This window comes from Ipomoea nil, unplaced genomic scaffold, assembly GCF_001879475.1.
Source record: "Ipomoea nil cultivar Tokyo-kokei standard unplaced genomic scaffold, Asagao_1.1 scaffold3195, whole genome shotgun sequence".
Taxonomy (NCBI): Eukaryota; Viridiplantae; Streptophyta; class Magnoliopsida; order Solanales; family Convolvulaceae; genus Ipomoea; species Ipomoea nil.
In genome coordinates this window covers 1,646,793-1,790,971 of record NW_017619623.1, presented here as the reverse complement: position 1 = coordinate 1,790,971, position 144,179 = coordinate 1,646,793, and the positions used below count along the sequence as shown (strand labels likewise).

At 36.4% G+C, this 144,179-nt stretch overlaps 1 protein-coding gene across 1 annotated transcript; it reads left to right on the top strand.

Annotated features, from left to right (window-relative positions):
• The first annotated feature begins 134,574 nt into the window (after nt 1-134,574).
• Nucleotides 134,575-135,399, top strand: LOC109168242 (chromatin target of PRMT1 protein-like). Its single transcript, XM_019317281.1, has 2 exons — nt 134,575-134,733; nt 134,860-135,399. The coding sequence occupies exons 1-2, from the start codon at nt 134,575-134,577 to the stop codon at nt 135,397-135,399; spliced, it is 699 nt and encodes a 232-aa protein (XP_019172826.1).
• The last annotated feature ends 8,780 nt before the right edge of the window (nt 135,400-144,179 follow it).

The window sequence follows — 144,179 nt, the reverse complement described above, 5'->3', positions numbered from 1 at the left end:
TGATTACTCACACATCTTCTTGTTTGTTTTTTTAGTTATTTTTTTTTCCTATACAGATGGCTGATCAAGTTCCAAATCTTCCCCAGGCATTAGAACAAAAGATAGATAGGTTACTCAAACGAATGAATAATTTGGAGCAACGCTCAGACCAAGTGCAACCACCACACAATGATGAGCGACACCTGCCACCGGTAGGAATAGTGGATCCTAGATGTGAAAGGATCCAGCAGCGTAATGCGGAGTTAGGAAACATTAAACACGAAATTCCTAACTTCACCGGTGAGAAAGGACCTACTGAATACATAGAATGGGAGAATGCTGTTGAAATTCTTTTGCATTTAAAGCACTATTCTGATTTTACAAAAATTAGGCTAGTTGCTACATCTTTTAAGGGTTATGCATTATCTTGGTGGCGAAAAAGAAATGGAGAGAGAGTTGCTAATTTTATTCCTTATGAATCTTGGGTTCAAGTGAGGGAAGATATGCGCCTAAGCTTTCTTCCTAAATTTTTTTTTGTATGATCTTGAAAGAAAATTGCAGGGAACGGTGCAAGGAACAAAGTCAGTTGATGAGTACCACCAAACTATAAATATTTTGCTTAAACAGGGAAACATACATGAAGAAGAGACAAAAACTGTTGCTCGTTTTGTACATGGATTGAACTTAGAAATTCGATGTGGAATGAGTATTCAGAGATATGACACCCTTTATGATGCCTTGTATGCTGCACGTGAATCTGAGGCAAAAATTAAAGAGATGAAAATGCACAAGTCCAACAATATTGCATCAAGAAGGGGAGAATAATAAGAACCAGTACACATGGAATCCAAGAAGGGTCTATATTGGGCTCATCACAAGGCCCATAACTACATCCTTAAAGAATCATTGGTGGAAGAAACAAGAAGGCCCAATAATAATTCCATTCGATAGAGGAAAGTGTTATAGTGGCACATTTCAAGTGATATCATGGATCGAAGACAATGCTTACAAGATTCGAGGTCGAATCATTTTCAAGAAGGTGAGGATGATGCGGCCCAACATAATGTAGATCCATCAAGAGTACCAATTGGGCCAATCACAAGGCCCAAGTCCAAACGATTAAGACAACTCTTCATTGGTGATATTCAAAGATGGTGGAAATCTAAGTCAAGCCCGTTTGCAAAAGATGAAGAAGATTTCAAGGTTTTTTATAATTGTTTAAGTGCTGATTTTGGTGATAAAATTAGGCCCAAATCAGCCCTATTATTTTTTGTCATCATTAATTTAAATTGTTTGACATAAAAGAGAAAACACTAGTTGTATTTAGAAAGGATTCCTTAAATTCTTTTCTAAATAAAACTCTATTTACTTGTTTTCCAGATTAGGTTTAGGACTCTTTTTCCCATTGTATTTAGATTACAATGCTGCCCTTTACCTATAAATAGGGCACATCCATAACAGTTTGAGGGAGGCTTCAATTCAATAAAATTCTTAAGTTTTTCTTTACACTTGTGTTAGAAACCTTATGGCTAATTGTGGACTCAATTAGTGGTTAGTCGTGGACTCGACTAGCAAATTGATTCGTGGACTCGAATCAATCTTCCTTTCTTCAACCTTAGATTTAGGTTCGTGGACTCGTTATTGAATCGAAGGAAACTAGATCCGACTCTAGTTGATTGAAGATTGCAACATCGAGGTACTTGAAGCTGCATGGTATTCTTCTAAGTCTTTGAGGATTCGAGACAAAGGGTTTCTCGTGAGGTCTAAGGTATTTTGATCCATCTCTATCTTTAGTTTTGAGAGCATCTTGGGACAATACTCCATTTATTTGAATCTTGGACTAGGTTCATATCAATTTGGTATTCAGAGCCTAGGTTTATCTCATTATCATTAGAAATTTGGTTTCTTTGGTTCCCTAGGTTTATCTCGTTCTTATCTTACATACTAGTTTTATTCATGTCTTATTCATTAAAAACCCCCAAAAAAATTTCCCTTTGCATTCTTGATTGTGTTCTTGAATCTTGATACATGTTCTCCAGTTTCTTGAAAAACAATCCCGAAAACGTTTTCCTTTTTAACTATCCAATATCAACGAGAACTCACACCTCCTAATCACCATATTATCACATATTCTGTCCGTAAAACAACCCCATATCACCCTTACCTATATCGAAAGCGCATATACGCGCAATCATGTCGCAATCACACCCTGTCCAGATTTCCGCGTTCTGTGACCAGTTTCAAAGAATTACCTATATCTCGAGATCCACCGGTTAGTTTTATCTGAAATTTTGATATGTTTTATATCTCTTCTGGGGCGTTCTATTGATATGTTATACACTTTCTAATTCCTTACGGCCATTGAGATATTGATCTTCGAAGTAAGGGCAGCGTTTCTGTTTTTCTTGGTGATTCTTGAAATTCTTGGTTCTATTTTGAAGGGGTTGTGTGGATCCTCTTGGTCCGAAATTTGTGTTGATATTTACAGTATTTATTTTGAGGTTACTTATCAAAAAAAAATCAAAAAAAAATCAAGAAACTTGAAAAAAAAAAAACAAAAAAGATAAAGCAATAAAGAAGAAGAATAAGATTGGGAAAAGAATCTGGTTGGCAGGAGAAATTTGGAGGGATAAGGAAGGGGAAAAGTATAAGGTTGGAAGGAGTTCTTGAAATATTTTTATTTGGTTGTGGTACACTTGCACCCCTATTACATTCTATTTGTGTCTATCTACTGATATTGGTCATGCGTATCTTTCTGCCATACTTCTTTCTTTGCTTCCCTTTTTCTTCCAAATCTTGCTTAGTTTCTTTGCTTGTATTGTCCTTTTTCTTTCCTTCTTGCTCTCAATTTTATTACCTACCTCGCAATACACCTTACTCTCAAAGGCTTGTGAAGTTTTCAAAGGTACATTTTCTTGAACTTTGAGGTTGAATCCATATCAACTTGAGTTCCAGACTAGAATTTTCCTTTTTGGAAAAAGGCTTGTGAGAGTATCTGCCACTTGGAGTGATACACGAGTGGAGTGTGTGTTTGTAAGATTGTGTAGTGCACCCCCAGAGCTATATAATCCACCTCTTACCTGCGAGCTGAGAATAGTTGGGAGCGAGCCAACTTTTTTGTTTCACTAACCTGATTACTCACACATCTTCTTGTTTTTTTTAGATATTTTTTTTTTCCTATACAGATGGCTGATCAAGTTCCAAATCTTCCCCAGGCATTAGAACAAAAGATAGACAGGTTACTCAAATGAATGAATAATTTGGAGCAACGCTCACACCAAGTGCAACCACCACACAATGATGAGCGATACCTGCCACCGGTAGGAATAGTGGATCCTAGATGTGAAAGGATCCAGCAGCGTAATGCGGAGTTATGAAACATTAAACATGTAATTCCAAACTTCACCGGTGAGAAAGGACCTACTGAATACATAGAATGGGAGAATGCTGTTGAAACTCTTTTCCATTTAAAGCACTATTCTGATTTTACAAAAATTAGGCTAGTTGCTACATCTTTTAAGGGTTATGCATTATCTTGGTGGCGAAAAAGAAATGGAGAGAGAGTTGCTAATTTTATTCCTTATGAATCTTGGGTTCAAGTGAGGGAAGATATGCGCCTAAGCTTTCTTCCTAAATTTTTTTTTGTATGATCTTGAAAGAAAATTGCAGGGAACGGTGCAAGGAACAAAGTTAGTTGATGAGTACCACCAAACTATAAATATTTTGCTTAAACAGGGAAACATACATGAAGAAGAGACAAAAACTGTTGCTCGTTTTTTACATGGATTGAACTTAGAAATTCGATGTGGAATGAGTATTCAGAGATATGACACCCTTTATGATGCCTTGTATGCTGCACATGAATCTGAGGCAAAAATTGAAGAGATGAAAATGCACAAGTCCAACAATATTGCATCAAGAAGGGGAGAATAATAAGAACCAGTACACATGGAATCCAATAAGGGTCTATAGTGGGCTCATCACAAGGCCCATAACTACATCCTTAAAGAATCATTGGTGGAAGAAACAAGAAGGCCCAATAATAATTCCATTCGATAGAGGAAAGTGTTATAGTGGCACATTTCAAGTGATATCATGGATCGAAGACAATGCTTACAAGATTCGAGGTCGAATCATTTTCAAGAAGGTGAGGATGATGCGGCCCAACATAATGTAGATCCATCAAGAGTACCAATTGGGCCAATCACAAGGCCCAAGTCCAAACGATTAAGACAACTCTTCATTGGTGATATTCAAAGATGGTGGAAATCTAAGTCAAGCCCGTTTGCAAAAGATTAAGAAGATTTCAAGGTTTTTTATAATTGTTTAAGTGCTGATTTTGGTGATAAAATTAGTCCCAAATCAGCCCTATTATTTTTGGTCATCATTAATTTAAATTGTTTGGCATAAAAGAGAAAACACTAGTTGTATTTAGAAAGGATTCCTTAAATCCTTTTCTAAATAAAACTCTATTTACTTGTTTTCTAGATTAGGTTTAGGACTCTTTTTCCCATTGTATTTAGATTACAATGCTGCCCTATACCTATAAATAGGGCACATCCATAACAGTTTGAGGGAGGCTTCAATTCAATAAAATTCTTAAGTTTTTCTTTACAACTACTAAGAACTAGACAACCAACACAAAGCACCAATTGCTACTACTAAGCTAACTAAGCAACAAGGCAACAAGCAAAACAAGCACAAAACCAAACAATAAACAACCAACAACGGCAACAACGACTAAGGAGATACAACTACTAAGAAAAAGGCGAACAAGGTAGCCACAGCTTCACCCTTGAAGGACTTGCTCTCCGACTCCTTGGACTCTTTATCATCTTCTCCTCTATGACTCGAGCTGGCTTCGATCTGATCTAGCCTGTGGTGCACGGCGACGAACTACATCTTCAAGAAAGCAAAGCAACAAAACCAACTACCCAAACTACAAGCTAACAACCACGGAAAACAAGAGAGAATGACTAAATGCACAACTGAGGAAACAGCTACCAACGAACCTACTAACAAAACAAGCAAGAGACGCAACTAGGTTCCACAACGGAAACGGTCGGCTTCCGAAACGAAAGACAAAGCTTAAGAGATGGGTTGCAAACGAGGTTTTAAGCAACAAGGGTATTCCTCACAAACCAAAGTTAGATAAAAACAAGAGTTTAAAACAAGGTAGTAAGATTGATAGGCTTGGTCACAACGAAGTTCAACACTAAAACCGTCGGTTAACAAAACAAGAGACAAGACTTAGAGATTGGTTGAGGGTTCACCAAGGTAAGACAAGAAAGAAAGATAAGGTGATAGATAAAAGATTTACAGGAAAGGAAAGCTAACTTTATACCGAGCCTAACTCCTGCTCAAAACTAGCCAACGATCTACTTAAAACGAGACGGCTCAGCTAAGGAACAAGCCACAAACAGAAACTGACACCACAAGAACTCTAAACTAGATCACTCGGGATCACAGAACCATGGTTGCATCTTCAACTGATCTCTGCTGGCTTCTTCAACCAAAGGAAACAAGGTACCCCCACTACATAACTTGAGCTCAGCATCTGCTTGAACTTGATCCGTCACTTCAGACAAAAGCTTCAACTGCTAGATCCAAAACACGAGTTGGATGTCCTTCTCTCAGGCTCTTGGGCTAACTTGATGCAGGCTGCCAACTTAACACTTGCATTAACACACAACCCACAACTCTCTACGAAGCAACGCTTAAAAACTTCAAAACTTCTGTCTGGATGAAAGGTTCAAAACAGGAACGGTAACAAAGGAGGAAGGTATCTCAGGGGAAAGAAGGCTCACAAGAAGAGATGCGGTTCAACGGAAAGGATTAAAGTGAAAGGTTTTAAGGTTCAGAAACTCAAGGACCACGTTACTTAGGAGTTGGATCAAAGTCATCAAAGTTGCAACTTAGGAAATAAGGTTGCCACCTTGCACAGAATCATTAGAAGCGGGGAATACAAGAACGAGGTTCGATTCAAAGGGACGATCAAGGTAAGAGTTTAGGTTCAACAATTCGAGGACCATGTTGATTAAGAAGAAGAGAATTGTAAACGAGGCTACAACTCAAGGAGTAAGGAATCAAAACGGGGTTTTAGTGATTGAAAGAATTTCCCCACGGAGGGTATCCGGTTGAGCTCAAGGATAGCAATAATTAGGAAGGGGATCAAGATTTTCAAAGTCATAACTTAGGAAAGATGAGTTCGTAACCTTGAACAGAGTCAAATCAAGATAGTAACAAGAACGAGGTTTGAAAGAATCGAAAGGATTTCCTAATGAAGGGTACTAGATTGAGGATCAAGAATAACATAGGTTAAGAAGGAAATCAAGATTTTCAAGATTACAACTTAGGAAAACGAGGTTGTCATCTTGTATAGAATCAAATTAAGTAGGAGAACGACGCTCGAAGAGATAGGAAAGATTTCTTGGAAAGAGACAATTGGTTTGACAAGAAGATGATAGAAAGACGGCTTAAAGAGGGTTAAGGATTCTCGATCTCAGGCTACTTCTACTTCGACTCGGACGCGGTTTAACTCTTAGACCTTGCCGGATTCCTTCATATGCTGATGTCACCGTCGCAATGCACAAGATGGTGAAGAAAGAAAACAAGGACAAGGTTTGGAAGAAAAGGATCACATGGAAAAAAGGGTGATAGGGTTTGTCTAAAGGAAGAAGAGATTTACGAGGGTCAATCCAACACTCAAACAAGCTAACGCCCGAAGCAAACACACAGGAAAGGCACAAAGACGAAAGGAGGTGCAACAAAAGGGTACAAAACTTACTTCCACGGTTCCCACTTGCATCTGTCTCTCAACTGTTGATCTTGCCTTGCCGTGGTTGTTGTTGAGTCCGTTGAAGTCTTCCTCTTAGCCCTGCACTCAAAGGACCGGTGACCTTTCTTGCCACAAGCAAAGCACTCTATCGGTTTCCCAAGATAGTCAACGCCGGGGTGGTCACTTCCACACTTCTTGCAAACGGAGCGCCTTCCCTTAGCCTTGATCTTCCGGATTTGTTGGGGAGCCTTACCTCTCTTAGAGTCATCTCTTTGCATGCTTCTTTTTCATCCAACACTAGTAGCCGTCAAACTCCTAACCACAGGTGAAACGCTTTCGTCAAGCTGCTTCTTACGGTTCTCCCGGATTCCTTTTTGGACTTGCTGAACTCGGTAGAGGTCGGTTGCACAAAGGTAGGCCTCCTTGACTTGAGCAGGATAGAACCGTTCACGTAACTTAACCTTCAGGTCCTCCCAACTGAACTCCGGATCTTGTCTACAAACTGGCCCTTCAAGAATCCACCACGAGTCCGCTTCTTACCGAAGGTGGAACGTAGCTAACTCCACCTTGCAATCCTCTGGGCAAACCACCGCTTCGAAGATCTTGCAAGACGTCTCGATGGTGCCATCCTCGACTTCTACAGCAACAGCACGGTAACTGGAGGAAACTTAGGGCCCGCACCCTTACCTGGTGCCTTAACTAAAGAGAACCAAGGCAAAAAGGAAAACAAGCACAAGAAGCACAACAGAAAATGATAAAAGAACTCAGAACCTTGCCGCGCGTCTTAAAGTCCTAACCCTAAAACAGGCTAATTAAAAACCTTAAAACATGCAGATAACACAACTACACAACGAACTCAGCGGAAGACTAAAAGATAACTGGATAAATATAAATCCAAGTCATTGGGTGTTATGCCACGTTCACCAACAAAGATGAACGCTACGGCAAAATCTGCATTGTTTACAACTATCCAAAAGATCTCAACAGTCTACAACTAGGTAGGCACACAGGCCATAAACCAACGGGAGAGCTATGCTAACAGGCACTAGATTGCGCACTCGCCTAGACATCACCTGAAAGAACACAATAAAACATGGGACGACGCCCGGTCAGCGAATAATGCTGGTAACCCACCAATACATGTGAAATAACATACATAAGTAAGATATAAGTTGTAAAGCCATTTTCGAAACGGAATACATAAGTATATAGGTCAAAACCAAGATCAATAGTCAACAAAATACTCAACGCTCTGAACAAGGATACGGGAACACATCCCAAAACCACAAAGGATAACCACAACACAAAAGATAACGACAAGACCAATGGCAGTACATGCCATTGTGACTATACACGTCACAAGAAAGAGATTCATAGCCAACCTTATGGCTACCCCCAACCTTGTATATTCTTTCCAACCATTACCTCTAGGACCCCTGTACTTCCTAGTCCAACCTTTTCCCTCCTGGGACCGTCGTCCCCCACCAACAAACCACCAACAAGACCACCAATTGCATAGTACACGAGGGTACCGTACACTCACACGGCAACTCATGCCACCCAAGAATCACGTGAACCTTACACAAAGGTCACAACTCCATAATCACGTCACGGCCACCACGAGGACCGCTGCAATACCTTGGTGACTAGTGTCCCATTCCACTTATCGTGCAATCCAGGTAAAGCCACACACACATCACACCTCAACAGGAGTCAATCAACAGATCACAATGAAGATGTGAAACCATACTAAATCAAGGAATGGGTCACAGCCCAACAACAACAACGATGAATACCACAAGTTATCATCAACCAATCAGAAGGTACGAACAACACACATGCTAGCATTTAAACACCGAACTAGCATTCTTATCAAACGGGTAAACTAAAGATAGTTCCGAAGAACACACAAGACTCATCACGGTTCAACGAAACACAATGTTGAACACTTAGCATGATTCAATACACCAAAACCTACATGGAATCCTACCATATAGTTTTAGACATACGAAACATCAAGAAGTCACTCAAATAGTTCCACTAAAGAACATCGGGAAGTCCAAAGACTAAATACCGAGTCAAAAGAATCACGGGGAACAAATCCCCCAAACAACTCCACTTGTGTACCCGCGGGTGGACCCACGGGTAGTGCCCCACCTGTGGTTCCGCCCGCGGGAACACATTCCCACAAGGTCCGTACCCGCGGGTGGGGCGACGGGTGGTGCCCCGCCCGCGGGTACATGTCCTGTACCACAAAACACCACTTCGCGGATTTTTAATCTCTAACTCAAATTCAAGTCCAAAACATGCCAAATTTCACCATATACAACAAAATGACTTGAATCGAAGGAAATGCCAAGCAATGGCACACAAGAACCCTAAAGACAAGCTCTAGATATGCATTTTCACAAGATCATGCATCAACACTCACATTTCATAGCAAAACACATGTAGAATCCAAGAAATCGCATATAGGTAAGCAAGATAGATTTTGTAGAGCATGGGTTACCTCTTGTAGACTAAAGACTTCACTTTACACCTCAACAAGCTCCTCACAAGGCTCACTTTCCAAACCTACTTCAAGAACAAACCAAAAGATCATAAAGATCCTAGCTTTAAGAAAAGACACCTTAGATAAAACCAAAAACACAAGATGAACTTAGATCTTACCCTCCTAGATGCCCACAGACAAGAAAGGTTGAATCTTGGAAGCAACTCTTGAAATCTTGGCAAGGTTCCAACTTGGCTTGGATGAAAAGCTACTCACTGTAACACCCTGTGTTACGGCCTTCAATCCTGGATTAATTATGTAATTAATCCCGTTAATAATAATTAAATATGATTTAATTCGGTTAGGTTTCCCTTTAATTAATTAATGAGGTCCACCATGAACCGTGGACCCTTGCCTAAATGAGAGTCTTAGGCCTATTAGGAATAAAGGAAGTAGGCCGTTTACTATTCAGATTATGATTAGGATTCTCTTTAATTAATTAATATGGTCCACTATGGACCGTGGACCCTTATCCCTAAAACAAGTCCTTAGTCCTATAAGGAATAGAATTAGTAAACCCATACCATTCAGGCCCTAATTAGGAGTCTTAAATATATAAATAGGGATATAGAAGGCACCTAGATCTTTGACCACAATAATCTCTCACCACACAAGAAGTTCCAAGAATCCCCTAAGGAGAAATCAAGAAAGAAGAAAGCTTAAAGAAAGACCCTTCATAGCCAAGGAATTAATTAAGGCTAAGAGGTAACCCATGTCTCAACAAAACCTATTTTCATAGCTATGGTTCCCCTCGTAGGATTTCCCCATAATATTGTGTATTGTTTATTTGTGATATTATTATTGATGATTGATGGGATGATTCCATTGGTGATCTTGATGGGGAGAGGTTCTTGATAATTATGGTGTTCTTGATGATTATATGACGTTCTTGATAATTATATGGTGTTCTTGATGTTCTTAATGATTATATGAGATTCTTGATGATCATATGATATTCCTACTGAATCTTGATTTTTGAAGATGAATTGTGTTCTTGTTGATTTAAAAATAATTAGAACCCTAGGTTATATCGTGGAATCCGTATGGTATTATTCTTGGTATATTGGGTGGGAATTCGAATGATTGGGTGTTGATTATGTCTAGAAAAGCATGATAGGTTATGTGCCATATGTTTCTTGATTTTGATATGTTAATTGTCTACGTGTGTTATCAATTGTGTTTAAAAGTGTCTAAGCATGGTTTCAGGTTCCACAAAGGTTCCCAGGGCGTTTTTGGTGAATTGAGTCAGTGGAGGGTAGGTGGGGGTAGGGGACCCGCCACCTACCCGCGGCCTAGTCGGGCAACGCCGGCACCGGGCAGCCGGCGGGCGGGCAGCTGCCCGCCGGGCACCCGCTGCCCGGAATAGTAGAACGCCGGCGGGAAGCCGGCGGGTGACCCCCACCCACAGGCTACCCGCTGGTTTGTACCCCACTTCGGGATCCCGGCTTCCCCGTTTGATGTTCCCCCGACCCCCGTGGTGTCCCAACGGACTCCGTCTATTGTGCCTATGTCTAGTTTGATTTTCGGGTACCGTTCGTAGGTCGTATGAGTCTTATATATTGCATGCTAGTTGAATTGGTATCCCGTTGACCAAGGTGAAAGGAGTATGAACCCCTTAGGACTATTCGTAGTATGTGAAGGATCACGCATAGGTTTTGCTATACGTTTTCTCCCCCTTCCCAATGTGTTAATGTGGGTTGCATGTGCTTGCTATGTGTTATGTGTGCATGTTACCCCGATTTGGTTGAGACCAATCGGGCTATACGGGCAGTCCGGTGGGCTAAGAACCATACCGGCTGTTAACCAGGCTGGTAGAGACCGGTCAGGTATATAAATATTATATAGGACTGAGGTCCACTATACGGGCAGTTGAATGGGTTGAGAACCATCCCAACTGTTAACCAGGCTGGTAGAGACCGGTCAGGTATATAAATATTATATAGGACAAAGGTCCACTATACGGGCAGTTGAATGGGTTGAGAACCATCCCAACTGTTAACCAGGCTGGTAGAGACCGGTCAGGTATATAAATATTATATAGGACAAAGGTCCACTATACGGGCAGTTGAATGGGTTGAGAACCATCCCAACTGTTAACCAGGCTGGTAAAGACCGGTCAGGTATATAAATATTACATAGAACTGCGGTTCATCGGTCGGTTGCGATCGACCCCTCCGTATTGTGAGACGGGGCAGGGTGCTGCGGGGCCGTGTCAGAGCTATATGCGCTGACCCTCATGTATGGGCATGCGATTGGTCCTGTGGCGCCAACAAAGTGTGCTATATGATGAGATAAGAAGGATTGACGTTGTGACTGTTATAGGGCTCTTGCTAGAAATACTTAATTGTGATTATTGGTTGTGCTTATCTATGACTGCTTCCTATGTGAAAATCGTATATGCTGGTTATGACTGTAGATTGTGTGTACCCCTATTTGTCGAGTCGGTTCCCTGATTTGAAAGCTAGAGTCTCTTAGGATATATCTTCATGCTTCGAAATGACTTTTCATATATCTATGTATATATATATATGTGTGTATATATATATATATATATATATATATATATATATATATATATATGTATGTATTGTATTTCAACGCGTTGGAGTTGGTTACCAGCATCCCTCGCTGAACAGATATATTTGGCTTTCAGGCACAGAAGAATAAGTCACTGGAGCGCGCTAGATCTTGGAGCGTAGAAGTAGATAGTTCCCCTTTTCGGCCTGCGTGCCATGTTATGCATTTACTTGATTATGGATATTAGTTAGTTGGCCTGTGCACCTGAGTTCTCTAGCTCAGGTGTGGCATAGCACCCCGTACTCTTTACGTTACGTTTTTGGGAATTAATGAGACTTCACCTTTATTTTATAAGTTTTAAATGTCTTGAAAATCTGGGGTGTTACAGTCACCTTTTAGACAGAAGGTGGAGCTAGATTTTTAGAAAAGTGTAAGGATAGAATGAAAGTGGTCTTACTAGGTTAGGTTACAATACTAACACCATGTGAAAGGTCAAGAATACCCTTAGTAACATTAGGAAATGTAAGGGACAAGGGAACTCCTTACAAAGCTCAAGGTATAACTTTGACTTTGTGGCTGACTACTCAATTATTAGTCCCCAAGTATTGAATTTTCTGGATTTTAGGAATTAATTCACTAATTGAATTAGAATTAATTATTTAATTAATCCCTCAAATGAATTTCGACTTCGGGGTGTCACAAAAGGTGTCGGAGTGAAGCTAAACGTCAAGGTGGCATCGGGAGAAGTTAAGGCATGTGATCGCCTCTTCAAAGACGTCAAGATAAACATCGACGAGGAAGAGTTCTCCAGTGATTTGATACAGTTTGGTCTGGACGGGGTCGATGTGGTCCTGGGTATGGACTGGCTAGGACGGTTCAGAGCTCAGATCTTCTGTGGTGAATAGAAGGTGGTTTTGAGTGGACCAAGTGGGAGGAGGGTGTCGTACCGAGGGTCAACAGAAGAACCAGGGATCAAGTTAGTGTCCATGTTGAAGATGAAAAAGTACGTGGAGAAGGGCCATGAAATCTTCTTATGCTCAGTTGAAAATCTGGAGGCCAAAAGGGATATAGCTCAGACCATACCTGTTGTATGTGAATTCCTCGATGTCTTCCCCGAAGAGATCCCGGGAATGCCTCCTCCAAGAGAAGTTGAATTCTCAGTGGACCTTATACCTGGTACAACGCTTATATCTAAGGCCCCTATCGTTTAGCGCCCAAGGAGATACAGGAGTTGAAGACTCAGTTGCGAGAACTTCTGGATAAAGGTTACATCCGGCCAAGTACTTCACCGTGGGGAGCGCCTGTGTTGTTTGTAAAGAAAAAAGATGGAAGCATGAGATTGTGCATCGACTACCGCGAGCTGAATCAAGTCACAATAAAAAACAAGTACCCCCTGCCGCAGATAGATGATTTGTTTGATCAACTCCGAGGTGCCAGGGCGTTCTCCAAGATTGATTTGAGATCAGGTTACCACCAGCTGAAAGTGGCAGATCAGGATATACCTAAGACGGCATTCTGAACGCGCTACGGTCACTACGAGTTCACGGTGATGCCATTCGGCTTAACCAACGCGCCAACAGTGTTCATGGATCTAATGAATCGTGTGGTCAAGCCCCATCTTGACGACTTCATGATCGTGTTCATAGACGACATCCTGGTGTATTCTCGGGATAAAGAAGAGCATGTGGGTCATCTTCGGATAGTGTTACAGATTCTGAGAGAAAAGCAGTTGTACGCCAAGCTTTCGAAGTGTGAGTTTTGGAAAGATAGAGTAGCATTCTTGGGCCATGTGATAGACAGTAGGGGGATATCTGTGGATCCGGATAAGATTTGGGCGGTGAAAGAATGGACCGTGCCGACAACCGTGGCGAAAGTAAGAAGCTTCTTGGGTTTAGCGGGTTACTATCGAAGGTTTGTGTTAGACTTTGCTAAGGTGGCTCAACCGTAGACAAAGTTGTTGAAGAAAGATGTGCCCTTTCAACGGAATCAAGCTTGCGAATTAGCGTTTCGAGAGTTGAAAGAGAGGCTCACGATCGCACCAGTGTTAATCCTACCATCCGAAACGGAGGGGTTTGAGGTATACAGTGATGCATCTAAGAAGGGACTAGGTTGTGTGTTGATGCAAAATGGGAGAGTGATAGCTTATGCCTCGCGACAGCTTAAAGTACATGAAGAGAATTATCCCACGCATGATTTGGAGTTGGCAGCCATAGTTTTCACCTTGAAGATTTGGAGGCATTATCTTTATGGTGTGCGTTGCAAGATCTTTACGGACCATAAGAGTCTCAAGTATATCTTTACCCAGAAGGATCTCAATATGCGTCAGAGACGGTGGTTGGAACTCATTAAAGAAATCCAATATCACGAAGGAAAGGCAAATGTTGTGGCGGACGCTCTGAGCAGAAAGACCAAGCATGCCGTTAGTTCCATTTGGGTAGTGGCTGACGAGCTAGAAGTGGTGGAACAAGGTGAAGTTGAGTCGGAGACCCATCTTTTCAACCTAAGAGTCATACCTACACTTTTGGAGGAAATTAAAGCGGAATAATGGAAGGATGCCAGCTTGTTGAAGGCAAGAGAGGATCTAGGAAAAGGAAAGGGGGACCATTTGAGCTTTCCACGGATGGGGAGTTGAGGTACGAGGTCCGTCTATGTGTACCTCCGTCATGTGATCGGTTGAAGCGTCAGATTTTGGAAGAAGGCCATAATACACCCTATTTCGTGCATCCTGGAGGCGACAAATTGTATAAGGACGTGAAGAAGCTTTTCTGGTAGCCTAAAATGGAAAAGGAGGTGGCAGAGTTTGTGAGTAGATGCTTGACTTGTCAGAAGGTGAAAGCGGAGCGTTGCAGGGTCAAGGGCTTAGTACAGCCATTGGAGGTTCCACAAGAAAAATGGAACTCCATATCTATGGACTTCGTGGGAAGTTAGCCGACAACCCGTTCTGGTAAGGACAAAATCTGGGTAATAGTTGACCGCTTGACCAAGACCGCGCGCCTCATCGCAATGAAAGAGACATGGAGAATGACGCAGCTGGCCCAAGACTCGAGTATTCGCATGGCTCCTTATGAAGCTCTTTACGGTCAAAGGTGTCACAGCCCGTTGTGTTGGGAGGATAAGGTCAATCCGGTAGTTTTGGGACCGCAGTTCTTGCTTGACACGGCAGAAAAGGTTAAACAGATTCAGAGTAGGATGAAAGCGGCACAAGATCATCAAATGTCCTACGCCGACTGAGCAAGAAGACAAGTAGAGTTCGATGTCGGGTGTGACACCCCAAAAATCCACATTCAATCCATGGATTAATTGAGTAATTAATCCTATTTTATTTGAGGAATTAATTCCTAAAATCCTGATATTTAATACTCAAGGCCTAGTATTTGACTAGTCAACCTTAAAGTTGTGTTGTACCTTGAGCTTTGAGGGGAGTGCCCATGTTCCTTACACTTTCTAAAGGTTAGTAAGGGTATTCTTGACTTTTCCCCAAGAGTTAGTATTGAGACCCTTGTCAAGATTCCAAGATTTGCTCCCAAGATTCAACCTTTCACCTATTTGGGCATCTAGGAGGGTAAGATCTAAGTCCATCTTGTGTTTTTGGTTCCATCTTAGTTGTCTTTTTCTTAAAAGTAGGATCTTTATGATCTTTTAGTTTGATCTTGAAGTGGGTTTGGATAGTAAGCCTTGTAAGGAGCTTGTTGAGGTGTAAAGTGAAGTCTTTTGGTCTACAAGAGGTAACCCATGCTCTACAAAATCTATTTTGCTTACCTATATGTGATTTCTTGGTTTCTACTTGTGTTTTGCTATGAAATGTGAGGGTTTATGCGTTTATCTTGTGATATTGCATATCTAGAACTTGTGTTTAGGGTTCCTTTGTGCCATTGCTTGGCATTTTCCATGATTCAAGTCATTTTGTTGTGTTGGGTGAGATTTGGCATGTTTTGGACTTGAATTGGTGTTTAGAGAAGAAAATCCCCAAAGGGATTATTTTGCACAAGTATATGTACCCGCGGGCGGAACGACGGGTCGAGCTCCACCCGCGGCCCACCCGCGGGGAACATGTAGCCTCGTGGGTAGTGTACCCGCGGGCGGAACCATGAGTGGGGGCCTACCCGTGGGTCTCCCGCGGGGAACACAGTGGAGATGGATCGGGATTTGTTCCCCGTGATTCTTTTGGCTCGGTATTTGGTCTTTTGATTTCCCGATGTTCTTTTGTGGAACTATTTGAGTGTCTTCTTGATGTTTCGTATGTCTAGAACTATACGGTAGGTATCCATGTAGGACTTTGGTGTCTTGAATCGTGCTAAGTGTTCAACATTGGGTTTCGTTAGACCGTGAAGTGTCTTGTGTGTTCCTTGGAACTATCTTGAGTTTCTCCGTTGATAAGCATGCTTGTTTGGTATCTAAATGCTAGCGTGTGTGTTGTTTGTACCTTCCGTTTGGTTGATGATAACTTGTGTTATTCATCGTTGTTGTTGTTGTTGGGCTATGACCCATTCCTTGATTGAGTATGATTCATACCTTCGTTGTGATCCGTTGATTGACTCTTGTTGAGGCGTGATGCGTGTGTGGCTTTACCTGGATTGCACGATTAGTGGTATGGGACACTAGTCACCAAGGTATTGCAGTGGTCCTTGTGGTTCCCGTGAAGTGAATATGGAGTTGTGACCTGTGTGTCAGGTTCACATATATCTTGGGAAGGCGTGTGTCGCCGTGTGTGCGTAGGGTACCTTGTGTACTATGAAATTGGTGGCTTTGTCGGAGGTCTGTTGGAGGGGGAACGACGGTTCCCGGGGGAATAAGGTTGGACTTGGTGTACAGGGGTCCTGGAGGTAAAGGTTGGAACTAGATATAAGATTGGGGGTAGCCATAAGGTTGGAACAGGGCATAAGGAAGGCATATCAACTCGTGATGGGTGATGTCACGAGGGCTTGTGTAGCCGTTGTTGTGAGTTCTCTTTCTTATGAGCTGTGTAGTCACAAGGGCATGTGTTGCCATCGGTCTTGTCTTTATCCTTTACGTTGTGGTTATCCTTTGTGGTTTGGGATGTGTTCCCGTGTTATCTTTGTGAGTGTTGAGTCTTGTGTTGACTGTTGATCTTGGTTTTTGACTTATATACTTATGTATTCCGTTTCGAAAATGGCTTTACAACTTATATCTATATATGTATGATATTTCACATGTATTGGTGGGTTACCAGCATTATTCGGCTGACCGGGCGTCGTCCCATGTTTATCTTTGTGATCTTTCAGGTGATGTTTAGACGAGCGCGATGTCTAAGTGCCTGGTAGTTTAGTGCCTTTCCCTTGTTTTGGCCTGTGAGCCGATGTAGTGATAGACTTATGGATTTTGGGATAGTTGTGTACACAATGCAGATTTGACCGCCGTAGCGTTTATCATTGTTGGTAAACATGGCATAACACCCCTATTTGGATTTGCTTTTATCCAGTTACCTTGTTATCTTCCGTTGTGCTAGTGTTTTGTTGTGTTATCTGCATGTGTTAAGGCTGTTGTTTTAGCTTGTTTTAGAGGGGTGTTACAGCTGGTATCAGAGCCTAGGTTTTGAGCCTAGGAAGAGTTATGTCTAGACTTTCTAAGTGGCTAAGTGTGGTTTGAGGCCACAAAGCGACCTTAAGAAGCTAAGTGTTAGGCTTAGGACAATAGGTTGCACGGTGAGGTTGTGAGTTCTGTTATCGTTTTTTGTTGTGTTGTCTGTGCTTTGTTTTCCTTTTAGTTTTTATTCTCTTTACTTAAGGCACCAGGTAAAGGTGCGAGCCTTGAGTTTCCTCCCACGATCGTGCTATTGCTGTAGAAGTCGAGGATGGCATCATCGAGACGTCGTGCAAGATCTTCGAAGCTGTGGTTTGCCCGGAGGATCGCCAAGTGAACAGTTAGCTACGTTCTACCCTCGGCAAGAAGCGGACTTGTGGTGGATGCTTGAAAGGCCAGCCTGTAGACAAGACCCGGAGTTCAGTTGAGAAGACCTGAAGGTTAAGTTACGTGAGCGGTTCTATCCTGCGCATGCCATGGAGGCCTACCTTTGTGCAACTGACCTCTACCGAGTTCAGAAAGTTCAGAAAGGAATCCGGGGGAGCCGTAAGAAGAAGCTTGACGAAAGTGTTTCACCTGTGGTTAGGAGTTTGATGGCTACTAGTGTTGGATCAACAAGAAGCCTGCAAAGAGATGACTCTAAGAGAGGTAAGGCTCCCCAGCCAATCCGGAAAATCAAGGCTAAGGGAGCGCGCTCCGTTTGCAAGAAGGGTGGAAGTGACCACCCCGACGTCGTCTGTCTTGGGAAACCGATAGAGTGTTTTGCTTGTGGCAAGAAAGGTCACCGGTCCTTTGAGTACAGGGCTAATAGGAAGACTTCAACGGACTCAACAACAACCTCGGCAAGGCAAGATCAATAGTTGTGAGACAGATGCAAGTGGGAACCGTGGAAGTGAGTTTTTTACCCTTTTGTTGCACCTCCCTTCGTCTTCGTGCCTTTCCTTGCGTGTTAGCTTCGAACGTTAGCTTGTGTGAGTGTTACCCTTGACCCTCGTTAATCTTTCCTTTCCCTTAGACGAACCCTATCACCCTTTTTGCCAAGTGATCCATCCTTCCGAACCTTGTCCTTTCTTTCTTTCCGACCCATCCTGTGCAAGGCGGCAGTGTCATCAGCTTATGAAGAATCTGGCAAGGCATAAGAGTTTAGCTGCGTCTGATTCAAGGTAGAGAGCCTTCAGTTCTACAAGTGTAGTGACCAGCGTCAAGCCGAAGTTTCGCCAGAAGACATGAACCCTTTTACCTCTTGAAACCGATCTTCATCCCTTATCTGTTTCCGAGAAATCTTTCCTATCTCTTCGAGCGTCGTTCCCGTTTCCTTCTTAATTCGATTCTATACAAGATGACAACCTCGTTTTCCTAAGTTGTAATCTTGAAAATCTTGATTTCCTACTTCACCTACGCTATTCTTTAGCCTAAATCTAGTACGCTTCGTTGGAAAATCCTTTCAATTCTTTCAAACCTCGTTCTTGTTCCTCTCTTGATTTGACTCTGTTCAAGGTTACAACCTCATCTTTCCTAAGTTGTGACTTTGAGAATCTTAATTCCCTTCCTAGTTATCGCTATCCTAGAGTTTGAATCGGATATCCTCCGTGAGGAAATTCTTTTCAACTCCTTTAAACCCCGTTTCATTCCTAACTGCCTAAGTTGTAACCTCGTTTACAATTCTCTTCTTCTTAATCAACATGGTCCTCGAATTGTTGAACCTAAACTCTTACCTTGATCGTCCCTTTGAATCGAACCTCGATCTTGTATTCCGTGCTTCTAACGATTCTGTGCAAGGTGGCAACTGTAACACCCCGAAATTTTTCAACTTTTAGGACTTATATAATAAAGGTAAGTTCTCATTGAATCCAAAAGCATAATATAGAGAGTACGGGGTGCAATGCCACACCTGAGCTAGAGAACTCAGGTGCACAGGCTAACTAACTAATATCCTCAATAATGTAAATGCATAAGCGTGGCACGCAGGCCGAAAGGGAAACTATCTACTTCTACGCTCCAAGCCTCTAGCGCGCTCCAGTGTCTACTCCTCTATGCCTGAAAGCCAAATATATCTGTTCAGTGAGAGATGCTGGTAACCCACTCCAACGCGTTGAAATACAATACATATAGATATATACATAGATATACGAAAAACCATTTCGAAGCATGAAGATATATCCTAAGAAACTCTAGCTTTCAAAACAGGGAATAGACTCGACAGATAGGGATAAGCACAATCAACAGTCATAATCAAGCATGCACAATTCACAAACGTAGGGAACAAATTCGACAGATAGAGATAAGCACAGCCAATAGTCATAATCAAGCATATACAGTTTACTAGCATGTATCCTATGATCACGCATTCGTAACAATCATAACCTCAAACCATCACGATCTCATCACATAGCACACTTTGTTGGCGCCACAGGACCAATCGCATGCCCATACATGAGGGTCAGCGCATATAGCTCTGACACGACCCCGCAGCACCCTGCCCTGTATCGCAACACGGAGGGGTCGATCGCAACCGACCCAATGAACCGCAGCTCATCATAATGTTTGATCGCAACCAAACAGTGGACCGCAGCCCAAGAGTAGTCATCTGACCGCAGCCAGGAATATGAACCGCAGCTCATGTAAAACGTTTGATCGCAACCAAATGGTGGACCGCAGCCCGAGAGTGTAAATCTGACCGCAGCCAGCTTCTGAACCGCAGCTCAGGAATAACCAATCCGATCGCAACCGGATTGGGGTATCATACACACATAACACATAGCAAGCACATGCAACCCACCTTAGCACGTTGGGAAGGGGAGAAAACGTACAATGAAACCTATGCGCGGTCATCCACAAACTAGGAATAATACTAAGGGGTTCATACTTCTTTCACCTAGGCCAATGTGATACCAATTCAACTAGCATGCAATATATAAGACTCATTTATCCTACGAACGGTACCCGAAACATCAATCTAGACTTAGGCACGATAGACGGAGTCCGGTGGGACACCACGGGGGTCGGGGGAATATCAAACGGGGAAGCCGGGATCCCGAAGTGGGAGGATTTCCAGCCGGTAGCCAGTGGGTGAAGGGTCACCCGCTGGCAGCCCGCCGGCGACGTGATTCCAGGCAGCGGGTGCCCGGCGGGCAGTCGGCTGCCCGCTGCCGGCGATGTCCGAACTTGGCCGCGGGTAGATGGCGGGTCCCCTACCCCTACCTACCCCCCACTGACTCTTTTTCACAAATAACGCCCCGGGAACCTTTGTGGAACCCGAAACCATGCTTAGACACTTTAAAACGCAATTGATGGCAACACGTAGGCAATTAACGGATCAAAAGCGAGAAACATATGGCACATATCCTATCATTCTTTCTAAACATAATTAACACCCCAACATGCAAATTCCCACCCAATGCATTAAGAATAACATCATACGAGTTTCACGTTACATCCTAGGGCTCTAATCACAATTTAAATCATCAAGAACGTAATTCATCTTTCAACACTAAGAAACAATATGATTTATCAAGAATATCACACAATCATTAGGAATCTAGGTTTATCAGATTATTACACATTCCTCAAAATTCTCTTTCCATCATCAAGATTATCAAGATTACCCAAGAAAGCATAACATCAATTGTCAAGATCACACCATCAATATCATAAACGAATCATCAATACACAAGAATGTAGAGGGATGCCTAGAGGGAGATTATAGCTAACAAAATAGGTTTTGTTGAGACATGGGTTACCTCTTAGTCTTAATTAATTTCCTTGGCTATGAAGGATCTTTCTTTAAGTCTTTCTTCTTTCTTGATTTCTCCTAGGGGAATTCTTGGAGCTCCTTGTGTGGTGAGAGATTATTGTGGTGGGGGTTCTAGGTGCCTTCTATGTCCCCTATTTATATATCTAAGAGCCCTAATTAGGGCCCAAATACTATACGCTTGCTAACTCTATTCCTCTTAGGACTAGGGGTTGGGTTTTTAGAGGTGAGGCCCATGGACTATGGTGGGCCTTTTCCTAATTAATTATTGTAATTTAATTCTTTCTTTTGATAATTGGTTAAATGATTAATGGGTTTTAGGGGTCGTAACACGGGGTGTTACACTCTCCCCCCCTTAACAGGAAGCTTCGTCCCCAAAGCTTGGTCCTTGCCGAGTGACTTCCTCTTGGTTACCTGGCGTAAAGAGTTCGAGGTAGCGTTCCCTCATCGCGTCCTTGAGTTCCCATGTTGCTTCCTCGGCCCCATGATTGGTCCAGAGGACTTTTACCATTTCTATGGCTCGACGGGTGGTTCTTGTCTTGGTGTCCAGGATTCTTACAGGTTTTTCTTCGTATGCTAGTGACTCGTCGAGGTCCACGACCTCGGGTTGTAGCACGTGGCCTGGGTCATGCACGTATTTCTTTAGCTGGGATATGTGGAATACGTTGTGTACCCGTTCTAGTTCGATGGGTAGAGCGAAGCGGTAAGCTAGGTTCCCGACTCTTTCTACGATTTCGTAGGGGCCGATAAATCGAGGGCTGAGCTTTCCTTTTCTTCCGAATCTCACTACCCCTCGTGTGGGTGAGATTCTCAACCAGACCTTGTCCCCGGGGTTGAATTCGGCTTGTTTTCTCTTTAGGTCGGCGTAGGATTTCTGGATGTCCTGGGCAACCTTCATTCTTTCTTGGATGTGCTTGACTTTGGTTATGATGTCTTGCAGGTATTGGGGCCCTAGTGTTACCGAGTCGACCATGTCTTCCAAACATAAGGGGGTTCTACACTTTTGTCCGTATAGAGCTTCGTAAGGTGCCATACGAATGCTTGTGTGGTAGCTGTTGTTGTACGAGAATTCAATGAGGTCTAGATGTTCTTCCCATGTCCCTTGAAAGTCTAACATGCAGGCTCTTAGCATGTCTTCGAGACTCTGAATGGTTCTCTCGGTTTGGTCGTCAGTGGTGGGGTGGAAGGCAGTGCTTAGTTTTAGTTGTGTCCCCAAGGCTGATTGCAGCGATTTCCAAAACTGTGAGAGGAACTTGGAGTCTCTATAGGACACAATGTTTCGGGGAATTCCGTGGTATTTCACCACCCGGTTCAGGTAGGCTTGGGCCAGTTGTGTCATTGTCCATGTTTCCTTCATGGCAATGAATCGTGCCGTTTTAGTCAGCCGGTCTACTATGACCCAAATTTTATCCTTGCCGGTTTTAGTTAGAGGTAACCCTCCGACGAAGTCCATGGATATGGAATCCCACTTTCCTTGTGGTATCTCAAGGGGTTGTACGAGTCCCTTGAGCTTGCATCGTTCGGCCTTCACCCTTTGGCAGTTCAGGCATTTGGCCACGAAATCCGCAATTTCCTTTTTCATGTTGGGCCACCAAAACGACTTTTTCACATCTTGGTATAGTTTGTCACCCCCTGGGTGTACTGAGTGTGGGGAGTTGTGTCCCTCTTCCAAGATTTGTTGTTTTAAGTGGGGATGCGTTGTGGGCACGCACCACCTACCTTGGTAGCGGAGACTGCCATCTTCGTGTATTTTGAAGGGTCCTTCCTTTCCCTGGGTTAGGTCGAGACGAATTTTATCTAGTTCCGGATCCTGCTGTTGTCTCGTTTTGATTTCTTCGAAGAGTGTGGGTATGATTTGGGTGTTGAATAGGTGGATCTCGGGGTGGGTTTGATTTTGCTCTATTATTTCCAAGTTTAGCTTCTGGAAGTCTCTGTACAGCTGGTCTGGTAGGACCCAGGTGGTGTTGAGGGAGTGGTTAGTCTTCCTGCTTAGGGCGTCTGCCACGATATTAGCTTTTCCCTCGTGGTACTCGATGTCTAGGTCGTAGTCTTTTATGAGCTCTAGCCACCTTCGTTGCCTCATGTTTAGGTCTTTCTGGGTGAAGATGTATTTTAGGCTTTTATGGTCTGTGTAAATCTTGCATTGTACTCCGTATAGATAATGCCTCCAAATTTTCAGTGCGAATACGATAGCGGCTAGCTCGAGGTCGTGGGTGGGGTAATTTTCTTCGTGGGCTTTGAGTTGCCTAGATGCGTACGCTATCACCTTGCCTTTTTGCATTAGTACGCACCCCAACCCCTTTTTGGACGCGTCACTGAAGACCTCGAACCCTTCCACCCCGGAGGGGATGGCTAGTACGGGAGTCGTGGTTAGCTTATCCTTCAATTCCTGAAAGGCTGTGGCGCAGTTGTCGTCCCATTGGAAGGGGGTCTCCTTTTTCATGAGTCTGATGAGAGGTTGAGCTATCTTGGTGAAGTCGGGTACAAACTTCCTGTAGTAGCCAGCCAAGCCTAGGAAGCTTCGGACCTCTTAAAGTGAACTCGGTGTGGTCCATTCCTTAACGGCATGGACTTTGGCGGGGTCCACCTTAATTCCTTCTTTGGTTATTACGTGGCCCAGGAAGGCTACGCTGTCTTTCCAGAATTCGCATTTGGAGAATTTGGCGTATAGCTGGTGTTCCCTTAGAGTTTGTAAGGTTATGCGGAGGTGCCTATCATGTTCTTCCTTGTTTCAGGAGTAGACTAGGATGTCGTCAATGAATACAATGACGAAGTCATCCAGGTGGGGTCGGAATACTCGGTTCATGAGGTCCATGAATATGGCGGGTGCGTTGGTGAGTCCGAAGGGCATTACAGTAAATTCGTAGTGGTCGTAACGTGTTCGGAAGGCCGTTTTCTGAATGTCCGGTTTGGCCACTTGTATTTGGTGATATCCGGATCTTAGGTCAATTTTTGAGAACACCCCTGCCCCCTTAAGCTGATCGAACAAGTCATCGATTCGGGGAAGGGGGTACCTATTCTTTATTGTGACTTGATTAAGTTCCCTGTAGTCGATGCACAGGCGCATGCTCCCATCTTTCTTTTTAACGAATAGTACTGGTGCTCCCCATGGGGAGGTGCTGGGGCGGATGTAACCTCTATCTAGTAGTTCCTGAAGTTGTGTTTTCAGATCCTTCATTTCTTTTGGTGCTAGCCTGTATGGTGGTTTAGAGATCGGGGCGGTGCCAGGTACGAGGTCTATTGTGAACTCGACTTCCCTGGCCGGGGGTGCCCCGGGAATCTCGTCTGGGAAGACGTCGGTGAATTCGTTTACTACTGGAATGGTTTGTGGTTCGGGTGTCTTGGTGTTGAGGTCCTCGACCGAGCATAGGAAGGCCTCGCTTCCTTAGTTTAGGTATTTCTTTATTTTCACCATGTTTACAAGTTTGATCTTTGGACCCTGGCGGGTTCCATGGTACGACACCCTTTTACCGTTTGGTCCCCGTAGGACCACTTTTTGTTCTCCTCATAGGATTTGTGCTTGGAATTTCCCTAGCCAGTCCATGCCCAAGCTCACTTGCACCCCATCCAGTCTGAATTGTATTAAGCTGCTGGGAAATTCCACTCCTTGGATGGTGATCATTATGTTCTCGTACATGCGGTCGCACTTTATGATTTCGCCGGAGGACACTTTGACCTGGAGTCAGACTTTGGTGCTGGTGTTAAGGCCGAGTTGAGTGGCGAATTCGGTTGCTATAAATGAGTTGGTATCCCCTGAATCAAATAATATAGTGGCGGGGGTGGCGTGTACTAGGAAGGTTCCGGAGACTATGTTGTTGTCTCCGATCCTGGCCTTGCTTAGGGTAAGGATTCTTCCTTGAATGGTTGGCGTTGCGACCTTGTGGGGTGAGACAGTCCTGGGGTTTTTAGGCCCTGAATATCTTGTCAAAAGTTCCGATCCATTCCTCGAGGGTCGTGGGGTCTTCGTTCCCCGAGAAGATGGGTGGTTGGTGTGCCGAGACTTGGTGGTGGATTTCCAAGTTCTCGTTTGTTGGTGATGGCTGGGGAACGGTAGTACTTAGTGCCTGAGCAATTTGGGCCAGGCGTTGCAGATTCTAAGTCAAGAATTCCTGGGTGGGGAGTTTCGGTGTTCCTACCTGTTTCCTTTTTGGCGCCATCCTGGTGTTCATGGGTTGATGTTATTTTGCATTCTTACCTTGATGCAATAAGCGGAGGGGGAGTTTTCTTTAAATAAGTGAGGGAGGGTTATGTGTAGGTTTCACAGTCTCACCACGCGTCCTAAGGTTCCTAAGTCCTATGTTCCTAAATACTTAGAGTTCAAGCGTAATGTCTTAAAGTTTAGTCTTAAAAGTCTTATCCTAGGGTCAAACTTAGGCTCTGATACCAACTGTAACACCCCGAAATTTTTCAACTTTTAGGACTTATATAATAAAGGTAAGTTCTCATTGAATCCCAAAACATAATATAAAGAATACGGGGTGCTATGCCACACCTGAGCTAGAGAACTCAGGTGCACAGGCTAACTAACTAATATCCTCAATAATGTAAATGCATAAGCGTGGCACGCAGGCCGAAAGGGAAACTATCTACTTCTACGCTCCAAGACTCTAGCGCGCTCCAGTGTCTACTCCTCTGTGCCTGAAAGCCAAATATATCTGTTCAGCGAGAGATGCTGGTAACCCACTCCAACGCGTTGAAATACAATACATATAGATATATACATAGATATACGAAAAACCATTTCGAAGCATGATGATATATCCTAAGAGACTCTAGCTTTCAAAACAGGGAATAAAATCGACAGATAGGGATAAGCACAATCAACAGTCATAATCAAGCATGCACAATTCACAAACGTAGGGAACAGATTCGACAGATAGAGATAAGCACAGCCAATAGTCATAATCAAGCATATACAGTTTACTAGCATGTATCCTATGGTCACGCATTCGTAACAATCATAACCTCAAACCATCCCTATCTCATCACATAGCATACTTTGTTGGCGCCACAGGACCAATCGCATGCCCATACATGAGGGTCAGCGCATATAGCTCTGACATGGCCCCGCAACACCCTGTCCCGTATCGCAACACGGAGGGGTCGATCGCAACCGACCGATGAACCGCAGCTCATCATATTGTTTGATCGCAACCAAACAGTGGACCGCAGCCCAAGAGTAGTCATCTGACCGCAGCCAGGAATATGAACCGCAGCTCATGTAAAACGTTTGATCGCAACCAAACGGTGGACCACAGCCCGAGAGTGTAAATCTGATCGCAGCCAGCTTCTGAACCGCAGCTCAGGAATAACCAATTTGATCGCAACCAAATTGGGGTATCATGCACACATAACACATAGCAAGCACATGCAACCCACCTTAGCACGTTGGGAAGGGGAGAAAACGTATAATGAAACCTATGCTTGGTCATCCACAAACTAGGAATAATCCTAAGGGGTTCATACTTCTTTCACCTAGGCCAACAGGATACCAATTCAACTAGCATGCGATATATAAGACTCATTTATCCTACGAACGGTACCCGAAACATCAATCTAGACTTAGGCACGATAGACGGAGTCCGTTGGGACACCACGGGGATCGGGGGAACATCAAACGGGGAAGCCGGGATCCCGAAGTGGGAGGATTTCTAGCGGGTAGCCGGTGGGTGAAGGGTCACCCGCCAGCGACGTGGTTCCGGGCAGCGAGTGCCCGGCGGGCAGTCGCCTGCCCGCCGGCTGCCCGCTGCCGGCGATGTCCGAACTTGGCCGCGGGTAGGTGGCGGGTCCCCTACCCCCCACTGACTCTTTTTCACAAATAACGCCCCGGGAACCTTTGTGGAACCCGAAACCATGCTTAGACACTTTAAAACGCAATTGATGGCAACACGTAGGCAATTAACGGATCAAAAGCGAGAAACATATGGCACATATCCTATCATGCTTTCTAAACATCATTAACACCCTATCATGCGAATTCCCACCCAATACATTAAGAATAACATCATATGAGTTTCACGTTACATCCTAGGACTCTAATCACAATTTAAATCATCAAGAACGTAATTCATTTTTCAACACTAAGAAACAATACGATTTATCAAGAATATCACACAATCATTAGGAATCTAGGTTTATCAGAATATTACACATTCCTCAAGATTCTCTTTCCATCATCAAGATTATCAAGATTACCCAAGAAAGCATAACATCAATTGTCAAGATCACACCATCAATATCATAAACGAATCATCAATACACAAGAATGTAGAGGGATGCCTAGAGGGAGATTATAGCTAAGAATAGGTTTTGTTGAGACATGGGTTACCTCTTAACCTTAATTAATTTACTTGGCTATGAAGGATCTTTCTTTATGTCTTTCTTCTTTCTTGATTTCTCCTAGGGGAATTCTTGGAGCTCCTTGTGTTGTGAGAGATTATTGTGGTGGGGGTTCTAGGTGCCTTCTATGTCCCCTATTTATTTATCTAAGAGTCCTAATTAGGGCCCAAATACTATAGGCTTGCTAACTCTATTCCTCTTAGGACTAGGGGTTGGGTTTTTAGAGGTGAGGCCCACAGACTATGGTGGGCCTTTTCCTAATTAATTATTGTAATATAATTCTTTCTTTGGATAATTGGTTAAATGATTAATGGGTTTTAGGGGTCGTAACACGGGGTGTTACAACAACCTTATTTCCTAAGTTGCAACCTTGATGACTTTGATCCTACTCCTAAGTAACGTGGTCCTTGAGTTTCTGAACCGAAACCTTTCGCTCTAATCCTTTCCGTTGAACCGAATCCCTTCTTGTGAGATTTCTCTCCCCTGAGTTACCTTTCTCCTTGGTTACCATTCTTGTTTCGAACCTTTCATCCGAACCGAAGCCTTGGAGTTTTCAAGCGTTGCTTTGTGGAGAGTTAGAAGTGGTGTGCTAATGCAAGTGCTAAGTTGGCAAGATGCATCAAGTTAGCCCAAGAGTTAGGGAGAAGTTCATCCTGCTTGTGTTTTGAAGCTGGCAGTTGCAGTCTTTGTGTGGAAGTGAAGGGCCAAGTTCAAGTAGATGCCAAGCTCAAGTTAAGTAGCGGGGGTACCTTGTTTCCTTTGGTTGAAGAAGCCAGTAGAGATCAGTTAAAGATGCAACCCTGGTTTTGTGATCCTGTGTGATCTAGCTTAGAGTTCTTGTGGTGTCAGTTTCTGTTTGTGGCTTGTTCCTTAGCTGAGATGTCTCGTTTTGAGTAGATCGTTGGCTAGTTTTGAGCAGGAGTTAGGCTCGTTGTGAAGTTAGCTTTCCTTTCCGGTAAATCTTTTATCTATCACCTTATCTTTCTTTCTTGTCTTACCTTTGTGAACCTTCAACCTATCTCTAAGTCTTGTCTCTCGTTTTGTTAATCGATGGTTTGGTGTTGAACTTCGTTGTGACCAAGCCTATCTATCTCACTACCTTGTTTTAAACCCTTGTTTCCTCTAACTTTGGTTAGTGGCGAACACCTTTGTTTCTTAAAACCTCGTTTGCAACCCGTCTCTTAAGCTTTGTCATCCATTTCGCAAGTCGACCATTTTCGTTGTGGAACCTTGTTGCGTCCCTTGCTTGTTTCGTTAGTAGGGTCGTTGGTAGTTGTTTCCTCAGTTGCGCGTTTAGTCATTCTCTCTTGTTTGCCGTGGTTGTTAGCTTGTAGTTTGAGTAGTTGGTTTAGTTGCTTCGCTTTTATGAAGACGCCATCGTCGCTGTTAACCAGAGGTTGGACCAGCTTGAGGTCAGTTCTAGCTGAGGAAGAGCCGACGAAGAGTCTGATGAAGATACCGAGGAGTCGGAGAGCGAGTCCTTCTAGTGTGACGCTGTGGCTATCTTGTTCGTCCTTAGTAGTTGTATCTTCTTAGCTGTTGTCGCTGTTTGTAGGTTGTTTGTTGTTCGCTTTTGTGCTTGTTTTGCTTATCGCCTTGTTGTTTAGTTAGCTTAGTAGTTGGTGTTTGGAGTTAGTTGTCTAGTTCTTGGTTGTTGTCTAGAAGTCGGTGTTGGTATTAAATCTAGAGTTCGTGATGCTCAATCCAACCCTTTGTTAAACTCTTGCCAATTCTTGATGGTTATGCTTTTTTTCCTGTTTGGAATTCTTGTGAAACCTTTTGAGTTTTAACCAAAAGAGCTTATTCTTGAACCTCTTGTCACAATGTTGTTTCCTATCACCGTTTGTTTCTGATTCGTCGTACCCAAGCTTCGGGGACGAAGCTTCTTTGAAGGGGGAGAGGATGTGACACCCCAAAAATCCACATTCAATCCATGGATTAATTGAGTAATTAATCCTATTTTATTTGAGGAATTAATTCCTAAAATCCTGATATTTAATACTCAAGGACTAGTATTTGACTAGTCAACATTAAAGTTGTCTTGTACCTTGAGCTTTGAGGGAAGTTCCCTTGTTCCTTACACTTTCTAAAGGTTAGTAAGAGTATTCTTGACTTTTCACCAAGAGTTAGTATTGTAACCTAACCTAGAAGACTTCTTCATTTCATTACTTACAATTCTTAGAAATTAGCTCTACCTTCTCTCTAGAAAAGAAGTGTAGCTTATTCTCCAAGCCAAGTTGAGACCCTTGTCAAGATTCCAAGATTTTCTCCCAAGATTCAACCTTTCACCTATTTGGGCATCTAGGAGGGTAAGATCTAAGTCCATCTTGTGTTTTTGGTTCCATCTTAGTTGTCTTTTTCTTAAAAGTAGGATCTTTACGATCTTTTGGTTTGATCTTGAAGTGGGTTTGGATAGTAAGCCTTGTAAGGAGCTTTTTGAGGTGTAAAGTGAAGTCTTTTGGTCTACAAGAGGTAACCCATGCTCTACAAAATCTATTTTGCTTACCTATATGTGATTTCTTGGATTCTACTTGTGCTTTGCTATGAAATGTGAGGGTTTATGCATTTGTCTTGTGATATTGCATATCTAGAGCTTGTGTTTAGGGTTCCTTTGTGCCATTGCTTGGCATTTTCCATGATTCAAGTCATTTTGTTGTGTTGGGTGAGATTTGGCATGTTTTGGACTTGAATTGGTGTTTGGAGAAGAAAATCCCCGAAGGGATTATTTTGCACAGGTATATGTACCCGCGGGCGGAATGACGGGTCGAGCTCCACCTGCCGCCCACCCGTGGGGAACATGTAGCCTCGTGGGTAGTGTACCCGCGGGCGGAACCACGGGTTGGGGCCTACCCGTGGGTCTCCCGCGGAGAACACAGTGGAGATGGATCGGGATTTATTCCCCGTGATTCGTTTGACTCAGAATTTGGTCTTTTGACTTCCCGATGATCTTTTGTGGAACTATTTGAGTGTCTCCTTGATGTTTCGTATGTCTAGAACTATATGGTAGGTATCCATGTAGAATTATTTGAGTGTCTCCATGATGTTTCCTCGGAACTATCTTTGGTTTCCCCATTAATAAATATGCTAGTTTGGTATCTAAATGATAGCGTGTGTGTTGTTTGTACCTTCCGATTGGTTGATGATAACTTGTGTTATTCATCGTTGTTGTTGTTGGGCTGTGACCCATTCCTTGAGTGTTTCATACCTTTGTTGCAATCTGTTGATTGATTTCTGTTGAGGTGTGATGTGTGAGTGGCTTTACCTCGATTGCACGATTAGTGGTATGGGACACTAGTCACCAAGGTATTGCAGCGGTCCTCGTGGTGGCCGTGACGTGAATATGGAGTTGTGACCTGTGTGTCCGGTTCACGTATTTCTTGGGAAGGCGTGTGTCGCCGTGTGTGTGTACGGTACCTTGTGTACTATGAAATCGGTGGCTTTGTCAGAGGTCTGTTGGAGGGGGAACAACGGTTCCCGGGGGAATAAGGTTGGACTTGGTGTACAGGGGGCCTGGAGGTAAAGGTTGGAACTAGATATAAGGTTGGGGGTAGCCATAAGGTTGGAATAGGGCATAAGGAAGGCATATCAACTCGTGATGGGTGATGTCACGAGGGCTTGTGTAGCCGTTGTTGTGAGTTCTCTTTCTTGTGACGTGTGTAGTCACAAGGGCATGTGTTGCCATCGGTCTTGTCTTTATCCTTTGTGTTGTGGTTATCCTTTGTGGTTTGGGATGTGTTCCCATGTTATCTTTGTGAGTGTTGATTCTTGTGTTGACTGTTGATCTTGGTTTTTGACTTATATACTTATGTATTCCGTTTCGAAAATGGCTTTACAACTTATATCTATCTATGTATGATATTTCACATGTATTGGTGGGTTACCAGCATTATTCGCTGACCGGGCGTCGTCCCATGTTTATCTTTGTGATCTTTCAGGTGATGTTTAGACGAGCGCGATGTCTAAGTGCGTGGTAGTTTAGTGCCTTTCCCTTGTTTTGGCCTGTGAGCCGATGTAGTGATAGACTTACGGATTTTGGGATAGTTGTGTACACAATGCAGATTTGACCGTCGTAGCATTTATCATTGTTGGTAAACGTGGCGTAACACCCCTGTTTGGATTTGCTTTTATCCAGTTACCTTGTTATCTTCCGCTGTGCTAGTGTTTTGTTGTGTTATCTGCATGTGTGAAGGCTGTTGTTTTAGCTTGTTTTAGAGGGGTGTTACATGGGGGATAAGGTCTGGCTAAGAGAACCGCCCACCCGCGGAGTGATGAGGTTTGGAAGGACGGGCAAGCTAAGCCCCCGTTTCATAGGACCTTATGAGATACTTGAGAGGGTTGGGAACCTAGCCTATCGTTTGGCTCTACCTATGGAGTTGGAGCGGGTCCTTAATGTCTTCCACATATCTCAGCTTAAGAAGTACGTCCACGACCCGGCACATGTTCTTCCACCGGAAGTGATCCCTTTGGACGATGATATGTCTTATGAGGAAAGGCCGCTCAAAATCTTGGATTTTAAGACCCGGGATACGCGAAGGAAGTCGGTGAAGATGGTAAAGGTTTGGTGGTCACATCATGGGGTTGAAGAAGCTACGTGGGAGTTAGAATCGACCATGCGGGAGCGCTATCCGGAGTTGTTCTCGTCAGGTACCTTGTGTTACCGTTTGTTAGTGGCTGCTTGCTTTGTATGCTTGTCCTTGCTTGTTGTTTTGTTGCTTAATTAGTTTTGTAGATGGTGTTTGGAGCTAGTTACTTAGTTCATAGTTGTTGTCTAGAAGTTGGTGTTTGTGTTGGGACTAGAGTTCGTTATGCTCAATTTATCCGTTTGTTTATTTCTTGCCAATTCTTGTTTTGAACTCTTTTTCCTTGAAATCTTGCGGAATCTTTTGGGGTTTTGACCAAAAGGAATGGTTCTTGACACTCTTTGTCACATTGTTGTTCTTTTACCGTTTGTTGTAATTCGTCGTACCCAAGCTTCGGGGACGAAGCTTCTTTAAAGGTGGTGAGAATGTGACAGCCCGAAATCCAAATTCGGTTAAGGGATTAATTAAGTAATTAATCCTATTTCAATTTGTAATTTAATTCCTTAAATTCCTGAAATTTAATAGTCGAGGACTAGTAATTAACTAGTCAACCCCAAAGTTAAAGTTCTTGGATTCTACATGTGTTTTGCTATGAAATGTGAGTGTTTATGCATTGTCTTGTGAAAATGCATATCTAGAGCTTGTGTTTAGGGTTCTTGTGTGCCATTGCTTGGCTATTCCTTTGATTCAAGTCATTTTGTTGTATTGGATGAGAATTGGCATGTTTTGGACTTGAATGTGAGTTTGGAGACGAAAATCCCCGAAGGGATTATTTGGTACAGGGTTACGTACCCGCGGGCGGAACGGCGGGTAGGCGTCCACCCGTCGCCCACCCGCGGGGTTCGGTGTGTGGTTGGTTGGGGATTATTTCCCCATTGTGACACCCCGAAATCCTAATTCAATTAAGGGATTAATTAAGTAATTTATTAGTTGGGGACTAGTAATTGACTAGTCAACCGCAATGTCAAAGTTGTACCTTGAGCTTTGTAAGGAGTTCCCTTGTTCCTTACACCTTTCCATGTTAGTAAGGGTATTCTTGACCTTTCACCTTGTGTTAGTATTGTAACCTAACCTAGTAAGAACACCTCATTTCTCTCCTTACCCTTTCCAAAATCCTATCTCCATCTTCTCTCTAAAAAGGTGGATAGCTTTTCTTCCAAGCCAAGTTGAAGCTTTGTCAAGACTTCAAGAGTTGTGTCCAAGATTCTACCTTTCATTCATTTGGGCATCTAGGAGGGTAAGATCCATGTTCACCTTGTGTTTTTAGTGTTCTCTTAGGTGTCTTTTCTTAAAGATAGGATCTTTATGATCTTTTGGTATGTTCTTGAAGTGGGTTTGGAAGGTGAGCTTTGATAGGAGCTTGGTATGGTGTTAATTGAAGGTTTTTGGTCTACAAGGGGTAACCCATGCTCTACAAAATCTATTTTTCTTACCTATATGAATATTTCTTGGATTCTACATGTGTTTTGCTATGAAATGTGAGTGTTTATGCATTGTCTTGTGAAAATGCATATCTAGAGCTTGTGTTTAGGGTTATTTTATGCCATTGCTTGGCTATTCCTTTGATTCAAGTCATTTTGTTGTATTTGGTGAGATTTAGCATGTTTTGGACTTTAATTTGAGTTTGGAGATGAAAATCTCCGAAGGGATTATTTTGTGCAGGTATGTGTACCCGCGGGCTGAACGGCGGGTAGGGGTCCAACCCGCCGCCCACCCGCGGGGTACATGAAGTTGGAGGGCCTGTACCCGCGGGCGGAACCATGGGTAGGGGCCTACCCGTGGGCCTACCCGCGGGGTACGATATTGGTGTTGTTGGGTATTTGTTCCCCGTGAACCTTTTGACTCGGTATTTGGTCTTTTGACTTCCCGTTGTTCATTTGTGGAACTATTTGAGTATCTTCTTGATGTTTCGTATGTCTAGAACTATGTGGTAGGATTCGATGTAGGTTTTGGTGTCTAGAATCGTGCTAAGTGTTCAACATTGTGATTCGTTGAACCGTGATGTGTCTTGTGTGTTCTTCGGAACTACGTTCGGTTTACCCATTTGATAAGCATGCCAGTTCGGTGTTTAAATGCTAGTGTGTGTGTTGTTTGTACCTCCTTAAAGGTTGATGATAACTTGTGTTATTCATCGTTGTTGTTGTTGGATTGTGATCCATTCCTTGATTGAGTATGGTTTCATACCTTCGTTGTGATCCGTTGATTGATTCCTGTTGAGGTGTGATGTGTGTGTGGCTTTACCTGGATTGCACGATTAGTGGTATGGGACACTAGTCACTAAGGTATTGCAGTGGTCCTCGTGGTGTCCATGACGCGATTATGGAGTTGTGACTTGTGTGTCAGGTTCACGTGTTTTGGGTAAGGCGTGTGTCGCTGTGTGTGTGATCGGTACCCTCGTGTACTATGAAATTGGTGGTTTTGTTGGTGGTCTGTTGGTGGGGGATGACGGTCCCATGAGGGAAAAGGTTGGACTAAGAAGTATAGGGGTCCTGGAGGTAATGGTTGGATGAAGAAATAAGGTTGGGGGTAGCCATAAGGTTGGAACCGGGCGTAAGGAAGGCATATCAACTCGTGATGGGTGATGGGTGATGTCATGAGGGCTTATGTAGCCGTTGTTGTGAGTTCTCTTCTTATGACGTGTGTAGTCACAAAGGCATGTGTTGCCTTGACATGTGTTGCCGTTTGGTGTGTCTTTATTCATTTGAGTTATGCATGTCGGGTATTAATCTATTGTGTGATGATAGATTATACCTTGAGACTTCTTGTGAGTCGTTGTTGTTCTTTGTATTCTTGGGATGTGTTCCCGTGTTCTTGTTGAGAGTGTTTGAGTCTTGTGTTGATTATTACTCTTGGTTTTTGACTTATATATATGTATTCCGTTTCGCAACTGATTTTACAAATGTATATCTTACCTATGTATGATATTTCACATGTATTGGTGGGTTACCAGCATTATTCGCTGACCGGGCGTCGTCCCATGTTTTATATTCTTCTTTCAGGTGATGCTTAGACGAGTGCGCGGTCTAGTGCCAGCTAGTATAGCTCCCCTTTTTATGTTTTGTGGCCTGTGAGCCAATCTAGACTTAGTACTCTATTGGATGGTTCTAGATTTAAACAATGCAGATTTAGCCTGTGCGTTCACCCTTGGGTGAGCGTGGCATAGCACCCCGTTTCCTTGTTTTATATATATCTTCTCTTTCAGTCTTCCGCTGTGTTTAGTGTTTTGGTTTAAGTTATCTGCATGTTTTAAGGCTTTAAATAGCATGGTTTTAGGGGGTGTTACAGGGGTATTCAACGGGACCCTTGACCCCCGCTGAATCCACTCTCTATGTCATTTTTCAACTTTATCTATTTTGCTTCCAATGAGTGTTTTCTTGCCTCCCGTGCACTTTTGAGTATTTGTTGATGTTACGTAAGTCTAGAGCCATGTGTTATGAGCCTATTAATTAGAATTTGAGTCTTGATTCGTTATAAAGATCCAATCTTTATACTCGTTGGATTATGGTTAAATTCTATGTTGAAAATCCTTTGTATTTCTTTCGTAAGTATACTTGTGAGTATTCTATATTGAAGTGCATTCTAGTAATATTGATTCTTTGATGCTAGTATGTTCATTTGGATATCATTTGCCTTGATTCTCGTTGAGTTTTTGTTGACTTGAGCCTATTCATCCTTCTTGTATCCTTCTTTGGAATTCGTTGACATTGAACTTTTGTTGTGAGTTTAAATCATTGTTGTACCCTATCTTTAGAATCAGTTTATATTGAGTCAATGCTTGAGATTATTCATTGTTGAATATCTTCCTTTTGGTTTCATTGCAATGGGTCATGTTGGTGTGGGAAGCCCTAGACAGGTCGGTGGTATGGAAAGCGATGACAACCCAAAATTTAATTTTCTAAATTCGGTTTTAAGAAATTCCAAAATAGCCATTTTTCACTCTACCAAAATTTTTATGATGAAAATGGGTGTTTGAATTAATTATTTTGAGCTACGTTTTAAATAAATTCAACACCGGGACTTATTCTATTTCTGAAATCCTAAATTATCCGGTACATTGCGTACCAAGTTTTAGACCCAAAAGTCAATCCGAGTGAAACCGGGAGAAATCTGAGAAACCTAAACCAAGTGGTTATCTAGAAAGTATTTTTGGAAAAATGTATTTTGACCCCCAAACTATTTAGAAATACTTTTCTAGACTTTGGTTCATGTTGCATGGTGGACCACAAGCCTCCAATGCCTTTGCCTGATATTTTAGAGAATCAACCATATTACCATTTTGCCCTCCACCAATCATTTTGATCTTCTTAGGGTTTTGAGCCACTATAAAATGAATTGTTATCAGACATTTTCCCTCTTGATTCTATCATTGTCTTCCCCACCAAGAGCTCTGGAAGAACACAAAGAACAAAACAATAAGTCCTTAGGCTTAATCTCATCCATTCATCCATTTTCCATCTAGCTTCCAAGTGGCGGGGCACCCCAAGCCCCACCACAAGCTCCGCCTAGCCAAATTTGTGTAGTGGTCGGGCCCTCTATGCTTCAGCTACGTGTCTATCAGACCAGGACTCGTTGGCCCTTGAGGCTCGGACACTCGGGTTCGTTACGACGCACTATTAGAAGTTGATTTCATCGAATTTTGAGTTGAAATGCTTAAATTACAGTAGAATTTGTGTTGAGAATTTCTATTGAAGTGCACTGTGTATTGTTTACAGTGAAGAAAAGTTGAAGAGTTTGAGCTTAGCTATTTGAATGAAAAGCATGATCATTATTTGTTAAGTTTTGCTTGAATAGCATGTCTAAATATCCATTGTGAGTTATTGAGAATTTTGGCAAGAATATGAGATATTTGGTTTGTACAGTACATGAACTTATTTGTTTACAGTGAAGTGAAATACTAGAGTATGAAGTTTATTTTTGAGTTCAAAGAGCATGATCAATACTTGTTAAGTATTTTCTAAGAAGTTTTGCTAAGTATTAAGTGATAAACATGACGTAGCACTATGTTGGCTTAAATCACAGTGAAAGAAAAGTTAAAGCATTCTTTACAGTAAAGAGCATGTTTAGCATATCACGAACTAAAGTGCATTATGGCTTAATGTAAGCCTAAGATCCATTTCAAAAATCTATATCTATTTTGGAAAATCATTATCTAGTTGCATGATATTTGATTTCCCATTTGTGAGAAAAGAGAAGTTGTGAGAAATTATGTGCATGAGATTGCATAAATAGATTTGTTGCATAAGAAAGAAGTGCATGAGTTATATCTATATGTATCTAGTGTGAGTAATCCGAAGTTTTGGAAGCCCGTTTAGACTATGTCCTTTCAGAGGAAAAGAGAAAGAAGGAAAGTTGAGAAAGAAACGGACATTGCGATCCGATGTGAAGTAACGAGGTCGATATTCCCAAGTTACTAGGTTGGACACTACCCGCCGGGCTTGGAATCCCGGTCAGGGGGTGTGCAAATTGACAAGTACGATACCTGATTCCACAGAGTTTGAGAAAAGAACCAAGAGAGTGGTTCTGTGGGCGAGATGAGTATTAGGCCGGCTAGATGCTGAGCCCAAGAGGTCCGTTCACATTATGGTGAAGTTCCTACCTCGCCCACGAGTAAAAGTAAAGAAAGAAAGAAAGAAAGAAAGCGAGTCAAGAGACTCAAGTAAAAGAAGAGCAAAGCGAGTCATTGTGACTCTAGAGAAACCTCCACAGCACAAGTGTTCCTTGTTACAAAAGAAAGAGTGTATATGTATATCTATCTATACTTATACTAAAGCATCATGTTCATCTTATTACATGATTATGTGAGTTGCACGCGTTGCATGAAAGTATGAGAAGAAGCATGACTTTATATTGTAATTTATTGATTATCTTGATAACATGAGATTGCTTGTTAAAGTTAAATATATCTTTATCCATCAGTTTGAACTCGAGTAGTGTATTTCGCCATGATAAGGTATATCTGTGAAAGCATGAGTTTGTTGATGAATTGAATGTTTGAGAAGCATGCCTATTTAATGATTAGGTTGCAAGCATCTAGAACTTGTTAATGAGTGAGTATGTTTAAGTGTTGTTTAAAGTGATTAAGTTTACTTGATCTAAGTGTACGTGGCAAATGTTTTCCAAAAGCATATTCTATAGTACTTTACAGGGTTGAGTGGTGTTATACTTAGCTTCGTGCTAACAGGTTATTTTTCTACTTGTTTGTTTGTTAACCCCTTTCAGGTGGGTCCCATTCTTGAGCGCAATCGAGTTAGACTAGCTTAGCGTAGAGAGCGAGTTGTAGTCTAAACTCTTTATCTGTTGTTTGTTAAGACTTTGGAAGTTAGTTTTGCTAGCTGTTTTTTATGGTGTTGGACACCAGGGACTTTCCCCAAGTTTGTTTATAGTTGTTTAAGCATGACTTTGTTTAGATCTTTTCCTTGCCTGTGCAATCACCGCATGTGGTGATTGTGGCGGTGACACCTCCTGTAGTTTGACTGTTAAGCTTTTAATGCTATCTTAATACTGTTTAGTTCCCCTTTTTAGTTAAGTCTTGTAATTAAGGTTTAAGAAAAGTGGGGTGTTACAAGTTGGTATCAGAACGGTGTGAACCACGGGAACTTAGGAAGATTGACCCTTAGGATTAAGTATAGAAACTCCAAGTTGAAGTCCTAGGAGAGAGAAGTTAAGAAAAGAACTCTTAGATATGAGATCTAAGATGAGAAAGACTCTAAGTTCAGTGGCTAAGTACAAGAATCAAAGTTAAGAAGTACTTTGAGAATCAGTTAGGAATACGGTGAGGTTGTGAGTTTCCTTACGCTTGCTTAACTGTTTATGTGCTTTATCAATGTGTTTAAAGTGCAGCTTGCTTATCTTTTGAAAGTAAAAGTAGAGAAGTTTAAATTTGAAAGTGAAAAATCAAAAGTTTAAAGTTGAAAGTAGAAGTAAAAGCTGAGAGCTGAAAGTTGAAAGTGAAAGTGAAAGTTAAGAGTTGAAAGTTGAAAGAAAAGCTAGAAGTTGAAACTTCGAAAGTTAAAGTTTGAAAGAGAAACTTTGTGAAAGTTGTTAAAGTAAGAAGTATACGAGCTTATACTTATGTTTGATTATGTGCTTTACTTGTTGTAAGCCTTGCTTTAAGAAAAGAAAAGTTAGTGGTAGTTAATCTTAGAGGTACTAACCAAGATGGTCTATTCTAATCATGGTAAAGGGCTAAAGCAATGCTTTGACACCCCGAAATCCAAATTCGATTAAGGGACTAGTTAAATAATTAATCCTATTTCAATTGGTAATTTAATTCCTAAAATCCTGAAAATTCAATAGTCGGGGACTAGTAATTGACTAGTCAACCCCAAAGTCAAAGTGGTACCTTGAGCTTTGTAGGGAGTTCCCTTGTTCCCTTACACCTCTTCATGTTAGTAAGGGTATTCTTGACTTTTCACCTTGTGTTAGTATTGTATGTTAACCTAGTAGAACACCCTCATTTCTCTCCTTACACTTTCCAAATTTTAGCTCCACCTTCTCTCTAAAAAGGTAGGTAGCTTTTCTTCCAAGCCAAGTTGAAGCTTTGTCAAAACTTCAAGAGTTGTCTCCAAGATTCTACCTTTCATACATTTGGGCATCTAGGAGGGTAAGATCCATGGTCATCTTGTGTTTTTAGTGTTTTCTAAGGTGTCTTTTCTTAAAGATAGAATCTTTATGATCTTTTGGTGTGTTCTTGAAGTGGGTTTGGAAGGTGAGCTTTGTTAGGAGCTTGGTGAGGTGATAAGAGAAGGTTTTTCTCTACAAGAGGTAACCCATGCTCTACAAAATCTATTTTGCTTACCTATATGATGATTTCTTGGATTCTACATGTGTTTTGCTATGAAATGTGAGTGTTTATGCATTGTCTTGTGAAAATGCATATCTAGAGCTTGTGTTTAGGGTTCTTGTGTGCCATTGCTTGGCTATTCCTTTGATTCAAGTCATTTTGTTGTATTGGATGAGAATTGGCATGTTTTGGACTTGAATGTGAGTTTGGAGACGAAAATCCCCGAAGGGATTATTTGGTACAGGGTTACGTACCCGCGGGCGGAACGGCGGGTAGGCGTCCACCCGTCGCCCACCCGCGGGGTTCGGTGTGTGGTTGGTTGGGGATTATTTCCCCATTGTGACACCCCGAAATCCTAATTCAATTAAGGGATTAATTAAGTAATTTATTAGTTGGGGACTAGTAATTGACTAGTCAACCGCAATGTCAAAGTTGTACCTTGAGCTTTGTAAGGAGTTCCCTTGTTCCTTACACTTCCTTATGTTAGTAAGGGTATTCTTAACCTTTCACTTGGTGTTAGTATTGTAACCTAACCTAGTAGACCACCTTCATTCCTTCCTTACACTTTCTAAAAATCTAGCTCCACCTTCTCTCTAAAAAGGTGGGTAGCTTTTCTTCCAAGCCAAGTTGGAGCCTTGCCAAAACTTCAAGAGTTGCTTCCAAGATTCAACCTTTCATATATTTGGGCATCTTGGAGGGTAAGATCTAAGTTTTTCTTGTGTTTTTGGTTTTATCTAAGGTGTCTTTTCTTAAAGATAAGATCTTTATGATCTTTTGGTATGTTCTTGAAGTGGGTTTGGAAGGTGAGCTTTGTGAGGAGCTTGTTGAGGTGTAAAGTGAAGTCTTTAGTCTACAAGAGGTAACCCATGCTCTAGAAAATCTATTTTGCTTACCTATATGTGATTTCTTGGATTCTGTATGTGATTTTGCTATGAAATGTGAGTGTTTATGCATTGTCTTGTGAAAATGCATATCTAGAGCTTGTGTTTGGGGTCCATTTGTGCCATTGCTTGGCAATTCCTTTGATTCAAGTCATTTGTTGTATTTGGTGAGATTTGGCATGTTTTGGACTTGAATTGAGTTTGGAGTTGAAAATCCCCGAAGGTATTATTTGTGGTACAGGGGTGTACCCGCGGGCGGAACGGCGGGTAGGGGTCCAGCTCGCCGCCCACCCGCGGGGTACACACTTCGGGTGACCTGTACCCGCAGGAGGAACCGCGGGTAGAGGCCTACCCGTGGGCCTACCCGCGGGTACGTGTTGTGATGTTGTTGGGGATTTGTTCCCCATGATTCTTTTGACTCGGTATTTGGTATTTTGACTTCCCGATGTTCTTTTGTGGAACTATTTGTGCGTCTTCTTGATGTTTCGTATGTCTAGAACTATATGGTAGGATTCCATGTAGGCTTTGGTGTCTTGGATCGTGCTAAGTGTTCAACATTGTGTTTCGTTGGACTGTGATGACTTTTGTGTGTTCTTCGGAACTACGTTAGGTTTATCCGTTTGATAAGCATGCTAGTTCGGTGTTTAAATGCTAGCGTGTGAGTTGTTTGTACCTTCTTATTGGTTGATGATAACTTGTGTTATTCATCGTTGTTGTTGTTGGACTGTGATCCATTTCTTGATTGAGTATGATTTCATATCTTCGTTGTGATTCGTTGATTGATTCCTGTTGTAGTGTGAAGTGTGTGTGGCTTTACCTGGATTGCACGATTAGTGCTATGAGACACTAGTCACCAAGGTATTGCAGCGGTCCTCGTGGTGGCGATGACGTGATTATGGAGTTCTGACCTTTGTGTAAGGTTCACGTGATTTTTGAGTGGCATGCGTTGCCGTGTGTGTGTACGGTACCCTCGTGTACTATGAAATTGGTGGTTTTGTTGGCGGTTTGTTGGTGGGGGACGACGGTCCCAGGAGGGAAATGGTTGGACTAAGAAGTATAAGGGTCTTGGAGGTAATGGTTGGAAGAAGATACAAGGTTGGGGGTAACCATAAGGTTGGAACCGGCCATAAGGAAGGCATATCAACTCGTGATGGGTGATGTCACGAGGGCTTGTGTAGCCGTTGTTGTGAATTCTCTTCTTATGACGTGTGGAGTCACATGGGCATGTGGTTCCTTGGCATGTGTTGCCGTGGGTGAGTCTTATTCCTTTGAGTTATGCATATCGGGTGTTGGTCTATTGTGTGATGATAGACCATACCTCGAGACTTCTTGTGAGTCGTTGTTGTTCCTTGTGGTCTTGGGATGTGTTCCCGTATTCTTGTTGAGAGTGTTGAGTCTTGCGTTGACTATTACTCTTGGTTTTGTACTTATGTGTATGTATTCCGTTTCGAAAATGGCTTTACAACTTATATCTTAATTATGTATGATAATTCACATGTATGGGTGGGTTACCAGCATTATTCGCTGACCGGGCATCGTCCCATGTTTTATTTTGTTCTTTCTGGTGATGTATAGACGAGTGCGCGGTCTAGTGCTTGCTAGTATAGCTTCTCCCTTTCGTTTTGTGGCCTGTGTGCCATCTTAGATATAGAACTTTGAGACAATGAGTTTAGATGTAATCATTGCAGATGTTGCCGGTGCGTTCATCCTTTTGGTGAACGTGGCATAACACCCCATGTTCCGGATTATGTCTATCTATCTATCTTTTAGTCTTCCGGTGTGTTTGTTGTTTAGTTCAGTTATCTGCATGTTTAAGGTTTTTAAATAGCATGTTTTTAAGGGGGTGTTACAGTTGGTATCAGAGCCTAGGTTTGAGCCTGGGAAGGGTTAAGTTTAGACTTTCTAAGTGACTAAGTGTGGTTTGAGACCTTTAAGCGACCTTAAGAATCTAAGTGTTAGGCTTAGGACTCTAGGTTGCGTGGTGAGCTGAGTGTTGCTTTATGTTCTTTGCTTGTTTGCTATCTTTTGGTAACCGTGTTGTTGTTGTAGAAGTTTGCGCTGCCTCCTCGTCCCCGAGCTCGCACCCCGGAGACCCCTACAAACGAGCAGCTCGCTCAGAATCTCCACCAGCTGACGCAGACGATGCAGACGCTCAGTGAAGCCTTGCTGAACAACAACCACGCTGCGCCGCCTCCTCACCTGCTGGGCATCGCGATATAGGTCGCTTGGTGTCGGGACATAGGCCGCCAATCTTCGCGGGTGAAGAAGACCCGGTAGTTTTGGAAGAATGGATGAGGGTGTTCGACAAGATCTTCGCGATTGTGGGTTGTCCCGAGGAGAGAAGGGTGGAACTGGAAACATTCTACTTCTGCCAAGAAGCTGATCTGTGGTGTGTCCATGAGGGTCCGACCTTCCTTGAAGAACCTGAGTTTGGTTGGTCCGCGCTTAAGGATAGGATGCGCGAGAGGTTTTACCCAGCGCATGTGCGAACCGCCATGTTTGATGAGTTCCTTCACCTGCAGCAAGGATCCCTGTCTGTGGTCGAGTACCACATGAAGTTTTTGGAGTTGGCGCGCTTTGCTCCGGTGCTTGTGCCTACGGATCTTGCTAAGGTCGAGAGATTCGTTGCCGGTTTGAATTATGAGGCACGAAAAGCGTTGACGGTGAGTAGGCCAAGTTCCCTTAAGGATGCGTATCTGAGCGCCGCAGATCTGTATCGCGTTCAGCAGCTTCAGAAAGGATCTTACGAGCTATCCAGGAAAAGGGTTGAGAGCGGAGGTTCTTCCACCTTTAAGAAGCCACGACCGGCTTTTCAGGCCAAAAACGTGTCATCCTCATCTCAAGGACCTCACCGGATGGAGCAAGGGAATCAAGCTAAGTTGTTTCCATGTCGAAGATGTGGGAAGGTGCACGCGGGCCAAGATTGTCATGGTCAAGTGCTTCGGTGTTTCCGTTGTGGAGATCGTGGCCACAAAGTCGCGGAGTGCCCCCAGCAAGCCGGTCAGAGAGCGTTACCGCCACCCCCGGGAGCCGGAGGAGCATCGAGAGGTAGTTCGGGTCGTGGAGCAGTTGGAGCTAGGCCACCTGGGAGGGTCTTCGTGATGGCGCGTTCGCAGGCAGAGTCTGAGGGTTTGGTGGAGGAGGAGCTGGCAGGTAATCCTTTCCTAGCCTATCCTTGTTTTTTTTTTTTTTGCGAGTATCGTGTTCTTCGTTGTCTTGAGTGTTATCTTGTGTTTCGTTGTTGTCTATTTAAGTTACTTGGCAATCCTTGGCATGCTTTTCTTTGGTAATGATTCCTTTGGAGTTAGGTGTAAACTCTTCTTGTTAAGTGATTCCTTTAGTTTGGCATATAAGTTTCGTTGTGAAGTTAGCTATCCATCTTTGGAATGAATTGTGCTTGGGTTAATTCTACAATCCTTATATTTGGTCATTCTTGCAAATATTCTTTTGAGAATCCTCTAGATTTTTCCAAGTATTCTTTGAAAGTTGAAAATTGCAAATCCATACCAAAAATCCTTTCTTGTGTAGCTTGAAAGTCAAGCCAAAATGTTTTATTGTAACCCTTGAGTTTCAAACCCAGGCCTATTCTCTGCCAACCCAACCTCTAAACTACTTGAGCTAATTATCTTTCTTGGAATTTACTCAATTTTAATTCCATCTAAACCATAAATTTCTACTTTACCCAAATCCCCAAATTAAATCATCTTTTCCCCAAATCTTTCCCCAAAAATCCCTAAATTTCCCAAATCCTCTTCTCTCATCTTCTTCCCTACCCGTGAACCACCGAGCACCCACCCACCCCCCCCCCCCCCGTCGCCACACCACCAACCCGCCGACGCACCACCTGGCGCACCACCACCGTTCGCCGCCAAACGCTGCTGTCGTTCGCCGCCCGCCGGAGCTGTGCTGCCGAGAAAGAGAGAAGTCGAGCGAGAGAGAAAGAAGAAAAAGAGGAGAAGCCTTGGGTCCTTTTTGTTGAGCTTTGGGTCATCTTCAATCATGCCTAGAAGGTCAAGTTTTGCAAGAAAAGCGGAATGGGTGGATGCCCATTACCTTGTTCTTGAAGGTAAAGCTTTTGATCCGGAATCTTTTCCTAATTCTTTGTTGGACATGCTTAGATTCCAAGGTTTGTTGGATGGGTTTCTCACCATAAGGGCTGAGACTTACCCGAGTTTGGTAAAGGAATTTTATCGTCACATGGTTGTGACAAAGGAGGGTGATAAGCTTGAGATCACTTCTAAAGTGAGAGGTGTGAAGGTTGTTCTTTCTGAAAAGAGGCTGGCTCAGCTTTTGAGTTTATCTGCTTCAGGAGTTGCTCAGTATAGTGGTCATTCTTGGATTAGTACGGATACCATGGGGTACCGGGACTATTTGAGCTATCTGTTCGGCCGTACGAGTGGTTTCACTCAAGCTTCAAGGCCGGAGAAAAAGTGGTTGTCCGCGGAGCAACGGATTTTGGTTATGTTGGTATCGGATTGCTTGTTGCCTAATAACAACAAAAGCAAGTTGTTGGGGAAGTTGGAGTGCACCTTTGCCTTTTGCCTCAAGAATATGGTTAAGTTCAACTTGCCAGCTTTGATGTTGCAGCATATGGTTTTCTGTCGGGATCATAACCGGAAAAGTCTACCTTATGGGATGGTGTTGAGCTGGATTTTGGTTAGAAAGGGTGTAAGCGTGGATGGATGTCTTCCGAAGGCCGTGGGAAAGTTAGTGTTGGATGCCACCAATCTTCGGAGTTGTAATTTGTTTTAGTTGGAAGATAGTGATTACATCACGCTTGTAGAAGTGGCAAGGAAAGCACCAGGAGAAAGGGCAGCGTTGGCAACAGAGCTTGGGATTCACGCCGGGAAGTTGAGCCTCGCAGTTCAGAGTTTGGGAGGCGATGAAGAAGCCGAAGTTGAAGCCGATCGGGAGGATGTGGTGGAGGCACCGGAAGCTGTTGGGGCCGGAGAAAGTGACTCGGAAAGTGAAGAGAACCAACGAAGAAGGGAAGCTCGCACGAAGAGGGAGCACGACTCCATGACGCATGAGGAGCGTGTTGTCGCCTTGCTTCGTCAGTAGAACCGCATGATCGAGGAGGGCTTCGCCTACATGAAGACACAGTTTGTCGTAGTGAATCAGAGGCTAGACCAGATTGAAGCCAGTTCAAGCCGCAGAGGAGAAGATGAAGAAGAATCTGAGGAGGCCGAGGAGTCGGAGAGTGAAGCATTCTAGCTTGTGTTGTGGTAATCTAGGTTGTCTTTTCTTTGTTGTTGTTTTCTTCCTAATCGTTGTTACCGCTTAGTTGTTGTTGGCTTTTAAGCTTGTTCTTATTTGTTGCTTTGTTGTTTAGCTTAGTAGTAGTTGGTGTTGGTTGTTTAGTTCTTAGCGGTTGACTAGAAGTCGGTGTTTGTGTTGAGGCTAGAGTTCTTGATGCTCAATTTATCTGTTTGTTAAACTATTGCCAATCCTTGAATAGACATGCCTACTTTCTTGCTTTGAAATTCTTGTGGATTCTTTTGAGTTTTGACCAAAAGAGTTTGTTCTTGAACCTCTTGTCACAATGTTGTTTCCTATCATCGTTTGCTTTTAATTCGTCGTGCCCAAGCTTCGGGGACGAAGCTTCTTTGAAGGGGGAGAGGATGTGACACCCCGAAATCCAAATTCAATTAAGGGATTAATTAAGTAATTAATCCTATTTCAATTTGTAATTTAATTCCTTGAATTCCTGAAATTTATTAGTTGTGGACTAGTAATTGACTAGTCAATCCCAAAGTCAAAGTTGTACCTTGAGCTTTGTAAGGAGTTCCCTTGTTCCTTACACTTCCTTATGTTAGTAAGGGTATTCTTGACCTTTTACTTGGTGTTAGTATTGTAACCTAACCTAGTAGACCACCTTCATTCTTTCTTTACACTTTCTAAAAATCTAGCTCCACCTTCTCTCTAAAAAGGTGGGTAGCTTTTCTTCCAAGCCAAGTTGGAGCCTTGCCAAAACTTCAAGAGTTGCTTCCAAGATTCAACCTTTCATATATTTGGGCATCTAGGAGGGTAAGATCTAAGTTCATCTTGTGTTTTTGGTTTTATCTAAGGTGTCATTTCTCAAAGATAGGATCTTTATGATCTTTTGGTATGTTCTTGAAGTGGGTTTGGAAGGTGAGCATTGTCAGGAGCTTGTTGAGGTGTAAAGTGAAGTCTTCAGTCTACAAGAGGTAACCCATGCTCTACAAAATCTATTTTGCTTACCTATATGTGATTTCTTGGATTCTACATGTGATTTTGCTATGAAATGTTAGTGTTTATTCATTGTCTTGTGAAAATGCATATCTAGAGCTTGTGTTTAGGGTTCATTTGTGCCATTGCTTGGCATTTCCTTTGATTCAAGTCATTTTGTTGTATTTGGTGAGATTTGGCATGTTTTGGACTTGAATTTGAGTTTGGAGTTGAAAATCCCCGAAGGGATTATTTGTGGTACAGGGGTGTACCCGCGGGCGGAACGGCGGGTAGGGGTCCAACCTGCCGCCCACCCACGGGGTACACACTTCGGGTGACATGTACCCGCGGGCGGAACCGCGGATAGAGGCCTACCCGTGGGCCTACCTGCGGGTACGTATTGTGATGTTGTTGGGGATTTGTTCCCCGTGATTCTTTTGACTCCGTATTTGGTCTTTTGACTTCCCGATATTCTTTTGTGGAACTATTTGTGTGTCTTCTTGATGTTTCGTATGTCTAGAACTATATGGTAGGATTCCATGTAGGCTTTGGTGTCTTGGATCGTGCTAAGTGTTCAACATTGTGTTTTGTTGGACTGTGATGAGTTTTGTGTGTTCTTCGGAACTACGTTTGGTTTATCTGTTTGATAAGCATGCTAGTTCGGTGTTTAAATGCTAGCGTGTGACTTGTTTGTACCTTATTAATAGTTGATGATAACTTGTGTTATTCATCGTTGTTGTTGTTGGACTGTGATCCATTCCTTGATTGAGTATGGTTTCATATCTTCGTTGTGATTCGTTGATTGATTCCTGTTGTAGTGTGAAGTGTGTGTGGCTTTACCTGGATTGCACGATTAGTGCTATGGGACACTAGTCACCAAGGTATTGCAGCGGTCCTCGTGGTGGCCATGACTTGATTATGGAGTTGTGACCTTTGTGTAAGGTTCACGTGATTCTTGGGTGGCATGCGTTCCCGTGTGTGTGTACGGTACCCTCGTGTACTATGAAATTGGTGGTTTTGTTGGTGGTTTGTTGGTGGGGGACGACGGTCCCAGGAGGGAAATGGTTGGACTAAGAAGTACAGGGGTCCTGGAGGTAATGGTTGGAAGAAGATACAAGGTTGGGGGTAACCATAAGGTTGGAACCGGCCATAAGGAAGGCATATCAACTCGTGATGGGTGATGTCATGAGGGCTTGTGTAGCCGTTGTTGTGAATTCTCTTCTTGTGACGTGTGCAGTCACATGGGCAAGTGTTGCCTTGGCATGTGTTGCCGTGGGTGAGTCTTATTCCTTTGAGTTATGCATATCGGGTGTTGGTCTATTGTGTGATGATAGACCATACCTCGAGACTTCTTGTGAGTCGTTGTTGTTCCTTGTGGTCTTGGGATGTGTTCCCGTATTCTTGTTGAGAGTGTTGAGTCTTGCGTTGACTATTACTCTCAGTTTTGTACTTATATATATGTATTCCGTTTCGAAAATGGCTTTACAACTTATATCTTATCTATGTATGATATTTCACATGTATTGGTGGGTTACCAGCATTATTCGCTGACCGGGCGTCGTCCCATGTTTTATTTTGTTCTTTTAGGTGATGTTTAGACGAGTGCGCGGTCTAGTGCTTGCTAGTATAGCTTCTCCCTTTCGTTTTGTGGCCTGTGTGCCAACTTAGATATAGAACTTTGAGACAATGGGTTATGATGTAATCATTGCAGAAGTTGCCGGTGCGTTCATCCTTTTGGTGAACGTGACATAACACCCTGTGTTCCGGATTATGTCTATCTATCTATCTTTCAGTCTTCCGCTGTGTTTGTTGTTTAGTTCAGTTATCTGCATGTTTAAGGCTTTTAAATAGCATTTTTTTAAGGGGGTGTTACACCCGTGATTCTTTTGACTCGGTATTTGGTCTTTTGACTTCCCGAAGTTCTTTTGTGGAACTATTTGAGTATCTTCTTGATGTTTCGTATGTCTAGAACTATGTGGTAGGATTCGATGTAGGTTTTGGTGTCTTGAATCGTGCTAAGTGTTCAACATTGTGATTCGTTGAACCGTGATGTGTCTTGTGTGTTCTTCGGAACTACGTTCGGTTTACCCATTTGATAAGCATGCCAGTTCGGTGTTTAAACGCTAGCGTGTGTGTTGTTTGTACCTTCTTATTGGTTGATGATAACTTGTGTTATTCATCGTTGTTGTTGTTGGGTTGTGACCCATTCCTTGATTGAGCATGGTTTCATACCTTCGTTTTGATCCGTTGATTGATTCCTGTTGAGGTGTGATGTGTGTGTGGCTTTACCTGGGTTGCACGATTAGTGATATGGGACACTAGTCACCAAGGTATTGCAGTGGTCCTCGTGGTGGCCATGACGTGATTTTGGAGTTGTGTCCTGTGTGTCAGGTTCACGTATTTCTTGGGAGGCATGTGTTGCCATGTGTGTGATCGGTACCCTCGTGTACTATGAAATCAGTGGTTTTGTTGGCGGTTTGTCGGCGGATAGGGACGACGGTCCTCGGAGGGAAAAGGTTGGACTTGGTTGTACATGGGTTCTGGATGTAATGGTTGGAACTAGACATAAGGTTGGGGGTAGCCATAAGGTTGGAACCGGGCATAAGGAAGGCATATCAACTCGTGATGGGTGGTGTCACGAGGGGCTTGTGTAGTCGTTGTTGTGAGTTCTTTTCTTGTGACGTGTGTAGTCACAAAGGCATGTGTTGCCTTGGCATGTGTTGCCGTTTGGTGCGTCCTTACTCCTTGAATTATGTATGTCGGGTATTAATCTATTGTGTGATGATAGATTATACCTTGAGACTTCTTGTGAGTCGTTGTTGTTCTTTGTAGTCTTGGGATGCGTTCCCGTGTTCTTGTTGAGAGTGTTTTAGTCTTGTGTTGACTATTACTCTTGGTTTTGGACATATATATATATTCCGTTTCGAAAATGACTTTACAAACTTATATCTTATCTATGTATGATATTTCACATGTATTCGTTGGTTACCAGCATTATTCGCTGACTGGGCATCGTCCCATGTCTTATATCCTTCTTTCAGGTGATGCTTAGACGAGTGCGCGGTTTAGTGCCAGCTAGAGTAGCTCCTCCCTTATGTTTTGTGGCCTGTGAGCCAATTTAGACTTAGTACTTGATGATGTTTGGTTTTAGATTTTGTACAATGTAGATGTTTGCCTGGCATAGCACCCCTACTTCCAGTATATATATTTCCTCTTTCAATCTTCTGTTGTGTTTGATGTTTTGGTTTAGATATCTGCATGTTTAAGGCTTTAAATAGCATGGAATTAGGGGGTGTTACAAATGCCACCAAGACGAGTCAGAGTAGAAACCCATCGTTCCTCAGGACCAGGAGCTTCATCTTCCACCGATCTGACAGAGAGTTTGCGTCAGCTGACCCAATTGACCCAGACTATCAGAGCCAACGTACTGAATGGGAATAACAGTGGCGGAGATGTATCTTCAAGAAGAGGCTGACCACTGGTGGGGATGGAAGGACCGACCCTTAAGGAAAAAGAAGGCTTCGATTGGGAAATGTTAAAGGCCATGTTGAGCGAAAGATTCTACGCCGAGCATGTCAAGGCTGCCAAGTATGAGGAATTCTTGCATCTGGAGCAAGGAAGCATGTCAGTACAAGAATGTCACGCCCGCTTTGTTGAATCGTTTCTTTGAGCCTATCTATTCATGTAACTTTTCGTTGGAATTCTTTGATATTGGACTATTGTCTTTGGAATATCTTTGTTGTATCTCTTTCTTGAAACCCGTTGATATTGAATTATCGTTGTGAGCTTGTAACCTAGTTATATCTTATCCTTAAGAATTCCTTGATTTTGAGCTATTGATTGAGATTATTCATTGTTGAATATCTCTCTTGTGGAATCTATTTCCTTACTTTGTCTCTTGAGATTCCATGTTGAATTGAACCCTTGTTGTGATGATTATGCTGGCAAAGTGGATAGTGTGGGGACTTATTTGATATTGATATGAGATTGGCGGACCTCTAGCTCTGTTTGCAATGGGTCCTGTTAGTGTGGGAAGCCCTGGATAGGTCGGTGGTGTGGAAAGCCCTAATCAACCATTGTGAACTGATCCGGTAGTGTGGAAAGCTCCGGGTTGCCATTTGGATTATTGATTTGATTTGCGGGAAACCGGGTAGAAACGTATCCTCAGTTGTCAGAGATAGTAGCTAACCCGTTGGGCTTTGAATCCCAATAGGGGGTGTATACACTTAAAGTTGCTAGATTTGTTTCCATTATTGGACATTGATTGATTGGTCACTTGGTGACATAGGTACTGTCTGGAAGCCCTCCACACTTGTTCCACTATATGATTGACTGTTGAGATTCTGATATGATGTTGTTGTCCCTGAGAGGACTCGAGACTCGATATTGATTGTGCGACTATGATGAGAATTGAACTATACTTGGATTAGGTGAATTGATCTATCTTTCCTGTTGTTCATATCTTGATATTGTTCTTCCATCAGTTGAATTCAGTTATTGAAATCCTTATCCTATGATGATTATGTTCTATTTCATCTTATTGTTGAGTTTGGTTGGTGAACCAAGCCATGTCTTTATTGATCTCCAATGAGTTGATTCTGAACTGGTATTAACTCCTCTGTTTTAATGAACTAGAGTTGAATAGAGATATATACATGTATTCTCAAGTTGCAAAACCCATTTTGAGTTTGAAAAGTATATGTATCTTTACATATTGGAGTGGGGTTACTTAGCATTTCTTGCTAATCCTTTTAAAAAGGATTTCAGGTATGGAGTAGTCTAGCTTATGAGAGCACGGTAGTTCGAGCCTAGCTTCTACCTTATAGCTAGATCCTTTTTATTTCATCCTTAGATTATTGGCTTGTGAGCCTTATGTTAAACTTATGTTGTTTTGACAGATTATGACTAGTATTCTTGGTTTATTATGAATGTTATGTTTGAGGATTAGATTAGCCTGTGCATTTGGGTTTGATAGCCTAAATGTGGCATAGCATCCCCGTTTGTTTTGACCTAGCTTCCGCAGTTTATTTGTACCAGTTAGACCTTACTTATCTATCTTTTCCCAATTTATTGCTTTAAGTTGTATTAGAAATCGGGGGTGTTACAATTGGTATCAGAGTGGTACGAACCGTGGGATGCCTAGGATATGTCCTAGGATGTTAAGAATTAGACTATAAGAGTCTAGGTTGGAGCCTAGGATAGTGCCTTAAGAATGAGACATTAAGACATTAAGTGAAGATTCTAAGTGTTTAAGCATCTAAGTTGTTGGATTCTTAGGAATCCCGGTGAGGTTGTGTGTTTACCTTCTCGTTTAAGCTGTGTTTCTATACCCTGTTCTTTCTAATCGTGCTTCTTGGCTTTTGCACCTGGATGGTGTGCATCTTCTGGTAGGTTTATTATGTTGAGTGTTATCTTTTGGGCTGCAATCGAGTTTCTTGCTTCCTTTCCAGACTGCATCTTTCGCTTCCTTTGCTGTACTGAATACTACCTTGTTGAAAATCGTTTTCCATTCTTCGAAACTTTTCCCTTGTCTTTCTATTCAAATGGTTTTGTGCAATGTGTCAGCCTTATTTCCTAAGTTGTCACTTTGAAGATCTTGATTCCAATATTAACTTGTATTGCTCCTAAGCTTGAAAATACCAATCCTCGCTTTCTTTTCTTCGTGCTGCCAAATTCCTTGAAATAAGATATCTTCTCCTTGAATGTTTCATTTACTTCGTCCCATTTTCAGTTTGACTTCTTACCTTCAAAATGAACTTTGAGCTTCGGGGACGAAGCTCCTTTTAAGGGGGTAGAGCGTGACCCCCCGAAAATTATCTCAATTCCCGAGTTAACTCCTACGATTATTTTTCTAAAGGAGGGAATTAATTGTTTTCATTTAAATCCCAATTTTTCTATAATTCTAGCCTAGGAAATTGGCAAATTATTGGCTGGACCATAGTCCAGCCAACTTCGCTGGACCATGGTCCAAAACGACATTGTCTCTCCACTTAAGGAGAGACGGAGCCGTTAGATGCGCGACACACGTCACGCATCTTTAAAAAATATATAAAAAAAAATAGCCATATTACAGCTTTCGGTTTTCCACATTCTTTCACAGCTTCTTCGACCTCTTCTTCCACAGCTTCTTCAACCTCTTCTTCCACATCTTCTTCAATCTACGACATCTTATTCCACAGCTTCTTCAACATCTGTTTCGCCATATCTACTGTCTCCGACGCCATTTCCACCATTTCCGACGCCATCTCCACCGCGCTACTACAGCTTTCGATTACCATCGGACTCCACTGCCATCTATAGGTACATTGACTATTGATATGCATAAAGTACATATTTGACTGCCTAGGGTTATTTTTATGTGATTTTAGGAGGCAAAACACCCAGAAATAAGGGGTTCTTGCTTTGTCATTGATTGATGGCCATTTTGTTGTGGCTAGGTTTCAATTGTTTAAAAGTGTGCATTGGTAATTCAGTTTTCAGATTTTTGATTTTTATGTGCTGATGTGCTTCATTTGAAACAGATTTATTTATATGCTAATCAAAATAGGACCAATGGGAGTACATATTTGACTGCCTAGGGTTGTTTTCATGTGATTTTATGAGGCAAAACACCCATAAATAAGGGGTTCTTGCTTTGGAATTGATTGACTACCATTTTGTTGTGGTTAGGTTTCAATTGTTTAAAAGTGTGCTTTTGACTGTCTCATGTGTCATTCTAATATTCTAGAATGCTCAAATTAGTTATTTAGCATGAAAGAATATTCGATGGAGTATAACTATAGGTTAAAACAATATTTTGATTACTTTAAGGTGTGTTTGGTTCGCACATGGGAATCGGAATCGGAATGGGTATCAAATACTTCATAATGGTAATGGGTTTTGATGAAAGTATTTAACATGTTTGGTAATAGGGTGGAATGGGAATGATTACTAATAGTAGTGCTTGAGAATGATAAGGGAATGAAACCCTTATTTTATTTGGGTATAGATTTTTCAATTGATGGAGTATTCAAAACCCATAGTAGTGTTCTAAAAACCTATCAACCAAACAATAACAATCACTTTCATACCCATTCCTATGGACAAAACCCATCAACCAAACACACCCTAAGATCTTTAATGCCACATCTGCAACGCGTAGAGCAGAGTGCAGCAATTGAGCCAAGAAATCTTTGCCAAATTCCTGTTTCTTGTTTGTCTGGTTGAACTTATTTGTCTGATAACTAATAAGTGATCTTGTAGAAGTTGCCTTCAAGCTTAGTTTAACAGAAAGTAATTGTGTTATGAGTTCCATTAACTTACTGCGTTTTTATAGTCGAGAGCTCGAAAGTGTGGCTGTTTGTTTTCTACTTTGTTCGGTTTGCTGCGCTTAATTTGGACTCTTCTTTTCATGTAACTATAATGTGCAATGTTTTTCCTTTTCTATTAGTTATTGTTTATCTATTCTTGCTTACTCTCTTATTACTGAAAAGAAGACAGTTTAGCTGGCATGTCATTGTAGCTTAATCTGGATTAGTTTTTGTTTTCAATCTGACCTGATTTCCTGTATAGAATAACAACTGGTGGTTGGCCAATGAGAATAAAGATGTTTTTTTGTCATCATTATATACTGAACTTATCAAAAAAATTTCCACCCTATTTCACCAACAGACATTTGAAGCCACAAGTTGGCCCCTAGCCACCTAGCTAATTTATTCTCCTTCAATCATGTATATTCTTAGCTACTAGCAAGTGGCTTGAAGGATGAAGTTGTATTCTCTTTGTTGAACTTGAAAGCTACTGTTGATTATTTTATACACACACATCCGTGCTTATATCTTGAAATTGCATTTCATAAATTTCTTTGATGGTTAGGGGTGCCAGATGTCATTTGAGGTGTTGAATCCAGTAGAACATAATTGATCAGTTCTGAGTGCCATTACTTGAGATGATGTTGTATTGTTAGTTGGTATTAGTCATTTTTGCATGCCACACAGTGTATATCATAATCCTTAACTATTCAATGTTCAGCAGCGAAATCATCAAAACTTAATTAGAAATTTCAGAAGAAAACCGATGTGAACTGGAAAAATGACCTTTAGCTCATAAGTGCATCACACTGTTACAAAACATTTAGCTCATAAGTGCACTAATATTTTGTTTCTGTTAGATGTACATTATTTATATGCATTAGGTATATTATTTTAATCTATAGGGTACACTATTTTAATTCATGATCTATGAGTACTTTATGATTTGAAACTTGTGTTTCTGATTGAGGTACATTATTTATGTTAAGCTGGTACATTATTTTAACACATAGGGTACATTATTTTAATTTATCATTTTTGTGTGCATTCAGCTTTGAAAGTTGTGTTTTTTATTAAGGTACATTATATCTATTCATTAGGTACATTATTTTAATCCACAGGGTACCCTCTTTTTATGCATGATTTATTTTGTACATTTTGTAGTGCATGGAGTTTATTCTTTTAGTGAATATCTTATTTCTTTATAGAGCATGACTGAATTTATTCGGCACACCCCACCCCCTCCTCTACTTAGAAATCTGATATTCACTAAACATAATATTAATGGCTGGGTACACTATTTTAATTCATGATTTTATGAGTACTTTTAGTGAATAGAGCATGGCTGGATTTATTCGATTAACTAAAATTTTACTTGCAGCAAATATGTCTAGCCAAGAAGTAGATTTATCATTAAAAGAGGTTACCAAAACCTACCGGAAAAGGAAAAGATCTACAAGTAATGAAGATGACGGAAATAAAGAAAATGCCACGAATAGGACTGCAAAGAAAGAAAATGTTACTAATAGGACTGTAAAGAAAGAAAGGGCTCCAAAGAAAATTCAGCTCAAGACTAGGATGTCACCAATGGAGTTTAACAAAATGGTGGCAAATCTCAGTGATGAACAAAAAAATGCGGTTAAAGAGATTGGGTTTGGATCATTACTCGAGCTTAGATCGTCCAGCATGGACAATACACTAAATACATATTTGGTAGAAAACTATGATCTTTTTAGTTGCTCCCTAATGTTGGAGAGTGCAAAGATGGAGCTCACAGAGGATGATGTAGAGAGCACATTAGGTCTCCCCAAGGGTGAGGATGAAGTTGTTGAAGGGAACAACTCAAATGCAACTAAAGAATACAAAACCCTGTTGGAGGAATGGAGAACACGCTAGGAATTAGACAATTGTTCTCCATTGGTGAAAAGACTTGGTCATGGTATAGTTCAGAAGAAAGACCATGGTGACTTGTTTAAAAGAGATTTTGTGGTGTTTGTTGTTTCTAGTTTGTTCAAGTGCCACGCTAATTGGACATCAAACTTCAAAGTTTTGTACTCATTGGTAGATGTGAAAAACATCAAGAATTTGAATTGGTGTGTTGGAAAAATTAGCTTAAAATGGCATAAAATGGCATATTAAGTGGCTATTTTGTGGTACAATTATCAGTGGGGTCCACTTCCGATTTGGGTCGGGTCAAAGTGGATTCGGATTCTTCGTAGTAAGACGAAGAGATTGATATATTGTACGCTCAAAACGGATATTGGGTGAATGAGATATTGATTCTCAAAGTAGACCCATTTAAGTTGGGAAATGAAGGGAAAATGTAGGACTTTGTCCCACATTGGTTTGGAAACAAGATTTGCCCCCCTTATATACATGAGCTCTTTTCAAGCTTGTAGAATTGTATAGCATAGAGGCTCTCTCGCGCGCCGGGGGGGGGGGGGGGTGCAAATCAAAATCCAACTAGAGGACATCGAAAAGGCTTGATTCAAGCCCGAGCTCGCGTGCGCCGGCACCTGCGGGCACGAATGTCGTCCGGAAATGGGCTAGCCTTGCGGGCTAAGTTATACCTAACTTCGGTATCAGGGTTGCACGAGAGATGTACTCTCGTGTTGCTGGTCCGTGTGCTCTCGTGTGAACCTGCACCGTACGAGAGATGTACTCTCGTGTTGCTGGTCCGTGTGCTCTCGTGTGAACCTGCTCCCCAACGGTCTGAAACCCGAAAGTTCAGCCTGTTGTAAGATTAAACTCATCTGTTACAGAATTAATACTGTTTTAAATCTGAGTTTAATCCTACTTAGTGGGTGACCGTTACAGGTGTTATACAATAGGTTTAATACCAATTAAAAGCCATGTTGAATGCTATCCCTTCCAACAGCCCTATATAAAGAGAGGTAGAGCAGTAGTATTTTCACATAGTACAAAAACGAAAGGCATTCCAGTAGCTTTCAGCTTCCCAAAACTCTGCTTCTACTCTCTTCTTTACCAACTAGTGTTCTCTACTTTGCTTTGTTTGCCGGGTTCCTTGTTTAGGTGCTTAAACAAGGAATCGTAGCACGTTTTATCCTGGGAAACCTAGGCTACAACGCTCCTAGCACTTGTGGGAGGTAGCAAATAAGGTTTTAAGGAAAAGAACCTTGTGTTCGAACTCGTGCTAAACCTATACCCAAACACTCAACCTTTTCCTTCCCAATTTTCTGTTTTCCCATATAATATCAATCTTTCCGTAGGATTATTATTATTTTTGGGATTTTTCCACCTAATTACCCAACAATCTTAAAACCTTATATCCGTTTCCCGTTGGTTGTTTATCTCTAATTTCCTAGAAGAAATGGAGAATCCAGTTTTGCCAGCTCTCGGGGAGGAGAATGTTGTTGAGAACAACAATGGTGGGAATGGCAATAATGTTGCTAATTCCCAGGCTACACCAGTGAACGTTGGTTCACAAGATGGTGGGAGCACCGAGGGATATATTCCCATGACTCGGGTACCTACGGTACCGAGTGGTTCGGCCGAAAGATCGGAGAAATTCACCGGTATTGGATCGAATTTCAAAAGGTGGCAACAAAAGATGTTGTTCTACCTAGCAACTCTCGGCTTGGCGAGATTTTTGACCGAGAAGGTTCCCGAACTAAGGGAACAGGATGCCCAATCCGTGATGTCAGTTGGCTATTGGAAGGATTCGGACTTCCTATGCCGAAACTACATCCTAAATGGATTGTGTGATGCGTTATACGATGTATATTGCAAGATTGGCACAGCGAAAGCGCTGTGGGAAGCTTTGGATCATAAATACCGAAGTGAGGATGCCGACTCAAAGAAATTTGTGGTTGGCCGATTCCTTGACTTCAAAATGGTTGATTCCAAAACCGTGCTAAGTCAGGTTGAAGATTTACAACTAATCTTTGATGAAATCCGTGACGAAGGCATGACGTTGAGTGAAGCCTTACTAGTGGGATCTGTTATCCACTTGCTGCCTCCAGGGTGGAAGGACTTCAAGAATTACCTTAAGCATAAGCGAAAGGAAATGAACCTGGAGGACCTAATCCAGCGACTCCGAATTGAGGAGGGGAACAGGACGAATGATGGAAGAAATTCTATCACTATTGGTGCTAAAGCCAATGTTGTGGAGCATGCTAAAAACTCCAAGAAGAACAAGAAGGACAAGCAAAAGCTAGGTCCGAAAGGAGGCATTACCAAGAAGAAATTTCATGGAAAATGCTTCAATTGTGGCAAGACTGGCCACAAGTCCTCTGAGTGCAAAGTTCCAAAGAAGAAGAACAAGAGTTCTGAAGCCAACATGGTTGAGGAAAGCAATCAGAAGGAGGTCGAGATTAGCCTTTCGGCTATGGTGACCGAGGTGAACCTCGTGGACTCTAACCCACGAGAGTGGTTCATCAACACTGGTGCAACAAGGCATTTGTGTTGCAACCGAGAGATGTTCAATACCTTTGAGACCGTTGAGGGCGAGAAGGTTTGGATGGGAAACTCTGCTCAGTCTGCTGTGGAAGGCGTGGGCAAGGTGGTTCTGAAGATGACTTCCGGGAAGGAACGAATGATGGAAGAAATTCTATCACTATTGGTGCTAAAGCCAATGTTGTGGAGCATGCTAAAAACTCCAAGAAGAACAAGAAGGACAAGCAAAAAGCTAGGTCCGAAAGGAGGCATTACCAAGAAGAAATTTCATGGAAAATGCTTCAATTGTGGCAAGACTGGCCACAAGTCCTCTGAGTGCAAAGTTCCAAAGAAGAAGAACAAGAGTTCTGAAGCCAACATGGTTGAGGAAAGCAATCAGAAGGAGGTCGAGATTAGCCTTTCGGCTATGGTGACCGAGGTGAACCTCGTGGACTCTAACCCACGAGAGTGGTTCATCAACACTGGTGCAACAAGGCATTTGTGTTGCAACCGAGAGATGTTCAATACCTTTGAGACCGTTGAGGGCGAGAAGGTTTGGATGGGAAACTCTGCTCAGTCTGCTGTGGAAGGCGTGGCAAGGTGGTTCTGAAGATGACTTCCGGGAAGGAACTGACGTTGAACAACGTGCTGTATGTTCCAGAGCTGAGGAAGAATCTGGTGTCTGGCTCACTGTTGAACAAGCATGGCTTTCGCATGGTGTTCGAGTCAGACAAGGTTGTTTTGTCTAAGTTAGGAATGTTTGTAGGCAAAGGTTATGTAACTGATGGGCTTTTTAAGCTCAATGTAATGCCTATTATCATGAATAAGAGCAAAGTTAATTCCGTTTACTTGCTTGAGTCTTCCAATTTGTGGCATGGTAGACTAGTCACGTTAATTATAATTCTATACGTAGATTAATTAACATGGATCATATTCCTAATTTTCAAATTAACACAAATAACAAATGTGAAATTTGTGTTGAGGCAAAATTAACGAAAGTACCTTTCAAATGGTTGAAAGGGAAACTGAACCACTAGAATTAATCCATAGTGATTTGTGCGATTTTAGATCGATGGCAAACGAGTGGTGGTAATAAATATTTTATCACGTTTATCGACGATAGCACACGTTATTGGCTATGTGTATTTGCTTAAAAGCAAAGACGAAGCCTTGGAAAAATTCATTCTTTATATGAATGAAGTTGAAAACCAACTTAATCGTAAGATTAAGAAAGTTAGAAGCGATCGAGGTGGTGAGTACGAAGCACCTATTGGTGACTTCTGTGCGAGTGTAGGTATAATACACGAGCGTACTGCACCTTACTCACCTCAATCGAACGGTGTTGCCGAACGAAAGAATCGTACATTGAAAGATATGACGAATGCGATGCTTATAAGTTCGGGCCTACCTCAAGACGCGTGGGGTGAAGCTATTTTGACAAGTAATTACCTTTTGAATAAGGTACCCCACAAGAAGCTCGATAAGACTCCTTATGAGCTGTGGAACGGTAGGAACCTTCCTACCAGTACCTGAAAGTGTGGGGGTGTCTTGCCAAAGTTTTGGGTGCCAACACCTAAGAAAGTAAAGATAGGTCCTAAGACAGTGGACTGTATCTTTATTGGCTATGCACATAATAGTAGTGCTTATCGGTTCTTAGTACACGAGTCCCATAATTCCGGACGTACACGAGAACACGATAATAGAATCAAGGAATGCATCTTTCTTTGAAAATGTATTTCCTTGTAGGTCCAATGAGGGACCGAGTTCGTCAAAACGAACGTTTGACGAAGCTATGGATAATGATAGTGGGGAATCCGAGAGAGAACCCGAGCTCGAGCCAAGACGCAGTAAGCGGGCGAGAGTTGGAAAATCATTTGGTCCTGATTTTCTAACTTGTTGGAGTACGATTCGAGTACTCTAACTTGTTTATTAGAAAATGAACCCGATTTTCTATCTTGTTTGATAGAAAACGAGCCTCGAACGTACGGAGAAGCCGTGACTTCTACAGAAGGACCAATGTGGAAAGAGGCTATTAAAAGTGAAGTGGATTCTATTTTACAAAATCACACTTGGGAACTTGTTGATCTTCCTCCGGGTAGTAAACCCTTAGGATCCAAGTGGGTCTTTAAAAGGAAGATGAAACCCGATGGTTCCATCGAGAAGTATAAGGCTAGGCTTGTAATCAAGGGTTACAGGCAACGCGAGGGCCTTGATTACTTCGACACGTATTCTCCCGTGACAAGAATAAATTCCATTAGAATGATACTTGCTATAGCCACGCTGCGGAATTTGGAAGTTCATCAAATGGACGTTAAAACCGCTTTCCTAAATGGCGAACTAGATGAGGAAATCTATATGGAACAACCCGAAGGGTTCGTGGTTCCGGGCCAAGAAAGGAAAGTGTGTAAGTTGGTTAAATCGCTATATGGTTTAAAACAAGCGCCTAAGCAATGGCACGAGAAGTTTGACCATGCGATGTTGACTAATGGATTTAAAATAAACGAAAGTGACAAATGTGTCTACGTTAAAGAAACGATAGACGGTTATGTCATTCTTTGTTTATACGTAGATGACATGCTCATCGTGGGTAGTAACGATCGAATGATCAAGTCTACCAAAAATATGTTAAATGCGAGATTTGACATGAAGGATATGGGTTTGGCTGATCTAATCCTCGGGATTAGAATCATTAGAAGACCTGATGGTCTGGTGTTAAGCCAATCACATTATATTGATAAAATCCTTGAAAAATTTAACAAGGATAATCATCAAGGGACTAGGACGCCATTAGATCGAAGCGTTCATCTAACCAAGAACCACGGAGAGTGTATTTCTCAAGTAGAATATGCTCGGGTTATTGGTAGTTTGATGTATCTAATGAGCTGTACTAGGCTGGATATTGCCTTTGCGGTTAGTAAACTCAGTAGATATACGAGTAACCCCAGTGCAATGCACTGGACGGCAATAGTGAAGGTTCTGAGATACTTAAGATATACTCGAGACCTTGGACTGCACTATGGGAGATATCCTGCTGTACTTGAAGGGTATAGCGATGCTAGCTGGATATCCGATATTAAGGACTCCAAGTCCACAAGTGGCTACGTGTTTACACTAGCCGATGCAGCCGTTGCATGGAAATCCTCTAAACAGACCGTGATAGCTAGATCCACGATGGAATCTGAGCTGATAGCCTTGGACAAAGGTTGTGAAGAGGCTGAATGGCTACGCCATTTTTTAGAGGATATTCCTAATTGGGAAAGACCTGTACCTCCAATGTGTGTGCATTGCGATAATCAAGCTGCAATTGGACGAGTACAGAATCATATGTATAATGGTAAGTCTAGACATGTGCGTCGTAGACATAATACCATTAGACAACTTCTCACAACTGGTGTTGTCTCGATTGACTACGTAAAGTCAGAAGACAATATAGCGGATCCGCTAACCAAAGGGTTATGTAGAGTAGCTGTGGAGAAGTTGAGACGAGGAATGGGTCTAAAGCCCTTGGTATAAGTTCTATAGTGGACACCCAACCTAGCTGGCACCTAGGTTCAATGGGACAACTAAATTATGGAATGGAGCGTGTCACTGTGGGGGTCTCGGATTCCCTACCACTCCTCGTTAGAAACAGTGGCTCCCGCACAAGGTTAGCATGTTAAATGCTTTAGTGATTCAAATGTCGGTTGACATATGTGAGTATGCGGGATACTCAGGAAAGAATCACCTATGTGAGAGAGAAGTGAGGGTCGCTTCAAAGGAGAATTAACGGGCACAATTCTTCACAAACTCTTGCAGAACCAGGAATGGTGACCCACGACCAAAATGGGCACAATCATGAGAACAAAGCATGGTTGGGAGGTTCCTGTGTGAGATATGTCATCGTCTACACAAACGGCAGTCGGTTCAAAGACATCGTGTTCTACCGTACAGTCAGTAGAGTAAATGTATCTTCACGAGGGAAGGTTCAAAGGGTGTGACCCTACCTATCCTATGCAGGGATCGACCGTTGAACACAGTTGTTTCCGTTTTAAAACTACCCCCGAAAATCAATTTTCATTCGTGTGGGGGATTGTTGGAAAAATTAGCTTAAAATGGCATAAAATGGCATATTAAGTGGCTATTTTGTGGTACAATTATCAGTGGGGTCCACTTCCGATTTGGGTCGGGCTAAAGTGGATTCGGATTCTTCGTAGTAAGACGAAGAGATTGATATATTGTACGCTCAAAACGGATATTGGGTGAATGAGATATTGATTCTCAAAGTAGACCCATTTAAGTTGGGAAATGAAGGGAAAATGTAGGACTTTGTCCCACATTGGTTTGGAAACAAGATTTGCCCCCCTTATATACATGAGCTCTTTTCAAGCTTGTAGAATTGTATAGCATAGAGGCTCTCTCGCGGGCGGGGGGGGGGGGGGGTGCAAATCAAAATCCAACTAGAGGACATCGAAAAGGCTTGATTCAAGCCCGAGCTCGCGTGCGCCGGCACCTGCGGGCACGAATGTCGTCCGGAAATGGGTTGGCCTTGCGGGCTAAGTTATGCCTAACTTCGGTATCATTTTCCATCTGATATAGTCACTTGGTTCGGCCAAAACTGAACCGAGAGTAGACCTACTCTCGTGTGTAGCACGAGAGGTTGTGGTGCACTGAGAGCACGAGAGATGTACTCTCGTGTTGCTGGTCCGTGTGCTCTCGTGTGAACCTGCACCCCAACGGTCTAAAACCCGAAAGTTCAGCCTGTTGTACAGATTAAACTCATCTGTTACGGAATTAATACTGTTTTTATTCCAATTTTAAATCTGAGTTTAATCCTACTTAGTGGGTGACCGTTACAGGTGTTATACAATTGGTTTAATACCAATTAAAAGCCATGTTGAATGCTATCCCTTCCAACAGCCCTATATAAAGAGAGGTAGAGCAGTAGTATTTTCACATAGTACAAAAACGAAAGGCATTCCAGTAGCTTTCAGCTTCCCAAAACTCTGCTTCTACTCTCTTCTTTACCAACTAGTGTTCTCTACTTTGCTTTGTTTGCCGGGTTCCTTGTTTAGGTACTTAAACAAGGAATCATAGCACGTTTTATCCTGGGAAACCTAGGCTACAACGCTCCTAGCACTTGTGGGAGGTAGCAAATAAGGTTTTAAGGAAAAGAACCTTGTGTTCGAACTCGTGCTAAACCTATACCCAAACACTCAACCTTTTCCTTCCCAATTTTCTGTTTTCCCATATAATATCAATCTTTCCGTAGGATTATTATTATTTTTGGGATTTTTCCACCTAATTACCCAACATGGTGTAGGTACATTTTTAATAGTCTTACTACAACAGTGGAGAAATGGAAGAAGTCAAAAAGTACATTCTTCACTGGACCATTGGTCTTCTTGATGGTAGTACATTTAATTCAATTTATGTTTCTTATTCTATTAATGCATTTTTTGCTTTCATACTAACTTTTTTTATTTTATTTTATTTAGGTTTCATACCTTGATAGGATGCAATTTAAAGGGCAGCAAATCCCAAGGAAATACCCAGCGATATCAGTTTGGACAATGGATATGGTCCAAAAAAGATTAGCAGATGAAAAGAATTCTAGTGGATATGGCAGGGGAAAAGTCTTGGATAGAGTTAGGAAACCGGTTGCTGGGATTGAAAACAACAACATTGTTGGGGATGGGGTGGAGGCACAAGCAGTTGGTGATAAAGCTAAAATGAGTAATGTAGAGAAGATATCTATGGGAATGAAGAAACTGACTACAGCCATAGTTGAATTTGAAGAAGTAATGGCTGAAGTTGGGAGCAAAAACACTGGGCAAGAAATTATAAAGAAGACTTTCAGCAAGATGTCTGATATGCTGAACATTGCTTCAACTTCCCAGCCTGACAAGACTTCGACATTATTGGACGATGATCCAATCTTCAACAACGAGAGCTTTCTTGCAGCAGTTGCATCATTGGAAAAGGCAGCAGTGGAAGCATTGGAAAAGGCAACCAGAATCACCGAAGAACCTGTTGAACCTGAAACATTTTCACCACCACGCTTCAATTTGTTAACACTTACCCCCCCCCCCCCCCCCCACCAGATATTCAAAAACCAAAAGAAACAGCTACTACACTCCCTGGTGAGGAAAGAAACACGGAAAAGGAACAAACATTGTTTGACATGTAAGTTAAACTCTAAAAGTTGTGTTTCTGATTAAGATACATTATTTATGGTCAATAGGTACATTATTTTAATGAGTAGGGTACATTATTTTTATGTGGTAGTGCACTTGAGGAATTAGAGACAGAGCATGTCCAAAATGGGGAGAGAGAGAAAAGAAAACTGAAAAATGTTCCATTGCGATTGAGGTCTCCATATTGGACGGCAAACAATGAAAAGCTCTGTGAAAGAGAAGATGTTGTCTGATTTTGCATTCATGGACCCGTCTATTGAATATCCAATAGAGTAGGTCTTCACTTTAATTATGGTTAATACTAATTTGTGTCTTTAATATGTGTTAAAAAGTTATTTTTCTTACAGTGAAACACTGTTTAGGCATAAAAGGTACCACATTGCAAGGGACCAGTTCTTGACTCTATGGAGCGGTAAAATAGAGAAGACCATTGTAGATGTTTGGAGCTTAAGAATGAATTTTGAAAATATCACCCATGGAATGGGTGAACCAAAATGCATCTACTTCACCACCCATCCTTTTGTAAGTGCCTGAATTTTCTCTTATATATATTTAAAAAGTAAATTGATAATGCAAGTTCTTATTGATTATTAGTTTTTCTGCACAAAGTACATTATTCTTGTTCACAGGGTACATAATTTCTATTCACAGAGTACATTATTTGTGTACATAAAGCTTAGGTGTATATAGTACAAAATTTGACGGTGTAATATGTTTACTTTGTAATATAATTTTGTGTTCAGATGGAAATTGATGATACTACTAAACGGAAAAGAGAATTCTTTGCAGAGGAAAAACAAAGACGATTCAATGAATGTTTGGATTATGAGCTTAAATTGGCCTCTAACATTGACATCTCTGATACTGAACTGGTAATTTATAATGCACAATATTATAAATTAATTATTTATGTGAAATTCATTTTATATACACTCATTGGATATACTTCTAAAATCATATGTATTTAGGTTTCTTCCCTGTTATACGCTATCATCACTACTTCATTATGTGCTTGAACTTCAAGAAAAGGGTTGTCCAAGTAGTTGACAATAGAACACTGGGCAAGAATACCAACTTTCTGCAAAGATATGATATTTGTGATCAAAACATAGTAAGTTGCAAAATCTAAGATTCTTATGAATTTAAATTGAAAACTGTTAGGTACTTGATATATTATAATGAACATTAACTAATGTGCTGGTCAAAGCATTCAAAGAGTATTGCAAATATAAAAGGATCACAACTTTGTTAAACAAAATGACAAAGCATGATGATGAGGATGATGTGTTTAACCATGAATTGGTGAAGATGTCTTGAAAAATGCCACTAATGTTATTGATTGTGGAGTTTATTGCATGCGTCATATGGAGACCTTTAAGGGTAATGGACCGAATTGGAAATCTGGATTTAACAGAACACCTGCAAATGTAAGTACTGTGATTTAAAGTGCATGTTTTTCATTTTTATAAATACTTAATTGGGCACATTATATTAGGGCACAAGATACATTTTTATAACCCACTGAATACATTACCAAATCAGAAAAGATTTTATTGATGCATAAAACCAAAAAATATGTTTTTAGAAACTATAAAAATTAACATAAAATTAAAAACTCAAATTTAAAAATTATTAAAATATGTTTTGAAAATATAAAATTCGAATAGTTCGTTTTACCAACGAACCCCTCTCCTAATTTCCCGTGGGGGCGTGGACGGGGTTGGGGTTGACGAGTACACCACCCGCCATCTCTAATTGGTTATCAATTCATGAACACGTGACCTTAACTAAGATATATTTTGATAATTCAAAGTGTACATTATTTGAGAGCACAAGTTACATTATTCTAACCCATAGAGTACATTACCCAAAATCAGGACTGCAAGGATATATTTATTTAACAAATAGGGTACATTATTTTAGGGCACAAGATACATTTTTATAACCCACTGAATACATTACCAAATCAGAAAAGATTTTATTGATGCATAAAACAAAAAAAAAAATATGTTTTTAGAAACTATAAAAAGTAACATAAAATTAAAAAGTCAAATTTAAAAATTATTAAAATATATTTTGAAAATATAAAATAAGAATACTTCGTTTTACCAACGAACTCCTCCCCTTAATTTCCCGTGGGTCGTGGACGGGGTTGGGGTTGACGAGTACACCACCCGCCATCTCTAATTGGTGATCAATTCATGAACACGTGACCTTAACTAAGATACATTTTGATAATTCAATGTGTACATTATTTGAGAGCATAAGTTACATTATTCTAACCCATAGAATACATTACCCAAAATCAAGACTGCAAGGATACATTTTGTTAACTAATAGGGTACATTATTTTAGAGCACAAGGTACATTATAATAACCCACTCAATACATTACCAAATCAGAAAATATTTTATTGATGCATAAAACCAAAAAATATGTTTTTAGAAACTACAAAAATTAACATAAAATTAAAAACTCAAATTTAAAAATTATTAAAATATGTTTTGAAAATATAAAATAATAATAGTTCGTTTTACCAACGAACCCCTCTCATAATTTCCCGTGGGGGCGTGGACGGGGTTGGGGTTGACGAGTACACCACCCGCCATCTCTAATTGGTTATCAATTCATGAACACGTGACCTTAACTAAGATACATTTTGATAATTCAAAGTGTACATTATTTGAGAGCATAAGTTACATTATTCTAACCCATAGAGTACATTACCCAAAATCATGACTGCAAGGATATATTTATTTAACAAATAGGGTACATTATTTTAGGGCACAAGATACATTTTTATAACCCACTGAATACATTACCAAATCAGAAAAGATTTTATTGATGCATAAAACAAAAAAAAAAATATGTTTTTAGAAACTATATAAAGTAACATAAAATTAAAAAGTCAAATTTAAAAATTATTAAAATATGTTTTGAAAATATAAAATAAGAATACTTCGTTTTACCAACGAACTCCTCCCCTTAATTTCCCGTGGGTCGTGGACGGGGTTGGGGTTGACGAGTACACCACCCGCCATCTCTAATTGGTGATCAATTCATGAACACGTGACCTTAACTAAGATACATTTTGATAATTCAATGTGTACATTATTTTAGAGCATAAGTTACATTATTCTAACCCATAGAGTACATTACCCAAAATCAAGACTGCAATGATACATTTTGTTAACTAATAGGGTACATTATTTTAGAGCACAAGGTACATTATAATAACCCACTCAATACATTACCAAATCAGAAAATATTTTATTGATGCATAAAACCAAAAAATATGTTTTTAGAAACTATAAAAATTAACATAAAATTAAAAACTCAAATTTAAAAATTATTAAAATATGTTTTGAAAATATAAAATAAGAATAGTTCGTTTTACCAACGAACCCCTCTCCTAATTTCCCGTTAGGGCGTGGACGGGGTTGGGGTTGACGAGTACACCACCCGCCATCTCTAATTGGTTATCAATTCATGAACACGTGACCTTAACTAAGATACATTTTGATAATTCAAAGTGTACATTATTTGAGAGCATAAGTTACATTATTCTAACCCATAGAGTACATTACCCAAAATCAAGACTGCAAGGATATATTTATTTAACAAATAGGGTACATTATTTTAGAGCACAAGGTACATTATAATAACCCACTCAATACATTACCAAATCAGAAAATATTTTATTGATGCATAAAACCAAAAAATATGTTTTTAGAAACTATAAAAATTAACATAAAATTAAAAACTCAAATTTAAAAATTATTAAAATATGTTTTGAAAATATAAATTAAGAATAGTTCGTTTTACCAACGAACCCCTCTCCTAATTTCCGGTGGGGGCGTGGACGGGGTTGGGGTAGACGAGTACACCACCCGCCATCTCTAATTGGTTATCAATTCATAAACACGTGACCTTAACTAAGATACATTTTGATAATTCAAAGTGTACATTATTTGAGAGCATAAGTTACATTATTCTAACCCATAGAGTACATTACCCAAAATCAAGACTGCAAGGATACATTTTGTTAACTAATAGGGTACATTATTTTAGAGCACAAGGTACATTATAATAACCCACTCAATACATTACCAAATCAGAAAATATTTTATTGATGCATAAAACCAAAAAATATGTTTTTAGAAACTATAAAAATTAACATAAAATTAAAAACTCAAATTTAAAAATTATTAAAATATGTTTTGAAAATATAAAATAAGAATAGTTCGTTTTACCAACGAACCCCTCTCTTAATTTCCCGTGGGGGCGTGGACGGGGTTGGGGTTGACGAGTACACCACCCGCCATCTCTAATTGGTTATCAATTCATGAACACGTGACCTTAACTAAGATACATTTTGATAATTCAAAGTGTACATTATTTGAGAGCACAAGTTACATTATTCTAACCCAAAGAGTACATTACCCAAAATCAAGACCGCAAAGATATATTTATTTAACAAATAGGGTACATTATATTAGGGCACAAGATACATTTTTATAACCCACTGAATACATTACCAAATCAAAAAAGATTTTACTGATGCATAAAACCAAAAAATATGTTTTTAGAAACTATAAAAATTAACATAAAATTAAAAACTCAAATTTAAAAATTATTAAAATATGTTTTGAAAATATAAAATAAGAATAGTTCGTTTTACCAACGAACCCCTCTCCTAATTTCCCGTGGGGGCGTGGACGGGGTTGGGGTAGACGAGTACACCACCCGCCATCTCTAATTGGTTATCAATTCATAAACACGTGACCTTAACTAAGATACATTTTGATAATTCAAAGTGTACATTATTTGAGAGCATAAGTTACATTATTCTAACCCATAGAGTACATTACCCAAAATCAAGACTGCAAGGATACATTTTGTTAACTAATAGGGTACATTATTTTAGAGCACAAGGTACATTATAATAACCCACTCAATACATTACCAAATCAGAAAATATTTTATTGATGCATAAAACCAAAAAATATGTTTTTAGAAACTATAAAAATTAACATAAAATTAAAAACTCAAATTTAAAAATTATTAAAATATGTTTTGAAAATATAAAATAAGAATAGTTCGTTTTACCAACGAACCCCTCTCTTAATTTCCCGTGGGGGCGTGGACGGGGTTGGGGTTGACGAGTACACCACCCGCCATCTCTAATTGGTTATCAATTCATGAACACGTGACCTTAACTAAGATACATTTTGATAATTCAAAGTGTACATTATTTGAGAGCACAAGTTACATTATTCTAACCCATAGAGTACATTACCCAAAATCAAGACCGCAAAGATATATTTATTTAACAAATAGGGTACATTATATTAGGGCACAAGATACATTTTTATAACCCACTGAATACATTACCAAATCAGAAAAGATTTTATTGATGCATAAAACCAAAAAATATGTTTTTAGAAACTATAAAAATTAACATAAAATTAGAAACTCAAATTTAAAAATTATTAAAATATGTTTTGAAAATATAAAATTCAAATAGTTCGTTTTACCAACGAACCCCTCCCCTTAATTTCCCGTGGGTCGTGGACGGGGTTGGGGTTGACGAGTACACCACCCGCCATCTCTAATTGGTTATCAATTCATGAACACGTGACCTTAACTAAGATATATTTTGATAATTCAAAGTGTACATTATTTGAGAGCACAAGTTACATTATTCTAACCCATAGAGTACATTACCCAAAATCAGGACTGCAAGGATATATTTATTTAACAAATAGGGTACATTATTTTAGGGCACAAGATACATTTTTATAACCCACTGAATACATTACCAAATCAGAAAAGATTTTATTGATGCATAAAACAAAAAAAAAAAATATGTTTTTAGAAACTATAAAAAGTAACATAAAATTAAAAAGTCAAATTTAAAAATTATTAAAATATATTTTGAAAATATAAAATAAGAATACTTCGTTTTACCAACGAACTCCTCCCCTTAATTTCCCGTGGGTCGTGGACGGGGTTGGGGTTGACGAGTACACCACCCGCCATCTCTAATTGGTGATCAATTCATGAACACGTGACCTTAACTAAGATACATTTTGATAATTCAATGTGTACATTATTTGAGAGCATAAGTTACATTATTCTAACCCATAGAATACATTACCCAAAATCAAGACTGCAAGGATACATTTTGTTAACTAATAGGGTACATTATTTTAGAGCACAAGGTACATTATAATAACCCACTCAATACATTACCAAATCAGAAAATATTTTATTGATGCATAAAACCAAAAAATATGTTTTTAGAAACTACAAAAATTAACATAAAATTAAAAACTCAAATTTAAAAATTATTAAAATATGTTTTGAAAATATAAAATAATAATAGTTCGTTTTACCAACGAACCCCTCTCATAATTTCCCGTGGGGGCGTGGACGGGGTTGGGGTTGACGAGTACACCACCCGCCATCTCTAATTGGTTATCAATTCATGAACACGTGACCTTAACTAAGATACATTTTGATAATTCAAAGTGTACATTATTTGAGAGCATAAGTTACATTATTCTAACCCATAGAGTACATTACCCAAAATCATGACTGCAAGGATATATTTATTTAACAAATAGGGTACATTATTTTAGGGCACAAGATACATTTTTATAACCCACTGAATACATTACCAAATCAGAAAAGATTTTATTGATGCATAAAACAAAAAAAAAAATATGTTTTTAGAAACTATATAAAGTAACATAAAATTAAAAAGTCAAATTTAAAAATTATTAAAATATGTTTTGAAAATATAAAATAAGAATACTTCGTTTTACCAACGAACTCCTCCCCTTAATTTCCCGTGGGTCGTGGACGGGGTTGGGGTTGACGAGTACACCACCCGCCATCTCTAATTGGTGATCAATTCATGAACACGTGACCTTAACTAAGATACATTTTGATAATTCAATGTGTACATTATTTGAGAGCATAAGTTACATTATTCTAACCCATAGAATACATTACCCAAAATCAAGACTGCAAGGATACATTTTGTTAACTAATAGGGTACATTATTTTAGAGCACAAGGTACATTATAATAACCCACTCAATACATTACCAAATCAGAAAATATTTTATTGATGCATAAAACCAAAAAATATGTTTTTAGAAACTACAAAAATTAACATAAAATTAAAAACTCAAATTTAAAAATTATTAAAATATGTTTTGAAAATATAAAATAATAATAGTTCGTTTTACCAACGAACCCCTCTCATAATTTCCCGTGGGGGCGTGGACGGGGTTGGGGTTGACGAGTACACCACCCGCCATCTCTAATTGGTTATCAATTCATGAACACGTGACCTTAACTAAGATACATTTTGATAATTCAAAGTGTACATTATTTGAGAGCATAAGTTACATTATTCTAACCCATAGAGTACATTACCCAAAATCATGACTGCAAGGATATATTTATTTAACAAATAGGGTACATTATTTTAGGGCACAAGATACATTTTTATAACCCACTGAATACATTACCAAATCAGAAAAGATTTTATTGATGCATAAAACAAAAAAAAAAATATGTTTTTAGAAACTATATAAAGTAACATAAAATTAAAAAGTCAAATTTAAAAATTATTAAAATATGTTTTGAAAATATAAAATAAGAATACTTCGTTTTACCAACGAACTCCTCCCCTTAATTTCCCGTGGGTCGTGGACGGGGTTGGGGTTGACGAGTACACCACCCGCCATCTCTAATTGGTGATCAATTCATGAACACGTGACCTTAACTAAGATACATTTTGATAATTCAATGTGTACATTATTTTAGAGCATAAGTTACATTATTCTAACCCATAGAGTACATTACCCAAAATCAAGACTGCAATGATACATTTTGTTAACTAATAGGGTACATTATTTTAGAGCACAAGGTACATTATAATAACCCACTCAATACATTACCAAATCAGAAAATATTTTATTGATGCATAAAACCAAAAAATATGTTTTTAGAAACTATAAAAATTAACATAAAATTAAAAACTCAAATTTAAAAATTATTAAAATATGTTTTGAAAATATAAAATAAGAATAGTTCGTTTTACCAACGAACCCCTCTCCTAATTTCCCGTTAGGGCGTGGACGGGGTTGGGGTTGACGAGTACACCACCCGCCATCTCTAATTGGTTATCAATTCATGAACACGTGACCTTAACTAAGATACATTTTGATAATTCAAAGTGTACATTATTTGAGAGCATAAGTTACATTATTCTAACCCATAGAGTACATTACCCAAAATCAAGACTGCAAGGATATATTTATTTAACAAATAGGGTACATTATTTTAGAGCACAAGGTACATTATAATAACCCACTCAATACATTACCAAATCAGAAAATATTTTATTGATGCATAAAACCAAAAAATATGTTTTTAGAAACTATAAAAATTAACATAAAATTAAAAACTCAAATTTAAAAATTATTAAAATATGTTTTGAAAATATAAAATAAGAATAGTTCGTTTTACCAACGAACCCCTCTCCTAATTTCCCGTTAGGGCGTGGACGGGGTTGGGGTTGACGAGTACACCACCCGCCATCTCTAATTGGTTATCAATTCATGAACACGTGACCTTAACTAAGATACATTTTGATAATTCAAAGTGTACATTATTTGAGAGCATAAGTTACATTATTCTAACCCATAGAGTACATTACCCAAAATCAAGACTGCAAGGATATATTTATTTAACAAATAGGGTACATTATTTTAGAGCACAAGGTACATTATAATAACCCACTCAATACATTACCAAATCAGAAAATATTTTATTGATGCATAAAACCAAAAAATATGTTTTTAGAAACTATAAAAATTAACATAAAATTAAAAACTCAAATTTAAAAATTATTAAAATATGTTTTGAAAATATAAAATAAGAATAGTTCGTTTTACCAACGAACCCCTCTCTTAATTTCCCGTGGGGGCGTGGACGGGGTTGGGGTTGACGAGTACACCACCCGCCATCTCTAATTGGTTATCAATTCATGAACACGTGACCTTAACTAAGATACATTTTGATAATTCAAAGTGTACATTATTTGAGAGCACAAGTTACATTATTCTAACCCAAAGAGTACATTACCCAAAATCAAGACCGCAAAGATATATTTATTTAACAAATAGGGTACATTATATTAGGGCACAAGATACATTTTTATAACCCACTGAATACATTACCAAATCAAAAAAGATTTTATTGATGCATAAAACCAAAAAATATGTTTTTAGAAACTATAAAAATTAACATAAAATTAAAAACTCAAATTTAAAAATTATTAAAATATGTTTTGAAAATATAAAATAAGAATAGTTCGTTTTACCAACGAACCCCTCTCCTAATTTCCCGTGGGGGCGTGGACGGGGTTGGGGTAGACGAGTACACCACCCGCCATCTCTAATTGGTTATCAATTCATAAACACGTGACCTTAACTAAGATACATTTTGATAATTCAAAGTGTACATTATTTGAGAGCATAAGTTACATTATTCTAACCCATAGAGTACATTACCCAAAATCAAGACTGCAAGGATACATTTTGTTAACTAATAGGGTACATTATTTTAGAGCACAAGGTACATTATAATAACCCACTCAATACATTACCAAATCAGAAAATATTTTATTGATGCATAAAACCAAAAAATATGTTTTTAGAAACTATAAAAATTAACATAAAATTAAAAACTCAAATTTAAAAATTATTAAAATATGTTTTGAAAATATAAAATAAGAATAGTTCGTTTTACCAACGAACCCCTCTCTTAATTTCCCGTGGGGGCGTGGACGGGGTTGGGGTTGACGAGTACACCACCCGCCATCTCTAATTGGTTATCAATTCATGAACACGTGACCTTAACTAAGATACATTTTGATAATTCAAAGTGTACATTATTTGAGAGCACAAGTTACATTATTCTAACCCATAGAGTACATTACCCAAAATCAAGACCGCAAAGATATATTTATTTAACAAATAGGGTACATTATATTAGGGCACAAGATACATTTTTATAACCCACTGAATACATTACCAAATCAGAAAAGATTTTATTGATGCATAAAACCAAAAAATATGTTTTTAGAAACTATAAAAATTAACATAAAATTAGAAACTCAAATTTAAAAATTATTAAAATATGTTTTGAAAATATAAAATTCAAATAGTTCGTTTTACCAACGAACCCCTCCCCTTAATTTCCCGTGGGTCGTGGACGGGGTTGGGGTTGACGAGTACACCACCCGCCATCTCTAATTGGTTATCAATTCATGAACACGTGACCTTAACTAAGATATATTTTGATAATTCAAAGTGTACATTATTTGAGAGCACAAGTTACATTATTCTAACCCATAGAGTACATTACCCAAAATCATGACTGCAAGGATATATTTATTTAACAAATAGGGTACATTATTTTAGGGCACAAGATACATTTTTATAACCCACTGAATAAATTACCAAATCAGAAAAGATTTTATTGATGCATAAAACAAAAAAAAAAATATGTTTTTAGAAACTATATAAAGTAACATAAAATTAAAAAGTCAAATTTAAAAATTATTAAAATATGTTTTGAAAATATAAAATAAGAATACTTCGTTTTACCAACGAACTCCTCCCCTTAATTTCCCGTGGGTCGTGGACGGGGTTGGGGTTGACGAGTACACCACCCGCCATCTCTAATTGGTGATCAATTCATGAACACGTGACCTTAACTAAGATACATTTTGATAATTCAATGTGTACATTATTTTAGAGCATAAGTTACATTATTCTAACCCATAGAGTACATTACCCAAAATCAAGACTGCAATGATACATTTTGTTAACTAATAGGGTACATTATTTTAGAGCACAAGGTACATTATAATAACCCACTCAATACATTACCAAATCAGAAAATATTTTATTGATGCATAAAACCAAAAAATATGTTTTTAGAAACTATAAAAATTAACATAAAATTAAAAACTCAAATTTAAAAATTATTAAAATATGTTTTGAAAATATAAAATAAGAATAGTTCGTTTTACCAACGAACCCCTCTCCTAATTTCCCGTTAGGGCGTGGACGGGGTTGGGGTTGACGAGTACACCACCCGCCATCTCTAATTGGTTATCAATTCATGAACACGTGACCTTAACTAAGATACATTTTGATAATTCAAAGTGTACATTATTTGAGAGCATAAGTTACATTATTCTAACCCATAGAGTACATTACCCAAAATCAAGACTGCAAGGATACATTTTGATAACTAATAGGGTACATTATTTTAGAGCACAAGGTACATTATAATAACCCACTCAATACATTACCAAATCAGAAAATATTTTATTGATGCATAAAACCAAAAAATATGTTTTTAGAAACTATAAAAATTAACATAAAATTAAAAACTCAAATTTAAAAATTATTAAAATATGTTTTGAAAATATAAAATAAGAATAGTTCGTTTTACCAACGAACCCCTCTCCTAATTTCCGGTGGGGGCGTGGACGGGGTTGGGGTAGACGAGTACACCACCCGCCATCTCTAATTGGTTATCAATTCATAAACACGTGACCTTAACTAAGATACATTTTGATAATTCAAAGTGTACATTATTTTAGAGCATAAGTTACATTATTCTAACCCATAGAGTACATTACCCAAAATCAAGACTGCAAGGATACATTTTGTTAACTAATAGGGTACATTATTTTAGAGCACAAGGTACATTATAATAACCCACTCAATACATTACCAAATCAGAAAATATTTTATTGATGCATAAAACCAAAAAATATGTTTTTAGAAACTATAAAAATTAACATAAAATTAAAAACTCAAATTTAAAAATTATTAAAATATGTTTTGAAAATATAAAATAAGAATAGTTCGTTTTACCAACGAACCCCTCTCTTAATTTCCCGTGGGGGCGTGGACGGGGTTGGGGTTGACGAGTACACCACCCGCCATCTCTAATTGGTTATCAATTCATGAACACGTGACCTTAACTAAGATACATTTTGATAATTCAAAGTGTACATTATTTGAGAGCACAAGTTACATTATTCTAACCCAAAGAGTACATTACCCAAAATCAAGACCGCAAAGATATATTTATTTAACAAATAGGGTACATTATATTAGGGCACAAGATACATTTTTATAACCCACTGAATACATTACCAAATCAGAAAAGATTTTATTGATGCATAAAACCAAAAAATATGTTTTTAGAAACTATAAAAATTAACATAAAATTAGAAACTCAAATTTAAAAATTATTAAAATATGTTTTGAAAATATAAAATTCGAATAGTTCGTTTTACCAACGAACCCCTCTCCTAATTTTCCGTTGGGGCGTGGACGGGGTTGGGGTTGACGAGTACACCACCCGCCATCTCTAATTGGTTATCAATTCATGAACACGTGACCTTAACTAAGATATATTTTGATAATTCAAAGTGTACATTATTTGAGAGCACAAGTTACATTATTCTAACCCATAGAGTACATTACCCAAAATCATGACTGCAAGGATATATTTATTTAACAAATAGGGTACATTATTTTAGGGCACAAGATACATTTTTATAACCCACTGAATACATTACCAAATCAGAAAAGATTTTATTGATGCATAAAACAAAAAAAAAAAATATGTTTTTAGAAACTATATAAAGTAACATAAAATTAAAAAGTCAAATTTAAAAATTATTAAAATATGTTTTGAAAATATAAAATAAGAATACTTCGTTTTACCAACGAACTCCTCCCCTTAATTTCCCGTGGGTCGTGGACGGGGTTGGGGTTGACGAGTACACCACCCGCCATCTCTAATTGGTGATCAATTCATGAACACGTGACCTTAACTAAGATACATTTTGATAATTCAATGTGTACATTATTTGAGAGCATAAGTTACATTATTCTAACCCATAGAGTACATTACCCAAAATCAAGACTGCAATGATACATTTTGTTAACTAATAGGGTACATTATTTTAGAGCACAAGGTACATTATAATAACCCACTCAATACATTACCAAATCAGAAAATATTTTATTGATGCATAAAACCAAAAAATATGTTTTTAGAAACTATAAAAATTAACATAAAATTAAAAACTCAAATTTAAAAATTATTAAAATATGTTTTGAAAATATAAAATAAGAATAGTTCGTTTTACCAACGAACCCCTCTCCTAATTTCCCATGGGGGCGTGGACGGGGTTGGGGTTGACGAGTACACCACCCGCCATCTCTAATTGGTTATCAATTCATGAACACGTGACCTTAACTAAGATACATTTTGATAATTCAAAGTGTACATTATTTGAGAGCATAAGTTACATTATTCTAACCCATAGAGTACATTACCCAAAATCAAGACTGCAAGGAAAAATTTTGTTAACTAATAGGGTACATTATTTTAGAGCACAAGGTACATTATTATAACCCACTCAATACATTATCGAATCAGAAAATATTTTATTGATGCATAAAACCAAAAAATATGTTTTTAGAAACTATTAAAATTAACATATAATTAAAAACTCAAATTTAAAAATTATTAAAATATGTTTTGAAAATATAAAATAAGAATAGTTCGTTGTACCAATGAACCCCTCCCCTTAATTTCCCGAGGGGGCGTGGACAGGGTTGGGGTTGACGATTATACCACCCGCCATCTCTAATTGGTGATCAATTCATGAACACGTGACCTTAACTAAGATACATTTTTATAACTCAAAGAGTACATTACTTGAGAGCCCAAGATACATTATTTTAACCCATAGAGTACATTACCCAAAATTAAGACTGCAAGGATACATTTTGTTAACAAATAGGGTACATTATTCTAGAGCACAAGATACATTTTTATAACCCACTGAATACATGACCAAATCAGAAAAGATTTTATTGATGCATAAAACCAAAAATTTTGTTTTTAGAAACTATAAAATGTAACATAAAATTAAAAAATCAAATTTAAAAATTATTAAAATATGTTTTTTGAAAATATAAAATAAGAATAGTTCGTTTTTCCAACGAACTCCTCCCCTTAATTTCCCGTGGGTCGTGGACGGGGTTGGGGTTGACGAGTATACCACCCGCCATCTCTAATTGGTGATTAAATCATGAACACGTGACCTAAACTAAGATGCATTTTGATAACTCAAAGGGTACATTATTTGGGAGCACAAGGTATATTATTCTAACCCATAGAGTACATTACCCAAAATCAAGACTGCAAGGATATATTTATTTAACAAATAGGGTACATTATTTTAGAGCACAAGGTAAATTATTATAACCCACTGAATACATGACCAAATCACAAAATATTTTATTGATGCATAAAACCAAAAAATATGTTTTTTGAAACTATAAAAAGTAACATAAATTAAAAAGTCAAATTTAAAAATTATTAAAATATGTTTTGAAAATATAAAATAAGAATAGTTCGTTTTACCAACGAACTCCTCCCCTTAATTTCCCGTGGGTCGTGGACGGGGTTGGGGTTGACGAGTACACCACCCGCCATCTCTAATTGGTTATCAATTCATGAACACGTGACCTTAACAAAGATACATTTTGATAATTCAAAGTGTACATTATTTGAGAGCACATGTTACATTATTCTAACCCATAGAGTACATTACCCAAAATCAATACTGCAAGGATACATTTTGTTAACTAATAGGGTACATTATTTTAGAGCACAAGGTACATTATAATAACCCACTCAATACATTACCAAATCAGAAAATATTTTATTGATGCATAAAACCAAAAAATATGTTTTTAGAAACTATAAAAATTAACATAAAATTAAAAACTCAAATTTAAAAATTATTAAAATATGTTTTGAAAATATAAAATAAGAATAGTTCGTTTTACCAACGAACCCCTCTCTTAATTTCCCGTGGGGGCGTGGACGGGGTTGGGGTTGACGAGTACACCACCCGCCATCTCTAATTGGTTATCAATTCATGAACACGTGACCTTAACTAAGATACATTTTGATAATTCAAAGTGTACATTATTTGAGAGCACAAGTTACATTATTCTAACCCATAGAGTACATTACCCAAAATCAAGACCGCAAAGATATATTTATTTAACAAATAGGGTACATTATATTAGGGCACAAGATACATTTTTATAACCCACTGAATACATTACCAAATCAGAAAAGATTTTATTGATGCATAAAACCAAAAAATATGTTTTTAGAAACTATAAAAATTAACATAAAATTAGAAACTCAAATTTAAAAATTATTAAAATATGTTTTGAAAATATAAAATTCAAATAGTTCGTTTTACCAACGAACCCCTCCCCTTAATTTCCCGTGGGTCGTGGACGGGGTTGGGGTTGACGAGTACACCACCCGCCATCTCTAATTGGTTATCAATTCATGAACACGTGACCTTAACTAAGATATATTTTGATAATTCAAAGTGTACATTATTTGAGAGCACAAGTTACATTATTCTAACCCATAGAGTACATTACCCAAAATCATGACTGCAAGGATATATTTATTTAACAAATAGGGTACATTATTTTAGGGCACAAGATACATTTTTATAACCCACTGAATACATTACCAAATCAGAAAAGATTTTATTGATGCATAAAACAAAAAAAAAAATATGTTTTTAGAAACTATATAAAGTAACATAAAATTAAAAAGTCAAATTTAAAAATTATTAAAATATGTTTTGAAAATATAAAATAAGAATACTTCGTTTTACCAACGAACTCCTCCCCTTAATTTCCCGTGGGTCGTGGACGGGGTTGGGGTTGACGAGTACACCACCCGCCATCTCTAATTGGTGATCAATTCATGAACACGTGACCTTAACTAAGATACATTTTGATAATTCAATGTGTACATTATTTTAGAGCATAAGTTACATTATTCTAACCCATAGAGTACATTACCCAAAATCAAGACTGCAATGATACATTTTGTTAACTAATAGGGTACATTATTTTAGAGCACAAGGTACATTATAATAACCCACTCAATACATTACCAAATCAGAAAATATTTTATTGATGCATAAAACCAAAAAATATGTTTTTAGAAACTATAAAAATTAACATAAAATTAAAAACTCAAATTTAAAAATTATTAAAATATGTTTTGAAAATATAAAATAAGAATAGTTCGTTTTACCAACGAACCCCTCTCCTAATTTCCCGTTAGGGCGTGGACGGGGTTGGGGTTGACGAGTACACCACCCGCCATCTCTAATTGGTTATCAATTCATGAACACGTGACCTTAACTAAGATACATTTTGATAATTCAAAGTGTACATTATTTGAGAGCATAAGTTACATTATTCTAACCCATAGAGTACATTACCCAAAATCAAGACTGCAAGGATACATTTTGATAACTAATAGGGTACATTATTTTAGAGCACAAGGTACATTATAATAACCCACTCAATACATTACCAAATCAGAAAATATTTTATTGATGCATAAAACCAAAAAATATGTTTTTAGAAACTATAAAAATTAACATAAAATTAAAAACTCAAATTTAAAAATTATTAAAATATGTTTTGAAAATATAAAATAAGAATAGTTCGTTTTACCAACGAACCCCTCTCCTAATTTCCGGTGGGGGCGTGGACGGGGTTGGGGTAGACGAGTACACCACCCGCCATCTCTAATTGGTTATCAATTCATAAACACGTGACCTTAACTAAGATACATTTTGATAATTCAAAGTGTACATTATTTTAGAGCATAAGTTACATTATTCTAACCCATAGAGTACATTACCCAAAATCAAGACTGCAAGGATACATTTTGTTAACTAATAGGGTACATTATTTTAGAGCACAAGGTACATTATAATAACCCACTCAATACATTACCAAATCAGAAAATATTTTATTGATGCATAAAACCAAAAAATATGTTTTTAGAAACTATAAAAATTAACATAAAATTAAAAACTCAAATTTAAAAATTATTAAAATATGTTTTGAAAATATAAAATAAGAATAGTTCGTTTTACCAACGAACCCCTCTCTTAATTTCCCGTGGGGGCGTGGACAGGGTTGGGGTTGACGAGTACACCACCCGCCATCTCTAATTGGTTATCAATTCATGAACACGTGACCTTAACTAAGATACATTTTGATAATTCAAAGTGTACATTATTTGAGAGCACAAGTTACATTATTCTAACCCAAAGAGTACATTACCCAAAATCAAGACCGCAAAGATATATTTATTTAACAAATAGGGTACATTATATTAGGGCACAAGATACATTTTTATAACCCACTGAATACATTACCAAATCAGAAAAGATTTTATTGATGCATAAAACCAAAAAATATGTTTTTAGAAACTATAAAAATTAACATAAAATTAGAAACTCAAATTTAAAAATTATTAAAATATGTTTTGAAAATATAAAATTCGAATAGTTCGTTTTACCAACGAACCCCTCTCCTAATTTTCCGTTGGGGCGTGGACGGGGTTGGGGTTGACGAGTACACCACCCGCCATCTCTAATTGGTTATCAATTCATGAACACGTGACCTTAACTAAGATATATTTTGATAATTCAAAGTGTACATTATTTGAGAGCACAAGTTACATTATTCTAACCCATAGAGTACATTACCCAAAATCATGACTGCAAGGATATATTTATTTAACAAATAGGGTACATTATTTTAGGGCACAAGATACATTTTTATAACCCACTGAATACATTACCAAATCAGAAAAGATTTTATTGATGCATAAAACAAAAAAAAAAATATGTTTTTAGAAACTATATAAAGTAACATAAAATTAAAAAGTCAAATTTAAAAATTATTAAAATATGTTTTGAAAATATAAAATAAGAATACTTCGTTTTACCAACGAACTCCTCCCCTTAATTTCCCGTGGGTCGTGGACGGGGTTGGGGTTGACGAGTACACCACCCGCCATCTCTAATTGGTGATCAATTCATGAACACGTGACCTTAACTAAGATACATTTTGATAATTCAATGTGTACATTATTTGAGAGCATAAGTTACATTATTCTAACCCATAGAGTACATTACCCAAAATCAAGACTGCAATGATACATTTTGTTAACTAATAGGGTACATTATTTTAGAGCACAAGGTACATTATAATAACCCACTCAATACATTACCAAATCAGAAAATATTTTATTGATGCATAAAACCAAAAAATATGTTTTTAGAAACTATAAAAATTAACATAAAATTAAAAACTCAAATTTAAAAATTATTAAAATATGTTTTGAAAATATAAAATAAGAATAGTTCGTTTTACCAACGAACCCCTCTCCTAATTTCCCATGGGGGCGTGGACGGGGTTGGGGTTGACGAGTACACCACCCGCCATCTCTAATTGGTTATCAATTCATGAACACGTGACCTTAACTAAGATACATTTTGATAATTCAAAGTGTACATTATTTGAGAGCATATGTTACATTATTCTAACCCATAGAGTACATTACCCAAAATCAAGACTGCAAGGAAAAATTTTGTTAACTAATAGGGTACATTATTTTAGAGCACAAGGTACATTATTATAACCCACTCAATACATTATCGAATCAGAAAATATTTTATTGATGCATAAAACCAAAAAATATGTTTTTAGAAACTATTAAAATTAACATATAATTAAAAACTCAAATTTAAAAATTATTAAAATATGTTTTGAAAATATAAAATAAGAATAGTTCGTTGTACCAATGAACCCCTCCCCTTAATTTCCCGAGGGGGCGTGGACAGGGTTGGGGTTGACGATTATACCACCCGCCATCTCTAATTGGTGATCAATTCATGAACACGTGACCTTAACTAAGATACATTTTTATAACTCAAAGAGTACATTACTTGAGAGCCCAAGATACATTATTTTAACCCATAGAGTACATTACCCAAAATTAAGACTGCAAGGATACATTTTGTTAACAAATAGGGTACATTATTCTAGAGCACAAGATACATTTTTATAACCCACTGAATACATGACCAAATCAGAAAAGATTTTATTGATGCATAAAACCAAAAATTTTGTTTTTAGAAACTATAAAATGTAACATAAAATTAAAAAATCAAATTTAAAAATTATTAAAATATGTTTTTTGAAAATATAAAATAAGAATAGTTCGTTTTTCCAACGAACTCCTCCCCTTAATTTCCCGTGGGTCGTGGACGGGGTTGGGGTTGACGAGTATACCACCCGCCATCTCTAATTGGTGATTAAATCATGAACACGTGACCTAAACTAAGATGCATTTTGATAACTCAAAGGGTACATTATTTGGGAGCACAAGGTATATTATTCTAACCCATAGAGTACATTACCCAAAATCAAGACTGCAAGGATATATTTATTTAACAAATAGGGTACATTATTTTAGAGCACAAGGTAAATTATTATAACCCACTGAATACATGACCAAATCACAAAATATTTTATTGATGCATAAAACCAAAAAATATGTTTTTTGAAACTATAAAAAGTAACATAAATTAAAAAGTCAAATTTAAAAATTATTAAAATATGTTTTGAAAATATAAAATAAGAATAGTTCGTTTTACCAACGAACTCCTCCCCTTAATTTCCCGTGGGTCGTGGACGGGGTTGGGGTTGACGAGTACACCACCCGCCATCTCTAATTGGTTATCAATTCATGAACACGTGACCTTAACAAAGATACATTTTGATAATTCAAAGTGTACATTATTTGAGAGCACATGTTACATTATTCTAACCCATAGAGTACATTACCCAAAATCAATACTGCAAGGATACATTTTGTTAACTAATAGGGTACATTATTTTAGAGCACAAGGTACATTATAATAACCCACTCAATACATTACCAAATCAGAAAATATTTTATTGATGCATAAAACCAAAAAATATGTTTTTAGAAACTATAAAAATTAACATAAAATTAAAAACTCAAATTTAAAAATTATTAAAATATGTTTTGAAAATATAAAATAAGAATAGTTCGTTTTACCAACGAACCCCTCTCTTAATTTCCCGTGGGGGCGTGGACGGGGTTGGGGTTGACGAGTACACCACCCGCCATCTCTAATTGGTTATCAATTCATGAACACGTGACCTTAACTAAGATACATTTTGATAATTCAAAGTGTACATTATTTGAGAGCACAAGTTACATTATTCTAACCCATAGAGTACATTACCCAAAATCAAGACCGCAAAGATATATTTATTTAACAAATAGGGTACATTATATTAGGGCACAAGATAAATTTTTATAACCCACTGAATACATTACCAAATCAGAAAAGATTTTATTGATGCATAAAACCAAAAAATATGTTTTTAGAAACTATAAAAATTAACATAAAATTAGAAACTCAAATTTAAAAATTATTAAAATATGTTTTGAAAATATAAAATTCGAATAGTTCGTTTTACCAACGAACCCCTCTCCTAATTTCCCGTGGGGGCGTGGACGGGGTTGGGGTTGACGAGTACACCACCCGCCATCTCTAATTGGTTATCAATTCATGAACACGTGACCTTAACTAAGATATATTTTGATAATTCAAAGTGTACATTATTTGAGAGCACAAGTTACATTATTCTAACCCATAGAGTACATTACCCAAAATCATGACTGCAAGGATATATTTATTTAACAAATAGGGTACATTATTTTTGGGCACAAGATACATTTTTATAACCCACTGAATACATTACCAAATCAGAAAAGATTTTATTGATGCATAAAACAAAAAAAAAATATGTTTTTAGAAACTATATAAAGTAACATAAAATTAAAAAGTCAAATTTAAAAATTATTAAAATATGTTTTGAAAATATAAAATAAGAATACTTCGTTTTACAAACGAACTCCTCCCCTTAATTTCCCGTGGGTCGTGGACGGGGTTGGGGTTGACGAGTACACCACCCGCCATCTCTAATTGGTGATCAATTCATGAACACGTGACCTTAACTAAGATACATTTTGATAATTCAATGTGTACATTATTTGAGAGCATAAGTTACATTATTCTAACCCATAGAGTACATTACCCAAAATCAAGACTGCAATGATACATTTTGTTAACTAATAGGGTACATTATTTTAGAGCACAAGGTACATTATAATAACCCACTCAATACATTACCAAATCAGAAAATATTTTATTGATGCATAAAACCAAACAATATGTTTTTAGAAACTATAAAAATTAACATAAAATTAAAAACTCAAATTTAAAAATTATTAAAATATGTTTTGAAAATATAAAATAAGAATAGTTCGTTTTACCAACGAACCCCTCTCCTAATTTCCCGTTAGGGCGTGGACGGGGTTGGGGTTGACGAGTACACCACCCGCCATCTCTAATTGGTTATCAATTAATGAACACGTGACCTTAACTAAGATACATTTTGATAATTCAAAGTGTACATTATTTGAGAGCATAAGTTACAGTATTCTAACCCATAGAGTACATTACCCAGAATCAAGACTGCAAGGATACATTTTGTTAACTAATAGGGTACATTATTTTAGAGCACAACGTACATTATAATAACCCACTCAATACATTACCAAATCAGAAAATATTTTATTGATGCATAAAACCAAAAAATATGTTTTTAGAAACTATAAAAATTAACATAAAATTAAAAACTCAAATTTAAAAATTATTAAAATATGTTTTGAAAATATAAAATAAGAATAGTTCGTTTTACCAACGAACCCCTCTCCTAATTTCCCATGGGGGCGTGGACGGGGTTGGGGTTGACGAGTACACCACCCGCCATCTCTAATTGGTTATCAATTCATGAACACGTGACCTTAACTAAGATACATTTTGATAATTCAAAGTGTACATTATTTGAGAGCATAAGTTACATTATTCTAACCCATAGAGTACATTACCCAAAATCAAGACTGCAAGGAAAAATTTTGTTAACTAATAGGGTACATTATTTTAGAGCACAAGGTACATTATTATAACCCACTCAATACATTATCGAATCAGAAAATATTTTATTGATGCATAAAACCAAAAAATATGTTTTTAGAAACTATTAAAATTAACATAAAATTAAAAACTCAAATTTAAAAATTATTAAAATATGTTTTGAAAATATAAAATAAGAATAGTTCGTTGTACCAATGAACCCCTCCACTTAATTTCCCGAGGGGGCGTGGACAGGGTTGGGGTTGACGATTATACCACCCGCCATCTCTAATTGGTGATCAATTCATGAACACGTGACCTTAACTAAGATACATTTTTATAACTCAAAGAGTACATTACTTGAGAGCACAAGATACATTATTTTAACCCATAGAGTACATTACCCAAAATTAAGACTGCAAGGATACATTTTGTTAACAAATAGGGTACATTATTCTAGAGCACAAGATACATTTTTATAACCCACTGAATACATGACCAAATCAGAAAAGATTTTATTGATGCATAAAACCAAAAATTATGTTTTTAGAAACTATAAAATGTAACATAAAATTAAAAAATCAAATTTAAAAATTATTAAAATATGTTTTTTGAAAATATAAAATAAGAATAGTTCGTTTTTCCAACGAACTCCTCCCCTTAATTTCCCGTGGGTCGTGGACGGGGTTGGGGTTGACGAGTATACCACCCGCCATCTCTAATTGGTGATTAAATCATGAACACGTGACCTAAACTAAGATGCATTTTGATAACTCAAAGGGTACATTATTTGGGAGCACAAGGTATATTATTCTAACCCATAGAGTACATTACCCAAAATCAAGACTGCAAGGATATATTTATTTAACAAATAGGGTACATTATTTTAGAGCACAAGGTAAATTATTATAACCCACTGAATACATGACCAAATCACAAAATATTTTATTGATGCATAAAACCAAAAAATATGTTTTTTGAAACTATAAAAAGTAACTTAAATTAAAAAGTCAAATTTAAAAATTATTAAAATATGTTTTGAAAATATAAAATAAGAATAGTTCGTTTTACTAACGAACTCCTCCCCTTAATTTCCCGTGGGTCGTGGACGGGGTTGGGGTTGACGAGTACACCACCCGCCATCTCTAATTGGTTATCAATTCATGAACACGTGACCTTAACTAAGATACATTTTGATAATTCAAAGTGTACATTATTTGAGAGCACATGTTACATTATTCTAACCCATAGAGTACATTACCCAAAATCAAGACTGCAAGGATATATTTATTTAACAAAGAGGGTACATTATTTTAGGGCACAAGATACATTTTTATAACCCACTGAATACATTACCAAATCAGAAAAGATTTTATTGATGCATAAAACCAAAAAAAAATATGTTTTTAGAAACTATAAAAAGTAACATAAAATTTAAAAGTCAAATTTAAAAATTATTAAAATATGTTTTGAAAATATAAAATAAGAATATTTCGTTTTACCAACGAACTCCTCCCCTTAATTTCCCGTGGGTCGTGGACGGGGTTGGGGTTGACGAGTATACCACCCGCCATCTCTAATTGGTGATCAATTCATGAACACGTGACCTTACCTAAGATACATTTTGATAATTCAAAGGGTACATTATTTCAGAGCACAAGATACATTATTCTAACCCATAAAGTACATTACCCAAAATCAAGACTGCAAGGATACATTTTGTTAACTAATAGGGTACATTATTTTAGAGCACAAGGTACATTATTAAAACCCACTCAATACATTATCGAATCAGAAAATATTTTATTGATGCATAAAACCAAAAAATATGTTTTTAGAAACTATTAAAATTAACATAAAATTAAAAACTCAAATTTAAAAATTATTAAAATATGTTTTGAAAATATAAAATAAGAATAGTTCGTTGTACCAATGAACCCATCCCCTTAATTTCCCGAGGGGGCGTGGACAGGGTTGGGGTTGATGATTATACCACCCGCCATCTCTAATTGGTGATCAATTCTTGAACACGTGACCTTAACTAAGATACATTTTTATAACATAAAGAGTACATTACTTGAGAGCACAAGATACATTATTTTAACCCATAGTGTACATTACCCAAAATTAAGACTGCAAGGATACATTTTGTTAACAAATAGGGTACTTTATTCTAGAGCACAAGATACATTTTTATAACCCACTGAATACATGACCAAATCAGAAAAGATTTTATTGATGCATAAAACCAAAAATTATGTTTTTAGAACCTATAAAATGTAACATAAAATTAAAAAGTCAAATTTAAAAATTATTAAAATATGTTTTGAAAATATAAAATAAGAATAGTTCGTTTTACCAACGAACTCCTCCCCTTAATTTCCCGTGGGTCTTGGACGGGGTTGAGGTTGACGAGTATACCACCCGCCATCTCTAATTGGTGATTAAATCATGAAGACGTGACCTAAACTAAGATGCATTTTGATAACTCAAAGGGTACATTATTTGGGAGCACAAGGTATATTATTCTAACCCAGAGAGTACATTACCCAAAATCAAGACAGCAAGGATATATTTATTTAACAAATAGGGTACATTATTTTAGAGCACAAGGTAAATTATTATAACCCACTGAATACATGACCAAATCAGAAAATATTTTATTGATGCATAAAACCAAAAAATATGTTTTTTGAAACTATAAAAAGTAACATAAATTAAAAAGTCAAATTTAAAAATTATTAAAATATGTTTTGAAAATATAAAATAAGAATAGTTCGTTTTACTAACGAACTCCTCCCCTTAATTTCCCGTGGGTCGTGGACGGGGTTGGGGTGGACGAGTACACCACCCGCCATCTCTAATTGGATATCAATTCATGAACACGTGACCTTAACTAAGATACATTTTGATAATTCAAAGTGTACATTATTTGAGAGCACATGTTACATTATTCTAACCCATAGAGTACATTACCCAAAATCAAGACTGCAAGGATATATTTATTTAACAAAGAGGGTACATTATTTTAGGGCACAAGATACATTTTTATAATCCACTGAATACATTACCAAATCAGAAAAGATTTTATTGATGCATAAAACCAAAAAAAATATGTTTTTAGAAACTATAAAAAGTAACATAAAATTAAAAAGTCAAATTTAAAAATTATTAAAATATGTTTTGAAAATTTAAAATAAGAATAGTTCGTTTTACCAACGAACTCCTCCCCTTAATTTCCCGTGGGTCGTGGACGGGGTTGGGGTTGACGAGTATACCACCCGCCATCTCTAATTGGTGATTAAATCATGAAGACGTGACCTAAAGTAAGATGCATTTTGATAACTCAAAGGGTACATTATTTGGGAGCACAAGGTATATTATTCTAACCCATAGATTACATTACCCAAAATCAAGACAGCAAGGATATATTTATTTAACAAATAGGGTACATTATTTTAGAGCACAAGGTAAATTATTATAACCCACTGAATACATGACCAAATCAGAAAATATTTTATTGATGCATAAAACCAAAAAATATGTTTTTTGAAACTATAAAAAGTAACATAAATTAAAAAGTCAAATTTAAAAATTATTAAAATATGTTTTGAAAATATAAAATAAGAATAGTTCGTTTTACTAACGAACTCCTCCCCTTAATTTCCCGTGGGTCGTGGACGGGGTTGGGGTTGACGAGTACACCACCCGCCATCTCTAATTGGTTATCAATTCATGAACACTTGACCTTAACTAAGATACATTTTGATAATTCAAAGTGTACATTATTTGAGAGCATAAGTTACATTATTCTAACCCATAGAGTACATTACCCAAAATCAAGACTGCAAGGAAAAATTTTGTTAACTCATAGGGTACATTATTTTAGAGCACAAGGTACATTATTATAACCCACTCAATATATTATCGAATCAGAAAATATTTTATTGATGCATAAAACCAAAAAATATGTTTTTAGAAACTATTAAAATTAACATAAAATTAAAAACTCAAATTTAAAAATTATTAAAATATGTTTTGAAAATATAAAATAAGAATAGTTCATTGTACCAATGAACCCCTCCCCTTAATTTCCCGAGGGGGCGTGGACAGGGTTGGGGTTGACGATTATACCACCCGCCATCTCTAATTGGTGATCAATTCATGAACACGTGACCTTAACTAAGATACATTTTTATAACTCAAAGAGTACATTACTTGAGAGCCCAAGATACATTATTTTAACCCATAGAGTACATTACCCAAAATTAAGACTGCAAGGATACATTTTGTTAACAAATAGGGTACATTATTCTAGAGCACAAGATACATTTTTATAACCCACTGAATACATGACCAAATCAGAAAAGATTTTATTGATGCATAAAACCAAAAATTATGTTTTTAGAAACTATAAAATGTAACATAAAATTAAAAAATCAAATTTAAAAATTATTAAAATATGTTTTTTGAAAATATAAAATAAGAATAGTTCGTTTTTCCAACGAACTCCTCCCCTTAATTTCCCGTGGGTCGTGGACGGGGTTGGGGTTGACGAGTATACCACCCGCCATCTCTAATTGGTGATTAAATCATGAACACGTGACCTAAACTACGATGCATTTTGATAACTCAAAGGGTACATTATTTGGGAGCACAAGGTATATTATTCTAACACATAGAGTACATTACCCAAAATCAAGACTGCAAGGATATATTTATTTAACAAATAGGGTACATTATTTTAGAGCACAAGGTAAATTATTATAACCCACTGAATACATGACCAAATCACAAAATATTTTATTGATGCATAAAACCAAAAAATATGTTTTTTGAAACTATAAAAAGTAACTTAAATTAAAAAGTCAAATTTAAAAATTATTAAAATATGTTTTGAAAATATAAAATAAGAATAGTTCGTTTTACTAACGAACTCCTCCCCTTAATTTCCCGTGGGTCGTGGACGGGGTTGGGGTGGACGAGTACACCACCCGCCATCTCTAATTGGTTATCAATTCATGAACACGTGACCTTAACTAAGATACATTTTGATAATTCAAAGTGTACATTATTTGAGAGCACATGTTACATTATTCTAACCCATAGAGTACATTACCCAAAATCAAGACTGCAAGGATATATTTATTTAACAAAGAGGGTACATTATTTTAGGGCACAAGATACATTTTTATAATCCACTGAATACATTACCAAATCAGAAAAGATTTTATTGATGCATAAAACCAAAAAAAATATGTTTTTAGAAACTATAAAAAGTAACATAAAATTAAAAAGTCAAATTTAAAAATTATTAAAATATGTTTTGAAAATTTAAAATAAGAATAGTTCGTTTTACCAACGAACTCCTCCCCTTAATTTCCCGTGGGTCGTGGACGGGGTTGGGGTTGACGAGTATACCACCCGCCATCTCTAATTGGTGATTAAATCATGAAGACGTGACCTAAAGTAAGATGCATTTTGATAACTCAAAGGGTACATTATTTGGGAGCACAAGGTATATTATTCTAACCCATAGATTACATTACCCAAAATCAAGACAGCAAGGATATATTTATTTAACAAATAGGGTACATTATTTTAGAGCACAAGGTAAATTATTATAACCCACTGAATACATGACCAAATCAGAAAATATTTTATTGATGCATAAAACCAAAAAATATGTTTTTTGAAACTATAAAAAGTAACATAAATTAAAAAGTCAAATTTAAAAATTATTAAAATATGTTTTGAAAATATAAAATAAGAATAGTTCGTTTTACTAACGAACTCCTCCCCTTAATTTCCCGTGGGTCGTGGACGGGGTTGGGGTTGACGAGTACACCACCCGCCATCTCTAATTGGTTATCAATTCATGAACACTTGACCTTAACTAAGATACATTTTGATAATTCAAAGTGTACATTATTTGAGAGCATAAGTTACATTATTCTAACCCATAGAGTACATTACCCAAAATCAAGACTGCAAGGAAAAATTTTGTTAACTCATAGGGTACATTATTTTAGAGCACAAGGTACATTATTATAACCCACTCAATATATTATCGAATCAGAAAATATTTTATTGATGCATAAAACCAAAAAATATGTTTTTAGAAACTATTAAAATTAACATAAAATTAAAAACTCAAATTTAAAAATTATTAAAATATGTTTTGAAAATATAAAATAAGAATAGTTCATTGTACCAATGAACCCCTCCCCTTAATTTCCCGAGGGGGCGTGGACAGGGTTGGGGTTGACGATTATACCACCCGCCATCTCTAATTGGTGATCAATTCATGAACACGTGACCTTAACTAAGATACATTTTTATAACTCAAAGAGTACATTACTTGAGAGCCCAAGATACATTATTTTAACCCATAGAGTACATTACCCAAAATTAAGACTGCAAGGATACATTTTGTTAACAAATAGGGTACATTATTCTAGAGCACAAGATACATTTTTATAACCCACTGAATACATGACCAAATCAGAAAAGATTTTATTGATGCATAAAACCAAAAATTATGTTTTTAGAAACTATAAAATGTAACATAAAATTAAAAAATCAAATTTAAAAATTATTAAAATATGTTTTTTGAAAATATAAAATAAGAATAGTTCGTTTTTCCAACGAACTCCTCCCCTTAATTTCCCGTGGGTCGTGGACGGGGTTGGGGTTGACGAGTATACCACCCGCCATCTCTAATTGGTGATTAAATCATGAACACGTGACCTAAACTACGATGCATTTTGATAACTCAAAGGGTACATTATTTGGGAGCACAAGGTATATTATTCTAACACATAGAGTACATTACCCAAAATCAAGACTGCAAGGATATATTTATTTAACAAATAGGGTACATTATTTTAGAGCACAAGGTAAATTATTATAACCCACTGAATACATGACCAAATCACAAAATATTTTATTGATGCATAAAACCAAAAAATATGTTTTTTGAAACTATAAAAAGTAACTTAAATTAAAAAGTCAAATTTAAAAATTATTAAAATATGTTTTGAAAATATAAAATAAGAATAGTTCGTTTTACTAACGAACTCCTCCCCTTAATTTCCCGTGGGTCGTGGACGGGGTTGGGGTTGACGAGTACACCACCCGCCATCTCTAATTGGTTATCAATTCATGAACACGTGACCTTAACTAAGATACATTTTGATAATTCAAAGTGTACATTATTTGAGAGCACATGTTACATTATTCTAACCCATAGAGTACATTACCCAAAATCAAGACTGCAAGGATATATTTATTTAACAAAGAGGGTACATTATTTTAGGGCACAAGATACATTTTTATAACCCACTGAATACATTACCAAATCAGAAAAGATTTTATTGATGCATAAAACCAAAAAAAATATGTTTTTAGAAACTATAAAAAGTAACATAAAATTTAAAAGTCAAATTTAAAAATTATTAAAATATGTTTTGAAAATATAAAATAAGAATATTTCGTTTTACCAACGAACTCCTCCCCTTAATTTCCCGTGGGTCGTGGACGGGGCTGGGGTTGACGAGTATACCACCCGCCATCTCTAATTGGTGATCAATTAATGAACACGTGACCTTACCTAAGATACATTTTGATAATTCAAAGGGTACATTATTTCAGAGCACAAGATACATTATTCTAACCCATAGAGTACATTACCCAAAATCAAGACTGCAAGGATACATTTTGTTAACTAATAGGGTACATTATTTTAGAGCACAAGGTACATTATTAAAACCCACTCAATACATTATCGAATCAGAAAATATTTTATTGATGCATAAAACCAAAAAATATGTTTTTAGAAACTATTAAAATTAACATAAAATTAAAAACTCAAATTTAAAAATTATTAAAATATGTTTTGAAAATATAAAATAAGAATACTTCGTTGTACCAATGAACCCATCCCCTTAATTTCCCGAGGGGGCGTGGACAGGGTTGGGGTTGACGATTATACCACCCGCCATCTCTAATTGGTGATCAATTTTTGAACACGTGACCTTAACTAAGATACATTTTTATAACATAAAGAGTACATTACTTGAGAGCACAAGATACATTATTTTAACCCATAGTGTACATTACCCAAAATTAAGACTGCAAGGATACATTTTGTTAACAAATAGGGTACTTTATTCTAGAGCACAAGATACATTTTTATAACCCACTGAATACATGACCAAATCAGAAAAGATTTTATTGATGCATAAAACCAAAAATTATGTTTTTAGAAACTATAAAATGTAACATAAAATTAAAAACTCAAATTTAAAAATTATTAAAATATGTTTTGAAAATATCAAATAAGAATAGTTCATTGTACCAATGAACCCCTCCCCTTAATTTCCCGAGGGGGCGTGGACAGGGTTGGGGTTGACGATTATACCACCCGCCATCTCTAATTGGTGATCAATTCATGAACACGTGACCTTAACTAAGATACATTTTTATAACTCAAAGAGTACATTACTTGAGAGCCCAAGATACATTATTTTAACCCATAGAGTACATTACCCAAAATTAAGACTGCAAGGATACATTTTGTTAACAAATAGGGTACATTATTCTAGAGCACAAGATACATTTTTATAACCCACTGAATACATGACCAAATCAGAAAAGATTTTATTGATGCATAAAACCAAAAATTATGTTTTTAGAAACTATAAAATGTAACATAAAATTAAAAAATCAAATTTAAAAATTATTAAAATATGTTTTTTGAAAATATAAAATAAGAATAGTTCGTTTTTCCAACGAACTCCTCCCCTTAATTTCCCGTGGGTCGTGGACGGGGTTGGGGTTGACGAGTATACCACCCGCCATCTCTAATTGGTGATTAAATCATGAACACGTGACCTAAACTACGATGCATTTTGATAACTCAAAGGGTACATTATTTGGGAGCACAAGGTATATTATTCTAACACATAGAGTACATTACCCAAAATCAAGACTGCAAGGATATATTTATTTAACAAATAGGGTACATTATTTTAGAGCACAAGGTAAATTATTATAACCCACTGAATACATGACCAAATCACAAAATATTTTATTGATGCATAAAACCAAAAAATATGTTTTTTGAAACTATAAAAAGTAACTTAAATTAAAAAGTCAAATTTAAAAATTATTAAAATATGTTTTGAAAATATAAAATAAGAATAGTTCGTTTTACTAACGAACTCCTCCCCTTAATTTCCCGTGGGTCGTGGACGGGGTTGGGGTTGACGAGTACACCACCCGCCATCTCTAATTGGTTATCAATTCATGAACACGTGACCTTAACTAAGATACATTTTGATAATTCAAAGTGTACATTATTTGAGAGCACATGTTACATTATTCTAACCCATAGAGTACATTACCCAAAATCAAGACTGCAAGGATATATTTATTTAACAAAGAGGGTACATTATTTTAGGGCACAAGATACATTTTTATAACCCACTGAATACATTACCAAATCAGAAAAGATTTTATTGATGCATAAAACCAAAAAAAATATGTTTTTAGAAACTATTAAAAGTAACATAAAATTTAAAAGTCAAATTTAAAATTTAATAAAATATGTTTTGAAAATATAAAATAAGAATATTTCGTTTTACCAACGAACTCCTCCCCTTAATTTCCCGTGGGTCGTGGACGGGGTTGGGGTTGACGAGTATACCACCCGCCATCTCTAATTGGTGATCAATTAATGAACACGTGACCTTACCTAAGATACATTTTGATAATTCAAAGGGTACATTATTTCAGAGCACAAGATACATTATTCTAACCCATAGAGTACATTACCCAAAATCAAGACTGCAAGGATACATTTTGTTAACTAATAGGGTACATTATTTTAGAGCACAAGGTACATTATTAAAACCCACTCAATACATTATCGAATCAGAAAATATTTTATTGATGCATAAAACCAAAAAATATGTTTTTAGAAACTATTAAAATTAACATAAAATTAAAAACTCAAATTTAAAAATTATTAAAATATGTTTTGAAAATATAAAATAAGAATACTTCGTTGTACCAATGAACCCATCCCCTTAATTTCCCGAGGGGGCGTGGACAGGGTTGGGGTTGACGATTATACCACCCGCCATCTCTAATTGGTGATCAATTCTTGAACACGTGACCTTAACTAAGATACATTTTTATAACATAAAGAGTACATTACTTGAGAGCACAAGATACATTATTTTAACCCATAGTGTACATTACCCAAAATTAAGACTGCAAGGATACATTTTGTTAACAAATAGGGTACTTTATTCTAGAGCACAAGATACATTTTTATAACCCACTGAATACATGACCAAATCAGAAAAGATTTTATTGATGCATAAAACCAAAAATTATGTTTTTAGAAACTATAAAATGTAACATAAAATTAAAAAGTCAAATTTAAAAATTATTAAAATATGTTTTGAAAATATAAAATAAGAATAGTTCGTTTTACCAACGAACTCCTCCCCTTAATTTCCCGTGGGTCGTGGACGGGGTTGAGGTTGACGAGTATACCACCCGCCATCTCTAATTGGTGATTAAATCATGAAGACGTGACCTAAACTAAGATGCATTTTGATAACTCAAAGGGTACATTATTTGGGAGCACAAGGTATATTATTCTAACCCAGAGAGTACATTACCCAAAATCAAGACAGCAAGGATATATTTATTTAACAAATAGGGTACATTATTTTAGAGCACAAGGTAAATTATTATAACCCACTGAATACATGACCAAATCAGAAAATATTTTATTGATGCATAAAACCAAAAAATATGTTTTTTGAAACTATAAAAAGTAACATAAATTAAAAAGTCAAATTTAAAAATTATTAAAATATGTTTTGAAAATATAAAATAAGAATAGTTCGTTTTACTAACGAACTCCTCCCCTTAATTTCCCGTGGGTCGTGGACGGGGTTGGGGTGGACGAGTACACCACCCGCCATCTCTAATTGGTTATCAATTCATTAACACGTGACCTTAACTAAGATACATTTTGATAATTCAAAGTGTACATTATTTGAGAGCACATGTTACATTATTCTAACCCATAGAGTACATTACCCAAAATCAAGACTGCAAGGATATATTTATTTAACAAAGAGGGTACATTATTTTAGGGCACAAGATACATTTTTATAACCAACTGAATACATTACCAAATCAGAAAAGATTTTATTGATGCATAAAACCAAAAAAAATATGTTTTTAGAAACTATAAAAAGTAACATAAAATTAAAAAGTCAAATTTCAAAATTAGTAAAATATGTTTTGAAAATTTAAAATAAGAATAGTTCGTTTTACCAACGAACTCCTCCCCTTAATTTCCCGTGGGTCGTGGATGGGGTTGGGGTTGACGAGTATACCACCCGCCATCTCTAATTGGTGATTAAATCATGAAGACGTGACCTAAACTAAGATGCATTTTGATAACTCAAAGGGTACATTATTTGGTAGCACAAGGTATATTATTCTAACCCATACATTACATTACCCAAAATCAAGACAGCAAGGATATATTTATTTAACAAATAGGGTACATTATTTTAGAGCACAAGGTAAATTATTATAACCCACTGAATACATGACCAAATCAGAAAATATTTTATTGATGCATAAAACCAAAAAATATGTTTTTTCAAACTATAAAAAGTAACATAAATTAAAAAGTCAAATTTAAAAATTATTAAAATATGTTTTGAAAATATAAAATAAGAATAGTTCGTTTTACTAACGAACTCCTCCCCTTAATTTCCCGTGGGTCGTGGACGGGGTTGGGGTTGACGAGTACACCACCCGCCATCTCTAATTGGTTATCAATTCATGAACACGTGACCTTAACTACGATACATTTTGATAATTCAAAGTGAACATTATTTGAGAGCACATTTTACATTATTCTAACCCATAGAGTACATTACCCAAAATCAAGACTGCAAGGATATATTTATTTAACAAAGAGGGTACATTATTTTAGGGCACAAGATACATTTTTATTACCCACTGAATACATTACCAAATCAGAAAAGATTTTATTGATGCATAAAACCAAAAAAAAATATGTTTTTAGAAACTATAAAAAGTAACATAAAATTAAAAAGTCAAATTTAAAAATTATTAAAATATGTTTTGAAAATTTAAAATAAGAATTAGTACGTTTTACCAACGAACCCCTCTCCTAATTTCCCGTGGGGGCGTGGACGGGGTTGGGGTTGACGAGTACACCACCCGCCATCTCTAATTGGTTATCAATTCATGAACACGTGACCTTAACTAAGATACATTTTGATAATTCAAAGGGTACATTATTTCAGAGCACAAGATACATTATTCTAACCCATAGAGTACATTACCCAAAATCAAGACTGCAAGGATACATTTTGTTAACTAATAGGGTACATATTTCTAGCGCAGGGGAGACATTTTTATAACCCACTGAATACATGACCAAATCAGAAAAGATTTTATAGATGCATAAAACCAAAAATTATGTTTTTAGAAACTATAAAAAGTAACATAAAATTATAAAGTCAAATTTAAAAATTATTAAAATATGTTTTGAAAATATAAAATAAGAATAGTTCGTTTTACAAACGAATTCCTCCCCTTAATTTCCCGTGGGTCGTGGACGGGGTTGGGGTTGACGAGTATACCACCCGCCATCTCTAATTGGTGATTAAATCATGAAGACGTGACCTAAACTTAGATGCATTTTGATAACTCAAAGGGTACATTATTTGGGAGCACAAGGTATATTATTCTAACCCATAGAGTACATTACCCAAAATCAAGACTGCAAGGATATATTTATTTAACAAATATGGTACATTATTTTAGAGCACACGGTAAATTATTATAACCCACAGAATACATGACCAATAAAAAGTAACATCAATTAAAAAGTCAAATTTAAAAATTATTAAAATATGTTTTGAAAATATAAAATTAGAATAGTTCGTTTTACCAACGAACCCCTCTCCTAATTTCCCGTGGGGGCGTGGACGGGGTTGGGGTTGACGAGTGCACCACCCGCCATCTCTAATTTGTGATCAATTCATGAACACTTGACCTTAACTAAGACATATTTTGATAATTCAAAGGGTACATTATTTGAGAGCACAAGTTACATTATTCTAACCCATAGAATACATTACCCAAAATCAAGACTGGAAGGATATATTTATTTAACAAATAGGGTACATTATTTTAGAGCACAAGGTAAATTATTATAACCCACTGAATACATGACCAAATCAGAAAATATTTTATTGATGCATAAAACCAAAAAATATGTTTTTTGAAACTATAAAAAGTAACATAAATTAAAAAGTCAAATTTAAAAATTATTAAAATATGTTTTGAAAATATAAAATAAGAATAGTTCGTTTTACTAACGAACTCCTCCCCTTAATTTCCCGTGGGTCGTGGACGGGGTTGAGGTTGACGAGTACACCACCCGCCATCTCTAATTGGTTATCAATTCATGAACACGTGACCTTAACTAAGACACTTTTTGATAATTCAAAGTGTACATTATTTGAGAGCACATGTTACATTATTCTAACCCATAGAGTACATTACCCAAAATCAAGACCAGCAAGGATATATTTATTTAACAAAGAGGGTACATTATTTTAGGGCACAAGATACATTTTTATAACCCACTGAATACATTACCAAATCAGAAAAGATTTTATTGATGCATAAAACCAAAAAAAAATATGTTTTTAGAAACTATAAAAAGTAACATAAAACTAAAAAGTCAAATTTAAAAATTATTAAAATATGTTTTGAAAATATAAAATAAGAATAGTTCGTTTTACCAACGAACTCCTCCCCTTAATTTCCCGTGGGTCGTGGACGGGGTTGGGGTTGACGAGTATACCACCCGCCATCTCTAATTGGTGATCAATTCATGAACACGTGACCTTAACTAAGATACATTTTGATAATTCAAAGGGTACATTATTTCAGAGCACAAGATACATTATTCTAACCCATAGAGTACATTACCCAAAATCAAGACTGCAAGGATACATTTTGTTAACTAATAGGGTACATTATTTTAGAGCACAAGGTACATTATTAGAACCCACTCAATACATTATCGAATCAGAAAATATTTTATTGATGCATAAAACCAAAAAATATGTTTTTAGAAACTATTAAAATTAACATAAAATTAAAAAGTCAAATTTAAAAATTATTAAAATACATTTTGAAAATATAAAATAAGAATAGTTCGTTTTACCAACGAACTCCTCCCCTTAATTTCCCGTGGGTTGTGGAGGGGGTTGGGGTTGACGAGTATACCACCCGCCATCTCTAATTGGTGATTAAATCATGATGACGTGACCTAAACTAAGATGCATTTTGATAACTCAAAGGGTACATTATTTGGGAGCACAAGGTATATTATTCTAACCCATAGAGTACATTACCCAAAATCAAGACTGCAAGGATATATTTATTTAACAAATAGGGTACATTATTTTAGAGCACAAGGTAAATTATTATAACCCACAGAATACATGACCAATAAAAAGTAACATAAATTAAAAAGTCAAATTTAAAAATTATTAAAATATGTTTTGAAAATATAAAATAAGAATAGTTCGTTTTACCAACGAACCCCTCTCCTAATTTCCCGTGGGGGCGTGGACGGGGTTGGGGTTGACGAGTACCCCACCCGCCATCTCTAATTTGTGATCAATTCATGAACACGTGACCTTAACTAAGACATATTTTGATAATTCAAAGGGTACATTATTTGATAGCACAAGTTACATTATTCTAACCCATAGAAAACATTACCCAAAACCAAGACTGGAAGGATATATTTATTTAACAAATAGGGAACAATATTTTAGAGCACAAGGTAAATTTTTATAACCCACGGAATACATCACCAAATTAGAAAATATTTTATTGATGCATAAAACCAAAAATTATGTTTTTAGAAACTATAAAAATTAACATAAAATTAAAAACTCAAAATTAAAAATTATTGAAATATGTTTTGAAAATATAAAATAAGAATAGTTCGTTTTAGCAACGAACCCCTCCCCTTAATTTCCCGAGGGGGCGTGGACAGGGTTGGGGTTGACGATTATACCACCCGCCATCTCTAATTGGTGATTAATTCATGAACACGTGACCATAACTAAAATACATTTTCATAACTCAAAGGGTACATTACTTGAGAGCACAAGGTACATTATTTTAACCCATAGAGTACATTACCCAAAATCAAGAAAACAAGGATACATTTTGTTAACAAATAGGGTACATTATTTTAGAGCACAAGATACATTTTTATAACCCACTGAATAAATGACCAAATCAGAAAAGATTTTATGGATGCATAAAACCAAAAAATATGATTTTAGAAACTATAAAAAGTAACATAAAATTAAAAAGTCAAATTTAAAAATTATTAAAATATGTTTTGAAAATATAAAATAAGAATAGTTCGTTTTACCAACGAACTCCTCCCCTTAATTTCCCGTGGGTCGTGGACGGGGTTGGGGTTGACGAGTATTCCACCCGCCATCTCTAATTGGTGATCAAATCATGAACACGTGACCTAAACTAAGATGCATTTTGATAACTCAAAGGGTACATTATTTGGGAGCACAAGTTACATTATTCTAACCCATAGAGTACATTACCCAAAATCAAGACTGCAAGGATATATTTATTTAACAAATAGGGTACATTATTTTAGAGAACAAGGTAAATTATTATAACCCACTGAATACATGACCAAATCAGAAAATATTTTATTGATGCATAAAACCATAAAATATGTTCTTTGAAACTATAAAAAGTAACATAAATTAAAAAGTCAAATTTAAAAATTATTAAAATATGTTTTGAAAATATAAAATAAGAATAGTTCGTTTTACCAACGAAGTCCTCCCCTTAATTTCCCGTGGGTCGTGGACGGGCTTGGGGTTGACGAGTACACCACCCGCCATCTCTAATTGGTTATCAATTCATGAACACGTGACCTTAACTAAGATACATTTTGATAATTCAAAGTGTACATTATTTGAGAGCACATGTTACATTATTCTAACCCATAGAGTACATTACCCAAAATCAAGACTGCAAGGATATATTTATTTAACAAATAGGGTACATTATTTTAGAGCACAAGGTAAATTATTATAACCCACTGAATACATGACCAAATCAGAAAATATTTTATTAATGCATAAAACCAAAAAATATGTTTTTTGAAACTATAAAAAGTAACATAAATTAAAAAGTCAAATTTAAAAATTATTAAAATATGTTTTGAAAATATAAAATAAGAATAGTTCGTTTTACCATCGAACTCCTCCCCTTAATTTCCCGTGGGTCGTGGACGGGGTTGGGGTTGACGAGTACACCACCCGCCATCTCTAATTGGTTATCAATTCATGAACACGTGACCTTAACAAAGATACATTTTGATAATTCAAAGTGTACATTATTTGAGAGCACCTGTTACATTATTCTAACCCATAGAGTACATTACCCAAAATCAAGACTGCAAGGATATATTTATTTAACAAATAGGGTACATTATTTTAGTGCACAACATACATTTTTATAACCCATTGAATACATTACCAAATCAGAAAAGATTTTATTTATGCATAAAACAAAAAAAAAATATGTTTTTAGAAACTATAAAAAGTAACATAAAATTAAAAAGTCAAATTTAAAAATTATTAAAATATGTTTTGAAAATATAAAATAAGAATAGTTCGTTTTACCAACGAACTCCTCCCCTTAATTTCCTGTGGGTCGTGGACGGGGTTGGGGTTGACGAGTATACCACCCGCCATCTCTAATTGGTGATCAATTCATGAACACGTGACCTTAACTAAGATACATTTTGATAATTCAAAGGGTACATTATTTCAGAGCACAAGATACATTATTCTAACCCATAGAGTACGTTACCCAAAATCAAGACTGCAAGGATACATTTTGTTAACTAATAGGGTACATTATTCTAGCGCAGGGGAGACATTTTTATAACCCACTGAATACATGACCAAATCAGAAAAGATTTTATTGATGCATAAAACCAAAAATAATGTTTTTAGAAACTATAAAAAGTAACATAAAATTATAAAGTCAAATTTAAAAATTATTAAAATATGTTTTGAAAATATAAAATAAGAATAGTTCGTTTTACCAACGAACTCCTCCCCTTAATTTCCCGTGGGTCGTGGACGGGGTTTGGGTTGACGAGTATACCACCCGCCATCTCTAATTGGTGATTAAATCATGAAGACGTGACCTAAACTAAGATGCATTTTGATAATTCAAAGTGTACATTATTTGAGAGCACATGTTACATTATTCTAACCCATAGAGTACATTACCCAAAATCAAGACTTCAAGGATATATTTATTTAACAAATATGGTACATTATTTTAGAGCACACGGTAAATTATTATAACCCACAGAATACATGACCAATAAAAAGTAACATCAATTAAAAAGTCAAATTTAAAAATTATTAAAATATGTTTTGAAAATATAAAATTAGAATAGTTCGTTTTACCAACGAACCCCTCTCCTAATTTCCCGTGGGGGCGTGGACGGGGTTGGGGTTGACGAGTGCACCACCCGCCATCTCTAATTTGTGATCAATTCATGAACACTTGACCTTAACTAAAATACATTTTCATAACTCAAAGGGTACATTACTTGAGAGCACAAGGTACATTATATTAACCCATAGAGTACATTACCCAAAATCAAAACAGCAAGGATACATTTTGTTAACAAATAGGGTACATTATTTTAGAGCACTAGATATGTTTTTATAACCCACTGAATACATTACCAAATCAGAAAAGATTTTATTGATGCATAAAACCAAAAAATATGTTTTTAGAAACTATAAAAAGTAACATAAAATTAAAAAGTCAAATTTAAAAATTATTAAAATATGTTTTGAAAATATAAAATAAGAATAGTTCGTTTTACCAACGAACTCCTCCCCTTAATTTCCCGTGGGTCGTGGACGGGGTTGGGGTTGACGAGTATACCACCCGCCATCTCTAATTAGTGATCAAATCATGAACACGTTACCTAAACTAAGATGCATTTTGATAACTCAAAGGGTACATTATTTGGGAGCACAAGGTATATTATTCTAACCCATAGAGTACATTACCCAAAATCAAGACTGCAAGGATATATTTATTTAACAAATAGGGTACATTATTTTAGAGCACAAGGTAAATTATTATAACCCACTGAATACATGACCAAATCAGAAAATATTTTATTGATGCATAAAACAAAAAAATATGTTTTTCGAAACTATAAAAAGTAACGTAAAATAAAAAGTCCAACTTAAAAATTATTAAAATATGTTTTGAAAATATAAAATAAGAATAGTTCGTTTTACCAACGAACCCCTCTCCTAATTTCCCGTGGGGGCGTGGACGGGGTTGGGGTTGACGAGTACACCACCCGCCATCTCTAATTGGTGATCAATTCATGAACACGTGACCTTAACTAAGACATATTTTGATAATTCAAAGGGTACATTATTTGAGAGCACAAGTTACATTATTCTAACCCATAGAATACATTACCCAAAATCAAGACTGGAAGGATATATTTATTTAACAAATAGGGAACATTATTTTAGAGCACAAGGTAAATTATTATAACCCACGGAATACATCACCAAATCAGAAAATATTTTATAGATGCATAAAACCAAATAATATGTTTTTAGAAACTATAAAAATTAACATAAAATTAAAAACTCAAAACTAAAAATTATTGAAATATGTTTTGAAAATATAAAATAAGAATAGTTCGTTTTAGCAACGAATCCCTCCCCTTAATTTCCCGAGGGGGCGTGGACAGGGTTGGGGTTGACGATTATACCACCCGCCATCTCTAATTGGTGATTAATTCATGAACACGTGACCTTAACTAAAATACATTTTCATAACTCAAAGGGTACATTACTTGAGAGCACAAGGTACATTATTTTAACCCATAGAGTACATTACCCAAAATCAAGAAAGCTAGGATACATTTTGTTAACAAATAGGGTACATTATTTTAGAGCACAAGATACATTTTTATAACCCACTGAATACATGACCAAATCAGAAAAGATTTTATTGATGCATAAAACCAAAAAATATGTTTTTAGAAACTATAAAAAGTAACATAAAATTAAAAAGTCAAATTTAAAAATTATTAAAATATGTTTTGAAAATATAAAATAAGAATAGTTCGTTTTACCAACGAACTCCTCCCCTTAATTTCCCGTAGGTCGTGGACGGGGTTGGGGTTGACGAGTATACCACCCGCCATCTCTAATTGGTGATCAAATCATGAACACGTGACCTAAACTAAGATGCATTTTGATAACTCAAAGGGTACATTATTTGGGAGCACAAGGTATATTATTCTAACCCATAGAGTACATTACCCAAAATCAAGACTGCAAGGATATATTTATTTAACAAATAGGGTACATTATTTTAGAGCACAAGGTAAATTATTATAACCCACTGAATACATGACCAAATCACAAAATATTTTATTGATGCATAAAACCAAAAAAATATGTTTTTCGAAACTATAAAAAGTAACATAAAATAAAAAGTCCAACTTAAAAATTATTAAAATATGTTTTGAAAATATAAAATAAGAATAGTTCATTTTACCTACGAACCCCTCTCCTAATTTCCCGTGGGGGCGTGGACGGGGTTGTGGTTGACGAGTACAACACCCGCCATCTCTAATTGGTGATCAATTCATGAACACGTGACCTTAACTAAGATACATTTTGATAAGTCAAAGGGTACATTATTTGAGAGCACAAGTTACATTATTCTAACCCATAGAGTACATACCCAAAATCAAGACTGCAAGGATATATTTATTTAACAAATAGGGTATATTATTTTAGGGCACAAGATACATTTTTATAACCCACTGAATACATTACCAAATCAAAAAAGATTTTATTGATGCATAAAACCAAAAAAATATGTTTTTAGGAACTATAACAAGTAACATAAAATTAAAAAGTCAAATTTAAAAATTATTAAAATATGTTTTGAAAATATAAAATAAGAATTGTTCGTTTTACCAACGAACTCCTCCCCTTAATTTCCCGTGGGTCGTGGACGGGGTTGGGGTTGACGAGTATACCACCCGCCATCTCAAATTGGTGATCAAATCATGAACACGTGACCTAAATTAAGATGCATTTTGATAACTCAAAGGGTACATTATTTGGGAGCACAAGGTATATTATTCTAACCCATAGAGTACATTTCCCAAAATCAAGACTGCATGGATATATTTATTTAACAAATAGGGTACATTATTTTAGAGCACAAGGTAAATTATTATAACCCACCGAATACATGACCAAATCAGAAAATATTTTATTGATGCATAAAACAAAAAAATATGTTTTTTGAAACTATAAAAAGTAACATAAAATTAAAAAGTCAAATTTAAAAATTATTAAAATATGTTTTGAAAATATAAAATAAGAATTGTTCGTTTTACCAACGAACTCCTCCCCTTAATTTCCCGTGGGTCGTGGACGGGGTTGGGGTTGACGAGTATACCACCCGCCATCTCAAATTGGTGATCAAATCATGAACACGTCACCTAAATTAAGATGCATTTTGATAACTCAAAGGGTACATTATTTGGGAGCACAAGGTATATTATTCTAACCCATAGAGTACATTTCCCAAAATCAAGACTGCATGGATATATTTATTTAACAAATAGGGTACATTATTTTAGAGCACAAGGTAAATTATTATAACCCACTGAATACATGACCAAATCAGAAAATATTTTATTGATGCATAAAACCAAAAAATATGTTTTTCGAAACTATAAAAAGTAACGTAAAATAAAAAGTCCAACTTAAAAATTATTAAAATATGTTTTGAAAATATAAAATAAGAATAGTTCGTTTTACCAACGAACCCCTCTCCTAATTTCCCGTGGGGGCGTGGACGGGGTTGTGGTTGACGAGTACAACACCCGCCATCTCTAATTGGTGATCAATTCAATAACACGTGACCTTAACTAAGATACATTTTGATAATTCAAAGGGTACATTATTTGAGAGCACAAGTTACATTATTCTAACCCATAGAGTACATACCCAAAATCAAGACTGCAAGGATATATTTATTTAACAAATAGGGAATATTATTTTAGGGCACAAGATACATTTTTATAACCCACTGAATACATTACCAAATCAAAAAAGATTTTATTGATGCATAAAACCAAAAAAATATGTTTTTAGAAACTATAAAAAGTAACATAAAATTAAAAAGTCAAATTTAAAAATTATTAAAATATGTTTTGAAAATACAAAATAAGAATAGTTCGTTTTACCAACGAACTCCTCCCCTTAATTACCCGTGGGTCGTGGACGGGGTTGGGGTTGACGAGTCTACCACCCGCCATCTCAAATTGGTGATCAAATCATGAACACGTGACCTAAATTAAGATGCATTTTGATAACTCAAAGGGTACATTATTTGGGAGCACAAGGTATATTATTCTAACCCATAGAGTACATTTCCCAAAATCAAGACTGCAAGGATATATTTATTTAACAAATAGGGTACATTATTTTAGAGCACAAGGTAAATTATTATAACCCACTGAATACATGACCAAATCAGAAAATATTTTATTGATGCATAAAACCAAAAAATATGTTTTTTGAAACTATAAAAAGTAACATAAATTAAAAATTCAAATTTAAAAATTATTAAAATATGTTTTGAAAATATAAAATAAGAATAGTTCGTTTTACCAACGAACCCCTCTCCTAATTTCCCGTGGGGGCGTGGACGGGGTTGTGGTTGACGAGTACAACACCTGCCATCTCTTATTGGTGATCAATTCATGAACACGTGACCTTAACTAAGATACATTTTGATAATTCAAAGGGTACATTATTTGAGAGCACAAGTTACATTATTCTAACCCATAGAATACATACCCAAAATCAAGACTGCAAGGATATATTTATTTAAAAAATACGGTATATTATTTTAGGGAACAAGATACATTTTTATAACGCACTGAATACATTACCAAATCAAAAAAGATTTTATTGATGCATAAAACCAAAAAATATGTTTTTTGAAACTATAAAAATTAACATAAAATTAAAAACTCAAAATTAAAAATTATTGAAATATGTTTTGAAAATATAAAATAAGAATAGTTCGTTTTAGCAACGAACCCCTCCCCTTAATTTCCCGAGGGGGCGTGGACAGGGTTGGGGTTGACGATTATACCACCCGCCATCTCTAATTGGTGATCAATTCATGAACACGTGACCTTAACTAAAATACATTTTCATAACTCAAAGGGTACATTACTTGAGAGCACAAGTTACATTATTTTAACCCATAGAGTACATTACCCAAAATCAAGACAGCAAGGATACATTTTGATAACAAATAGGTTACATTATTTTAGAGCAATAGATACATTATTATAACCCACTGAATACATGACCAAATCAGAAAATATTTTATTGATGCATAAAACCAAAAAATATGTTTTTTGAAACTATAAAAAGTAACATAAATTAAAAAGTCAAATTTAAAAATTATTAAAATATGTTTTGATAATATAAAATAAGAATAGTTCGTTTTACCAACGAACCCCTCTCCTAATTTCCCGTGGGGGCGTGGACGGGGTTGTGGTTGACGAGTACAACACCCGCCATCTCTAATTGGTGATCAATTCAATAACACGTGACCTTAACTAAGATACATTTTGATAATTCAAAGGGTACATTGTTTGAGAGCACAAGTTACATTATTCTAACCCATAGAGTACATACACAAAATCAAGACTGCAAGGATATATTTATTTAACAAATAGGGTATATTATTTTAGGGCACAAGATACATTTTTATAACCCACTGAATACATTACCAAATCAAAAAAGATTTTATTGATGCATAAAACCAAAAAAATATGTTTTTAGAAACTATAAAAAGTAACATAATATTAAAAAGTCAATTTTAAAAATTATTAAAATATGTTTTGAAAATATAAAATAAGAATAGTTCGTTTTACCAACGAACTACTTCCCTTAATTTCCCGTGGGTCGTGGACGGGGTTGGGGTTGACGAGTATACCACCCGCCATCTCTAATTGGTGATCAAATCATGAACACGTGACCTAAACTAAGATGCATTTTGATAACTCAAAGGGTACATTATTTGGGAGCACAAGGTATATTATTCTAACCCATAGAGTACATTACCCAAAATCAAGACTGCAAGGATATATTTATTTAACAAATAGGGTACATTATTTTAGAGCACAAGGTAAATTATTATAACCCACTGAATACATGACCAAATCAGAAAATATTTTATTGATGCATAAAACCAAAAAATATGTTTTTCGAAACTATAAAAAGTAACGTAAAATAAAAAGTCCAACTTAAAAATTATTAAAATATGTTTTGAAAATATAAAATAAGAATAGTTCGTTTTACCAACGAACCCCTCTCCTAATTTCTCGTGGGGGCGTGGACGGGGTTGTGGTTGACGAGTACAACACCCGCCATCTCTAATTGGTGATCAATTCAATAACACGTGACCTTAACTAAGATACATTTTGATAATTCAAAGGGTACATTATTTGAGAGCACAAGTTACATTATTCTAACCCATAGAGTACATACCCAAAATCAAGACTGCAAGGATATATTTATTTAACAAATAGGGTATATTATTTTAGGGCACAAGATACATTTTTATAACCCACTGAATACATTACCAAATCAAAAAAGATTTTATTGATGCATAAAACCAAAAAAATATGTTTTTAGAAACTATAAAAAGTAACATAAAATTAAAAAGTCAAATTTAAAAATTATAAAAATATGTTTTGAAAATATAAAATAAGAATAGTTCGTTTTACCAACGAACTCCTCCCCTTAATTTCCCGTGGGTCGTGGACGGGGTTGGGGTTGACGAGTATACAACCCGCCATCTCAAATTGGTGATCAAATCATGAACACGTGACCTAAATTAAGATGCATTTTGATAACTCAAAGGGTACATTATTTGGGAGCACAAGGTATATTATTCTAACCCATAGAGTACATTTCCCAAAATCAAGACTGCAAGGATATATTTATTTAACAAATAGGGTACATTATTTTAGAGCACAAGGTAAATTATTATAACCCACTGAATACATGACCAAATCAGAAAATATTTTATTGATGCATAAAACCAAAAAATATGTTTTTTGAAACTATAAAAAGTAACATAAATTAAAAAGTCAAATTTAAAAATTATTAAAATATGTTTTGATAATATAAAATAAGAATAGTTCGTTTTACCAACGAACCCCTCTCCTAATTTCCCGTGGGGGCGTGGACGGGGTTGTGGTTGACGAGTACAACACCCGCCATCTCTAATTGGTGATCAATTCAATAACACGTGACCTTAACTAAGATACATTTTGATAATTCAAAGGGTACATTGTTTGAGAGCACAAGTTACATTATTCTAACCCATAGAGTACATACACAAAATCAAGACTGCAAGGATATATTTATTTAACAAATAGGGTATATTATTTTAGGGCACAAGATACATTTTTATAACCCACTGAATACATTACCAAATCAAAAAAGATTTTATTGATGCATAAAACCAAAAAAATATGTTTTTAGAAACTATAAAAAGTAACATAAAATTAAAAAGTCAAATTTAAAAATTATTAAAATATGTTTTGAAAATATAAAATAAGAATAGTTCGTTTTACCAACGAACTCCTCCCCTTAATTTCCCGTGGGTCGTGGACGGGGTTGGGGTTGACGAGTATACAACCCGCCATCTCAAATTGGTGATCAAATCATGAACACGTGACCTAAATTAAGATGCATTTTGATAACTCAAAGGGTACATTATTTGGGAGCACAAGGTATATTATTCTAACCCATAGAGTACATTTCCCAAAATCAAGACTGCAAGGATATATTTATTTAACAAATAGGGTACATTATTTTAGAGCACAAGGTAAATTATTATAACCCACTGAATACATGACCAAATCAGAAAATATTTTTTTGATGCATAAAACCAAAAAATATGTTTTTTGAAACTATAAAAAGTAACATAAATTAAAAAGTCAAATTTAAAAATTATTAAAATATGTTTTGAAAATATAAAATAAGAATAGTTCGTTTTACCAACGAACCCCTCTCCTAATTTCCCGTGGGGGCGTGGACGGGGTTGTGGTTGACGAGTACAACACCCGCCATCTCTAATTGGTGATCAATTCAATAACACGTGACCTTAACTAAGATACATTTTGATAATTCAAAGGGTACATTGTTTGAGAGCACAAGTTACATTATTCTAACCCTTAGAGTACATACACAAAATCAAGACTGCAAGGATATATTTATTTAACAAATAGGGTATATTATTTTAGGGCACAAGATACATTTTTATAACCCACTGAATACATTACCAAATCAAAAAAGATTTTATTGATGCATAAAACCAAAAAAATATGTTTTTAGAAACTATAAAAAGTAACATAAAATTAAAAAGTCAAATTTAAAAATTATTAAAATATGTTTTGAAAATATAAAATAAGAATAGTTCGTTTTACCAACGAACTCCTCCCCTTAATTTCCCGTGGGTCGTGGACGGGGTTGGGGTTGACGAGTATACCACCCGCCATCTCAAATTGGTGATCAAATCATGAACACGTGACCTAAATTAAGATGCATTTTGATAACTCAAAGGGTACTTTATTTGGGAACACAAGGTATATTATTCTAACCCATAGAGTACATTTCCCAAAATCAAGACTGCAAGGATATATTTATTTAACAAATAGGGTACATTATTTTAGAGCACAAGGTAAATTATTATAACCCACTGAATACATGACCAAATCAGAAAATATTTTATTGATGCATAAAACCAAAAAATATGTTTTTTGAAACTATAAAAAGTAACATAAATTAAAAATTCAAATTTAAAAATTATTAAAATATGTTTTGAAAATATTAAATAAGAATTGTTCGTTTTACCAACGAACCCCTCTCCTAATTTCCCGTGGGTGCGTGGACGGGGTTGTGGTTGACGAGTACAACACCCGCCATCTCTAACTGGTGATCAATTCATGAACACGTGACCTTAACTAAGATACATTTTGATAATTCAAAGGGTACATTATTTGAGAGCACAAGTTACATTATTCTAACCCACAGAGTACATACCCAAAATCAAGACTGCAAGGATATATTTATTTAAAAAATAGGGTATATTATTTTAGGGCACAAGATACATTTTTATAACCCACTGAATACATTACCAAATCAAAAAAGATTTTATTGATGCATAAAACCAAAAAATATGTTTTTTGAAACTATAAAAATTAACATAAAATTAAAAACTCAAAATTAAAAATTATTGAAATATGTTTTGAAAATATAAAATAAGAATAGTTCGTTTTAGCAACGAACCCCTCCCCTTAATTTCCCGAGAGGGCGTGGACAGTGTTGCGGTTGACGATTATACCACCCGCCATCTCTAATTGGTGATCAATTCATGAACACGTGACCTTATCTAAAATACATTTTCATAACTCAAAGGGTACATTACTTGAGAGCACAAGTTACATTATTTTAACCCATAGAGTACATTACCCAAAATCAAGACAGCAAGGATACATTTTGTTAACAAATAGGTTACATTATTTTAGAGCACTAGATACATTATTATAACCCACTAAATACATTACTAAATCAGAAAAGATTTTATTGATGCATAAAACCAAAAAATATGTTTTTAGAAACTATAAAAAGTAACATAAAATTAAAAAGTCAAATTTAAAAATTATTAAAATATGTTTTGAAAATATAAAATAAGAATAGTTCGTTTTACCAACGAATCCCTCTCCTAATTTCCCGTGGGGGCGTGGACGGGGTTGGGGTTGACGAGTACACCACCCGCCATCTCTAGTTTGTTATCAATTCATGAACATGTGACCTTAACTAAGATACATTTTGATAATTCAAAGTGTACATTATTTGAGAGCACAAGTTACATTATTCTAACCCATAGAGTACATTACCCAAAATCAAGACTGCAAGGATACATTTTATTAACTAATAGGGTACATTATTTTAGAGCACAAGGTACATTATTATAACCCACTCAATACATTACCAAATCAGAAAATATTTTATTGATGCATAAAACCAAAAAATATGTTTTTAGAAACTATAAAAATTAACATAAAATTAAAAAGTCAAATTTAAAAATTATTAAAATATGTTTTGAAAATATAAAATAAGAATAGTTCGTTTTACCAACGAACCCCTCCCCTTAATTTCCCGAGGGGGCGTGGACGGGTTTGGGGTTGACGAGTATACCACCCGCCATCTCTAATTGGTGATCAATTCATGGACACGTGACCTTAACTAAGATACATTTTGATATCTCAAAGTGTATATTATTTGAGAGCACAAGGTACATTATTCTAACCCATAGTGTACATTACCCAAAATCAAGACTGCAAGGATACATTTTGCTAACAAATAGGATACATTATTTTAGAGCACAAGATACATTATTATAACCCTCTGAATACATTACCAAATCAGAAAAGATTTTATTGATGCATAATACCAAAAAATATGATTTTCGAAACTATAAAAAGTAACATAAAATTAAAAAGTCAAATTTAACAATTATTAAAATATGGTTTGAAAATATAAAATAAGAATAGTTCGTTTTACCAACGAACCCCTCCCCTAACATCCCGTGGGGGCGTGGACGGGGTTGTGGTTGACGAGTATACCACCCGCCATCTCTAAGTGGTGATCAATTCATGAACACGTGACCTTAACTAAGATGCATTTTGATAACTCAAAGGGTACATTATTTGGGAGCACAAGGTACATTATTCTAACCCATAGAGTACATTACCCAAAATCAAGACTGCAAGGATACATTTTGTTAACAAATAGGGTACATTATTTTAGAGCACAAGATACATTATTATAACCCACTGAATACATGACCAAATCAGAAAAGATTTTATCGATGCATAAAACAAAAAAATATGTTTTTAGAAACTATAAAAAGTAACATAAAATTAAAAAGTCAAATTTAAAAATTATTAAAATCTGTTTTGAAAATATAAAATAAGAATAGTTCGTTTTACCAACGAACTCCTCCCCTTAATTTCCTGTGGGTCGTGGACGGGGTTGGGGTTGACGAGTATACCACCCGCCATCTCTAATTGGTAATCAAATCATGAACACGAGACCTAAACTAAGATGCATTTTGATAACTCAAAGGGTACATTATTTGGGAGCACAAGGTATATTATTCTAACCCATAGAGTACATTTCCCAAAATTAAGACTGCAAGGATATATTTATTTAACAAATAGGGTATATTATTTTAGAGCACAAGGTAAATTATTATAACCCACTGAATACATGACCAAATCAGAAAATATTTTATTGATGCATAAAACAAAAAAATATGTTTTTCGAAACTATAAAAAGTAACAGAAATTAAAAAGTCAAATTTAAAAATTATTAAAATATGTTTTGAAAATATAAAATAAGAATAGTTCATTTTACCAACGAACCCCTCTCCTAATTTCCCGTGGGGGCGTGGACGGGGTTGGGGTTGACGAGTACACCACCCGCCATCTCTAATTGGTGATCAATTCATGAACACGTGACCATAACTAAGATACATTTTGATAATTCAAAGGGTACATTATTTGAGAGCACAAGTTACATTATTCTAACCCATAGAGTACATTACCCAAAATCAAGACTGCAAGGATACATTTATTTAACAAATAGGGTACATTGTTTTAGAGCACAAGATACACTATTATAACCCACTGAATACATTACCAAATCATAAAAGATTTTATTGATGCATAAAACAAAAAAATATGTTTTTAGAAACCATAAAAAGTAACATAAAATTAAAAAGTCAAAATTAAAAATTATTAAAATATGTTTTGAAAATATAATATAAGAATAGTTCGTTTGACCAACGAACCCCTCCCCTTAATTTCCCGTGGGTCGTGGACGGGTTTGGGGTTGATGAGTATACCACCCGCCATCTCTAATTGGTTATCAATTCATGGACACGTGACCTTAACTAAGATACATTTTGATATCTCAAAGGGTATATTATTTGAGAGCACAAGGTACATTATTCTAACCCATAGTGTACATTACCCAAAATCAAGACTGCAAGGATACATTTTGTTAACAAATAGGGTACATTATTTTAGAGCACAAGATACATTATTATAACCCACTGAATACATTACCAAATCAGAAAAGATTTTATTGATGCATAAAACCAAAAAATATGATTTTAGAAACTATAAAAAGTAACATAAAATTAAAAAGTCAAATTTAACAATTATTAAAATATGGTTTGAAAATATAAAATAAGAATAGTTCGTTTTACCAACGAACCCCTCCCCTAGCATCCCGTGGGGGCGTGGACGGGGTTGGGGTTGACGAGTATACCACCCGCCATCTCTAAGCGGTGATCAATTCATGAACACGTGACCTTAACTAAGATGCATTTTGATAACTCAAAGGGTACATTATTTGGGAGCACAAGGTACATTATTTTAACCCATAGAGTACATTACCCAAAATCAAGACTGCAAGGATACATTTTGTTAACAAATAGGGTACATTATTTTAGAGCACAAGATACATTATTATAACCCACTGAATACATTACCAAATCAGAAAAGATTTTATCGATGCATAAAACAAAAAAATATGTTTTTAGAAACTATAAAAATTATCATAAAATTAAAAAGTCAAATTTAAAAATTATTAAAATCTGTTTTGAAAATATAAAATAAGAATAGTTCGTTTTACCAACGAACCCCTACCCTAATTTCCCGTGGGGGCGTGGACGTGGTTGGGGTTGGGGTTGACGAGTATACCACCCGCCATCTCTAATTGGTGATCAATCCTAGGAACGCGGTGAGGTTGTGAGTTTTCCTTGCGTTTGCTTATCTGTTTATGTGCTTTATCAATATGTTTATAGTGCTTTTATCTATCTTTTGAAAGTAAAGTAGAGAAGTTATCAGTGAGAGGTTAAAGTGAAAGTTAGAAGATGAGACTTTGAAAGTTAAAGTTTGAAAGTGGAAGTTTTGTAAAAGTTGCTAATATGAAAAGTATAAGAGCTTATACTTGTTTCTTGCTTATGTGCCTTATTTGTTGTAAGTCTTGCTTTAAGAAAAGGAAAGTTAAAAACAGTGAGTTCTTGAGTATCTCGTTGTGTTATTTGTGACAATCTTCTATTCTAGATTCCTTGTTGTTGATGGCATGATAATCCTTGAAATTGTATCATCGAGTTTGAGCTTATGCTTTCTGGAATTTTCTCGTAGCTTGTTATTGATCCCTGAGTCATTCTAACTACTTCCCGTTTGCTTTCAATGTCTATCGAAGCTATCTAATGTCTAGAGTTGAGTATGAGAAGTTGTTCTGATTGAGTTGAGCCTTGAATTATTGTTAATGTCTATTCTTGACATTCCACGATTTATTGTTGAATCTGTATCTAAAATACTTATAAATTCTTTCTAAGTATTCTTGTGAACTTTCGTTGACATGCAATGCTAGTATAATTGAATCTTGAAGCTAGTATGATCTTGTTGAAAGCCTTATTCTTGGAATCTCGTTGAATTTGATTTGAGCTTATTATCCTTGAATCCCCATTGTGGGAATCCATTGAGTTGTTGAGTCAAGATCTATTCGTGGTCGTTATGCCATTGGAATTCGTATTTGTTGAGTAATTCCTATGAGCTTATATCTGTTGAGAATTCTTGAAAGTGTTTTATTTTTGAAGGGCTATTTTATTGTCTATGTGTCCTTTTTGTACTCTCAGATCCTGTTGATATTGTATTGAGATATTCCATTGTGGTATTCTTTCATTGTTATTGAGCTATTGAGCTAATGCTTCGAGATCATCTCTCTTTTATATCTTCCTTTGGAATCCACTAGTGTTGATCTATTGCTCGAGATTAAATCCCTATTGTATCTCTATTTGGAATCCGTTAGTATTGAGTTATTTTATTGAGACTATTCTTTGTTGTGTCCTTCTCTTGGAATCCGTTTTGCAGCCTTTGTTTCACGAGACTTCTTGGTTGAATCTCGAAAACCATGACTTTGATAATCATGACTTTGTTTGTAACCAATAATACTCTTGAGTTTCAAATTTAGAAACCTCCCACTTTCCTCTTTTGTGAAGTCAAATTTCTTCAAATCAAGTGTACACCTATCTGGTGAATTCAAGTTTGTTTGTTAAGAAGTGACTTTGTTTAGCCTTGTTATTATCCTTGAAAAGTGAAAGTTGAAAGTCGAGAGTTAAAAGTTGCGAGTTATGTGGAAGTTGTTAATGTGACAAGTATAAGAGTTATGCTTATATCCTGTTTGTGTGCTTTCCTTGTGTGATCTTTGCTGTTGAGAAAAGAAAGTTAGAAGTAGTGAGATCTTTTGTTGCGAAGAAGTGAAGTAGTAGCGTGCATATCTAGTCAACCGAAGAGCCTGATGAAGAAGGTTACTGCACGTGCGGCTTGGAGCCAGTTGTAACTGTTCTTGCTCGAATTGATCGGCATCATCGTCTACAAGACCCAAGCTAACCCCAAAATTTGAAGAGAATCTTCGTGCAACTAGAGGCAAATATGAAGAAAAGGAAGTGGTTAGAGCTTAGAGGCCACGGTTAAAGATCCACAATTGTGGAAGGAAGACAAGTGTAAACGTTGATGCAACAAGAAGAAGTCAACCCCACCTAAGTAGATGCTTTTGAGATCAATGGTGAAGAGAATTTTAAAGATTAAACTTGAAGGTTAAAAGTAAAAACTTGAAACTCTGAGAAATTGGACTTAAGGATGGATTAAACAAATGTGAACTTGGAAATGTTAAGTTGTGTGAGAGTTGAAAGAAAGAAACTTAGTGTTGAGATTGAAGAAGTAGTAAGAACGATAAGAATAAGAGGAGTAACAAAGAAACTTTGGGTTGGTGAGTTCTAGTAGTTAGATTAAGCTTAGCGTCTTAGTTATTTGGGTGCTTGATTGGGAAATCAGATATTCCATTTCTTCCTGGCATTCCAAGAGAACTTCTAAGCCAATTCTTGAAATTATTGCCATCTTTTCGAAAGCTACCGTTCTAAGAAAATCGACCCGTTCCTTCTAAGTTTCGGAACGAAACTTCTTTTAAGGGGATAGAATGTGACAACCCAAAATTTAATTTTATAAATCCAATTTTTAGAAATTCCAACATAGCCATTTTCACTCCATTAAAATTTTTTTGCGATAAATTGGTGTTTGAATAAATTATTTTGAGCACATTTTAAATCAATTCAACACCAAAACTTATTTTAATTCCAAAATCCTAAATTTTCGGGTACTTCGCGTACAAAGTTTTAAACTGAGAAACCAATCTGAGTGAGACCGGAAGAAATCTGAACCAAGTGTTTGTTTGGAAATCGTTTTTGGGAAATTCATTTTAACCCCAAACTATTTTAAATCTTGAATTCTAGTCCTTGGTTCATGATGCAAGGTGAACCCTACAATTTTATTTTACATTTTTGTCCTCAAAACCCTAACTATAAAGAATAATGTTTTTCCCTTACTTCACTATTCATTCCACCAAAATCAGCATCTATTCTCTCATATCTCTCGTGTCATCCTCTCTCTTTCTCCAACATCTTTATCTTCTTCATTTTTGAAGCTTTTTCTTCTTCCCAAGCTTAGGTTTCAAGACTATGTAAGTTATCTTCTCCCATTTCCCTTGGTTAGCTTATTTCTAAGATGAGATTATCTACGCTTAGGTGTGTTTTTGGGTATTGGGTTGGTTGTTGCTTGAGAAATGGAGATGGTAAAGAAGAAGACCTAGCTTGAGGTTGGAGATGGAATGATTCTTGAGGTTTGAAGCTTGAGGTATAACCCATGGATTCCCAAATCTAGTATTTTTCCCTAATTTATGTGATTTAGTTGTTCAAGTGTGTATATATATGTATTATATATGTTTTTGGGTATTTAGAATGATGAAATGTATGTTGTTTGATATTTAAAATGATGAAATTGATGTTGTGAAGCTATCTGGTTTTCTGTAAATTTGGAGTATGATCTTTGTTGTTTGGAGACGGACGGAAAGCAAGAGCACATAATCCGTTGACGGACGGCATAATCCATTATTGCTACATAATCCGTTGACGGACGGCATAATCCATTATTGCTATCTGGTTTCCTTGTTAAGTTTTAATTATTGATGTTAAATTTGGAGTATGATCTTTGTTGTTTGGAGACGGACGGAAAGCAAGAGCACATAATCCGTTGACGGACGGCATAATCCATTATTGCTATCTGGTTTATCTGGTATCCTTGTTAAGTTTTAATTATTGATGTTATGCTTTTGAAAATTGTTTAAGCTAGGATTTGAAATCCCAACCATTTGTTTAATAATCCAAGCCTTTTCCACTTGAACTACTTCAACCTTAGAGAAATTATCTTGGAATATATATTATATTACTTAGGCTTGAAGGTTTATTTATATTTAAAAGTATTTTTTTTTATAGAAAATCATAAATATGTTTGAGAAGGGTTTAAACTACCAAAAGCTTGATGTGCCAAGAAAACTCTATTTCAAGAATTATTTATATGAGTATATATGTTTTGGGGAAATGATATACTTGATTTTGAGAATATATACTTATATAATTATGTATGAGGTGTATATTTGATTATAAAGATATTTGAAACTTATTCTATTATTTCCCTAAAATTTCTTAGCTATTAACATCGTATATTTTGGGAAATACTATGTATCCCTAGAAAGTTTTTATTAAGAACTTTTGATCTATAAAGTGCATAACCCCTTGGAGCGTGAGTTGCTCCTGTGTAGTGGCCGGGCCCTTGTGGCTCAGCTACGTGTCGTTTCGGACCAGATGTCACGGTCCCTTGTGGCTCGGTACCTCGGGGCCGTCTTGATGCACGTTTTAGCTTTGATTTCGTTGAATTGGATTAGAAATGAGCTTGTTATGGTGGAATATGTGATGAAATGCTTCATAGTAATGATAATTGAGTTCACTGTTTTGGGAATTGCTTTGTTTTATCCTCCTGATGCTAATTGTGTATTGAATAGAGAAGCATGAACACTTTGTGAATAAGAATTGTTAGAAAAGCAAGAGTAGAATGTGTTGTATGTTCAATGGAATTCGAAGTCTATTTTGATGGTAGAATATACAGAGTTTGATATGTTACAAACCTAGCATGATTGTTTGTTCTTAAGAGTTCAATGTGATATATATATATATATATATATATATATATATATATATATATATATATATATATATATATATATATATATTTTGAAGCATGTTGATTCAGTAAATTGCATTCCAAGTGTTTCATATTTCAAAATGCATAAATGGGCAACGTGAGCCTAAGTACTATTTTCAAAAACTCATGAGCATGTGGTATATCATTACTTTGTTGCATTGAGAAGTTGTTGAGTTGTGGCATGCATAAGTTTGGTGTATGAGTGATATATATATATATAAGTGAGGTTTTGGAGGACCCGTTGGGACTATGTCCTTTCGGAGTAAAAGAGAAAGTAACGGACATTGCGATTCGACATATTTATCATGTAATGCGGTGCATTCCCACGTTACGAGGTTGGAGACTGCCCGCCAGGCTTGGAATCCTGGTTAGGGGGTGTGCACACTAAACGTACGATACTTGATTCCACAGAGAAAGCAAGCAAGAAAGAAAGATAAAGAACCAAGGGAGTGGTTCTGTGGGCGAGTTGAGTATGTGGCCGGCTAGATTGCCGAGCCGGTTAGGTCCATTCACGATTCGTGAAGACCTACATCTCCACGAGTTAGAGGTTCCGTAGTTACGGATGTGGCGGATGCACGAGATTGCACCGTACGCTAGGGCTTCGATGCGGCGGAGTACCTACCTCGCACAAGAAGAGAAACGAGAAGTATGAGAAAGTTTGAGAAAGAAAGAAATCAAGTCAAGAGACTCAAGAGAAAGAAAGCGAGTCATTGTGACTCTAAGAAACCTCTACAGAAAAGTATTCTATTTACAAACGAGTGTATAAGTATACTTATCCTATAGCATCTTATTGCATTCGAGTATAGTATTGCACAAGATTTCATATTGAGAATGTTTGCACAAGATTGCATAGTGAGAATATTTGCACTAGATTGCATATTGAGAATGATTACCCGAGAGTGTATTGTGAGTGTGATTGCCTTAGTTGCATATTGAAGTTGATATCTCTTAATTGCATGCTGAGAACTTGATTGCATGAGATTGTTATGGAGTTGTTCTATAGAGTTGAGTTTTGCTTAGTTGATTATGTGTTAGTATGATTATGTTGATAAGCTGTTTATTGATGAAGCATGGCTGTTGATATTATAGGTTGTGAGCATATAGAAAGTTTGTGGTTTATCTTAAAGTTTGTCTAAGTGATTGAATTGCTTGATTTGAGAATGTGAACAAATGTTTTTCAAAAGTATATATTGTAGTATTTTACAGGGTTGAGTTTGGTTATACTTAGCTTCGTGCTAACGGGTGTTTTCCTATTTGTCTATGTGTTGTTTTCAAAACCCCTTTCAGGTGGGCCCAGCGTTTGAGAGATGATCGAGTTAGACTAGTCTAGTAGATCTAGTAGTCTAAACTATCTTTATTAATATGTTGTTCTTTTGATGGATTGTAAACTTTGAAGTTATGTTTGATGTTAGAAATCGGGGTGTTTTTGCCCCCAAAATGACTTTTAATTTAAGTAATTCGAAAGTTAGTTTGGTTTAATGATTTAGTTCCATCCTTGGCCTGTGCAATCACCGTGGAGAGGTGGTTGTGGCGGTGACATTCCCACTAGTTTATTTATTAAGTTGTTTATCCGCTGCTTAGTTTATATTAATTTTGGTATTAGAACTGTAATTAAGTTTAAGAAAAGTGGGGTGTTACACATCTAGAGAATCATCACCACCAGAAATGGCCACATTCGCCTGAAGATCCGGGGAAGGCGTAAACCGCTGCCAACAAGCAACAACTATATAACCTTGCTTGTTGCAAATCTGACACCGAGGGCCCGAACCAGACCGACCCCGGCCACGACTGCGGTTACCTCTGCCGCGGCCTCCACCACCTCGCGGCAGTGAACCACCGCCACGGCCGCCGTGACCACCACGGCTGACAGCTATTGCGTCCGGTGCATCGAGAGGGACGCCATCGTCGGAGCAGTTCCATTCCTGAGACACTAAAAAGTCCGCTACCTTCGTTAGCGGAACAGGTGCACCCCGAGCCAACGTCGCCACCAACGGATGGAACTCAGATGGCAGGCCACGAAAAACGTATATGTTTTGAATTGATCGTCTAACTCGACCTGACGACCGACAAAGGCTAACTCATCAATCAACATCTGTCCACGGCTAAGGTAGTCCAAGATGGAAGAATCACCTTGACGCAAACCTTGAAGCTCGCCGAGCAGCCGTAAAGCTCGAGATCGAGTCGACGAGCTGAGGGTTTACTCGATAACCTGCCAAAGCTGCCGGGAAGTGCCACGACCGACGGCGAGACGGAGGGTTTCCTCGAATAAGGACGAGATAAGCATTGACAGTATTGCCTTGTCCTGTCGTCGCCACGAGATCTGTCGCGCCGAGAGATCCGTAGCCACCGCCGCGTCGCTGTCGGCAGTCGAAGAAGTCGCGGTGAAGCCGTCGGGAATGGCACAGTGCCGTCAATAAAACCAAGGAGTCCTTGGCCCTCAAGGAACGGGAGCATTTGCGTCCTCCATAATAGATAATTCCGGGAGGTTAAATTCAAGGAGACGAAGTGATGAGCCAACAAAAGGCTATTACCAGTGGGCATCGGAGGAACCTCGGTAACGGTCCGTTCAGAAAATCCAAGAATAGAGTCGTCATCATTAACACCGAGGGTTTCCATGAGAGAAAAAACCTGGATAACTGATACCAGATGCGAATATAGAATGTGTTGTATTGAATACCAAAGTCTTAGAATACAATATATAGGCACGAAATAGAGTTCTAGTCTAATACTAATAATATAGTCTTAATACCAACAATACAATAATAAGATTCGTATTCTATTCATTATCTATTGCATTATTACTCCTTTAAAATTCATTTTGTAAATAAAATGCGGCATAAAAGTGAGCCAAAATTTATTGTTCACGTGATTTTTAAATAGTATTTGGGTTGCACTTGTGTAAGATCGTCTCATGGATCTTTATCCATAAAATGGATCGGGTCAATATGAAAATGTAATACTTATACTAAAAAATGTAATACTAATTATGAATAAAGTGTTTGTTATTTCTAAAGGAAAACGTAATAGTTTTACATTTTTTTTAAAAACAATACTTTTACATTTTGATGTAAAAGTATTACATTTTTCATCAAAAGTATTACATTTTCCCTTATAAGTAATGTTGACAAGTGTTTGTTACTTATAAGCGAAAATGTAATACTTTTAAATCAAAATGCAAAAGTATTATATTCAAAAGTATTGCATTTTATCTACTATACTAATAAGAGCAAAAGAGAGTTAGGCCTATAATGGGTAGAAAAAACGACGGTCAAATTTTTTAATCAAATGAATGGCTTAGATTGATCAGATTTTAATTTTTCCTTGATATTTCCTAATTTATCCTTAATTATATGATTATCCGTTAACTTTACCGTTAAATATTATCTTCTCCATTAATTTATGTTAGTTCACCGTTAACTTACTCATTGATTTTAATAAGAAAGGTCTTAGGTTCGAACCTCATCCCAATCAAAGTTTGCATAATTAGTACTCTATTTTACTCTTATTAAATTAAATAATAATTTAGTAGCTACAACAAAAAATAATGCATATGCATTTCTTTAATTTAGAATTATGTGTCTACAATGCCTTTATTCAAAAAAAAAAATTTATTTATTATCAATAAATTAAATAAGAGAAATAATTTCATTAGTTATATTGTCTTTATTTTTCTCCAACATATAAATTCTTTACATTCAAATTCATCAATTGATTATATTTGCTACATTGTCCCTACAATGTCTTTATTCAAAAACAAAATTATTCATTATCAATAAATTAATTAAGAGAAGTATGTGGTCCAATGGTACCCGGGTTGCACTTCCATTTGGAAGATTGTGAGTTCGAGCTTTAGTGGAGGCGTTATTAGCTCTTTGTGTTTCAGTAGGTTGAGAAAGTATATGAACCGATACTACATTGTAGTAGAGCTAGTAGCATTCAAAAAAAAAAAATTAAGAGAAGTAATTTCATTAGTTATATTGTCTTTATTTTTCTCCAATGTAAAAAATATTCTTTACATTCAAATTCATCAATTGATTATGTTCACTATATTTTCTATTATCTTTTTTGTGCACTATTTTTTAATTAAATATCAAAGTTATAATACAAAATAATGTTATATATTTATTTACCAAGTATTTCATTAATACCATAAAAAAATTTAAAAAAATATAATTAACTCAATCATATTAACTATTTGACTGATTTGTTGATAAAGAGGGTATTCAAATCACACAAGAATTTGAAGTGGGAAACTACCACGTAATGTCATTGTTTGACAATCAGCACTTAGCGGCTAGCGTTAGCGGATTTGAGCAACGAATTATATCAACGATGGATAAAAAGATATTTGCAAAAATCAAATGTTTAAATTAAAATGTAAAATGACCTAAGGGTATAATAATAATAATAATAATAATAATAATAATAATAATAATAATAATAATAATAATAATAATAATAATAATAATAATTTTTTAAAAATAATAATAATAATAATAGTAATTTAATAAAATTAAAAAAATAAAAAATAAAATAAAAAACATATGGGGAGCCGCCACTTTGCCCACATCGGTGGGAAGAGTGGCATGGGAGCCTTGAGGCTCCTATAAAAGGAGCAAGGCTCCAATTTAAAAATTAACAAAAAACTGTTTACTAACAGAAAATTGTTCTCTGTTTTTTGTTTTCTAATTTTTCAGTTTCCATTCTCTGTTTTTTGTTTAGAAAACTTGTTTACTAACAAAAAACTATTCTCTGTTTTCTGTTTTCTAATTTTTCAGTTTTCACTTAAAATTTAGTTTAGATAATATTAATATTTTTGAGCTAATATTTAAAATATTTTTTTTGGATATATTCATTGAATGACATGTATATGAATATATAACTTTTACTTTGAATTCTAATATATATGAGATTTTAATATCCGATATCTGGACCGAAATTGTATTATGATGTAACATAATTAAAAATATTTGAATTAATAATCTATTGAGTTCAATCAAAATCTAAAATATTATATAGAGTTTAATTCTTAATTTTGATAATGTAAAATATGTCTAACTTTAAAGTGTAATCAAATAAATTATGTTTAAATAAGTAAAGTAAGTACAAAAGATAGAAGATACGGATAAGTAAAATAAGATGATAATGAATGTAATCATAGTAATGTGCAGTGGTTATAGTGACATATAACTAAATAGATGATAGATGATTCTGTTTTTCATTTAGAAAACAGTTTTTAAGTGTGTTCCAGTTTTTCAGAAGTTTTCAGAAATTATTTTCAGTTTTCAAAATGGAAAGCTGTGTTAGTAAACATATTTTCTGTTTTCTATTTTTCAGTTTCCGGAAATTTGCATAAATTTTCAGGTAGTAAACGACCCTGCCCATCCGTTGATGGGTAAGCAGTGAGCCAGCAAAACTGGCTCTTGTTATTCAAGGAGTCAAAACTCGAAATGGTTCTACAGCAAACTTTTTTTTTTTTTTTTAAATATAGAGGTGTTTTTGGGAAATCATTCTCAAAAACGCTAAGTGAAAAAATTGTAAATTGCAATGATTTTATTTTCAGTGGTTTGGAACAAATTGTTGCTTCAAAATGTTGAATAACCAAACACTTTCTTTACCATTTTGATCTTTGGGTTACATCAAATTTACCAATCGTCCAATATATTTAAATTTTTACTACATCTAAATTCTTTAAATTAGGAATTTCTTTATTCATAATAATTTATTAATTCAACAATAATGGTTGAACTAAATGAACATTGAGCAAAACACCTAAAGAACTGGTACCGTTGATTCATTCATTAATCTTATATATATGTGCATTCATTAAATATATTAGAACCCTTCGCAACAAAAATACTTAGTTACTATTTAAAAAAAGTTTAGTAACAATTATAATGAATCTCCTATATTACATTGTATTCATATACTATGACTTATATATTTAAATAAACAAATTCGTATTTTGGGTTACCCCCTTCCAATAAAAATAAACAAAAAATAAACAAATTCAACATTAACTTACTTATGTATGAACTTCTCATATATAATCTTGCATTCATATACTTTCAAATATTTATTTAATTATAAACATTGGTCATTAATTCGCGCGTGTAAAACTAGTATAAGTAAAAAGCATTTTATTCCTTATTATTACTATTACAATTTTCAGTATAAGTATTACTCCATCTGTCTTATTTTATCTGTTCTACTTACTATTCATTGGTCAAATCAACTCTTTATTCTTTGTTTATTTTAAAATTGATTTTTGCGTTTAATAGTACTTTAGTGTAATTTCTAAATATATAAACTTTGTATATTAATATTAAATTTCATATTATAAAAAATTGAATTAAAAAAAAAAATTCAGTCAAATCTCGATAACCGAATTAGACACATAAAATAAAATGAAGGAAGTATATTTTATTTTGACTGACCCATCTTATGAATAAAGATTAGGGAAATGATCTCACAAAAGTTTTTGTTGTAGCATTTTCAGATTCTAATCATAACGTCAAAATAGGAAACTCGTTTCCTACTTTGTATGGATTACATGTTAGATTAATTATACAATCATAATATTTGTTATAATCTAACCTCATAGTGGAAGGGATAGGATCAAGCATACCTCCAGCCATAGTTGATACCTTCCTTGTATTTCTTTGTGAATAGCATGATATTCTGTTGTAACTAGTATTCTTGTGTTGATGTCCAAATGGTAGTACCAACTTCAATAGAGTAACAATGAGACAATGTCTCCCACTTGATCTCCGGACAATATAGATGGTGTATTTCAGGTATTCCAGAGCAGTGGCAGGACCTAAACTTATATAGCCTTATGTGCCATCAATATAAGCTTTGTAACGGAAAGCGTTACATCCGTTTCAAATCACAACATAATGGTCATAAATGACCTATTAAATTTGCACCACTTAATGGTGACATATGGAAAATGTTACATTCTCCCACTTGGTGCAAGTATTAACTCTAAGAAGCAAAAAACATGAACCATAGAGATAGTTCCTCTTAATTTAGAGTAGTATCCACTTGTGATTATAATGTAACTTCTTCTCTAAGTACTTTATGTGGTATAAAACTTAATGGATAAACCTTATGTTCATTCTTGATTATAATTAGTTATCAAAAACTAATTATTGCCACAATAGCTAAATTTGGCCTAATAAACTTGCACAACTTCATTTGTACAATATTAATGGAAAATGTTACAATTTTCCACTTGGTGCAAGTATTGGCACAACCTTTGTTGAAGATCAAAAAACATGAATCATAGTGTTATGTCCTCTAAATTAAAGTGTGAGTAATACCATATATGCATCACATGCATTTTGATTCCCAACTCAGGTTCATTTTGAATAAACCCTACGTTTATTCTTGATCCAACCTTAGGGATGTTTCTCAAATATGCGCATAACCATGGGAGAAACCATCCAAATTATTACATAGAAGTGACAACATAAATGTACGTACAATATAGTCACATAATAAGTTCCATGTACCCCGTATGATCCCAAAACTTTTATAAGCATTCCTTAAGTAGGGATCCACAACTATTAGCATAATGCTAATATGTTGCATGACTAACTCATTATCTTTAATACTATCGCTGAGAGCTAAGTTTTCAGAGCCGACACGTCTATCACTCCCACTATCACTAATCTTAGCAAACGACAGTAATTGAGTAGTCTATATTCCAACGACTTAGATAACAAATTCTTGAGTCTAAGCCTACAAACGGAACTTTAAACATGCACCTTATAAATAATCTCCAAAACAAAAAAGGAAGCCCAACTTTCATGCCAGAGAGCAATAACGAGGACTTATTAATGTAACTTTATGAAACAATAAAATATTGTATCAACATAATCAAAAGTCCTCTAGATTCATCTATATGAACTAACATCATGAGTCTTTGCATGTTTTATGTCTCTGAACACTGAATTTTGAGCCTTTTCAATCTTAATGGCCTAGGATCAATTTGATGAGACGAAAGACTCCAATAAATGCTAAAGAATCTAACTCGTGATAGTTCACCATAAACTTAATGTCATTGTTATAATAAAACTATTAATGTTGTTACAACATTTTCATAAATATATTGCACAACTTGTAGTTCAACAATTTGAACTATTGATTTTATAATAACAAGGTAAGGTGTCTTATCCTTGAAGTGGAGCAATCTTGAGGTGGGACATTTTTAATGATCTTTCCAAATGATCACTCCCACTGATCAAACGGGGTATCTTTATTGGATCTTTTCTAATGATCACTCCCACTGATCAAACCATTACTCCCACTAATAAAGTTATTCTTGAGCATAAATGATATACACACTAATGATCCTCAAGTCCAACTAATTTAACAAGGATTATAATTTCCCACCATAGTTGGACATGTTAAATATGTACATGTAACAGACACAATTTCCAACTACTTAAACAAATTAAATTGCTTTAGTTGAAATTTAGCTAGATATGTGCAATTCCAATATAAGGATCCAAAGGGTATATCATGTCCAAATTCAAAGGCTCTACTGTGGTTGGGCTGAAAAACCAAGTAAGGCAGATATAGTAACAATTTCAAGTTACTAAAGTTTTGGAGTTTTAATAAAATACATGTGTTGCCAATGCAACTCATGTGACATAGAATTATAACTAGCCTTAAAGTTATAAATTCTAAAATTGGTATGATAAAATTTTATCTTGTTCATCAATTTAAACAGAAGAATCTAATGTCATAAAACTTGCATGTAGGCTAAAGATTTATTCAATTAGACTCAACTGAGACTTTATGAGAATCAAATAGAAGAATTTAGTGACACAAAACTTGCCTATGGGCTAAAGTTTTGTTCAATTAGACTCAACTAAAACTTTACGATAAAATTATTATCAAAGTGATAGAAGAATCTAATGACATAAAAGTTGTCTGTGGGCTAAAGTTTTATTCAATTAGATCCATCTACAACTTTATGATAAAACTATCAAACCATGTTCCTTTTCTTAATCCCTGTGGGTAAATTAAGAAATATGATTCGATATTTTAATCTGACTAATTACATAAATATATTTTATGTAATTAGTCACAAAGTGATCAAAAACTTAACAATTTTAGTTATGAAATTGTATTGATCACTTGATATTTGTACACAAAAGAGTATTAATGTACTAAGCTATTAATCCAATTTTAATTTCATGCATAATAAATACACATAAAAGAAACTAGACCAATACCACAAAATGTACACATAAAAATACTCTTTGAATATGTACATATATCATAACTTTATGATAGAAGACGCCAATTTATTTATATTATAACCATATGTTAAATAAATTGACTTTCCTATCTGTAATGATAAAACTCACCAAAACTATATTCCGATACGTAATTGCCTGTGGGCTAAATTACGATCATAGTTTGGTGTTTTTACCCTAATTAATTATATAAACATAACAAAATTGCCTGTGGGCTAAATTTTATTATATCATATAATTAATCACAATCAATACATCTATGACTGTATGTGATCTCCCAAAATTTCAATTAATCAAAGATATCGTAGCTACTACTGCTACTACTTAATTAATCAAAATTATAAGATCACTAGAAGATTTTCTTAATATCTTAGGCATCAACTTTAAAGCCTAAAAACAATTACGCCACAATATGATAAACAATTCCAAGTATACTCCCAGCAAAGTTGGTTGGGACAGAGCCTCATTAAAAATAACCAACTCCTTAGACAGAGTAATGTTTCAAGGGAACTAATAGCACATTGGCCCCTTCCCGAGAAACTTTTCACCGATTCATGTTTTCTCACACTAAAGGCATAATTGACGAGCAATCTTTCCAAATCTTTAATAGTCCGCCTATGGAAAGACTTTTAATCTCAAGTGAACATTCTAAACGGTCTAAAGGTGCTTAAACATAATGCACAACCGTTTATTATTCCACACACAAGGTTCACCTTAACAAGGAATTATTATAATTCCTAACTTATGCAATTCCAAAGGCTTAATTAAATTCACATAATTAGAAAATATATTGTTATGCTAGTGAACAATTATATGTGAAATTCAATATGCTCATATCGAAATAAATTGTACATCATAATAACAATTTAAAATGAGCTATAAAATTATTATTCCAAATAACAACATAAATCCAAAACTTGAAGGATTATAAAATTTGAATAATAATTTATAATAACCATATACTTTTCAATTATTGAAAAGTTTTAACTTGTAGGCTCAATACAAAAAAGATTCAATGCATATAGTAAACTTTATGAGAACTAGCTTAAAATTGTAAATTCTAACCATATCAAAACCATATGATATTGACATTTACGAATTAAATTCTCACAAAACTAAATTGCATAATTTAAACAATAATATTATGCACTTAATTTAATTATATGCATAAAACAAACTCAAAAAAAAATATGAATATAAAATCAAATATTCATAATTAATCAAAATGGGCATTACAATCCAAAAACAATAATGATAACAATATCATATTTAACACATATGTTTTGGATCAAGAATGAAATAGTTTCAAAATTATGATTTCAAATCATACTATCAAAATCCAAACCAAATGATGATAGTAACGGCACAAAACATTGATCCATCGGTTCAAAAACCAATAATCGTTATTACTATAATAATTCTAATAATTATTACATAACAGTAATAACGGCATAATCAATTTTCTTAATTGTAACCGAACAACATTTAATTATAATAATGATAATCATCATTATTATTAAATGTTACATAATATCATCATTATTACTATATAGGTTTTGGACAAGCTAAGCAAATTCAAATGAATTTCAAAATATGATTCTTAACATCATAATCTAAAACATTATGGCAAGACTAAAAAGGAAAAAAATATCCAATTGCCATAAACATATGCATTTTCCAAAATTGTGATTCAAAATCACACTCCATAATTAAAAATATTATTATTGAATTATGACAAAGTTGCAAAAATCTGAAATTGCAATGAATAATCATAATAATCACATAATATTATAACAATTAGGAGATATAATATGGAAAAACAATTGCTAACACCACAAACATTTAAAACATTTTTCGGGAAAATTTTAAAACTTAATAAATTTAAAATTCGAAAAACATTAATGTCGAAAAATATAATATCCAACATTTTCAACTTTAATAAACTGATAAAAAGGCATAAAAAAGGTTCTTGACAAACTTTATGACCTTACTAATTACCATAATAATGATTATAAAGGCAAACAATTGCAACAATCGCCAAACATCTCAATATATCATCCAATCATGGCAATTAGTCAGAAAGTATAGCAATTTATCTTTATCGCAAATAATATACCAATATATGATAACAATAGGCATTTAACCATCCACATTAAGTTAATTACCATTAATATTACCATTAAAATATCATTCAATAATGATGGAATCCATACTTTATTGACCCAAGATAGGTCCCAAATAGCTGGTTCAAAATAGGTTAAAAAACCCCAAATGAAAATAGGACTAAAATATGCTCAAAATTAAATGAGAAACCAAACAAGTTGTCTTAATAGGCTATAATATCCAAAATTAGCCTAAGGATCCAAAAATGAATAAAATCGAATATAAAAACTATGAGTTAATAATATGTTATATCCAATCTTAATATGTTTTTCTAAATGTACAATTATAGTCAAATAATTTATGAATATACAAAGCATGCTTGGATTTTGCATATTAATATAATATTAACTCATAAATCATGAAAAAAAAATTGCAAACACTTCAGACAATTTACTCTAATTCTCAATATTAAATTAAAATTCAAATAGCAAATTTAAATCTTAATATTTGCCCATAATTGAATAATAATTTAATTATGAACTTTAATGTCAAAATTAAGAGGAATTGAAATGCATCAATAATTCCAAAAACAAGCAATTACCAAACATTTACCATTTGCCAAAATAATATACAATATAATATAATATTAATTAAGGTAACATAATATGGTAATATTAACCTAAATTATTACCATTTACCAAAATTAATATATATATATATATATATATATATATATATATATATATATATATATATATAATATTTAATTAGGCAAATACTAATATGGTAAAATAACAAAATAATTGCGTATGGCAGTGCTCCGTCTTTTTCGTGATAGCAGTACGGCAGTGCTCCTTCGTCTTCTTCGTGATAGCCTTGTCGCCACCCATGATGTTGCTTACTCGGCGCTGCACTCCTGGAAACTGACGGTGACTGTCAGGACGTGAGAGACGACCGTCGTCACCACTGCCTCCCTTCATCGGAGCACGGTCACCGGTAGCATCAACATAAACTAGGAGCGCCGAAGGAGAGAGACGGTACTGGATGGAAAGGTAGAAAGCAAAACCGACCGGATCTGATGGAGCAGGAACAACACCGCTCGCCACCACCACCGGGAACCCAGTTTCCCCACCCCTCCTATGTCTTCTCTCAGCCGCACCTCCGCGACCACCTTTGTCTCTCCGAAGCTAGTGATCTTTCACCTTGATGTCACTCTGGGTTTCAAGAGACCAATCACAAGAAACGTAGCGCCCAAAGAGCTTATGGCAACCCTTATCGCCCCATCGCCTGATTCTAAATGCTACTCAACGTCCGGCCAACATGTTGGACGGCAGCTTAGCGACGATGGTGAGCAGTAAAATTATGCTACTCTTCATTGAATCCGGCAAAAATTCTGGCCAAAGGTAATAGTATTTCGACAATAGAGATGTATATTTTCTAAAGATTACCTTCTCAAAAATTGTCATGATAACAAACATAACATGCATACAATAACATGAATATATACATATGTACTATTAGGACTCTATGTATATGAGTCTGTTTAGAACTTCTTATCCTTGTCACACTGTGACTCTCTACTTCTTATCATTGTCACACTGTGACTCTCTATTCTATATATTCACATCATCTGATCTCATTGTAATTAAGTTCAGTAAATACAATACTATCAGTTCTCAATTGGTATCAGTAAGCTAGGGTTTTTTCTTTGTCTCTCGTCCTATGGCTGACGGATCTGTTAATTCCTCCGGACGGACCGTGTCTGATACTGCTATGTCATCAAGTTCGTCGTCAATTGTGTCGCTATCCACCGCACATCATTTCATCAGTACGAAGTTAACCTACAAGAATTATTTGTTCTGGCGTACGCAAGTCGTCCCGTTTCTTCACGGGCATGACCTAATGGGGTTTGTTGATGGTACGAAACCCTCACCGGCTGTTCTTCTTGCTGCCGACGCCAACACCGCCGACGCCATGCCACGGCCGAATCCCGCCTATGCCGTTTGGATGCGTCAAGATAAAGCATTGTTGTCCATGCTTGTCTCCTCCCTCTCCGACGAGGTCATGCCAATCGCCGTCTGACGTCGCACGAGTCGTGCCCTTTGGGAGGCCATTGTTCAGACGTTGTCGTATTCCTCCCGCGCCCGCGCGTTAAACCTTCTCAGCCAGTTGCAAGGACTGGACCAGGGTGATTCTTCGGTTGCGGATTACATCGGGCGAGCTCAGGTGATTGTTGAAGAGCTCACCCTCGCCGGCCGCGTCGTCTCCCTCGACGATCAGAATCTCTTTGTTTTTCGCGGTTTGAGACCGGAATTCTGTGCCCTCACTGCGTCTCTTGCCGTCCGTGGGCAGCCGGTCACGCTCCAGGAGTTGGCGGACTTCCTCGGTGCCCAGGAATTTATCGCCAGCCGTGATTACGGCGGTGCTCCGACGGCTCTTGCTGTTCAGCGCGGTGGCGGCCGATCAGGTCGCGGAGATCAGAACCGTGGCGGCGGTCAACGAGCAGGCGGTGGCAATGGCGGGTCCAATCGTGGTGGTGGCCGTAGACAGCAAGGTGGCCGTGGGCGTGGTGGTCGCGGTCGCGGACGCAACAGTGGTGGCAATCAGGTTCAGTGCCAGATATGTAGGCGGACTGGTCACGAGGCTCATGTATGCTATAACCGGTATAATTCCTCACCTCAGGCCAATCTAACATATCAAGATAATTCAGATGTTGGTACTCCTTAGACATGGATCCCGGATACAAGGGCAACTAATCATGTTACTCCGGACATTGCTGCTTTGACCACCTCAGAAGAATATGTTGGCAATGACACCTTGCGTGTCGGTGACGGTATGGGTTTATCTATTAGTCATGTTGGCCATGCTTCTTTTAATACCCCTTCTAGATCATTCACATTGTCTGATATACTTCACGTTCCACGTTTGTCTAATTCTTTATTATCTGTTCAGAAGTTTGCATCCGATAATAAAGTCTTTTTTGAGTTTCACCCCTATTTTTTTGTTGTGAAGGATATCAATACCAAGGAAATACTTCTTCGGGGCAATAGTTCTGGGGGACTATACACACTTCCATTACCTAGTTCGTCTCCGTCAGTGTTTCTTTCCGCTCGTGCCTCGGCTTCCACTTGGCACAATCGTTTGGGTCATCCTCATAACCGTGTTCTTAGCCATATACTTCGATCTTGTTTAGTTAGGGGATCTCGTGATAATATTCGTTGTACTAATTCTTTATGCAATGCGTGTCAATTAGGCAAACCTGCCCGTTTTCCCCTCCCTCGTGTTGCTTCCTCTAGTTCTCATGTACTGGATCTTATTTACACAGACATTTGGGGTCCTGCGCCCACTTTATCTACATCTGGCTTCCGTTACTTTGTGATCTTTGTGGATGACTATTCTCGTTATACATGGTTCTTCCCTATGAAATTAAAGTCTGATCTCTATGTCATCTTTGATAAATTTCGTACTCTTGTTGAACGGTCCTTTAATTGCAAAATAAAGGCCATTCAGTCTGATTTAGGTGCTGAGTACAAAAAGTTGCATTCTTCGTTTGTTCAATTAGGAATTCAACATAGACAATCATGTGCCTATACACATGAACAGAATGGTCGTGTTGAACAAAAACATCGTCACATTGTTGAAACTGGCCTGGCTCTTCTAGCTCATGCCTCTGTTCCTTTGAAATTTTGGGATTTTGCCTTTGAGACTGCTGTCTATTTAATTAACAGAATACCATCTTCTGTATTAAATAACTCCAGTCCTCATGTCCTGTTACATAAATCCCCTCCTTCCTATCTTTTTCTTCGTGTCTTTGGGTGTTTATGCTACCCTCATCTTCGACCATATAATCGTCATAAGATGTCATACAGGTCTTCTCCATGTGTCTTCCTAGGTTATCCTGAGTCATTTAGGGGGTACAGATGCATGGACTTACATACTAATAAGATTTACACATGCAGGCATGTCAGATTTGATGAAGAAGTTTTTCCCTTTGCTATTAAAACTTCTTTGCAGGATCTATCTACTCCGTTTTCTGGACCTTGGGCGGAATCTGTTCTTAGTCACAGCACACCTATTCCTGCCGTGTCCAATGATGAGCCGCCAGAACCGCCGCTACCTGCTTCATTCGAACCAGCCGTGGATCCAGGACAGGCTGCCTCGTCGGGTGATCCTGTGGAGCCTGTTGCTCGCCGGCGAGGCCGTCCACGTGGGCGGTCCATCAGGCCCAATGTCCGTACTCACTCTATGGCCACTCGCAGCAACGCAGATGCTCCTCTTTTTGCTCTAGTAGCTCAGGTGCATCCCACGGAACCCACATGTCACTCTCAAGCTGTCAAATATCCTGAGTGGCGTGAAGCCATGGACCAAGAATTCAATGCTCTCCTGCATAACCACACATGGTCTCTAGTTCCACCCACTGCAGGTATGAATATTATTGGCTATAAATGGGTGTTTCGTACGAAGAGAAAGGCTGATGGTGCTATTGAAAGGCATAAAGCCAGGCTGGTTGCGAAAGGTTTTAATCAGGTTCCAGGTCAGGACTTCTTCGACACTTTTAGTCCAGTGGTAAAACCTACGACTGTAAGACTCCTTCTATCTCTAGCTTTATCATCTGGGTGGTCTATCAAACAGCTAGATGTTCATAATGCTTTTCTGAATGGTAATTTGGCTGAAACAGTTTATATGTAGCAACCCCTTGGTTATATTGATGCTAACTTCCCGAATCATGTTTGTTTGTTAAAAAGATCTCTGTATGGGTTAAAACAAGCTCCCAGAGCTTGGTTTAATCGACTACATACGTTCTTACTATCGGTTGGCTTTCAAGCATCCAAGACAGATGTCTCTCTGTTCTATTACTCTAAAGACTCTGCTTTGGTTTATCTATTGGTGTACGTGGATGACATTCTTGTAATGGGAAGTGATCAGGGTATTATGTCTCTGCTCTTGTCCAAACTGTTTGCTACATTCAAAATCAGAGATCTTGGTGAACCAAATTTCTTTCTGGGTATTGAAACAGTTAAGAGTAACAATGGGATTATTTTATTTCAACAACGGTATATGAATGATATTTTAAAACGGGCTGGAATGTCTGCATGCAAACCCCTTTCTACACCTATCTCTGTCTCGAAAACTGTCCCCTTTAATTCAAATCTATATGATGACCCCACACAGTACAGGAGTCTAGCTGGAGCACTGCAATATCTCACTGTCACACGACCTGACCTATCCTTTGCAGTTAATCAGTTATGCCAGCATATGCATGCTCCCACCATATCACACTGGGAGCAGCTCAAACGGGTACTCAGGTATGTTAAGGGAATAGTTTATCATGGTTTACGCATACGACGGTGCTCATCTAGAGACATTCATACTTTCTCTGATTCTGATTGGGCTGGTTGTCCTGACGATCGAAAATCCACGAGTGGTTTTGCTGTTTTCTTGGGGAGTAATCTTATATCATGGGTTTGCAAGAAACAGAGAACTGTTGCCAGGTCATCCACTGAGGCTGAATACAAAGCTCTTGCAGATGTTTGTGCTGAGGTTCTATGGATTATGTCATTACTGCGTGAGATACAGATTCCGGCTATTTCCATTCCAAAATTATGGTGTGATAATCTAGGAGCTACATATATGAGTGCCAATCCAATCTTTCATGCGCGCACCAAGCATGTAGAGATTGATTATCATTTTGTTCGTGATCGAGTAGCTTCGGGCGATATCCAAGTCAACTTCATCTCCACAAAGGATCAACTTGCTGATATCTTCACCAAAGCTCTGCATGGACCTAGATTTTCTTCCTTAAGGGACAAGCTACAGGTTACTAGTATACACTGTGCTTGAGGGGGAGTATTAGGACTCTATGTATATGAGTCTGTTTAGAACTTCTTATTCTTGTCACACTGTGACTCTCTACTTCTTATCATTGTCACACTGTGACTCTCTATTCTATATATTCACATCATCTGATCGCATTGTAATTAAGTTCAGTAAATACAATACTATCAGTTCTAATCTGTACTTCTGTATCATAAATATATCATTCCAACTGATATTCATACTGCAAACATATTCTCGAGGAGAAAAAAAAAACAAAACAGCAGTAAAACATATATATTGCATAATATATAATTCAAATATATATCATATGCAAATTTATCAACTAGGCAGAGATTAAACATGCGCTGATACCAAATGTTAGATTAATTATATAACCATAATATTTGTCATAATCTAACCTCATAGCGGAAGCGATAGGATCAAGCATACCTCCAGCCATAGTTGATACCTTCCTTGTATTTCTTTGTGAATAGCATGATATTCTGTTGTAACTAGTATTCTTGTGTTGATGTCCAAATGGTAGTACCAACTTCAATAGAGTAACAATGTGACAATGTCTCCCACTTGATCTCCGGACAATATAGATGGTGTATTTCAGGTATTCCGGAGCAGTGGCAGGACCTAAACTTATATAGCCTTATATGCCATCAATATAGGCTTTGTAACGGAAAGCGTTACATCCGTTTCAAACCACAACATAATGGTCATAAATGACCTATTAAATTTGCACCACTTAATGGTGACATAATGGAAAATGTTACATTACGATAATAAGAAGAAAAAAAATATTTTTGAAGCCATTGCATCACCGGTTCTTCCGAAGAAAGGAAATCATTATTGTGTGGATCGTGGTTCACACTGTTATGTGAAACTAGTAATTCACCCGCGCGATGCACGGAAAAAAATTACGTTATTATAAATATAAATAAAAAATAGAAAAACTAAAATATTTTAATTATTTAATATAATAATATTTTTGAGCTTCCATTGGTCAAATATTTATTATTTTTATAGAATACAAAATTACAATTAAAATTAAAATTATAATTATAATTATAATTTTGTATGGTTAATATAATCTCTAATTATGTGCATATTCAAATAAACTTATAGAGATAATTTACATAATTACATTGATTTATTCTTAATTGTATTTCATCTATATTATAATTTTCACAATACAAATAATAACTAAGATAATTACATTTGGAAAGCAAATTTCAAATTTTGTATGTGTAAATTTAAACTCTAATTGAACATATTTTTTATATGATTATATAATTTATAGCTATTTTATTTTTCAAAAGTATATTTTTTATATAATTATATAATATATAGCTATTTTATTTTTTAAATGTTGTGCTTTTTTTTTTTTTATAATAATAAAGGATGTTGTGGCATTAATTGTAACATTAATTATTTCCCAAACCATATAGCTTTATTATATAAAGGATATGGTCTAAAAATAAAAATTATATTATTTTAAATCATAAAGTACACGCATTATTCTAACACATAAAATACATTATTTTAATTCATAAAATACATTATCTTATCTAAGAAATTTCATTTTTCTAACACATAAAGTACATTATACATTATTTTAACTCATAAAATATATTATTCTAACACATAAAATATATTATTCTAACTCATAAAATATATTATTTTATTTATGAACGCATATAAAGTACATTATTCTAACACATAAAATATATTATTCTAACTTATAAAATATATATCATCTTACTCTAAAATATTTATTATTCTAATACGCTTGCGCTGCAAAGAATTTTGGTTTTAACATTAAAATTTCATCGTTTTGGACCAAGTAGTGTAATTAGCAAGATATGTACGTATAAGGCGGTGCATATCTGGAATAGAGTTTATTTCTTTTTTCTTTGAGATATTATAATCAGATATTTGTTAATTTATTTTATTTGTTTTATCTGTATGCCACGTTCAGTGCATTCAGAGTTGTATTTTTGAGCTGTCAGCTTATAATCCGATATGGCCATCCAGTTACACATGACCTCATGTCTCCCAATAACAACGTTATTTTGTAATGTATATGTACATAGTATATGTACCAATAGTCCAATATGTATATGCTTTTTCTTATTTAATTCTTTTCTCTTTTGTTAATTAATTATTAGATTGGATAAGGACAATGTGCATTCATGTGGTCAGCAGTATGCCAGTATGAGTCTTTGCATTTGTAAAAATGTCACAATTTACATAGATCAAACTTTTATTGTACCTATTATAACATATTAATTATAGTAAAATCATTGTAACTTTATAATGGAAGTTAACCTGTTGCGCACAGAGACTGCAATGGACCACTACACTATTCGTAACGAACACAAATTGCCTATCAAGCAAGCTAAGTTGTAAGGGACGTTTTTTTCAACCAAATGATGTTCCATTATATTGCCTATCATATTAAAAAGGAATAAATGTGTGCCCCCATTTCATAATACTCTAGCTCTTTGATCTTATTCTTCAAAAAGATAGACACAAATTTCAAGTTTGAATACAGTTCTACATCACCACCAACATACTTAACTTCACCAATCCTATTTATTATCCAATTATGAAAGAAGCTAAGTCAAATTGTAAATGGGACAGCTTCATTTCCTGTCGAGTAACATACAACATTTATAATAGAACAGTCAAAGCATAATATGCAAAGTAATAGACCAATGCTCTCCAATAGTATTCCTAACTCCACTTTATGCACATGAGATATCAACATAAAGATAAACAAAGTACACTGGTCCCACTGTACATAGCCATGTATTTAACTATATACACAATACAATAATCAACAGATTGATCCCCACACAACATAACACAATAATAATACACACTGTTTTGGTTGCTAAAAATTGCACCCCCAACATTAAGTGAAGGAAAGCAACCTTAAGTCGCAGTTGAACACCAGGCAGAATCGCAAGTGAACGTTGAAGATAGCGCACCAGGCAGAATCGCAAGTGAACGTTGAGGATAGCGATTTTGTGACGTCAGCTATGGAATTTCTTCATAGGCTTCATTTAAACATATTAAGGTTTTAATTTAGTTACTTTTTACCTTAGTTCACCATTTTTATCCAACTATCAATGACTTTGTTTACTCAACAATCACATGCACACGTCGTTATATTATAGTGCATTTTCATTACAAACAAGTGTCTATCTATGCTTTGCCCACACATGCACACTCCATTCTGCTTATATGCACAAAATATACTTATCACAAGTACAAACACGTAACAACTAATGTGCTCACTATATTTCGCAATTGCAAACAATTAACAAATACGCATTATACTACAATTTCAATTGGATGTGTTCGATTAAAATTTAGACACCGGTCACTAACCCCTCTCACTCACCCCCCCCCCCCCCCTATATGTTCCACTAGCACGCTAGAGCATATGCGTCCAGAATTGTAAGACGTACATTCACACAGTATTTAACTAAAGTGCATACGGCGTCGATTCGTCCCAAATTACAACCACATCATAGTCCTTCCATAATAACAACTCTTAAAATCAAGGATTAAATCAGTAACAAATCTTTCCTTTTATTTTACTAATGGCAAGATTACAATAACGTCCCTGTTAATTAAATGCTCATAACGTCCCTGTTAATTAAATGCTCATAAGCCCATTCATTATTATTTATTTGATCTCAACCATTGAAAACCATATATGATGGATGCACCAAATTAGTTCCTAGTTCCTACCTAAGGAAGGGTTCTCACTTGAATCCAACACATATTAGGTGTTATATAATTACTAGCATTTTGTACGCGCGATGCGCGAAAACTTATGCCCAATATTAAAATATTGTTAAGTAACAAAATTTAAAAAATTAGTTAAAATTATGTTTCACAATTCCTTAAAGTGATCAAAACAATATATATATATATATATATATATATATATATATATATATATATATATATATTATAATAATTTACAAATAATACTAAGCTAACACCCACATATATGATATATTGATATGTATACACAAATAATATATATACATATTATTTATAATTAAAATGTAATATTCATATAAATATTTAATTAAAATATAATTTATAATTAAATTAATTGTTACTCCGTATATGATAATTTTAATAAAATGATAACTAAAAATAGGAAAAAGATATAATAGATGTAGGTGTATGATAAGATTGGTGGACATATTAAATACTAACGGTGTTATAACGGTGTAAGGGTAATTTTGCCCAATACAAATCAAATGTACAACAATTAAAGCAAGATGTATATATTTATTAGCATATAAAAAAGGGACAAAAATCAAGGACATAACTTGTATTGACACTTATTATGTTTTTAGATATTACTATATAATGTTTGTGAATGATTTCAATTAATATAGTTATACAAAAAAGTTCAATAAATACATTCAGCATTTAATTAATCTTTCTAGGTTAAGATTAAATGACAGATTAAGAGTTAAATTCTTACTATTAGTAATATTTTTAAATTCTAATACATATCACATTTAAATTTAAGAAAAATATTTAAATAAACTTGGGTTCGATGTATGGGTAGGGCTGACGGGTTATACAGGTTGGCCCGTAGGTTACATAGACCATGAGGTCAACCCGTATAACACGAGTATCCTTTTGGGGCTAAACAGGATGGCCCGTTCGGATCGGTCAGAGAAATATACAACCCAGTCTACCTACAAAGGTGTTAAACGGGCTCAACGTGATGAATTGGGCCCGTTTTTATAGCTCTAAATGTGGGTACTCACTTTGAGTTTCCAATTTTAGCTTAGATGGTTCAACCAACCCGATAAGCCTGACAACTTGAGGTTTAAGGTTAGGGACAACCGGAGTTCGAAAATAAAATAATAAAATAATCAATTAGCCCGACAGCCAGAGATGGCAAATTATGCTATAAACCCGTGTTCACCATGTGCATGGTGGACACACTATACATTCATAATTTCTATACTGTAATTTCATAATTTATATACTGTAGATTCATAATTTCTAAACAGTAGATTCATAAAATTTATAATGTAGATTCATAATTTCTATACTGCACATTCATAATATCTGTACTGTAGATTCATAATTTCTGTAATATAGATTCATAATTTCTAAATTGTATAGTTATCAAATTATGAACATATAGTTATCAAATTATGAATTATTAATCTACAGTACAGAAATTATGAATATGCAGTATAGAAATTATGAATCTAGCTACAGTACAGAAATTATGAATGTGCAATATAGAAATTATGAATCTACATTATAAATTTTATAAATCTACAGAATAAAAATTATGAATCTACAATATATAAATTATGCATCTACAGTATAGAAATTATGAATGTACAGTGTGTCCACCATACATATGGTGAACACGGGTCCCGGGCATAATGCTTTGCCAGAGAGGACTTTCTTGAAACCAAGCAGATTGGCCCGATTGACATTCATATTTACAAGGTTTGGAACAAATAATAATTAAGTCAAGTAGTCCAAAAATCCAGGCCAATTGAATAGTTGGTTTGCCAAACACTATTTTCAAACAAGGGAGGGGAAGAGGGGAAGACTAGAAACCATTAGACTTGTGTTCTAAGAGTGAAGGTAGTGTTTAAAGGAGACCCTGACCCCCT

Bases quoted from the DNA above. Each gene is read 5' to 3' on its own strand.
- LOC109168242 (XM_019317281.1), top strand. From the start codon at position 134,575: ATGGGGTTTGTTGATGGTACGAAACCCTCACCGGCTGTTCTTCTTGCT. The intron at 134,734-134,859 runs GTCATGCCAATC...GGACTGGACCAG, and splicing joins TCTCCTCCCTCTCCGACGAG to GGTGATTCTTCGGTTGCGGA.